Source organism: Parasteatoda tepidariorum, chromosome 3 (assembly GCF_982258835.1).
Source record: "Parasteatoda tepidariorum strain Cologne lab strain chromosome 3, Ptep-v5.0, whole genome shotgun sequence".
Classification (NCBI taxonomy): domain Eukaryota; kingdom Metazoa; phylum Arthropoda; class Arachnida; order Araneae; family Theridiidae; genus Parasteatoda; species Parasteatoda tepidariorum.
Window position 1 is genome coordinate 101,700,370 of NC_141757.1, and position 144,179 is coordinate 101,844,548.

Consider the following 144,179-nt stretch of genomic DNA (forward strand, 5'->3'; position numbering starts at 1 on the left):
ATATACCCCAAAGCAAAAACAATCCTCCCCTTTTTAAAATTGATCGGGCATGCTTCAAGTCCTTATACACAAGTGACCAGGATGACCAATCCCCTGGAGGGAAAAAGATGCCATTTTTTTCATGAAATGGACATCCAGTCCATTGGTATTTATGAATTCACCGGTTTTGCCGGCTGAAAGGAGAAAAGAAAGAGCTTGTTGAGACACGTTGTGAAGTCCATGACGTAACGAATTCCATTCAACAAGACTCCGGAATGAAAATCGAAGCATGTTTTCATAATGGCCCGAGGGTTCCGGAGGGGTTGGAATAGAAAAGAGGAGAAAGTTTTATTTTTTTTTATTAAATTTTATTGAATTTTGTTAGGTATAAAATAAAATTCGATTGGAGCTAAGAAGAGTGGTAGGAATAGGGTAGTATTTGTCGATCGATTTTGTAAAAAAAAAAAAATTTAAAAAAAGAAAAAAATCCAAACTTTTTTTTTATTGAAAAGTATTAGAATAGTATTATACGAAATTGTGATACGGGAGAAATTCAGGCTTTATTCCAAAGCTTGATAAATTTGATCCAGAAATAAGGAATATCAAGCAATGCAATTGCCGATTAGGCAAATCTTTTTGTTCGTGTCCGGTATAATCATGCTGAAATTTCGTCATGTTTCCTTGTAACTGGTATTCTAGGCTTCATGTTGTGGTTTTTCATCTTACGTGGCTCGTCTTCAAAGCTTGCTTATTTCCTACTGGTTCCTCTAGTGCACCTGGATAGTGCTGACTTAATTCAACTTCTTATTTCTTTTGCACTTACATCATTTCTTTAACAAATTTTCTCTATGTTTTCTCTCTCGGCGTTTTGACATATCTAATATACTTGGTAAATATTAAAAGTGTTCTAGTACTGAGCACTTTTAATACCAATACCGTGTAAATAAATGTCTTACGTCCTTCGAAAGGGATAAGTATAGGAAAAAATAACCTAATAGTCATAAATTTTGACTATCATTGGTTAGCTGCAAGCAGTAGCTTCATACCACGTGAGGCTGATACAGCTAATCTCTATTCTGAAGGGATGAACTCCAAAAAAAAAAATGTTTTGCCTAATTTAATAAATTAAAGCCACAGCGCAAAGCAACAAATAATAATAAATACAAAAATTGGAATTATTTTAGTTGTATTAATTGTGTCGGTATATACCTTTTTGTTTTGTGCATGATTTTGTAGAGTTATTCAATACTGATTTATTGATTAGTTTTCTTTTTGTATTCAACCCGTATGCAAAAAGCATGTTCAACCAGTATGCATGTAAATCAAAGAAAGAAAGGTTAAAAATTCAATTCAACATCCAGTTCTGTGATTACATTGAATAAAAATATATTAGCTGCTGTTATACATAGAAAAGGATTGAAAGTTAAATTTTCATACACAAAATAGCAGTAGAATTTTATTTACGTCGCACCATAGCTGCACATAGAGCTATTGGCGACGGTCTGAAAAACAAACTCGAGGATAATCCGAAAACATGTCATCACAATTTTGATTATCTAAAGGGGAGGGCTCCCTCACTTTGGTAGCCCGACAACCTGCGTGCAAGGTTGAGCACTTTGCGGTAGAACAGTTTAAGAAAGTCTAATACCACGCAACATCGGTCCCTTCCCAAGCTGGTCAAAGTAAGCACCCACCCACTTACTGACCGTTGCTTACAATCAATAAACTGTTGGATAATTAAATGAATTTAAAAAGTTAGTAAGTATGTTATTCCATATAAGGGCATTACAAACAAATATATAATTCCTATATGGTATATTACATGTATGTAATATGCTATATATGTATTCTACAATATGTAAGGCCTATACTGATATATTCGCGCAAAAATTAGTGTATAAGACTAGCAAAGATTTATCATAAATTATTTATTTATGCAATTAATCATTTACTATTTGTTGCTTTTAAATTAAAATTACTTGTATTGAACCAGTTAACTTCTTTTGTAAGGCAAAATAAAAATTTATTCTTCAAAAACAAATTAAATACACTTAAATTGCTAGATATCTTTTCAGTACAAGCTGCTATAACTCATAACATTAATCGCCTTATTATAAATTTCTAAAGTCTATAATTTACTTTTTATCACGGAAAAAGTAAGAGAATATTACAAAAAAAGACGAAATACCTGACTTCTTTCATATCTATGTATTCTTCAAAATGTGATATACTTTAACAGGTAAATATTTTTTTTCGTTCTTTCTTTGTTAGAAAAGGAAATTTTTACTAGATTTCGTCACAGACATTCTCTCGAGATATAGTATTTCTCAAGATTTGTATTTAACTTACTCCCCCTTTTGGAGAAATTTTATTCCTTGTAACAAGAATATTTTTTTTTAAAAAAATAAAGAAAATGTTCTGGAGATAATATTTTTTTTGATTTTATGATCAAAAATATGTCATAATCAGCTTACAACTATCTCAGAGGTTTTTTAGTATAAAAATCTGAAACAGCTTTTCTCAGGTTTCTCTAATTCCCTAAAATTGTAACTTAAAAATATTTTTTGAACATCGTATTACGTAACTGGATTTAATAGAATCGTTTGTAAACTTACACTGTATTTAGAATTTTTTAAATATTGTATTACATAACTGGATTTTAAAAAGTTGTTTTCAAATGTATTCTATATTTAGTTGTATTAAAGTATGTGCAGAGTATTGCGCAAAATACTCAGTTTTTAGGGGGCCTGAAACACAGGAATTTTAAAAAAAAAGTTTCCTTTTTCATTATTCAAACAAGTAAAGCTAATAATTTTCTTTGTAAGTGAGAAAAATGATATTTTTCTGGGATATTAAATCAATAAATAGTTAATCATCTATTTTTGGTATGATATATCTATCACAACCAGAGCCAGAGCCAGGGATTTAAAATTATTAGCCAGTAAACTAGCAAAATATTAAAAATATTTGCCAATTTTCGAAATTCTTCGTCAAATGCAAATCTTAACAATTTTTTATGATTAATTTTTTCCCACTGAAAACTATTTTACGATAGTTTGCATCAGGCTTATATTATTTGGACCCAATTCTAATGGTTATGTGACGCCTTTACCGAAAATTTCTGTAATTGAATAAAAAATACTGATTTGTTAAAAAATTTATTTTGATGAAATTTCAATTTCTTTCCAGTCAGTGGAAACAATCATTCGCAATACTTTTGCTAAAACACAAATTTATTCGCCAAATTTGCGATTTTATCACATTTGGCGAGGTGGCGAATGCTTAGCGTTGACCCTGTATATATAACATTTATGTACGTTTTCGAATTAATATCTTGGACTAAATTGTTTAAATCTATAAAAACAATTAAACAATTTAGTCCAAATCCATTTATAGTTAAAAATGTCCATCTTAAAGATTAATGATGTTACTGAAATTCACAACAATTAATTAAACATTCACAGAAGGAATAATCGCAGAAATATAACTTCGAATCGATTTTTTACAAAAAAATTTAGATCGCTATAAATATCTATGCAATTCTAAATAGGGTGTTCAATTCTGATCCCTTGTTTTGAAAAATGACACAAGTTTTCCGGAATATTTCTTCAAATGATTGACACTTAATCAGGTGAGGCACCTATTTAATTAATAAAAAAGAGGGTCTAGCATGTGAGAGCAAAAATCATTTCTAAAAATTCTACAGCACAAACCTAATCATCTTTATGTTCAAACGTTACAACAGAGAAACCTTAAGAGTAAGCTCAAATCCAACTCCAAGGATACTTTAAAAGTTCCATGACATCACTAATAACTTCAATGATAAACGCAACACTCTGATACGGATTAAACACAGAAACATAACTCCTAACCAACATTTTACAACACAACTTAAATCACCTTTAATACCTATGTGATCTGAATAGGTCGTTTAATTCCGATCCCTTGAGCTTTGAAAAATGGCACAAGTTTTCTAGATTGTTGTCTATCAAATGAATGGTGTTTGTCTGATTAATAAAAAATGATGAGACCTACCGATTATATAATAGTAGTGATGAGTGTGAGAATAATTTCTAAAAATTCTACGATTCAAATCGTCTTTATGTCCAAACTTTACTACCCATAAGTCTGAAAATCAGGTCCAAATCCCACTGTAAGGATCTCTGAAAAAGTTCAACGACACCTCTAATAACCTTGACGATAAATGCAACTCTCACCTACGGATTAAACACAGAAACATAACTCCTAACCAACATTTTACAACACAACTTAAATCACCTTTAATACCTATGTGATCTGAATAGGTCGTTTAATTCCGATCCCTTGAGCTTTGAAAAATGGCACAAGTTTTCCGGAAGGTTTCTTCGAATGATTGGCACTTAGGTAGATGGAGTACTTGTTTGATTAATGACGAAGGAGGACCGGCGTCTATATTAAGAGTTCTCAGTTATCTTCCATCATCGCACTAATCTTTTCCCCTTTTCTTTTTCCCTTTTCCCCCATCTTGCGAAACATTAGTGAAGGGACCAATGCTTTCTTTCACTAGGCTTAATGATCTTTTCCCTTTCTTTGGCGAAGACCATGGATTTTCAAACGACAGATTTAAATAGAGATTGTTTTTGGATATTAGAAGTGAGTTTAAACTTCTAAGTTTGCAGCTGGAACTTCCTAAAGAGGTTCTTCGAATGATGAATGGAGCATTTTCAATGGTGATAAAATGAAAATAAGATTACTTACTTAGGAGAAGTGCAATTTAAATAAGATAGCGAGCTTCATTTTGAGTAAAATTTCACAATCATATGGAAGCGAAAATGTTGAAACATTACTTAAACGAGATTACCACTTTATTCAAGCTCTTTTGAAACAACTTAACTGTTTTAAGTGACGATATTTAAGATTAACTTAAATATAATGAATATTAAAGCAAGGATTATTGTAAGAATTAGAAATATGCAAGGTTATTTGGAAAACTATGCTTGTTTTTGAGATATATAGTTTCTTTGTATAAAATGAATGCCATGTAACATAAGCAACTGCGCTTAAAATTTATTTAATTTATTCACAATATAATGAATATATATCCCAATAAGTTACAAAACTAAAGGAAATCTTTATATATTTATTTCGAAATATTAGTATAAAAATGGAATTTGAAATAAACAATATTATGAATAATAGTGATAATAGGGTAATGTTACTCGTTACTAGGGCAATGTATTCGTTACTAGGTGTAATGTTTACAGCATTTTCTAAGTTTAACATATCCCATGAGTAGTGCAAAATGAGTTACAGATCTGCAGCCTTTTATTAGATTTGTGTATCCAGCAAACACCTCTTGCGGAAGTTAGCTACTTTTCTTGGATAAAATTTCACTTTGGCAATATGTGAAATATAATTTTTTGATTAATGTTATAATAATGTGTTTCCTGCTTATATTGTATTCTGGGTAATTCAGTACAGCAGATAGAATTTTGAAGGTGTAATACGACACAACATAAGGATTCAAAATTGTGAAGCAACCAACGTTCATAGATGCTACTGTACACTGTTGGGTTGCCTTTCCCTTACGAATTGACTGTTCGAGCACATTTGAAATAGTTCTTTTATTTATCTAAGTTATCTTAAATTTATGTTAATTCGACATTCTGTTGTAATTGTAGTTACATAAACTGCAATGAAATATTTTTTAGAAACAGCTGTTTATCGTTTTCAATGACTTCGGGACCAAATTGGAGCGTTTGGAGAGTTATTATACAATTTATTAAATTACGTAAAATAGCTGTTTTGGACTTATTTGAATTCAATATTTGACGATGGTTTCTAGAAAAGTACAGAATAACACAACTTAAAGATAATTTAGATAAAGAAATGGATGGTTTTAAATATCCACGAAAGGCCAGTTCATTATGGGAAGAAAACCTTGGTGGAGAACAAATGGCATTTCCTGCAATGGATTGCGATACCGTAAACCGGGGCGAGTCTACCCATCCAGGGGCGAGTCTACCCATTTTAGTTTTATTTAATTTTCACTATTTTAAATTGCAAATAAAATTTTTTTTTACCGATGGAGGACTTAGTTCAGACTCTAAGGAAGATGGCGCTGTAGTAGTTTGATCCGTTTCTATTTATTTGGTGTCTTTTTAAACGACCTGTTCAAACGTCTTTTGAGAGATTTGTATTGAAAATCAGCAAACTTTTAGCTGGTGCTCCGTAAGTATATTATTATTATTACTATTTTCACTTCGGTTAAGTGATAAACTTATCTAAGACTAAGATTACATTAATTTTATATGAAAAAAAAACAGAAAGAATGTAAGTTTTGCTGTTGTAAACAAAAAGCCAGAATTCGCGGGGCGAGTCTACCCATTCGTATTTAGTTTTAATAAAGCATAATAATATAATTTAGAACTTTGTTTATATTAAAATTAAGTCATTTTAAATAAATTTGAGTATATTATTTTAATTCTGAATTGATAAATTTATCATTAATAAGAAAATTTATAGGTTAAACATAAATGTAAATATAAAATATGCTTATTTTACCTATTTTTTTAATTTTTATGTTACAAAATTAACTTTTTTTATTTAATGAAAGTTAAATAAATTATTATTTATTATTACAGATGATTCGAAATTATATTCGCAAAACAAATGGATTTAAATGTTACAAAAAAATGCCATGATTTTGTTAATAATCTTTAATTATTATTATTTATTAATTATTTAATTGTAAATTTATATTAATTTGAATTTATTTTTATCAACAATAATCAGAAAAAAATGTTATTTTATAATGTTAATGATTATAAAAACAAAACTGTGATCAAAATGTGATAATCGATCAAATACTCAATTTGTGTTATTTTATGAATAAAAAAATGGAATATATAATAAAGTTATGAATTTTACTTCATAAATATCCTATATAGTAACTAAAAAAACAATTTAATAGTAAAATTTGATTATTTACAATGTTAACATTCATTTTAGTAGAATGGGTAGACTCGCCCCATACGAGAGATTTCTTAGCAGTTCTATAAAAATATACAGTAACAGCGTAACTGTTAATATTTTCTAAAATCGATTTCACAGCTTTAAAGAGGGATAAATAGCGATTCCGAAACACCTATTAAAAGCTTTTTTCTTTAATATTTACAAAAGTTTGACCACTTGAAAGTTGACAAACTGAAAAAATGGGTAATCGCTGGTTCAAAACTAAAACGACACATCTGTAATTGAGTTATGCTTGCAGATGTGTCGTTTTAGCTTTGAACCAGCGAAATGGAAAAACTAGTGCAAGGTAGAACAGTTTTCAGTATTTCTCAAATGTGCATATTTTTATTTAAAAATAACTTATTAAATCCACACTCATTTAATTATCATTCATTTTGCAATGACCCAAAATACGATGATCAGCAAATAGCATAAAGCATAATTTCAATCAAAATACCCTTTGTTCTTTTAACATCTATCGCACCTAAATCAGCAATCTTGAGCAGTGATCGCACATCAAGATGAAAACAGAAATATTCATTAGGAAATTCAATTTCAACTTTTCTGGAAGACAAGAACCATCATTCATAAAGTAAACAAACTTCGCGTCATACTTTTAAGTGTTTTCTCGGTTATATGGTTATTGATTCCCCATTAGTTAGAGGAACTTTAAATTAATCTTGAGAGTAAACCTGCGACCTGCACTTTACCCTCCCGAAATGTCAAAATGAGTTTTCAAGTGAAAGTAAAATTAATCATTGAATGAACAAGATGTTGATTTAAAAGGAGATTTTTGGATGAGTGTTTGGAATATTAGAAATAGCAGCATTTAAACGCAAATGACATATGAATAGTTCCGAGAAATATTTATTTTATTCAAACAATAAGCAGAATTTGATTTAAATTTATATGTACTTCAATTTTTATATTAAATTGTAAATATATTTATTTAAATTAATCTGGATATATGTTTCTTCACATTAAATATGTTAAAAGAATTGTACCAAAACATTTAAATTACGTTGGATTTCTAACTAAAGAGATTTTGCAAAGCCTCATGGTTTTCACTAATTCTAAAGTTTTATTTTATTTTCATAACCGGTGTTAAACTGCCGAACCAATTAGGTGTTTAGGAATATCGATGTTCCACTCCGTAGATTTGTAATTTTGAACCCAACCTAGAAGACAAGGGAACTCCTGGATCAAGTATTGGAGCAAACTAGTCTTCGTGTAGGACTTTTTGATGGAACTATCTAACATTTGCTTTACATGCAGAGAAAAATCACAAAGAGCATCCACGGTTAGCTCGATGGTAAGATGATCCTAACCCATGGTCCGTCTACCCATGATTAACACATGATTCGCTGAGACTATTTCACTTCAGCATTGTAGTCGGATCGAGCTGGGAGCAGAATTCGTATCAATCAGCTACCACTGGGATTCGAAACTGGGTTACCCAATTTAGAGGTGAGCGCACTATACCACTTAACTCCAGTGGCTCGAATTTTAAAGTTGATGCTATTTGAGTATCACTACACATGCGCTACAAATCTCATCCTTACAAATCTTAGTTTCACGAACTGGCAGCAAATAAGGTCAGAGTTGTGATGGACAAAAGACAAAATTTCAGGCTCCCCTTCAGTCAAGAAAGAAAAAAAAAGTACTTTATTTTTTGTTAACCTCTTTTTATTAAGTAATTAAATTATTAATTAATATTTTTGAATTATTCTTTTATTTCATTTTTCTCAGTAAAATGCATTCGTTAAACAAGCAATCAAACTTTATGTTTTAAGGTTGTAGCCTTTTTAACTTGAACTTTAAAAACTTTGAGAATAATACTCCCGTTATTAAAAACACTTCCAACTCTAAAATTTATAATAAATATAACAATTTAGATTATATATAAATATATTTGGCTGAATAAAATAAACGAAAATTATTTTGAAATATTTAGTTGCTAAATATAATTGAGGAATTCACATTCATATTATTTATTCTTCGTAGCTTAATGAAGATGGCGAAATCCCTTTTTTTTCTGGTGAGAATCGTTAAAGGTCCCCTTTTGGTAGAAAAAGGATTATATTCACTTCATATTAATCTACGAACAAATTTGTAACCGTAATTTTATTGTTTATTAAGCAATAAAATTGTCGAACACTAAATTTGATTTATTGAATCTTAATTTGATATTCAAAACTCTTAATTTGGTTTAAATTCAAATTAAGAGTATTGAATATTTTTATTTCATTTCATTCACTGAAATGTGAGTTATTGAATGCAGTTACCAAATTTTAAGGTATTTTTAATTAAATTATCAAGTATTTCTAAAATATTTTCAATATTTTCAAAACAATTACAGAAATTTTGAGTAAGTATTTTTAAAAAAAAAACTTAGAACCCAAAAATTTAAAATTTAGGAAAGGATTTCAATAAGAAAAATTAAAATAAATGAAATAAAAAAATCTGAATATTAATTTATTATTAAATAAGTTAAAACCCGTGATTCAATAATGTAATGCATATAATAATATAATGCTTATAAATATGTTATTCGTATAATAATATAACTAAACAATGTAATTCATATCATATATTTAATAATATAGTTCAACAATTGTACACATTTACAATTGTATATGTTATGCATTATTATGGGTCTATGGATTGTAATGACAATTGCTATGGAATCTATAGATTGTTATTTTAATTGTTATTTGCCTATAAATTGTTATGATCATTGTTATAAGATAATGGATATAAAAAATCTCATAATAGACGAACACAGATAATCAAGACACAAGTAAAGGTTTTCGGTACATTGTTAAAATTTTTGGTCTTCATTTAATTTCGATAACGTAGGTATTAAATGGTCCCAATGATTTGGTAACGAAGCAAATCATTCGTATCTAGTAAATGATCCTAGTTAATCTCCAACTCTGCATTATGCTTGGAATTGTGTTCTACCATGATTTGCCTCCTTTTGACTCCACTTCAACGATGAAGCAGTGGAATTTGTTTTTTATTTCCAGGTGTATTTTACTGTTTATTTTAATTGTTTTAGTTTTTAGATAAATAAGATAGATTCAAATATTTCACAAAAGCATAACGAAAAGATCGCTATTATAAAAATATCAACGCAACATATTTTAAAATGAACCAAAATACCTTTTCGTAAAAAAAATATCATAATTTAGTTTCAAGTTTCTTTTACAGCGAATATGATAAAAACAGAATTTCGTGACAGAATCACATTTCGCGAATCATAACTTCTTTTTTTGAAAGAAAGTTTTCAATTTTGTTTTCCCTGCATGAAATATGAGTAACTATGAAATAAAAGAAATTCGCTGAATATCAGTATTCTGGAGCACTTTTGACTGTAAATCGTAAACTCTTATTAACTGCAAGATGTTATACATTTCTTGTTGAAACTTGAGTAAAATATTTCTTTCTTAACTTATAATATTAGTTTTTTTTCAATAAATCCGTCATACAGTATACAATCAGTTTACATCAATTGTTTTAACTGCTCTGATGTTCTTATTTCTCTCAATTTTTTTTTATTGATATCTGAGTCTTAAATGCATTATTAATGTTGTGACATTTTAAAAAAATGTTATAGAATATTTATGATTGAAGCCTGATATTGTGATGAAACAAATTGTATTTATAAAATGAAATATTTTGACGATCAAATGATTGTGTACTGTCAAATAAAAGCAGAAATAGCTCAGCAATAGTATAAAAATGACACCGAAAGTAACGAAAGCCAATAAGAAAGCCAAGCTGATTTTTTTTAAATTTTTTACCTGAACACAATCTTAAAGCTTTTCTCATGTTATAAATTTCTATCTGTTCTTTGTGTCCAAATTCCTTATAATCACAATTATTCTAATATCTTTTATTTGTTGTCACTGTATTTAACGAAACTATAAACACTATGCAACTAATGCAAGTAAAACCGGCTTAGCGGAATATTACATATTGCAGTAAAAAAAGTGCTTAAAAAAATTAAAGAACTGCTAAGCCGCTTGTATAACTTATTTGCTTCTTTTCTGGTTCATAAAGTTGGCATTCCTTGCTTAATATTTCCATTTTTTAAATTTTTTTACATGGTTGTAGATTAGATTCATAAATTAGACTGCATCAGGATCAATATAAATGCAAAAATGTAGTGAAGATAGATTAGCAAGAGGTAACACTGAATTTACTTGGTTTCAGATCAGCTAGGTAAATATAACATTAGTAAGTAGTATAAACATTGTATAAAGCAAATAACAGAAATATGCATTAAATTTAGTTATCTTTAATGCCTTTCTTTACATATAAACATTAAACATGCTATTTTATCTTTAAATATGCATTTATCTGTATGGTAATTCAAAATTGTACATTTTAATTTACAGGGTTTACTTAGTTTATGTTCATATTCGAAGATACTTTAAGAATTGATACAATATAAATTGATATTTCACTCAACATGAAAATTTAAAATCTTTTATACAAGCTAGCATTCGGAAACTAAGTGTATGAAAATAATTGAGAACTCAGAAATTCTTACAATTTGATCAGATTTTCTATATTTCTCTCTTCTTCGGTTTATTTTCTTACATCCTGATTGCTTTCAGAATTCTTCTATTGCACCGATCTCAAACTGATTTTTGTTCGAAAAGAAGCTTTTCGGAGAGTGCAAAACTACAAGAATCTCATTAAGTGCGCTTTCTAGCATTCATCATGCGATTCCTAGCGTCTTAATCCTCAAGTGGCATACGGGCACTTTAGGAAAAGCGCCAAAATAACATTCGCGAGAAAGAGCGCGAGAAAAAAAAAGAACAAACATCGTTCTAAATCCTTCATATACCGAGAAAAGGAAAGAAGAGAACATTCGAACGATGAATTATGCAAATGTTATTCGAAAGACGGGGATTTGTATCGAGAAAGACGCACTCTTTATCTCCTGGGACGATGGTGAATGCCTTTGTTTCCTATTTCCTTCTACTTTTTTTTTTATATTTTCGCGCCGAAAATGAGCCGCCGCCATCTTGAATTCTGCACCGATCTTTTACTTCACTTCAATTGTTTATTTTCTTTTTGGGAAAGAGATGGTGCAAAATGCAACAGCTATTCCGTTGCAAGAATAGCTCGATCGCATTTGCATGGAAGTAAGTAAAAGGAATAAATATAGTTTATTTATTCTTCTTCCTTTTTTTTGTTGTCTAGAATATTGTATGTTTTATTTTTCAACTGTAAGGCGTCTTATCTTATTTTAAGACATACAGGCCTTCCTTTTATGTTAAAAGGGTTCGATGTACTAAAGAGTAAGCAGATCTTTTTGTACTTTTTAAAAATAAGATATAAAAAGAGCGATGTAAGGAAGATAGTGATGGATGCTAGTAAAATTGATCTAGGGAAATCATTTTTAGTCCTTTTAAAGTTTAAGAAATATTCGGTCATTTCCTAGGTCTACAGAGAAAAAAATCTTTTTTTCTTAATTCTATCACAAAAAATGACAATATAAGCAAGTAAATTTGGTGCATGTTGAAATCAAAATATCGTTCAATTTAGCTGCAATTTGGGGTTATACTTCATAAAATGAGCTATAATATACTTTACTTCATAACTATAATGCTATACTTCAATCAATTATAATGCTATACTTCATAAACGATGTGGTTCTGTACTTCATAAAATGATATACTTCATCTTCGAGTCAACTTAAACAAGAAACATGGTTAAATTTATCACCTATGTCTAGTTGCAACTAATATTTTTTTTTTATTCTTTCTTTGTCCAGAATATAGTATGTTTTATTTTCCATCGGTAAGGTGATCTTATTTTAAGACATACAGGCCTTCATTTTATGTTAAAATAGTTCGATTTATTAAATAGCAAACATATATGTCTGTACTTCTAAAAGGAATGTAATAAATCTAAAAGGAATGTAAAAGGGAGGATAATGATGGATGATATTAAAATTGCTCGAAGAAGGACATTAGTTTTTCTAAAGTTTGAGAAATCTTCTGGTATGCAAAGAAAATTTTTTTTCTCGTACTTTAATTTTCTTCATTCTAACACGAATAATGACAAATGTAAGCAAATTCGGTGTATGTTGAGCCGAAATACAATCTGAACTAGCTGTATTATGGTGCTGAGTTGAACCAAAATATCGTGAAATTAGGGGCATTGTATTGCTGAGTGGGGCACAATATAAAAAAATGTCAACTAGTACCATTAAAAAGCTAACTCTATTAATAAAATCCAGTTAAATCTCACAGTAATGGGTTATCAAAGGAAATAACATTCTGGTAAAGTGAGGTGTGACATATACACAGTTGTACCATTTTTCATATCGTTCAAATCAGTGGCAGTATAGTGCTGCTAGAATTAAAATATCTTTCAAACTAGCTACAGTATGGTGCTTTGTTAAACCAAAATATCGTTCAAATTCGAAGAATTACGGTGATTAGATGAACAAAATACTCTTCAAATTAGCTGCATTATGATGTGCGATTGACAAAAATATCATTCAAATTAGCTGAACTATTGTGCTTAGTTGAACTAAAATATCATTCAAATTAGCTGAACTATGGTGGTTGATTGAACCAAAATAGTGTTCGACTTAACTGAATTACGATGCTTAGTTTAACCGCACTGAAATACTTTCTGAACATCATTAGATTATTGCTTAGATCCACATCAACAGAATAAACAATGTCTATTTCCGGTTGAGATGAATATTCAAATTACGATGGTTCAAGGTACAAATTATTGTTTAACGTTGAACGGATTTTCCTAAGAGGAATCCCGTGAAAACCATAATTTAAATATGAGTTATTTGATCGCATACTTTTCTCTCTCAGTCTGTTTTCAACACACTAACAGTAATATTTAAAATAAAAGTATTAATAATTTTTGACCGAAACAATATGATTCTTTTAAATAAATCAAATTATAGAGAGTCAATAGAGTAGCACGTTATATATTAGTATGAATGTTGATCGTATTTGAATGGAAAAAAAGTAAAAGGAATAAATGCAGTTTTTTTAATTCTTCTACCTTCTTTTGTTGTCTAGACTATTGTTTCTTTAATTTTTCAATTGCAAGGCGTCTAATAAGAAATAAAAGGAATAAATTTAAATTCTTTTTAATTCTTCTGCCTTTTTTTGTTGTCTAGATTGTATGTTCTATTTTTTAACTGCAAGGAGTCTTTTAAAAAAATGAAAGGAATAAGTATAGATTTACTCCTACTTCTAGTTATACGCTAGTGGGTTTCTTTAATTATTATTCATTAAGACTTTGAAAACTGATAAGTGAAAATGGGATTTAGGTTTAACATAACAGTGAGAGTAACAGTTAATTTTTATTTTATTTTGAAAGTTTTCTATTTATTCCTTTTAAAATGCATATGAAGTAAAAAAAATTCATTTAAATTTAAGTAAAGCGATATAGAACAAGCACAGAGTTACAACATTTAAAGTTTTACGAATAATTAATTCATGTAGGTTATTTTTGAATTAGGATGTGAACAAGTAAAAGAACAAAATTGACACTTTTATTTCAAAACATTTGTTACATTGACGGAAATTGTAGCAATACACAATGTATACAATGTATAAAATTTAAAATACTTCTACAGATTGATTCTCTTGAACTGAACTTTGTTAATTTTAGGTAACTAGTGGGCTGCGTCCCCTGCTCGCTAACGCTTGCCAACCCCCGAAAATTGCTACGCAATCTTATATGGTTTGCTTCGCTCGCTGCAAACTTAGGTACATTGCAAATGCACAGAATTCTAAGAATTCAAAACAATCATTCAATTCCATATAAAAACTTTTTCTTTTTAAAAAAATTACATCTTTTTAGTAAATACTAAGTCATTAAAATAAATTTGAATTCAAATAAATGACATATAATTCGTTAAACCTATTAGAAATGTGCTATAGTATAATTCATGATATAAATCAAAAATCGTCAAATAAATTCGTAATATATAAATTCATGAAAAAAAGCGCTTTCGACAAAATACTAAAATAGAGATCTATCGACAAAGACTACTCACTTCTGCCTAGCTTAATAGTATGAGATTGCCGCAGCTGATGCTCTCTGGTTATTTCAGTTTCTGTTTTTAAAAGAGCTATATGTTGAGCCACCTCATCTAGATTTGGCATGTGACATTTTTAGCGGCAATCATTGGTCGATTCGCCGTGTAAGAGAAATAGTAACTTGAACAAAACAAAGCAAACGTTGCCACCGGCGGAAGAGAAATACAGCCAAAATTTGGGAGCCACGTTAGAGAATTATATATATTAGATATTCTATTTTTTATAATTACTCATGCAATGTCTCTTAATTATTTTTTATTAAACTAGATTTCTTTTTTTCACTTAATCTTATCAGGCATACAATGTATTAAAATGTTCCATGATTACATATATGTTGTAACTAAATCTAGTTTCAGACACAAAAATAATGAGGAAATAAAAACATAGAGAACGCAAGAAACAAAAAGTATGAATTATAATATGCTGAACCATGAAATATATTAATGATTCTATTTTTTCATTGCCCCGGGGACGCACAATGGCTTCATGGTTCAGGAAACAGGATATCAAAAGACGACTCTCGCCTGGGCTTCCACTGTTACAAACTCTGAAGACATACAGCCCAAGTGAGACCCACGGGATCGGTAAAAGGGTCCCCTCAGGTACCATAATGTGGGCCCATAATCTTACTTAAATGTTAGGGAGAAAATAACGTCGGTAGAACATTATCTAATGGCGAAAATAGGAAGAACTCTTGTTGATACTTATGTTTCATTATGATAATTTGATGTTGGTAAGGACGGCATTAAATGCTATCAGTAATGATCTAGGTATGAAGTGCACCTGTTTCGATGAACCTTATTGAAGTTTATTTGTTGTTGGAATTTTTTGCTGAAATATCTACTGTTTAAGCTTTACTTTGTTTGCAGCTACACATAAAAAGTAATTAAACAAAATAAAGGAATGAGTGATACAAAATAAAAATAAACTGCAAAATTTAACCTATAAAAATACATTCACCTATATTTTGTATGTTTCTTTCTTTCGCAGTAGAAGTTTAATGTTTTAGTATCAAGATGATCTTAGAGTTTTATTGTTGCCTATTTGGTTTAGACAAATTAACGAAAGAAATTTGTTTAAATGAAGCAAACAATTGGCAGAAAATTTTTTAAAACAGTTTTAATGCAGTTTTTCTAAAGGTAACAACAAGTCAAACATAAATTATTTTTTAGACGCAATAAAGTTAGTGATAACAGTATGGTAAGTCGCCTAGCATCAAAATGTAATCAGCAATATTAGCCTGCTGACGGAAAAAGATTTATATGAAAAAATCTCAAGAATATGTTGTTTTTTCAAGTAGTGTCCTTAGGTATTCGGCGGCATCAGAACTTCATAAAATTTTAATATTCTATAAATGTCCAAATTCGTATAAGTAAATAAAATAAAATAGAACCGAAATAATTTTTTAACTCAGCATTTATTTATATGTACAAGCATTACATTTGTACTCAGCGTTTATTTAAATGTCTTTTTTTTAAAAAAATTAAAAAATTAAAGCAAGGTTTATACGGAGGTTGTAAATTGCTTTGTTTTCTTCGCTATATGATAGCATTAAGATTTACCCATATCTTCTACGCACGCCCACGTACGCATATTCTGCACATGCTTTTGTCACTGATTTTTCAACTTATACTTGATCTCTTGTTTAAAAACATGCTAGCAAAAAGTTTCAAATCCCTATTTTTTAGTATAGTTAGCAATCACGCACTTCTAATACCACGGTTTCTTGAACCCACAGTAATTACGATTACAGCCATTAACACCATTTATTGCATTATCAGCTTAGAAATTACATTAACAGCATTCACTACACCATCAGCATAGTAATTTCCTTAACAGCATTTATTACATTGTCTTAATAGTAATTACATTAACAACATTCATTATATTGTCTTAATAGTAATTACATTAACCGCATTCCTACCATTTACGCAACAGATTAATTGGATACCACGAGATCAGATTTTTCAATACGTATATTCATCTAAAATATTCTTAAAAATCGATTTAATTTGTAATTTTTATTGTGGCATAAATTTCAAGTAGTTTTTAGCTTTACAAAAAAATTCATGTATTTTGTTCAATCTCACTAGATAAAGTTTTTATAATAATTAATGTCTTTTTTCCACGTTTTACGACATCTAAGAACTTTTTTCTGGCTAAAAAGGTTGTAACTTGTTGGTAAATTTAAAAAAAAAATTATTAAGTCAAATAATTCATTTTTATCTATGAAATATTGGAATCTTTATATAAAAAATAATATACATTCCTTTATTACAAAGTAAAACACTCCTAGAACAACTAGTTGTTGGACCACAGAGCTCTTGAATTTAAAGCCCCACAATTTTTAAACAACCGATATGATAGTGGCAATATGATCAGAATTGAGCACCGATCTCTTTTACATTCCAGACGCTATAAAAAATCAATAATGAAGCTTTATATCGAGCTTCAAGCCGTCGCCAATAGAACTCTAGACTTGCACAATAACGGTGCCTAAATGATTATGACATCGCAGCTAATCATCGTGTAAATTATAAATTGTCATTGATTTGATACGAAACCAAATTAATATTGCAAAGCTGTAAAATCCTATGAAGATATATCTATACTTAATGATGATTTGCGAAAAAGAGCAGCTAGCAGATGCTATGATCAATTTATTTTCATATGGGAAATTATTTAATTTTCATATGGGAAAAAGTTTAAAAAGAAAATGGTACAACTTGTTTTAATTAAAACTTTCCATTAAATCCAAAGTCATTACCTATCAGCAACGAAATACACTGATTTCCAGTTTTTATGATGGTATTTGTGTTGAAACTTTGTTGTTTTTTAATTCTCTAGTGAACTTTAAACTTGTTGAGTTGAAACATATAACTTTCTTAAAGTTTTTTTAACGGCACCTAACTACTTAAATTCCAGCTTTCTATTTAAATTCAATGTCAGCAAGTCAACAGTAGCAAGATATCACGAACATCAGTTTTATATTCGATATATGGGTTGAAACTTGATTGAATATTTGTATTGGTTGAGTTTTGAAGATTAGTATTTCAGAAAAAAAAATTAAACTGATCTTCTGCCAATATTTTATAATCCTCCAAACTTTCTTAATGAAGCCATTTTCAAGAAGCTTTTCAAAAATTTGGCAATCACCACAGAGCTAATAAGCAAGTTTGGTGTTAATCAGACTGCGTAATCCGCTTAAATTATGATTTTTTTTCGTGCCTCCAAAACTTTTATCGCCAACATTATCGAAATCTTTATAATTACACCCTTCTTTTCTATTTGATTGCTTTTCACCGTGTTCAAATTAATTTACGGAAGCTCGTTTATTAAATCAACTTATTGATAAAAGCTCTCGGCGAGAAGAAAAATGGTAGCCATTCAGAATTGCAAGTCTGGTTTTTAGACAGGGGTTATTAGTTTTTGAAATATCTTTCTCAGAATAAAAGGTAGTCTCTAATTGAAGGAAAACTTATTTTTTGTGAGCCATTTAACAAAGCGTTCTGAATAAAGTGATTTTTGGGTAATTTAATTAACTGATTTCTGAAAGTTTTTGATTTGTTTAGCTGTTCAATTGTTTCAATTGATTTTCTTTCTCTTCTATATGCGTAAAAGAAAATTATCTAAGTTATTCTAGAAAATTATCCAAGTTATACTGAATGGGATGGGTGAGAAAATAAGGGTGAAATTTTTATTTATATTTTTGAAGAAATTAGTTTTGAATATTTGTATTTTTTTTTTGTTATTGGGTTTAATGTCACTCTATAGGGTTAAGTGGGGGTAATTATGAAGACGGGGGGGGGATTGTGACCAGCGGTATTTTTAAAAAGCTCGACCAATGTAGCATCTTTAAAAAATGCGTTTAATCAAGTTTTAAGTGTACATTTTGTTTTGTTTTTTAAATAGTTCTAAGATATAAATTTTGTGTCAAATGATTCTGAAAAAAAACATCCAAATCATTGAAAAATAGTTTTAACGCATGCTGATTCAAAAGGGATTTCAATCGTTGAAGTAAGTTTTGTAGTTAGTGTAAATCGATTTATAACAAAGCTGAATTATGTTTGCTTTCGCTTTTATTATTTTCTGTTTGTATTATAGTTTATTACCTGGAAGTATATGATCATAATAACCCTTTTTTTACCAGTATGGTGTACTATTGACCATATTTCATGTTAATTTGAAAATGGATTTTTTCGATTTTGTTTAAAAATCTAAGAGTGTACCAACAGAAGCATCATTTTTCTTACTGTCTAAACAAGAAGCTGTTACGATGGGGAAATGGTGGAATCTGTATCAGCTGCGAATTAGAAGAAAAGTCATTTGAGAAAAACCACGATGATGGCCGCCTTGAACAGGAACTTGAGAGAAAAATAGAAACTTGTAGAATTTTAAGTTACAAAAAACCAGTTTGGTTTCAACTTCATTGGTAAAAGCTTTTGTTGGATCTTACGTTAACGAAAACTCTATTTCTAATCATTTTAGGATAATAAACCAAAAAAGGACTGCTCTATGGGCTTTATAAAAAAACACCTCTGTTTCCTTTGAAAAAAGCGAAGAACCATCAATCGCTGCGCATCTTTAAGAAAATTTAGAAATTGTAAAGACGAAAAATAAATTATTATAAATAACAACGGCTTTTCAATTGAGGCAAATCATTTTAGCAATCATGCAATGGTTTCCTTATTCTATGAAAATATATTGAACACATGTATAGAGGGAATCTCTAAAAATTAATTTATTTCGCATTCGTAAGTAGGTTTACGAATTAATGATATATACGATTTGGGAAAAGAATTAAATAGAGTAATAATTAATTTTCAAACAATAGGAAATGCGTTTTGCTTATTTTTGCATGATAGACGTCGCCAATTAATTGAGAATGGTAACTCGATAACTTTTGATTATTTACAATAAAGGCATTATTTACAGAGAGCTAACAGACTTGTAGGGCCCAGTGGTTAGAGAAACGGACTCCGGTTCAAAGTGGCTGGAGTTCGATCCTCGACTCAAATAAGATCCACCGAGTGCTGAGGTCAGTCGTTGAGTCGTACTATGGTACAGGGATCTGTAACCTTGAGACTTATGTCTAAATTAATCTTGAGACATATGTCTAAATTGAGATAGTGGCCTCATGAATGAGAGGTACTGCCATCTATTCATGGGATGCTAAGCTTCCGTACTTTCCGAACTCTCACCCTTGTGGTTCTTTCTTGTCAAACAAAAGGCGTACCTACCTGACTTAATTCACAAAGGGCAAAGGCTTGTGTGCTTGGCTTGCCTGAGTGTCATTAGAAACTTCAACAATCAGTTTTTTATGTATAAAAACCATTCTAGGAAATTGCTACATCCTCGAGCATAGAAGATAAGTTACTTTCGAATTACGCCTTGATTCTAACATATAGTTACATACATAAAAGCCTTAGGAAAAAAAAACTTTTTTTACTGTTGTTGTTTACTGAAGATGCGAAAAGTAGCATCCAAAAAATAAACAAAATTAAAGCATTGTCAGTGACATTGATAGGCTGGAATTCGTTTTCAATGTTTTCTGAGTACAAATTCCGAACGACATGCCCTCAGTCATGAAACATGTAGAAACTGCAAACTAACATAAGGAAGCCCCGATCTATGGCATAGATGATTCTAAGAATTGTTTTTAAGCAAAAGGGCTTATATTGTATTGCTGTATGTGGCGGAACAAAATCATGAAGGAGAGCTATGCTAATATAAAAAACTTTTACGCCGTTTTGGCCATGTGCAAGTGTTTCGTACAAACTTACACATTTTCTCTTTTAAATCATGCTGATATTTTAAATCATGATTTTCCAACCACTAATTTCAAACCGAATGTTTCCATCCATCCTCAAATCCTAAGCAATATCCCCACAACGCTTTTTTAGGTTCACTAAAAACTGAAAACAAGCAAGGAGGCCGGAATAGCCTGGTTGGTAGGGCTGTGGACTCATGTCCAAGAGGGTGTCGGTTCGATCCCCGAAGACCGAAGATTCCTCCGTGTTGTAAATGGTGACTGATGAGTGTTAAATCTGATGAATCACAAAGTCCACTTTGTTCCCATAACTAATCATACCTCTGGGGTTACTGATCCTAGAGTTGCATTGTCTTCTGGACTGGTAAAAAATTACAAGGCTACAGAGTTGAACATTAGTGATAGTAAATCCAAAACTTTGTCGGTTGCTCAATAACGGTTATATATAAAATAAAAAAAATAAAAAAATAAAAATAAAAAACAAAGAAAAGCCTTGATCCATGAAGTAAATGAATTTAAAATTGAATTCCTGGTAAAGGATTTATATTGCATTGACTGTATGGGGCCGATCAAAATTAAAAGGGAAAACTATACTGATATTAAAAAAAACTTCACGTCGTTTTGGCCACGTGTAAGTGTTTCTTACAACTTTGCACATTTACTTTTTTAAATCATGCAGTAAAAAATAAATATCTTGTGGCAGTTTGTGGCTTATTATTCTTAGGAAACCGTTTGTAATTATCTCAAAAATCAAACGATACCTGTCAAATGTTCCTATTTTGGTTTTAAACTTTCTTTAACATGTATAGAAATTGCTTTTAATTTCCAATAAAAAATCGAATTGATATATTTAAATTGCTACTTAGACAACGATATTTTAATTACAAACAATTGAAAACTTTTCACGGAATTTTGAGAAGATAATTCGATTATTTGTTATTAAGCGTTGCTAAAATTTTCAATTTAATCTATACATTGCGAGCTAAATGTTTCTATTTAAGATTTGAATCGATTTCGTTAGTATTGAATATCAATTCGAGGATAACATGGTTACCAATACTTTATTCTCTAAAGTAACATCAAAAGGAAGGATAGTACTAATTCAATTTCAATGCATGATTAAATTTATGAATGCACATTCACAGCTTTCAATTCTAGGTTAAATTAGTAACCAAAGTCAAAAACGTTTCAGAAGATTCAGAGAGAGATAAAGAATGTGTCGGAGTTGATGTGTTTATAATTCATCATTAGTTCATTTCATTTAAATTCGAGAACAGTGGCCAAACATTGCTCTTGTTTAAAATAGATATGTACTTTTAAAGTTCTGAAAAAACTGAATTAGAATAATAAAAAAAAATCTCTAACATTTATGTGAACATTATATGAAATACAACTTGAATATATTCGAATAATATTTAATAAACTATCCCTAACTATAATCCCGATAGCAGAATTTACGGATTTTCAAAATGACGGAGATATTAAAGCACTATCTTCATAAATCCAAATTTTTCTGTGACCTTAATGCTATCAGATAAATATTATTTTAAGAAACTGCCTTATCTTACATAAAGCGAAATTTGTTAATATAAGGTCTTAATGCATGGAGACTTTCTGCTGTTTAAATTCGAGTTCAATTTTACACAATAATACAAAAAAAGTTAAATCCTCATACAGTTGAATCTGCAATCAAGCAGTAGAAAAAAGTTCTTGCTTTTTGAGTGTTAAATTAATTCACTGTTAAATTATTAATTATTATTCAGTGTATATAAGTGTTAAATTAATTTCGTTCAGAGTCAAATTAATTCAGCTATTTAATTTTCATTAGTAGCATGTTTAGAGATTTTTTTAAAAGTAAATTTCAACAATTTTCTTCCATTTGCTTGGTTTTATTTAAAAATAAAAATAAAATATTGATGAGACATTGATCAACCGTGATGGACTGTATCTGCAATCGTGATTTAATAGATATAATGGACGGGCCATGGTCAACTCAATAAAACCATTTAGAATGTTGAATAACAGTTTCTTCTTCGTAAACAGATTAGATGGTACTTAAATGTCAATTAGAAATTTGTAGAATATTAATTTTTTGAGTGCAAAATTAATAAATCGAGTTTCTGTGTTATGATAATGTTGTGTTAATATTGTTTTAATAAATTTGTGTTTTAATAATTATGTGTTTTAATTTCATTTTCCATCTTGTTTTAAAATTAACTCAAAAAACAAGGGCACTACTGAGAGAAGTTTAAAAATAAACTTGCCACTCTTGAAGATTTGTTGAGTCACGTTGGTGTTACGTTGGAAATAACTATAAAAAATTCCCACCGTTAGGATGATTTTTTGTCTTGATCATCTACCACTCAGAATGTTTTGTATTAACACTAAAGTCAGCTGCGTCACATTTGACCTAAACTTGACTTTTTTGTTGTTTGGTATCTATAAAGGACATCAAAATGAGCATTAAATTAATAAAAATTATTTACACTTCGAGATAATAAGAATATATATTTAAGAACAGTTTAAGAAAATGTTTTCTGTGCATTATTGTAAGGTTCTTTTGAGAACGGTTCAACCAATGGTTAACTATAAAATAATCCAATAATAATTATCACTAAATTTTTTCAATATTTCTTCCTGTTGTTCACATTTTAGCTAAATCTAAATCAATTTTGTGTAGCGGTCACTAGATATAACAGAGGAATGACTTGACGAACTCAAACCCCGTAAAATATAGACTAGCGGCTCAATATAGAGTAAATGTTATTATAAACTAGATAAGCCGGCCAGGTAGCCGAGTGGTTACCGTGCTTGACTGCGAAGCCAATGGCTGCGGATTCGAATCCCGCTTTGGGCATGGATGCTTCTCTCTCTCTCTGTGTTGTTTTCTGATGTGTGAATGTATGAATGTGGCCCACCCTATGAACGGGTATTTGTGGCAGTGTGGCGTGGGTAATGTTGCTCGCCTCCGTGACTTTGGTTCACAGGTGCCCACTGGATAACGATAAATGAGCAACACTTCCGGCATCTTCTAAGGCGAAGAACGAAAGTTCAATGCCTGCCGTTATTAAGTAAAAATAAAAATAAAAAAATAAAAAATAAATTTGATAAGTATATAAGTAAAGAGTAAGCTCATAGTGAAAATTTCATTTTTAATAATGAAAATTTTAAAGATTCTATTTATCATCAACTGTTTCTATTTATCAATTTATACATATTTTAACTCGTCTGTAATTAAATATATTAATCATGATACGTAAGGATGATCCCCACTGACAGCATCACGAGCTACTCCTGGTCGTACTGCCTTCAGTGCTCTCTAGCAGCACTTAACGGAAAGGGTTAGTCGATTCAGCAGATAGGATTAGTTCACACTCTACGGCCTAGTGTCTTTGTCATATTTTTATATATTTCTGAACGATTTTATTTGTAGCTTGAATGTATGAATAAAAATTCTTTGTGATTCATCATTTTAAAGTTGAGCTTTACACTTCATTTTAATACAAATTATTGAATTATGATTGGATTACGGGTAATTATATTAGTGTTTTGTTTTGTGTAGAAGCATAAAAGTTTCTAAACATTTCCGAAATTTTTAGATTTTAATTCTATAGTTCGTAAAAACTGTTTCTGTCACATTTTTATTTACTATTGCTATCTTGTTTATTTCATTCTGTCATATGATAAATTCTACTTTAAGCAAATAAAAGAAAAATTCTACATTATTAACAAACCTCCGTATTTATCCTCCTATTATTTTCAAAAAGATTAATATTATGACACTCATATAAACAGGCGTTTTATTCAATATAAAAATAAACATAAGAGCAGCAAAAATAGTGAGAAAATAAAATGAACTTAATTTGCTTAACAAAGGGTACTTTTGTGTTCATTAAAACACGGCATCTTTAAAAAATTAACATCTAAGCATTTCCTAGAGCTAAAATAAATCAAATAACCAAACGATTACAAATAATTTCATTAATTCAATTAAAAATAATGAAAGAAAATTATAAACTCATGAAAATATCAATCTAACTAGTAGTTAGCGTTTTACTTCAGCGAAGCGCTGAAACTGTTTCACCATTTTGAAGAGCATCGATAAAAAGCCTCCTATTTTTATATGATCTATCCTTAGATCGGAAACCGTTTATATATTTCTCTGTGATCTTACTCAATCGTTTAATGTTAATAAAATATTTTTCTTTACTTATGAAATTAAATACGTGCATCGTTAACTATAACATAATATGGTTTTTATAATTTTAAATTTTAATTTATTGTTTTTATTTATAACTTAAATATTTCACAAATACATTCTCATACGCACAAGTTATATGCATTAAAGTAAAATCTCTCTACTGAAAATATACATAAATAAATAGAGTTATCTATAACTGAATGTCTAATATTAAAACGCCAGTGATGTTTAAAAACCCATAAAAATAGCACGTCTACAACGATGAGAAGAAAAGAAACTAAAAGCAAACATTGAGTTCAGGAAATTTTCGAAAAGTTTGGCGAAATCTTTGAAATTACTCTCCTGTATTTGACAGAAGACTGGCGAAAAAAGAAAACATTTGAGGGAAGAGAAAAAAATCTTCCTTATTTTTGAAAGTAGGTTTAAAAGCAAATACATCATTCTTCATTGTAGACAGGAGCAGCTGACCAATTTCTGCAGCTAAAGAATAGATGAACTGTCAGTCGCTTGGACACCAGGAATGTTTTCCAAGTTGGCGACAGTTTTTGAAACTCAGACAAATGTGCTATGCATTGACCCTTTAGATTCAAAAATTTTCTCTTTGATATCGATATTCGTTTTTATGACATCGGCTTACATATATATATATATATAGACGTTTGTATCAACAAAAAAAATTTAGTCATGGACTACCTTACCGCAAATTATAAATTATTTTTTTACTTATTTATTTACAAATTAATTCACCAATTCACTGGTGCACTACAATACTGATTCATAGATTAACTAAACGAGAATCAGAATTTTTTCGTTTTAATTATACACTTGTTCTTCTTTTCATTATATTCACTCGTTATATCAAATTTAATTTAGTGTTGTGGGCATCACAGATGCGTGTAATTAATAAAAAAATGGCGTTCACATACCTACCAACTTTAACTCTCTTCTAAAAAGTTTTTCCTAGTTATAGTGAAATAATTATATAAGTGATGTTGTAGACAAATATTTAGTTCTGTTATAATAAGACCAACAGGTCTTTGTTAAGTATGTTTAAACCGTTTAAATGTGATGATAGTTTAAATTGCATTAAATCATTTTTTAAACTGGTATCAAGCATGACAAACATTTTGCTAACGCATTAAATATAAAAATAATACCTTCCGAAAAATCCAGAAAAATTAGCAGGTCTGCGATCAATACTAAAAAAAGAACAAAGTCCTCTTTCCGCAGGCTAGTAAAAGCAAATAAACCTATAAAAATATTAATGTTTATTGCGTCATATATGTCTTGTGGGGAGAGAAGTTATCGACAATGTCAACCTTCATCTATCAAAAGATACCTCAAGATTGAATCGAATTAGCATGTCTTACATATTAGTGAATTAATGTTTAATAATTGTGGTGGTTGTTACGCAGCAATACTCCCCCACTAGAATTCTATTGGGTATAGAATTCAATGAACGGATACCACTAGTTGCCGTATTTGCGAAAGACCGGGAGAGCTGTGTTAAGTTCGCCGAGTTTTGAGCGTCTGTCGTAAGAGCTTTATTAAGTTCACGGTTGGGTGTGTGGTATCTCCTGGGTTGCTATTAGCAGCCGAGTAGGTGGGGGATCTAGTTGTTACGTAAATGAAACTGAGAAGCAACAGCACGTAGAAGACACAATGACGCAGTCAAAAATAGCAAGTCAACTGAGGCGGCTTTACTTTTGATGTAAAAGGATTAATATCACGTCCGCCTGTCACCAATGTGGGAAGAGTAGAAATCGACAATGGCAACCTTTTTCAATCAAAATTTACCTCAGAATTGAATCGAGTTAGCATATCTTATATACTAGTAAACTGATATTTAACAATTGTAGTGGTAGTTACGCCACTGTCTAAAAATTTATTTGCAGTTTGACTATTATTGTATGAACCCGTAAATCTTGAAAGGTTCTGAAAAAGTTTTTAACTGCCCACTTTAAAAAGGTATTTGGGTATTTTTAATAATAATTGTAGCATGCCATTTGTGCGGATTTAACAGATTTCACATTAAGACTGAGTTCTCAAAAGAATATAATTTTATAATTGAAACAAATAAAAAAAAAATGGAATACTACCAGACACGAGAAACACTTCAGAAAATAAAATATCTGAATTTCGATTTGATTCTGAACATGGATTCGTAAATAATGCCAATTAACTTTTTTTCTCAAATGAAAAAAGGTATACTTTTGCTACGTATGAATGAAGCTAATAGCGCGAACAAACCATTAATATCAAAAGAGTTTTTTTATGAATTTACTTGAACTTTATTCAGATTGCTAAATCCCTTTTTTGTGGCAAACTTTTTTTTAATTTTTAGCTTTTTAATTTACAATTTATTTGCTTACTTTCTTTAACTTTATTCTAATCCTTGTAAACTAACATATTTATGTCTGTTTATAAATTTCTTTTAGGTTTTGTATTTTGCAGCTTTGTTTCAATAAATTTGAATGTAGTTATAGTTTGGAGACGGAACTAGTTGCGTGCTCTTCGGGGCCGGCCAGTGACTTACAACTTTTATTTTATTCTAAAGCTTTTCCAATATTATTTTGTAAGAATTGAACAATAAAATTTAGGGATTTATTATGTAATGACTATTTTTAAATTGCCTTACTCTTTAACATTCATAAAGGATCTACTCTGTTTGTTAAGATCATTATAATCATAAAATGTGATACTTGGAAAGGTATAATGCATATTTATATATGCTATAGTTGTTAAGGCAAAATGAAATTGCGAAACTGTGCAATTGAATGAAGCAAGGAAAACTATTTAATAATCATTACTTTTTAAAACGCATAAAAAGAGCAGCAATAGAAAACAAAGGTGTAATTTTTAATAACTTTCAGCTCACTAAATTGTTGCTTTTCAAAATGTCATTGTCCATAGAGCTGCAACAAGGAGACAGAACACCACAGAGAGATTGCAACCCGCACGTTTCCATGAGTAATTTTCACTAGCAAGCAGCAGAGAACTAAGTTTGTTGTGTGGTCATTAAATGAGCAAATTTTACGTACGTGAACGTGGTGGTTGTTGCGTGAGAAATCTCACGCTTGAATACGAAGGTTCTGGCCAAATTTTGTTGAGAATCGAAGATGTTTTGCTATCACTGTTTTGTGCAGATCTCGTATAGAACGGGCTGCAAAGCGAGAGTGCAAAAAACTCATATTCCTGTACTTCAATTCTGTGTTAGATCAGATTTCGTTTTTTAATAACTGGTTGAGCAGATCTTGTGTACGTACGCGTGCTGCTTATTATAAAAGTGCGCGAAATCTCTTTAGTATCTAAAGGCGTATATTGCAATGATTTTCAATACTTTTTATCAAGCAGAATTTCATAAAATGTTAAGAGGAAAAATTATAACTAAAAATGTATAATTTTTTTTTTTTTAAAAGTATTTATTTATATCATAGGGAAAGATTTCAAGCTGATTATAGTTAAGAAAATATGTGTTAAATTTAAATATTCAATAGCCAACTTTATCTAGTAAAAATTTATTTTAATAGAAATATTTAAATCAACTTATCAGGAGTATGAAATTCATTTTTTTCTTTTTAGGTAAAACAATAGGCATTTTTGAACGAACATAAAGCTTTATGTAACTGACATCAACTAATGACATTTTTCGAAAAATAGAAATACATATACACTTATGTCTGAAATCAGACATGCATAACTAAATCGATTTATGAAATGCATTCTAAATAGTCGTGATAAATTATGATCGTTTTCCTCCCAAATCTCTATTTTTCCATTCAACTTATTTCGAATAACAATTTCATCGCTTACAAATGACATCATTACTAAACTATTTTAACTATTCTCCAAATTCTCATTCATCAAATCTTTGGGCTCATGTTTCAATGATTAATATTGCAAATGTTGCAGAGCACTTTGATTTTTACAGTAGGAAATTTATGTTTCCAATGTTGGCATCATTATGTCGCGTTATACCAATTCATTTTCCAAAGTGAACCCTAAAATTTTCATCATTCGTTTTGTCGCCATGTTCGCAAACCCAAGAATGATAAATGGTGTAATGCTAGGGCGTTATTAATTATTTCTCGGACGACGGACACACATAGTCGTTGACTCCAAGTCCATTGGGTTAATTGCGTCAATGATGATACTTAGTAGCGTGCCTTTGCATTTCCATATCTCGTTTGGCACGAAATATGATGAAGCAGCCAGCAGGTGGCGAATTCTCACGACCTGGATCACGACATTACTGGATTTCCCGCCAAATAGCTCTAGTAATTTAAGGAAGAGCTTAATGCTCATAAAGCTTTCTGGAACAATAAATTTTGAAAAGAATATAAATTACTTGTTTTAATAAAAAATACTTAACGAAGTAACTTTGAAACAAGAGTAATGTTTCAAGGTAACTATATGACTAATGTATAAAATGAATAAGATTACAAAGTATTAATGCGTATGCACAGCAATGCCGACGAGTACATTTATGAATTTAAGCTTATAAGATTAGAAAATTGTTCTGAAATGCGTATACTTTTGAATTAAATAAAAGCAATTGATTACATGAATCTAACTTAAACATTGAAAATACTTTCAAAAGTATATCAGTATTGTTTGAAAATCGCTCTCATGAAAGTGTTATCTTTTCCAAAAAATAAAATAAGTTAATTTTCACAGAATTTATATATTTATATCATAAGTATTGCTTTAAAAAATTGGAGAAATGTAAGCTCTTCTTTAATTACCGACAAACCAAGACGTGATGCAGTTGCGACCTTCCGCTTATATACAGGCCACGTTTGTCTTTCTGCTCACTTATACCGCATAGGCCTTTCCACCACACCTTTTTGTCCACTTTGTAAATCTGGAGAGAAATTGGGCAGGGACCACCTGCTTCTATGTGGGGCCCTTCATGGACACACTGAGTCCTCAAGATATTGGGAAGCAAGAGAACTTTTAAGGCAATGACTTCGGTCTTCTTTCTTTGTTATCCTATGTACATTTGTATTCGTTATTTACTTCATCTTTCTATTTGTACCTTTTGCCTTGCCATTGGAAATAAAAAAAATAAAATATTTAAGAATTGAAATTATATTTGATGCATCATATGAAAGAACAATTTCTCAGAAAATTGTAATTTCAATTGATAGTTTCTTGACTTTATAATACAAAAAAAATATGTAATTAAAAAAAAGACTACCGAACAGTTAAATTCGCCCTAATTAAAATTACTTATTATAAAGCTACAAAGAAAATTACGAATTTAATTAACATTGTTCGAAATTTTTCGCGCAAAAACTGATAAATATCCTTTTTTAAAAGATTATTTAAATTCGAGACTATTCAAAATGATGCTATTCTATTTACAAATGGATAAACAATGCCAATCCAAAATAAATAACTAAATCCTACTAATAACACAGCAAGAAAATTACTTTTCTAAATTAACCCGTTTCTACTTTTATATTCAAAATTTTATTTGAATGCTAAGCTCAGTAGATAAGCTAAATTTCGTATCAAGTCATCGTTCCGATAAAATTAAAATTTCAATTATTGTCATTAGAGCAGTAGCGAGTCAAAATGACCAATCATCATCATAAAAGATCAGACTCATTAAATATTAACCTTTTTTAAATCCACGTCCAATGTCCACGGAAAATTATGAATTCTACTGTTATTCATACTTTACAGCTAGAAACTATCAAATTGTAGTCATAAAACTTGTTTTTTGATATTAAGACAGTTCGTAACTCTGTCAGGAAAATACCAATTTTTAGTAAATGACACCCCTCCGTTAAACCATAAAACAAATTTTTCCGCTTAGGAAAAATTGTATAATATAATGCCTATTGGCGCTTTAAAAGGGTCGGTCTCAGTTGAAAATATATTAACAATGGGCTAAAAAAAATTACTAGCAATTTTTATTTAATTCTACTGTTACCTAAAGTTACAGAAATTTACGAAAATTCAACAAAATAAATGTTTAGAGGAAATTCTGACTTCAATTGCTTGTATTCAACATTTACATAACCTTAAAATAACCTAAAGTTATCACAGAATACCTTACATGTCTTAAATTATGTGCACTCTTACATAAATGAAATGCTCACCGTAAATTATGAATTTAATAAATTCAATTTAAATTTTAAAATTTGGAAATTGCCACTTGATCTTATAAAAATCTTATTTTAAACTGTAACGATTTAATTCATATTGTTGTGAAAACAATCTTCAGTAAATAATTGATTGATACACTTACCTTTATCAAACAGGATTTTCTGTTTGAGAACTACTACTTCATTTTAATGTGCTTTCTTTGAGGTACGCACAAAATTGCAAAACAAAATATACTAATATGGGTTGAAAGCTATTTAACTGCAGTTCAGCTACATTGACAATTATCAAACGTTATGTAAACTAGCAGCTATTAACTCTCGATTTTCATACCAAGTAAATATACAAAAAAATCCAATTTTATATGCTGATAGTTAAGTTTTATGCATTAATATGACCGAAAATTGACAATTAAGTTTAATACATTAATATTACCTAAAGTGTCATAAACTAGCAAGTTTCAAGTTCTAATTTTTTATAAACACTAATAATCTAAAAGTTCATAGTATTTTTCAAATTAGTTCACGTTTAAAATAATTTTAATGTTCGCTGCAAAGCTATTTAAACTTCACAGTATAAAGTTCAACATATAAATGTTGGAGATCTAATTCGTAACGATTATTCGATTAATAATAAGAAGCACCAAATTCAGCTTATTTCAGCTTATTTCTCCATGCTAATGCGTTTTTTTTTAGTACCAAGAGAATGTTCAGTTTTATTAGAAACTATGCTAACATGGATAGAATGTAATTTGATAATATTCACAATCACCAAAAGGAACACAACCTTACAAACTCACGTGTTTTTTAATTAAATGAATATCCGCATATAATTTAATTATTAAGACAGACTGAAAATTTCCACTCGTATCTGTAAAATTTTTTGGACTTGCAAGCTTTTAAATTGATTTAATTCGTAAAGCTGTCAAGAGCAAATCAATCTCCAGTAAATGATGAACTCGTCTTGCTATAAAACAGCTGCGTCAGCTTATGACAATGGGCAAATTTAGCACAATTTGTCGATTTTTATATTCCCCCTGTGTAAACTAACAAACTATTAACTCAGGAATGTTTCAATAAAATAAATGCCCATATAAAATTTCATTATTTTTTTCCAGCTTTACAGCTAAGATATTGCTATCTGCTTCGATGAAACTCTTTGAATTCATTATCTTTTAAACTGGTTGCGATTTTATTTACAAAGCTGTCAAGAGAAAAACAATCTCCAGTAAATGAATTACTCATCCAGTGGTAAAACAACAGTTTCAGCTTAAGAGTACTTCTCCATGCTAATGCGTTTTCTTTTGGATTCTTTCGGAATTTTCAGTTTACGTCGAAAAATATGCGAACATGGGCAGGAAATATGTATGTACAATTTGGTAATTTTTATATTCATCATAAAATATGTAAACTAACGAACTATTAACTTGAGAATTTTTCAATAAAATAAATGCAAATATAAAGATCCCGCAGTGGACTGATCGATAAGACCCGGTTCCCAGCAGATCACCGAATTCAAGCATCACTGGCTGCGGTCAGTGTGCGGGTGGGTGACCACTTGGATCAGTCTGCGTAGGGACCGAGGGTGTGCGGTATTGGTCCTCGTTAAACTGTGCTACCGTAAAGTGCTCGACTTCACGCGCAGGTCGTCGGGTTACCGAAGCGGGGGTGCCATCCTCCCCGCAGAGGATCAAAATTGTGATGGCATGTCTTCGGATCATCCTCCGGGATGTTTCCCAGACCGTCGCCAATAGCCCATTGTGCAGCTCTAGTGCGACGTAAATTAACAACAACAACAACAGCAAATATGAAGTTTCATTACTTTTTTCCAGCTTTACAGCTGAGATATTGCCCTCTGCCTCAATGACACTCTTTGAATTCACGAGCCTCTAAAATGGTGTGATTTTATTCATAAAGTTGCCAAGAGAAAATCAATCTTTAGTATATGAAGGACTCATCCAGTGATAAAACATCAATTTCAGCTTTGTAATTCTCCATGTTAATGAGTTCTCTTTTGGTTACTCATTAAATTTTTTCAGTTTAAATTAAAACATATGCGAACATGAGAAGAAAACATGTAAGTACAATTTGGTGATTTTTATATTCACCATAAATTATGAAAGCAAATAAACAGTATGACCAGAAATTTTTCACTATTTTATTTCCTAGCTGCACAGCCATTTGCCTCAATAAAACTTTTTCAATTCGCAAGCTTTTAAATTGATGTGATCTTATTCATAAAGCTGTCAAGAGAAAATCAATATAAAAATAAATGATAGATTCATCTAGCAATAAAGCAGCAGATTCAGCTTAAGAATTACTTATCCATGATAATGCGTTTTCCTTTGGGTTTTAGTAGAAAATATGTGAACATGGACAGAAGAACATAAAAGTACAATTATAAGATTTTCATAATCACCATAATTTATGTAAACTAACAAGCAATTAACTCGGGAATTTTTTAATTAAATAAATCACCCTATAAAGTTTCATTATTTCATTCCCTAAATTTGCCTCAATAAAACTCTTCGAATATGCGAGCTTTTAAACTAATGTGATCTAATTCGTAACGCTGTCAAGAGAAAATCAATCTCCAGTAAATGATGGACTCATGTAGCGATAAAACAGCAGTTTCAGCTTAGGAATTACTTCTCCATGCTAATGCGTTTCCTTTTGGATACTCACGGAATTTTCAGTTTTAGTAGAAAATATGCTAACACAGGCAGAAAATTATGCAACTGCAGTTTGCAGGGGAGCTTGTATCTTGCATCGCCGGGTTTCAAACCTTTTCTCTCTGTTTCTCTTTGACAGTCTTCCCTCTATGAAATTTCCTTTTGTTCCTGCTTACGGTTAACAGATCATTAAACAGAGGGTCTTCTCTGCTACCAAACTTTCTATTGTTGATGCTGGAGACAATAAATGAGCCTCCCTACCGCTAAGCTTGGCGCGGTCGCTCATTTGTTGAATTCTAGCTTTTATGGGGTTGCCTGAGGGGGCATATGGTTGGTAAGGGGTCATAAAATGAGAAGGTTAATGAATCCTTAAAACAGAATATATTTATTCTGTCTCAAACTTGAGAATTATGGGGAAAATATTTTCGCTTTGTTTATTTAATTTAACAACAGTTATTTTAGCATAATAATTTTTTACTTCAAGATGATTATGGATTAAACGACCTATAACACTACATTAAGGTGGAAATAAATATAAAAACACCTCAAGGCTTTTGAATATATTTTGTAATTAGAATTGAGAAAATTAATATCTGTGTTTTTTTTTTTAAGACGTATAAGATGTTGCGGTTATCAAAATTAGTCATACATCAGTTATATTTGAAATTCGAAGCGAATTGAAACTCAAAACTTTGTTTTTAACCATATTTCAAAATTACTATTTGGAGTTAAGAGGGACTTACATGCTTGATTATTATAGTGATTTATGCAACATAATATCTACGCAAATTAATCAGTAGCGAGAAATATATTTATAGCACACATATATGAAACTAAAACAGAAACCTGAACTGTATAGGGATCGAGAAGTTGGTTGGAAAATACTTTTTTTTATTCCTATAGATTAATAAATGCTATTTCTATGAAGAATTGCAATCTTCATGTCACGCAATCAAAAAAGCAGAATTCGCAACAAAAAAAAATTTTTTTTTTTAAGAGTAATAATACTTAATTCCAATTGGTATATTGTTCAGGTAATTTAAGGGAAATAGCTTAGTGAGTAAAAATATTTGAACTGTTAATAATTTTCATTTATTTACAATTAAATTGGAATAACGTCTAGAGTAACTAGCACGATACGTAATTATACACAGTTGAATTTGAATATTGTATAGCGTAATTGAAACAATACTTAATAATATACAGTTGATTGGGGAAAATTTTTTGTATTTCTAATGGCAATATTAAAAGACTTGCGACAGCAATAAATATAAAGAACCCGGGAGGGACAGAGAAAGCAGGAACTAGAGACACGAGAGAGCAGCAATAGAGATAGTTCAGTAATCCGAAAGGTTCCTCGACTCCCAGTAGCGGTCGTCAAGAGAACGTGTTGAATAACAATAATGTTTTGTGCAATTTGAACAATTTTTAACAGTATACAGGTTAAACTGGAATGCTGTTTAGCGTGATTTGAACAATACTTAAAACATGCAGTTGAATTGGAACATTAGTTGGCGTAGTTTGAACGATATTTAATAATTTGCAGTTTAATGGGAATGCTGTTTAATTGAACAATACTTAATAATATGTATCTGAATTGCAATGTTGTTAAGCGTAATTTGGACAATACTTTATAAAATACAATTTAATTCAAATGTTGTTTCGAGTAATCTGGACAATACTTACTAAGATACAGTAAAATTGGAATATTGTTTAGCGTAATTTGAATATTACTTAATAATATGCTTTAGAATTGGAAAACTGTTAAGCGTAATTTGAACAATAAAGAGTTTAATAATAAAGAGTTAAATTGAAACGTTGTTCAGCGTAAACTAAGCGAAACTTAATAAAATACAGTTGAATTGGAATATTGTTTAGCGTAATTTGAACATTGCTTTATAATATGCAGCTGAATTGGAATATTTTTTATGCAATTTAAATATGACTGAATTAGATGCTGCTGAATTGGAATATTGTTTGAGAAAATTTGTGTTATTTTCAATTATTTGAAGTATACTTGGAACATTTAGGGTTAATTGAATAATACTTCTTTATATACACATGCTGTTTAGAGCGATTTTCATTGCGCTTATGTATTACTGTTTAATTTAAGTATTGTTTTAGGTAATTTCAATGTAAGGTCCATTTTTTGACTAGTAAATGATAAATTGAAGACAAGATAAGTTTTTGTTTAGCTTAAGTTAAATTTACTTTAAAGCTCTCTTTTGCATATTAACTGTTATTAGCCGGAATTTGATAAACTGAAAAGAACTTATAAATAATTTTAAAATAAAAAAAAATGTTCTAAGAGCAGATTTTTTTTAAAACCTTAATTAAAATTTCTGTAAAATCATTGTTAAGTGTTAAAATAACAAAATTCTACAGATAAAAGGATGCCCACTTTCATATGAATTTTTGACACAACATTACAAGTATATTTTTTTGAAAGTAAAATTCAAATTAATTGTTCTCTGAAAGTTTACCTGTAATATATTCCTTTAATATTAAACAATCTAAGACATTATTGGAATTTTAGCAAGTGAAATTTTGCTTTATTCTAGAAAAAAGATCGTTTATACAATCATTAATGATTTTGGAATAAAAAAAAAACTTTACTACGTTGTATAAAGCACTAAACTCCCTCCATAAAAAAAGACCTAATTATTATTTGGCTCAAAGCAAAAGAGATATTTTTTTTTACCTAAACACGTTTAATTAAGAATAATCTAGAACAAACTTTCATTATCATTCAAAAATCTCCTACATAATTTTCGCACAACTTGAAACTTTATTTTTTTTTCCTATTCCTTTACAAAATAAATTCGCCTAGTCTATAAAAAATGAAAAAAAAATTCCTTTGCGAGCAAAAAATGATGTTAGAAAAAGATCTCGAAGGCGAAGAACCTTTGAAAATTCTATTTCTATATTTCCAACCCAAGGACGAGTAGAAAGGATAAGTAAGACCACCTGTGGCTCCGTCACCATGACAACCGGACTCCGCCATCTTCGGTGTGGAGGGTTAGGAAATGAGAGAAGAAAAGGAAAAGGTGTGGAAGTGACTACGGAAAATGAGAAATTAATGGCAAAGAGTGTTGTTTCTATTGATTGCTTGATTGCGTTTGCCGGTATTTTATGCACAATTTTGCTCTTTGCAGCATTTTCCGGGCTCTGCATTCAAGCAAGTTAAAAATGTTTCAACTTAATCGGCTTAAGTTTATGGCCTCCTGCAAAAAGAAAATGCATTAGGAATAATGCCTGTTGCTTTTCGCTGGATGGGTGTTTATTGTAAAAGCTATTAACTTTGATATTCAATCTTTTTAAACCTGTGGGCGATAATCGAAATTAAAAAAAATTTACTAAATTTAAGATTAAAGGAAAATTTTTTCAGTGGGAAATACCACCATTTAATACATATTGTTTTGCAGAATGTATACTACGTATCTTGTTTAATGCCTTAATGCGTAACAATACGTCTATTTCACATTTTTAACCCCCCGATTTAAAACAACCGAACATAATTTTTATCTTCACCTAAAATATGAGAATGTAATATTGTGTAAAAGTATTTCATTTATACCTTCGGAAACTATCTTTATTATCATTGCGTAGATTATTTCTGTAATAATTATACTACGTTTTTAATTTAATACAAAGCTCGGTATACATCGAAATAGAGACCTCTATATCAGATAAATAAAAAAATAAAAATAGAAATGAAAAAAATAATAAAAAGTAGTTTGAGAAACTTATGAGTGTAGATTTTGTATGCATTTTTCTATGCATTTCAGTTTAAATTCATAATAAAAAAAATATTGTTTCAATCATCTTTAGAAAGCTTGGATATTATGTCTTATAGATAAAAAGCATTTTATCAGAATAAAAGAGATTAGCACTGCTATATATACTCACATGTATTCTGTTAAGATAATAAAAAATATTATTTTAATGGAAAAAGTTTTCCCCTTTGACACGCCTGTAACTAATCGAAATATTTTTCATACGCTTTGAAATTATTTTTCACTTCATGGTAATTTTTAGCATGCCATTAAAGTAAAGGCACTCAGGATGATGGTATTTTTTACAGTAAAATCTATTTTTACCGGAACATGTTACGGAACAAAAAATCTGATACACCATAATTTTTATAGCAATAATTATCACAAAATCACCGAATTACTTTAATTAAATATTACTGTAAAAATTAAGTTACAATATTTTATGGTAAAAATGGATACTGCGGTAAAATGGATTTTACGAGGATGCACGCAAAATTCCGTTATTTCATATCGTATTTTGTTCCGGAATTTTTTACAGCATGTTTTTCTGCTGAAGTTAAAAGTCATACATTCGCTATATCCATAGTTTCATTAAAAAATGGATTTATTATAAAAACCGACTTCATTATATAAAATGTTTTTCTTAAATATTCGCTTTATATGCTTTCTGACGTTTCTGGTTTACTTTAGAGAAAAACAAATATACCTTTTCGAAAGAATAAAATTTTTCACATCTCCTTAACTGAACTAGTTAAAGAGATGGAGATCAGTTTCTTTCTTTTTTTTGGCAATAAGGCTTTTTTATATATGCTGCTTACATTCTATATAATATACACGGCTATTGAAACTACATCATGGCATATTAGTTTCACTGGGTACCGATTAAACATTCAATTTAAATCTAAGAAAAGTATTGGAAACAAAATATTGCTAATGTGCAATACAGCTGCTTTATATAAAATACTCGTATTTAATATTGCTAACACGCAATATGGCTGTTTTACGTAAAATGCTTGTATTTTGCTAACCTTCAGAATGGCTGCGTTACATAAAAGGCTTGTACTTAATATTGGTAACGTGCAATACGACTGCTTTATAAAAGGGGCTTACATTTAATATTGCTAACGTGCAATACTGTTGTTTTATATAAAATGCTTGTATTTAATATAACATACATGGCTGTTAAAAATACATCCCTAACGTGCTATTTTCATTGGATACCAGCAGGGAGATTCTTTCAGAGCTTTGGAGTATTGAACAGAAAATATTATTTCATTCAATACGACTGCATTATGTAAGTTTCTTTTTTTAAAATATAACTGACAGGATTGTCAAAATTACATTCCTGAGTTTCATTCAACTTTTACTAAGAAAAGTACTGGAAACAGATTATTGCTAACACTGCTGCTTTATAAAAAAAATTATTCTATCCAATAGAACATTCATGACTGCCAAAATTATACATTCTCGAAATACTACTTTCATTGGGTATCAGTAGAGCGATTATTTCAAAACCTGAGCTAAGAAGAATATTAGATTACACCAACAATAAAATAAGCGATCTTTTTCATAGAAAATCTATTCATTTTCCCAAACCTATCCTCTGCAGCAGTTTTTGCTTCGTCCCTCGACCCCTCGAAATCTCGAGAGGGTTCCAAAAGCGCTTGACGCAACCAACACATGGCAGGATATATGATCTTCAACTGAAGATCCAGCGCTTCTCCCATCCACCCTGGATCTAAGAATATTTTCTTGCCATTTTCTTTCCCGTTGCTAATGAAAAAATATTGTATTTACGCGAATGTAGATAGATATCTTGCTTCTAGTAGCAGAGTCACACCACTTTTCCTCTCTCTGATGTATTTTTGAATCAACTTCCTGTACCTTTGCATGCTTCCGATATTTTTCTTGAAGTAGATTTTCTTCTTTTTTCCCTATAAAAGGGAAAATAGGGAGGAATACTTGTGTATGTTTGGAAATTCCTCACTTCGGCTTCTTCTTTACTGCTTTATTTTATCTAAATTGAAAATATTTGTGTCTCTTATCGATGCATCGAGCTATGTTTATTTTACTTCAATTGCTGGGACTTGATGGACTCTATAAGTGTGTAGAGAAAGGAAGAACACTTAAAGAAAAATGGAATGTTGGCGAATCGAAGTGAAACAAAGTATAGCTCCACTGTTACGTTAGTCAAAATGGAAATAGGAGAAGTGCAATTCTGTTGCAACTCAATTATTTTTTAATGCATTAAATATAAGAGAAATAAATAAATAGGCCAAAGAATAATATTTAAATAATAAATGGAAAAATGAGGATAGTAAAATAAAGAAGTGATTTTCCTGGATTTAATGATTAATTGGATTTTATTAACTATTGGATTTATTGATCATGTATTTAAATTTGAATTACCATTAGAAAAATGAGTATAGTGAAGTAAGTAAAGAATTGAAACAGTCTTAGTAATTATTGCATTTAATGACCTGGTGCTATGTTAAAAACTCAGTTATAATTTTAATTAGTCGAAGTGTCCACTGAATGCAAATTGAAATCTAACAGTTTCAACTTAGTGAAATGATTTCAAGATTTCGAAACATTTCATAAACAGCTATCTATGCAAGAAAATATTTTTTTAAAATAATATTTGCTTATTACTTTATATTAAATATCTTAAAACAAAGTGAAAAATTTCAAAATATGTATTTTTTTCTGAAGGACTTTTGTTATATTGGATAAAATCACTAAATTCGCGTTGCTGTGAAAAATGTAAAATCTTGAAACAAATCTAAGATCTTGTGAAGTTCTAACGATATATTTTGTTAATTTTATTTACGAAAATAATTGCTGAATACCTATTAAAAGATAAATGAGCGAAAAGTAGAAATTATATAGAGCATATTTGCTGCTTGTGTACAAACTGGAAATATTACTTCCGAGACTTGTATATGAACAGTATTACTTAAATATAAACGGAATTACTAAGCGGCATATTCACCGAAGGTGCACCATGTAGTTAAAACATGAATTTTTGTTCCAAATATCCCACGAAATCTTTTCTTCTCGCTAATCTTTTTTAAGATTGCAAATGGATCAGAGAAATATTCTTGTATCAGGAAAAAATGTGAATTTAGAAAGTAACTAAAAGACAAACTTTATACTTTATTTCAAAAAAAAGATAACCATTATGTCTTTTTAATAGTCCTCCGCGTGTAAAATGTATTAAAAAGAAGTATCAATGCAGTTACTTTCATTATTATTTTGCTTTCATTTTACTGATATTTAACTAACTAACTCAGTGGCGCGACAGCCCATTAAGAGGGCCAAGGCCGACTGTGCCCATCTCAGTTTTCTTGACCTTGGGCTCTGGGGTGCAAGAGCATATGTTCCGGTCAGGTGGTCAGCCGAACGCAGAACCCCCAGTGTTAGTTCCCAAGCATGCTTGGTACTCATTTTATCGACCCACTGAATTACTGATATTTAGCGTACATATATATATATATATATATATATATATATATATATATATATATATATATATGGGTCATTCTCACGAAAAATGTCATTTTTCAGTTCATAAAATCCCAAAAAAGTAAAGTGAATAAAAAGCTCTGAAACTTTTTATATTAATAGAAATATGTAATGGCATTATAAATAAAGTATATATCCTATAAATTATACTTAATATTTAAATTAATTAATTTTTAAATAATTAATTTATAATAATTAATAATTAATTAATTAATTTAATAAATAAATAAATGAATTTAATAAATTGATTAATTAATTTTTTAATTTATTTTTCAAATTAATTAATAAGTAAATTAATTATTTTCACTATTTAAAAAGTGAGGGAATGACACTAATAGTGAGGGAATGATATTTTATTTTAATACATGTTTTTATCTAAGTTACATCTACCTAAAGTTTGAAAATGATAATATACTAAGTATATCTAATATTTATTATAATTTAGTCTTATATATTTAATAGTTTTTACAGGTTTGGGAAATAAAATTGGCTGGCACGATTGAACAAAAAAAATTTAATAATATACTCATCTTGAATCATTCCCTCACTTCAGCGTCATTCCATCACTTTATACACTAGTGAGGGAATGATGAATTCAATAAAATTTAAAAATAACTGTAAGGCCTAATTAATTTCTGAAGTCAATAACATACAATTATATTCATACAAGAAAGCAACATATAAACTGCTGTTTGTAGAAAATGCAACACCATGAAAGAATCATCAGAATCAAATGAAATTTAATGCAGAAACGACTTGTACTGATACAAATAAATGATGAAATTTTCAAAACAAAAGAAACAAATTAAGCGTCCGAAATCAGTATTTGGTGCAGCCACCACGCACTGCAATAAGTGCTGCTATACGACGTGGCATGGAGTCAAACAGATGTTGAATATCTGCTTGAGGAAGAGAATTCCATATCGCTTGTATGCGCAACCAAAGTTCGTCTTTGGAAACTGCAGGACGCGGATCACGAGTGAGACGCCGACCAACCATATCCCACACGTGCTCAATAGGCGACATATCCGGCGAATAAGCAGGCCAAGGAAGAAGTTGCATGCGTTGTGCTGAACAGAAGTCTCTAACAGTCCGCGCAACATGTGGGCGTGCATTATCCTGCTGAAAGATAGCTCCAGGGATGCCTTGAAGGAAAGGAACGACTTCGGGCTGTAGCACTTCACGGACGTATCTGTTGCTATTGAGATTACCCTCAATTCGTATCAAATTGGATCGTCCATGATACGAAATCGCACCCCAGACCATAACTCCGGGTGTTCGACCACTATGTCGTTCAATAATACACTCAGGAAGGCAGCGTTGACCGGCATAACGTCTAACACGAACACGGCCATCATGGGTCCACAAATTGAAGCGTGATTCATCTGAAAAGACAACTTGGTGCCAATCAGCTCGCCAGTCTCTGTGCTCAAGAGCCCACTGCCGACGCAGCCGTCGATGATCCGCCGTGAGGGGAATCCTGTATAATGGCACCCTTGCACGCAATCCACGGCGCAGCAGACGACGACGAATTGACGAAGCCGACAATTGTACACCTGTAGCAGTAGACCAATGTGCTGCCTGGAGGAAGCTGTGCGATCATTCACCGCCATTCGGAGCAGGTGTCGATCATCGCGCTCTGACGTCACCTTCTGTCGTCCAGTGCCTGTTTTTCGAGTTGTTCGGTGCTCGTCGGTCCACTGCTTCCAAACTCGCATCACTGTGGAACTGTTCCGCTGCATACGAGCTGCTATTGCGCGATAGGAAAATCCTCCTTCTCGAAGGCCGATTATCCTCCCTCGTTCAAACTCCGTAAGTTGCTTGAATTTCTTATTCTTCCGTCGTGGAGGCATACTCAGGTCTCACTAAACGTTTGCCACTAACAAATAATCATAGACTATTTTCAACGTCCCGCTACAGCACTTTATTTATACGCTTTCAGCATCAATTCAGAGGGCGCTGCGCGCGCCACGCACGCGCGATGGCTCTGAAACTTTATTAATTTGCATAATATCCTATAATTGACATTTGCTGCGAATTTCATTTGATTCTGATGATTCCTTCATGGTGTTGCATTTTCTACAAACAGCAGTTTAATTATCCACTTTCTCGATGAAGTTGTATTTTATTTTACTCTAAGAAATTACATGAGGGAATGACAAATGTAAAAAATTTTACCTGGTTTGATTCATTCAAATTTATCCCACAGCAAAGATTCTTTAAGTTGAAGATGGAAACATACTGCAATTTTGTTCTATGATGCCAGTTGTTAACTTCTGAAGTTTTCATTAAAATATTTTTATTCTAAGAAGATTGCAGGTGATAAGAACATTGTTGTGAGGGAACGACGCGAAACACTGGGGAAAAAGTTTAAAATAGTGCTGTGTTAATATTTTTATCAGAAATTAAATTTAATATTGATTTTCTGAATTCTATATTTCAGTATTCTGAAATAAAAAACACGAATTTGAAGGAAAAGAATTTTTTATTTCAGAAACAATTTTTTTCTTTTTTCGAATCAGCAGTGGGGACAAGTGAGGGAATGACATATTGGTATATTTTAATTACCTGAAATAAATAAAAAATAAAAATTGATAATTTTGTTTTTATTCTTTTGTTAGCTTGCATTCTGAAGCACACTTTCTGTGAATTTTTCTTTTTCGTAAGCTGTAAAACAAACATAAAATATACTGGGGACATGAAAATGACTGTTTTTGTGAGAATGACCCATATATATATATATATATATATATGGGTATATATATATGTATATATATATATATATATATATATGGGTATATATATATGTATATATATATATATATATATATATATATATATATATATATATATATATATATATATATATATATATATATATATATATATATATATATATATATATATATATATATATATATATATATATATATATATATATACACGGTGATTCTAAAAAGATGGGTAAAATTTTAGGAAGTGATAGTACACACCCAGACAAACAATTTTTATCAAAGAATGCATGGTCGAAAACAAAACGCAAAGGTGCTGGCGCATTTGGATAGTTTTTCATGCAAACGAGAAAGCTCCATTCCTATTGCGAGTTACTGCGCTACGTTATTTGTCGCCAAGCTCTCGGCCGCTGCAGGGAAAGTTCGCCTATCTTTTCTTCGCCGTTGTACCAGCATAACCGCTGCCGGCCACTGTTTTGAACACTTATTGTAATCACATGCCATTAAATTTGCTTTTAAAACTTAATTTCATCGTTCTTTGTGTGTTTTTGCCTCATATAAGAACATAAACTTTGACGCCCTCTAGCGGCCCTCTAGCTGACACCCTCCAGTTTTGTTTTCGACCATGCATTCTTTGATAAAAATTGTTTGTCTGGGTGTGTACTATCACTTCCTAAAATTTTCCCCTTCTTTTTAGAATCACCTTGTATATATATATATATATATATATATATATATATATATATATATATATATATATATATATATATATATATATATATATATATATATATATATATATATATATATATATATATATATATATATATATATATATATATATATATATATATATATATATATATATATATATATATATATATATATATATATATATATTCAGGATTCATTAGTTATCCTACAATTGTCAATATCACACAGCAATTACGCAGATATTTTTATAAAGAGAACGCTGCCTGCATCTGGATGAATGTGCATCTGTAAAAAACTTATCTTCATTATATTTAACTTAATATTTATCTTTCTAAGGCCATCCAGCAAATATATATTCATTACAATACTTCACTGACACATTTTTATCCAGTAATTTCGCATTTATTGTTTTATACTACCGTGGATGACGAGTGTCAATACGGTAAGCATTGGGAAAAAAAGTTTCATACTATTTTTTTTCATAGGCATATTTATAAAAAGAAACATTGGCTATGTTTATGTCTTTTGAATCAATGTGTACTTTACAATGAAAGTGAAAGAAATAATTTTCAACAAGACTGAACATATTTTTATAAGGAAATTTTCCAGATATTGTTCACAGAGTAATTAAAGAAATATTTATTAATAAAAGAATTTCATAGACATACTTTCTCATAGTAGATTCGCACACATATTTTCATATAGTAATTCCATATTTCCGCGAAGATACTTTGGTTCTATTTATAAGTTTGAGCCATCAATGGTGCACATCATTTTTAGAAGCCTTTCATTCTTCTATAATATAGAATAATTTCTTTCCTGCATCGAAATATTGCACAGAGAAAGTTTGAATGAACTAAAACCTATATCATACTGAAATTCACTAGGCTTAGTCATTAAAATACAAAATTTTTATTCTTTTCTGAGATACACAAGAACCATATGATATCAAACCTCCCCCAAAGTACAAAAAATCGAAGAAAAAAAATTCTTCCCCATCCTTTTTAAGATGGCACGTGGATCTCCGGAAGTTAATATCAGTAGCAGGGGCAGAAGATTCGTATAAAAGCGAAGTTCCCCCTTTTTGATATTTTTTTTCCTTTTTCTATCCCGGACTCTTCATCTTTTCCTACTCATCTACCTCTGTCTGTATTTGCTTGTTTTGTTACGTTTTTTCCTTCATTTTCTTCAAGTTATATGTAAATAAAGATTAGAGAGTTGAAAGCTGGGGAAAAAAGCAAAAGCAAACGAGTTTCAGAAGTTCAAGAAGCGTTGGGAAAAAAAAAACAAAGTATTGCTTTTCAAAGAACAGAAGTAAGTATATTACATTACATACTTTCTAATAGAAAAGATAATAACGTTTGCATACGTAATACTGCTCGGAAATTCTACGCACTAGTTCCGATTGATCTGTAGCTTGGACGGAAAAGTATTTACATCACAAATAAAAAAAATATTCCTTACATCCGAGTATGGAATGTTATGTTGTAATTTGATTTGTTTTCCTTTTCTTATTTGGCTGAAATCGATTATTTATGTGTTTGATACGGACTTAAATAAAATTATTTTCGGAATTCGATGGGACTTTATTTACTTCAAAGCATAAATCACGAAAAACGGCAAATGTATAAACAAGGCGAAGGTATTTTTTCTAAAATGTATCTTTCATTCGATGAATTTATAGTTTTTTTCTTATAGCAAATTAGAAAACAAAAATATTTTTTTAAGTTATTCATAACTTGTTTTAGTACAATCAGTTAAAATTAAAAGTAGCTTTTAATTTGAAATTAAAAAATTTAAATAAAATTTTTCAAAATACAGTATTTTGAAATATTGTATGCAGGCAACAAATATAAATTAGAAACTTAAGATAAGTAAAATTATCATAAGGAAGAACATGATCAAATTAACCTTATTGCATATATTACAGCGCATTATAAAAATTTTAACTTGCAATATTATTGAATGATATTTTTATATGAGTCATAAAAATAAGAAACATATTGCATTTAAATTATCGCAGTAGGTTACCGTGAAATTCAATCTTGAATAAACAATATTATTGAATGATATTTTTATATGAGTCATAGAAATAAGAAACGTATTGCATTTAAATTATCGCAGTAGGTTACCGTGAAATTCAATCTTGAATAAACAATATTAGGGAATGATATTTTCACATGAGTCATAGAAACAAGAAGCATATTAAATTTAAATTATTGCAGTATGCTACAGTAAAATTCTATAGCGTGAACTATCAATATTAGAGAACGATAATTGAAGAAATTGCTGCACATGCATGCAAATATAACTTTTTAAATCGAAGCAAAACTTAATGAACATGGGCAAATATTCATTCATTTCCCCGTATTTCCGTTTAATAAAATGATATTAAAAAAACCAATTCAGTGTAATGTTTAAAGGTACCAGCTAATATTACAGGTACCTGAATTTGAAAGCTAATACTACTGGTATTAGGTTTCAAATTACCAGATAATACTACTGGTAATAACTAGCCAATACTACTGGTATTTGAAAGAAATGACGTTTTTTAAAAGATGTCATTTCTTTCAAAAGTATATAAATTAGAAATAACAGTCGACATGTTTCACGCGTTTACAATAGACGCCCATTTTCAAGACTAGCCAGACATGAATGTAGAAGAAACAGAAATTGAGTTGACTCACTGAAATCTTGTTTTATTTATATGAATGTCTGATTCCCTTGTTAACGATATTATTTCCTCATCAACTATTGGCGCGAGGAAATGCATTTTGCCCAGATTTGCCTTTCTCGGTCACTGTGATTTTTCTTGTTCTGTTTTTTTTTCTTTCTTTCCCAGCTACTGTAGTTCTTTCAGTATTGTTTCTCCCCTATAGTTTTCCATTATTTTAATTCAACTTAACGTTCTATATTTCAAATCACTTTTACTTTTTCTCGTTTACGTCGTGTGGCTGATCTTTAAAATAAGAGACTATTTTTAAACGTTTGAAACATGTCGACCATTTTTTGCGGGGATATTTTTTATGTTTTTGAAGTTTTTAATCAAATATTATCTTGCGATTCAGTTTCTCGGGATTATTTTTAATGGAAATTAATTGGGAAAGGTATTGTACCTTGAGACAATCTAAATAATTTTTATTTTTATTTTTACTTGGGTAAAGATTGCAGTTGAAATGTAAGTAATAACTTATTGCTTACCATTTAAAGAATATAATGTTATTTTACACTGAAGGAAGAAATTCCAATACCAAGAAGGAGTTGTGCTAGATAAACTTAATTTGGTAAGATTGTTCATACAACTGAAAGATGGATGGTGTGTATTTAAATTTCGCTCCTGGTGCATAAGTTTGGCACTAGTAGCGCCATGGTGAACATGCACATAAGGGTTGGTTTAAATACGTGTTTCACACTCAGTTCGTAAGCCTTTATTTTTCGTTAAATTTTGACATAGTAAATTGCTGTTATTCAGGAATGCCTTTAAGAAGACGAGGAAGCCATTACCAAGATTCCAGACGGCATCTGTATGATACAATGCCTGCTCGTTTGCATGCGTGAATTCAAAATTCTGGTTGTTAAACCGGTTATAAAGTGCTAGTATTTCTCATTCAAAATGTTTTTTCTCTTAATTGCATTAACCTGCTATCTTGAAACTTTATGCAATTAAATATGTTACTGCTAGAAACGCATTGCCAAAATTTCACTACTCTACAGCAGTGCTGGGATTTCTTTTCTGTCAGTGTATAAGGAAGCAATAAATTATTAAGGGTACAAAATCATGTTGTACCTTGGGATTCAGGATATGGCACCTTGGTATAGAAAAATAAACAAAATATGCCAAATAAATCTTTTTAATGAATTTAAAATACTAAACATTACATAAAAAAATTAGAAAAAAGTTTCTTTACCTACCAGATTAGTCCATGATCACCTTATATGACTGAAATTCACTAGGAAATTCAGTGATTGCTTCTGATGCAATGAAAGACCTGATTCCTGAGGGTGAAGAAACTTTATGCATTATTTCTCCTTCATCTATTTTATGTATACTTTCATTTCTTAAAAGGAAAGTGCTCGTTTTCGTTTTAACAAATACAACATTCCGTTCATTACCGTTTTAACAATTCTGTTCCAAGGTGCAACAGTTTGAAAAACAAACATGCCCCTTAACAGTGTTTGTCGTTAGTTTAGATTAACCATACTTACCATTAGGTGGAATGTAATTAAAACTTCAATACACTACACTGTCTTAATTTTTAACACGGAACATTCAGAAAAAATAACAATGAAAAAATAAACGAAATAATAATAATTTAATTTCCGATAAAATTGTTTCCTTTTAATTTCCAGCTCCCACAAATCTCACTTTAAAGTTGCTAACCTCTTTAGACCAACTCTTGGTGGTTAAGGGAACAACTATGTCAGGTTAGTTTAAGTCGCCAATTGATCGCAGGGCTATGCGGTTTCTCCCAAGGTACAGCTCTCTCCCCTATATTTTAAGAAACCTCTTACTTCATACATTCACACATTCTAACGGATGTACGGAAAAAAGACAAATGATTAGAGAGAAAAAATCATTCGAGAAAAATAAAACGGGAGAAAAATTCATGGTTGGTCACTGTTGTTTATATAACCAGATAATCTATTGTTTTAAAATTTCGTCCTGACACTACTGACAGCAACAAAAAAAAAAGCGTTTTTTGTTGCATACCATTGCAACTAAAGCAATTGCGTATGCGTTTGTTAGTGTTATCTACAACATTAATGTTGCAAATGAGGTTTTTATTTTAAAAATTGTTTTTAAAGGTTTCTCGGATGTCAGCGCTCTCTGTTGACGCACTAAGTAACTATTTTTTTTAATTTAGGAAAGATTAATATTTAATTGCTAAGCGTATCGCAGCAAACCCGTTTCTCTTTAAATTTTTTCTCAAATATTTGCTTGCTTTTCTGGAACACCAGGAAGGTAGAGACAAAATTGCGAGTATTGATTGTATGCTATCGATATAGGATATATATTTCGATTACGTAAATTATGATTTGTCATTTCTTTATTATTTAAAGTGGTTCAGCATTCATTATCAGTAGTACCTTAAGCCGAAACATCATACGAATATTCTTAAGAGTTTACGTTTAACAATGCTGCTCTTCAAGATGGGCCATAGTATCCCATACTTAAGTTTAGAACAGTTAAAGGCTGTGTAAAAGTTGGATATCATTATAGTGAAACATGCTCCAAAGTTTCAAAGAATGCACACCACAGTTCAGACTTTGAAGTTCCGTTTTGCTGTTATGTTTTTTAAAATTTCATTTGAAATTTAAAATATTAATTATATAATCAATCATTCTTTTAAATTCATCCCTCCATAAACATAAAAAAGTATAGAATTATTAAGCTCTTTCTTTTTTCATATTTAATGTCTCCAAACATGCATTATTGCTCCTTGCCAAACAAATCCCTGGCTTAAAGCAGCTCTCCTAGCAGTCGAAATGAAAGAAGAAAAAAACATTACTCTTCCAATATCCTTCTTATATTTACCAATTCGAGACTCCTATTGTTTTGTATGTATGAGACTTTTCAGTATCAATTACAGTCAGTGTAAGGCGGCTTATATATTTGCTTCATCCCCGGCTTTGCCATTCCTATTCCAGGTATCCTATGATTCAAAGGAGTATTCCTTTTCTTAACATAAATGTCTTTATTTTTTTAAGGAGAAAGTTTTCGTATATATTGCTGATACTTAGACTCAATCATACAAGAATTGTATAACAGTTTAAAAAGAAGAAAGAATAGCTGATTCACAAGATGAGTCGTGATTTATGTTCATTTGCGTGCCTTAATTGTTCTTTAAGTGCTTTGTTTTATTTCATTTATATGTAGTTCATACAAGAAACAAAGAATACTCTTTCTTCCTTTGGGAACATTTATGTATCTCATTATAAGGGTGCTAAGGAAAGTTCGTTCAATGCATCATATACTCAAAATGTATTTGTTTAACGTAAGTAATGAATTAAGTCTTTTTAACTTATTTTTATTTCCTTTGTCTAATAAATTTAATTTAGGGTAATGTATAAAAGCCTTTAGGTATAACTTTTTTACAAAAATAATCCATCGGAAGCTCTAAAAATTTTTAAATTTTCTTTTAAATTAGCATTATTCAGAAAATTATTTTTTTATAAGGGAATAACTAAAGGAATACAAATGAACTATATTTTTTCTGAAATTTCATATAATATCTTCACTAATAATAGGAAGATTTTCAGAACTTAATTCAATAAATATTTTTCTTAATATTATGGCCAACTTTAGAATTTTTAAATCTTCAGATACTTTTAGCTGTCAATGAATTTTATTTCGTTGAGAAAATTTATAGAAATTCTTCTAAATGAATTCTTACATCTCTCTACGAGAATACATAGATTCAAATAAATCAAAATTTAAAAAAAATAACCCATGTAACCTACAGTAAAAGATCATAATTGTGACAACATTTTGAAAAGAAAATTAGCTCTCTAATATGACTGAGAAAAGCCTGCGAAAAATTCATATATATATATATTTTTTTTAATAAAACTACCATTTCGAAAAACTTAATATTTCCGAAACATGAAAAACTGTAGTTTTTCTTAGAAAATCTTATAGATTTATGTAGAGTTTGGATATAAAATCTTATTAACTAATTTGCATTACATTTAATTTTTTTTTAAACTTTTGCAATTAGAATTAAAAAGGTTTCGAAGCAAGTTCTCTTTTAGCTGTGTAACAGTTCTGTCCGTTAGAGGTATAGAGCAGCGAGTAATAAAAATTAAATTTTTAAGAGCAGGAGGTTTTAAATTTTGCTCATTATTTATTTTAAAACTATTCAGTTAATTATGGAAAGTGTACTATGATATTTCGGTACCATATTTTTGACATTGTTTATTTGACGTAAATACAACTATACATAATACTATGACTTAAACTTTGATTCATTTTTATTTCATATCCTCATTTGATTGATATTTTATCTCGAAAGGAAGTTGTGTATAGTGTTTTTTCCAACTGTTAACTTCGTCGTTTATTATGACAGGACATAGTGTTCTATGCAATACGACAGAGTAAAAAATCTAAAAGATGTACAGTGTATCAACTCAGTTTTAGAAAAAAATGGAGTGTCCCCCGACATACAGGGTTGTTTTGATAATATTTATTTTGAAAATACAAAAATATATTTAAAAGTTCTAATTTGGGCATTGATGGTTTGTTAACCGGTTAAACGCCCGTTATAAAACAAGATGTACTGAAGTTGCTTTGCCTGCAGAAAACCTTACTTAAAGGAGGAAACACATTTACAGCCTTCTTTTCGCTCTATTAACTACCTACAGAGTTGTTTCAAAAGGATATGGTGTCATTTACCGCCAACATACAGAGTTATTTTAATAAAATCTATTTGGAATACACAGAAAGATATTTGAAAATTCTGACCTTCTATTAGTACTTATTTCGAATGCCGTAAAAATTCACCAAACTAATATTGACGACATGCATTAAATTTAGTATTAAATACTACTGATATTACCCTTGAAGGTGCTGAGAAAATGAGAACCTATTATACAAGTGCGTAATATAGATACTATGGTAATAGGTTTCCTTTTTGTGGTATAGGTTTTCTCCCTTGAAACGGATAAGTATCCTTATATCACCATACTATACATTTCATGGAACCATATGCTTAACGTTATTTCTCTTGCTTATAATCCGTCTCCGCTTCAAACTATTACACTCACCATAATATGTATTAGAAATTCCATTTATTAAAAAAAGAAAGATTAACTACATGTGTTAACCTCTAATATCCTTTATTATATCCTTTAACCTTTGATAATAAGACTATATCACAATTTTACCATAGCCTAAAAGTTAACTTCAATTCCTTTTATGAGTTTACATAATTTAAGTTTGTGGAGACCTGTTTTAAAAGCATAAGTACCAATATGTGGTTCCATAAATCTTTTACGTGGTTTCATAAATCTTTTAAAACGTAAATCATTATACTTCGTGGAATTATTAACTTAGATTTACTTGTTATAACCGAACATAGGCAACAAAATCTAAATAATTTAAAAAAATGTGTGATAAAATAAATTTTTGATTTATTAGTGTAGCAATTTGCTCAAATTATAAATTTTTTTTCCAATTCCTTAGAAAACCCTTTCTTTGGAATATAATACGTGAAATGGTGTTTAAAAGGAGTTTTTAAGTAAATAGTTAGATTCACGATGTTTTCGAGGGTATGTACACCAAATTTGGTGTGGATCGGTTAAAAATTACGATTCGTATCTGGTATATACACACATAATATATGAATATTCTTCTTTATGTACATTTTTAATTGTTTTTTCTCTCCTTTTTTACTTTTTCATGGGAAAGAAGAAAAAAAAACGTGCTATTAATGATTTAAAAAAGGAAAAAAATAAACTAACCTTGGAATAAATCTGGGAACTTAGAAATTTTTTCTACTAGTACTTACGAATAATTACATTAAATTGCATTTTTAGCAGAACTAACTATTTAAAACAACTTAATTCAATTACCAATTTCACTTCACAAAATAACCAATTGTTAGAAAGATAGTTTCCTACCAGTGCCTCAGCAATTTAATTTGAAGCAAAGGATTGAAACTAGAAAGTGGTTCTATAGATATGCCCTACCAAGAAGCACATCAAAGTCTACTTAGTTGCTGTCAACCCCTTTTCAGAGCCCTTGCTTCTGCAACTGAAACTTCGTAATGAACTCTTCCGTTCATACGATACACAGTAATTAGATTAACCAGGCCCGTTAATCTCCACTTTCCGCCCCGTGTAAATACTCTAGGGAGATGTCAGCGGATGACAGGATTGTGTGTAATTGCAGTGTCAGGCCACGCCCCCTCTTTCCGCAGTGGAATTTCATAATCTGAGCCCCCCTCATAACTTTGTTTATTGAATTGGACTTACTCGATGGAGTTTCTTCTAAGAAATAGTTAACGTCTAGACAAGATAGTTTGTAAAATCATTTAACTATCTTTGATCATTAGTTGGTATAAATATTGATAGTAGTTTAAGATATAAAATGGAGAATAGTAAAAAGAATAGGAAAATTCCTAAAGAGCATCAAATTCAGAAATAAAAACCAAAGTTTTAGTTTAAGAAACTATCGTTAGTGAAGTGTTACTATATGATGCAAAAACTTGAAAACGGTCGAAAATAGAACTTTTTAAACAAATGCTTGAGATATATACCTAAAATTGTCTGCGCTAGTTAGAATGTAAAATGGATATCTTTTGAAAACGCTATAATAAAGGAATAGAGAACTGAACCCTAAAACGGAGATAGAATTGGCTCAGCCTTGTTTTTAGAATTTTTCAGGAAATTTTTGTGCTTACATTGGTTTCAGATGAATTATACGAGAGAAAGGCCCCAAATTACGTATTTAGCTCGTAATTTTGGATTGGATCAGGAAATTTTGAGTGCCTGCTAGGAAAATTCAAGGTATGGTTTTGTTGTTGACGTCACACTAGAGCTATACTATTTTTTTGTCAACATAATAGGCGTATTAAAGTTTTATGATTTCCCCATTCTCCAAACTTTTACTCTCCTCGTTACAATGGTTTAAGCAACTTTTGCAAGTTTCCTCACTCCAGTATATTACAGCTTCTTATTGAAACCTATTGTCGTGGACTAAAAGCAGGATTCGATGAAACCGTGGTAACGGAGAAACGGAAAGTAGAGAAATCACGTAGCCTTGAGACATCAATTTTATTTACAAAATACATAATGGGCTATGGGTGAAGGTTTATTATTAATCGTTGATGATGATCTGAAGGTAATAATGGAAAATGCACATAAGATATTATCACAAATTAGAGGGCAGATAGTAGTGGTTATCACTCAGTGCTTACACCACGCTTCACAATCCTGTGTAAACATTTCTGGCACTGAATTCACCAAGAACACAATAGAGCGGATTTAGAACCACTGAGAAACGTTTGGTGAAAGTGCAGTCAAATCAGACACCCAGGCGGCCTTAAGCACAAGGAATCGAACACTGATCAGTTTCCCATGGTAAGCTAAAACATAACCCACTACGCCAACTAGGTGTCAGAATATGTTAAGATCTATTGCCAAAGGTTGGAATTGGGTTAGAGATATACTTGGAATCTTAAGAAAGGGATGACAAAGTTTAAACATGAGACAATCTGTAATATGTTTGACTATTTAATCACATCATGTTGCAAGCCTACTTTTTAACGAGTAACGTTTACCTTTAAATACTTCAGAACATTAAGCTTATCCGGTATTAGACGAAAGATGAATTATCAACGTAACACAAATCTTTCAATCTCTGATTACTGCCATAAGATCACTTGTCAGAACTTCATGGAAAAATCAATTTGAAAACATTTGAAATCTGTTACTGAGAACAAATTTTTTTTGTAGTATTCAAGAATCCCATTTAAAATAGCATTGGGCAAAAAAATTATTTCAATGGTAATTACTAACTGATGATCGTTCCTAGACTTCTGGTTGCTGGAAAATATTACCTCTTTATTTACAAGCTACTTTTCATTACATTATTAATGGCTTACTTTTGTTTCTGTAAAGGTAGAGACTTTCATTCGAAATGTCACCCGCTTCCCGATTAAAGTACTCAAATCTCTACTTGACTACCTGCTAATAAACAATGTATTATGTTGTAATTATTGAGTTTAAAAATAGACATAATAAATTATGACGTACATTGCGATGATATTTTAAGTTCTTTCAGTTCTTTGACTTAAATGAAAGTTCAGAATTTCCTGAAAGTTGAAGAAAAGAAAGATTTGATAAAAAGGATTAACTCCAAGATAACCGGGTCTATGCTATTGTTGTTTAGACAAGTAAAGGTATGCCAAAAGAGTTTTTCATAATTTTATTTCCATTAGACATGAGAAGGAGCTGGTGAATTTTTCTTGATTATAATTCCAACAAAGCGATGTTCAGCACATATTTCATGGATAACGAACAGATAAAATAATTTTGTAATTAACTGAGACAGTTCATCAAAAGTTCTGTATTAATGCTATAAGCTCTACACATGCTCCTGTGGCTAAAAAAAGGCGATCGCCAGAGTGTGTGTTTAAATTTTGTTAAAAAAAATTTCTGCCTTGGATAAACAAAAGGAAGAGATAAGTGTTAATTAATTTGTATGTAAATTTTTTTTAAAAATTTACTTGAAGGTTTCCAAAAAAATATTCAGATAAAATATGGACACACAATGGAAGACGGGGACTAAAAAATAATTAGCTGTAGAAAAATATGACATTCACAGGTAACGCGTATTCAGCTAAGTGAGTATGCGGGGGATGCATAACCCCTTAACGGTCAGAGTTTAAAAAAATTGCATTAAAAATATCAGCCGATCAATTTAAAGCTAGAAATGCCACTAAGGCTAGAAATGATGAGAAAGCCAAAACTAAAATAACTGAAAAAAAATTTCCTTGCGGACGATAAATAAAAAAACTGAATTAAAGCAATTAAAATTAAAAAAAACGATTCAACTCAAGTGTAATGCAACCACATTACACAATTCAAGTTTCATTTGTTGCTGATCACAACAGAATTTATATTCAGTTTAACGCCAAACAAAATTTATCATTCATTACATTTTCGCATACTTTTAAAAATGACTAATAAGGCAATGTAAATCATCTTTGATAACAAGCATAATTTTTAGTCATTTTGCATAAAAAAATTAATCTACTGCCTATTGAGATAACTACTTTTCAATTAACTAGAGTACTCAAATTTTGACTCGAGCTCATCGCTGAAAGGCTGTATACTTTTCCCTTTTCACATACCCACCAAATTTAAACTTTATTAACACATGCTATCACCAGAGAAAATTTATCGTTATTCAATTTTATATTATTTTCCGTCAAAAAAAATGTTTGATTAGGAAGTCTTTGCCTAATGATAGTACGAGCTTCAATTTCTTCTACATGACAATAACTTCTGCAATTTATATACAATTGTACAAAAGTTTCAATACATAAATTTAAAAACAGTTCATTTCACATTAAAAATGATAACACAATAATATTTATGTAAAGCGTTTTTAACACAAAACATAAAAGCAATTACAAAAATATAATATAACACCTGATTTGAAGATTTTTTTACAAACAAATATGAGCATAAAAGAATAAAAAACAGTCGAATATGCTAAGGGCTTACTAAAGTTTGCACCTCATTAATCCAATTTTTTTCTCTTTCAAGTATAACCCACAAATAGCTTCCACCTCTTATGAACGCAAACCATGACCGCTGACGTCAGAAACCATGACCTTTGCACCCGCAATACGCCAAAGTCCTTTACGGGCGTGAGAATTAGGCAGGGAAAATCACCCTACTATTCCTTTTATACGTACCATTAATTCAGTCGCCAATTTTTTTTTCCTTTCTCAATTTCTTCATATACTTTTTTTCGGCAGCGAGTAAGAGAGGGTGTTAATGAGGTTGCTTGCATGTTTCATTTTGGTGGTTGGTCAATCTTGACAGAGGAATATGATCAATGACCATATTAGCATGCGTCATGTCCGAGAGGGGTAGGGGAATTGCTTGGATATGAAAGTGAGTCAGAGAGAATGGACAACGGTGATAGTGGTGAGAAGAGGAATTTTTTTTTGTTGCTTGTAATGTGCATATTGGGTGATAATTTAATGAAAAGCATCACATTTGGGAATGGACTACGTGCGAAAATATAATGAAGCCCCAGTGAAATATGTAGTGGAAACGAAATTTATTTTCCCACATTCCTGTTTGATTTATTTCGCCATGGGATATTTTTTGGCAACTGTTCAGCTGCTTCTAAAAGAATATTACTTGGCTTCGTTACGAAATTCAGTGGTAAAAATGTAATTTATCGTTACATATCTAATAATTTGTATGATTTTTAAATAAAACGCATAAAATCTTAAAAGATTAAAGCAATTAAGCCTATAATGATTTAACTTTACTATATTGAACTGTTTAATCGTTACAACCATTTTATCACAAGAAAAATTGCAACTAGAAAAAGATGCAAAAAACCTTAGAAAATTAATCGAAAATAATAAGATGTTTAAAAAAAGGAAATATTTAGTTTAAAATGCTTGCAATTTTTTTATTAATTTAAATAAAAATTAATTAACCGCAAAACGATATAACTTTTTCTCAAATCCTAGGGTTATATAAGTCGCTTTCTTATACTGCATCGATATCATCAAATCAGAATTAGTATATCAATACGTTCGTGTGATGATCAGCGAAAATTATATTAGAAGCAAAATTTTTTATGCAATACTTTATCAGCACACAAATTTAGTAGACTGAGCATTATGAACGTAAAAACTATATAAAAATGCGGAAAAATGTACAACCGAATGTCGAAAAATACGAAGATTATTTGAACGATATAAAAAAAAAAAAAAAAAAAAGTTTCCAAAAAATGTTAATGATGATAAAGTATATGAAGAAAGATATTTGTATCGATATCATCGAAGCAAAATTAGTACATCAATACTATTGTTTGATGATCAGTAAAAGTTACATTGGAAGTATTTCTTTACGCAGTACTTATTCGCCGCACATAAATTTAGTAAACTGTGCACCAATAACATAAAAACTATATAAAAATGCGGAAAAATGTCCAAACAAATGTATAAATATGAGAAGATTATTTGAACGATGCAAAATAAAAAATAAAAATTTTCAATAAATATTAACGATGTAAAATATATGAAGAAAAAATAAATGTAGGCACATAAAAATTTACATTGGAAGCATAATTTTTATGTAGTTCTTATTAGCCATGCATAAATTAAGTAGTCTAAGCATTAAGAGCATAGAAGCTTGATTAAAATGAGGAAAAATTTCAAAACAAATGTATAAATATATGAAGATTATTTGAACAATGTAAAAGAAAAAATCAAAAATTTCGAAAAATATTAAAAATGTTAAAATATATATGAAGAAAATTAAACATATGAATACAATAATGTTACATCAGAAGCATAATATTTTTATGCAGTCCTTATTAGTCGCGCATGAATTAAGTAGTACATGCATCAAAAACTTTATAGAAATACGAAAAAATGTACAAACGAATGCATAAAAATATGAAGATTATTTGAACAATATGGAAGAAAATATCAAAAATCTTGGAAAATACAAAAGATATTAAAATATACGAAGACCATATGCCGACAGAAAATACAGGAATGGTATAAAAAGTATGACAAATATCGGCATGCATAAAAAATACGAAGAATATGTCTGTGATATAGAGAATTTATGAATAACAGTGAATATATAGTCAACAAAAGTCTTTGAAAAAGTCTATACAGTCTACGATAATATGGTAAGTAAAATAATAATTTGGGTGATAGAATTAATGATTTTAGAAATAAAGGAGACAGTGCAATATTTAAAAAAAAAATCATAAATATTATATCAGTTTTCCACTTTTTGAAAATGGATTCTTGAAACTCTTTCACGTCTTCAAAGCATTTTTCTTTTTACCCTCGAAAGAATACAAATATTTGTGACGAAGGTAATAATCAATAGAAAATAAAATATATAAAAAATGAACTAACAAATCATTCAAATCTTGTGATAGAAAGATTTATTTCCTTATTCATTCACATTCACTTGCTTTTTCTTTTATGTTCCAAATTATATTTTTCAAACGATAGGAAATGATTTTTTGGTACTGTTTTCGCCGACAATAAAATTTCTTGCGAAATGAGATTTCTTTCCGTCAGCGTGTGTAAACACTTGTTGCATTTACAATTTCCGCATCAAAGTCTAACAGAAAGGTATTCTTAAAAATCTTTTACCGAAGCATTCTCGCCTTTTTTCGAATACGCTCACAAAGAGCGATATTTTTCCCTTTCAAGGAGCGATATTTTTTGAAAAATGTTTAAGTTTTTACAAATAGTTTGATCATTATTTTCTGATTTGGAATCTACAAACAAATAAAATGCTGAGCTACGTAAAAGGAATGCCATTGCATTGATTTTATATCCATAAAAATATATTAATAAGGTTTTTATCTATGTAAAATTTTTTTGGTTATCAATGTTATTGTTTCAAAAACACAGTAATATGCTTGGTGGAGAATTTTTTTTTCCTGAAATAGATTCATGTTTTAACAGGATTGAGATAATATTACATATAATTCAATGAGTATAATTAAACATATAATAATTCAATTATAATAGGTACTTTTATTTCAGCATGGCAAACACAAAGCTGACAAAATTGTTTGTAAACTGTAAAGGAATTATTCTTGAAAAATGTATAACATTTGTATCACGCCAATTGTGTAAAATCTGCTTAGCTTAAAGTAACACTAATTTTTTCATTTTTGAAACTTTGACTCGTTAAAATATCAAAAGGAAAACAAATTATGATTGGATTATGCCCATACTTTCTAATCCAGTGTAATCCTTAAAACAATCATCATTTTAAAATGTATGGTTTATTCTTGGTACAGTGCACCAAAAAAAAACCTGATTGACTGTTGATCTAATGTTCGAATCTTCACGTCATAGGACTCATTCTTAATAATTTGAGGGGGTGACCTCAAATATGCTAATTAAGTAATGCAGACGATATTTTAAATTTCGAAATCAGACACAAAAATGTACTGCCTCTCAATAAACATACTTTTTTTTCAACGAAGTCAGATTTCTGAACCCCAAAATATAGGGGGTAGCCACAACCTAGGAAATATGGTCCCCATTGTTTGGGCATGAACGCAATCCAAAGTTTAGACCCCTTAATGTCAATTTTATTTTTTGCGTATTTCGCGAGAACATTTCAGGTGAATTTAAAAATATTTCTACACGCAATTATTTAATTCGTTTATTCAAAGAAAGTTCCACGAAAATTTCTTTATTTAATATTTTTAGTTAAGTGCTAAAGATTTTATTAAATAACAGTCAAAAAATTTTCGAATTGTAAGGCATAAAATTTTTAAGTAATTTTAAATTATGTAATTTTACGAAGTCATAGTAAACAATTTGAGTTAAATCTGATGAAGAGTTCCTAAGAAATAGAATTTTAAAGAAGTCGTATATTTAATTATTAATTTAATTTAATTTTTTCCCGACTATTATTAAATAAAATAATAAATAATAATAAGTATTTTATAAAAGTTATTTTTTGCGGGGAATTATAATTGTATGTAAAGAGTTTTTAATTTCACTTAAAAAGTTCTCTAAGCGAAATACGCAAAAAGTAAAATTAACATTAAGAGGTTGAAACTTTGGATAGCTATCCTGACCGAACTATTGAGACCACATTTTCCAGATTGCCGCTACCCCCTATATTCCAGGGTTCAGAAATCGGAATCCGTGGAAACTAAGGTATGTTTATTTCAAGAAAGTACGTTATTGTGTCTGATTTTGTCACTTAAAATATCGTCTGCACAAATTAATTCGTATACTTGAGATCACCCCCTCGAATTATTAGTCGGAACGTGAAGATCTGATAATTAGATCAAAAGTTATTCTATTATATTTTGGCACACTGTACATCTGAACTCACTTTCTTCTATACTTTAAATTTTAAATTACTAATGTATGTTAAATAGAATTTATCATAAAGCATACCTCCCGCAGTATAGGGTTCAGCGGATGCGCAATGCAAACAATTTAAATGAGTGTTAGGTAGGTACTTTCTTTACATCGCACTACAGTTGCACAATGGGCTATTGGTGATGGTTTGAGAAACCTCCATGAGGATGATCCAAAGACATGCCAACGCAATTAGGATCCACTGCAGAGGGGATGGCTTCCCTGCTTTGGTAGCCCGACGACCTGTACGTGAAGTCTTGCACTTTACGGTGGAACAGTTTAACAAGGATCGATACAACGCACCTTCTGCCCCTACGCAGGCTTATCAAAGTGGCCACCCACCCGCTTACTGACCACAGCCAGTGATGCTTGACTTCGGTGTTCTACTAGTAACCGAGTCTTAACTATCAGTCCACTGTGGGACAAATGAGAGATAGGGAGTTATAAGTTTTGCCAATTGGAATCTTTCCGACATGAAATAAATTCAATATTTAGTTCATATTTTCTGTTCTCAAAGCGGCAATACAATCAAAATATCGATAGAAACATTGAAAATAAATAACTTAATTCACTAATATATCTCTTAGAGCTGTTCAATTAGGAACTATATATCAATGCATAATTTTCCGGAATGTATTGCATAAATCCCAGAATACAAAGATAAAATAAACTTGATGATAAACAACTGAGTATTTAACTGTCATTCCTTACCTTTGATCTTAGTACGAGTAGAAGGATTAAGAAAAAGCCGTTTAAATAGTAGTTTAAGCACACAAATTTCAAAATACTCAAATTAACAATTCATTACATCACATATTTTTCTTTTCACAGTAACTTTAAATAAAGTCGCAGAAAAGCTCTTAAAAGCATAAAATTACTTTATCGAAATAGAATTTTCTTGCAAACTTTCCACTAATTATCTTAATAAAGTATTAAGAAACTTAACTGAACTTTCTTCAATAAAACCTTACTTGAAAAGGCAAAAAAGATTCTAATTAAGTTCGTTACTATAGTTACGAAAGTAGGTTCTAATGAAAGGAAATGACTACCGGATGGAAACTTTTAATTTATTTACTGAAGTTTCTCGTTATTAAGAGGTATTTCATATTCGTTCGTAAAAGAAAGTTTTTAATGTTATTCATGTCTTTATATTTTGACATCAAGAATTCAAAAAGTTATTTTTGCTGAATATTACATAATCATATAGATTAGAGGTTAATTCCTGGTTCTTGGCGCTCAAAAAAATTGTTTTTTCTTAAATACATTTCATGTAATTAAAATTTAAATAACTCAATTCGAACAATCAGAAAAACTAATAAACTCGATTATTGTTTTAAAACAAATTATATTAAAACAATTAAGGGATTTTATTCTCGTTTTATCATTTGCATTATGCAGTCAATTTTTTCCGAATTTGCAGCAGTCAATGCCCAATTTTGTAACAATCACAATATAGCCGAATAATGTATCTCTTAAAAGTCTCAGAAGTCAAGCATTGAAACAAAACTCGACTTCGAGAAGAACTTTTTTATAGAATTAACTCGCTATTGGATTACACGTTGAATAAAACCTCAAAAAACATCTCCGCTACGCCCTACGGTTAGGGAATTTTAACCATCACTGCGTAAAATATAGTTTTATAGTCCTTGTCTAATATAAATTTTTAAAAAAGTATTTGCATTAAATAATACATTTTGATAATAAGGATAGTAAATTAATATTTAGGCGTGAAAGAAAAATTATTATAAAAATTAAATAAATCACTAATGGAAAAAAAACCCTTCAAAACTTATTTGACTGCACAGGAAGAAAAACAGAGTAAAGTTGAAATTAAATTATTATACAGAGCTATGAACTTCATCCCGTAATCATGCGGTTATTGAAGTTTCAAATCCCATCTTATTCAATAATAAAGTAATTAGTTAGTTTTTGAAAGCGTTTTTTCTTTTTTATAGTATTAAATTGAATGTGTTTCAGGCATACTTTTTTTGAACTCGTTTACCTTCAAAATGACTAATGAGCATACTTTTCCGAGTTCATTTTTGATAAGGATTCAAAAAATATATAAATGAAGGGTGGTGATCATAGAATACCCTGCAAAATGCATTTTACCAGCAAAAAACTGTTTATTCGTTTCACTAAATTTAAAATGCATAAACATTTGCCAAAAATCCCTTAAATATGAGGAACATTTGCATGAAAAGTTGTGACTCTACAGGAACTCTTTTATTAAGCTCATCCTTTAAGCTCATAATTTAAAGTAAAAAAATTTAAAGAAAATAGCATCTGAAGGCCACAAGCGATCTAAATTTACAGCAGTTTTTTTTCTATCTCGTCCTCCTCACTATTAATTTGAAAATGCTATGTTTATTTTGCTTAAATATTAATTTGCAATCTCTTTAATGGTCATTTTTTTCTATATATATCTATATCTATATCTATCTATCTATCTATCTATCTATCTATATATATATATATATATATATATATATATATATATATATATATATATATATATATATATATATATATATATATATATATATATATATATATATATATATATATATTAATAAAGTGTAACTCTTTGTTCCAAGTTTTCCGAACTAATTTATCTTAATCATTCTAAACGAAACAATTTCAATCTATACTTAAATTTTAATTCATTCAAATATTCCATTTTCGCCTTTTCTCCTCCAATCGATACTGGTTCAATGGAAAGAGTTTTACGCTGTCGTAGTTTGAATTGTGGAAGGAAAATCTCTTGGCCTTTACAATTCCAATGAACACATTCGAACTTTATAATTATCCTTTTGAAAAGGAACTCTTTGGCTAAAATTTATACCGACGTCCAGTGATTTTGGGAACAAAGCTGTCACGAAAGTCCCCTCCCCCCTTGGCACTCCCCACGTTCAGTGTTGCTAATCAAGGAGTTTTCTGGGGTCGTAAAATTTACGGATTCTTGTAGCAGTGGTGGATCAATGTGGATTCGAATTAAGCCACTAGCCCATGCTTGGTGACATTTGCCGAATAACTTGGGGTGTAATTCAAACCACCGAACTTAACGATAGGTCTTGATTAAAGTTCAAATTTTCTGAACTATGTTAGAAAATGGAAAGTCAAAGACAGAATGTTTTGGTGAATCACAATGGACACGGGCTGATTTAAGAATGAAAGATAGGGTCAAGAGTTAGACATTCTGTGTCTGGTTTAGTTTGACATACAAAACTGCTCTAAAATTTGATTTCAAAGAGAGTTATTGAAAGAGTGCAAAATAAATTGAACTTGGAGTAAATTAAGATTTTGCTGCATAATAGCAGAATGAAATTGAAACTGGAAATAGATTGCAATTTGAACAGCTTTCCTACTTTCTACTGAATTATTTTCAAGATGGAAAGTGTTTTTCTGTTTCTCTAAGGTAAGCAATAACATGAGTTAAAATAATAAAAATTTCCCAATTTTTTGATAAATCAAAGCAAATTAATATTCTTAAATACGTTATGCGCAGTTAAAATTTAAATAGCTTGATTTAAAGGATAAGAAAAAAATAAATTTAACTCGATTAACATTTAAAAGCAAATTTTACTATAAAAACCAATTGATATTTTATTTTATCACTTGCTTAATATCCATTTTTAGAAGAGGTAAAAAAATAAGCATAAATTAATCAGCACTGAACAGCAATACAAAATCGTGCAAAAAATTTTAGAACGAATACCGAAGCAGATAATAAAGCTAAAATAATTCCAATGGCTATAAGAATATAAAGTATTAGTATGGTTGTAATCTCTATTGTTTTTATTTATTATTTAATGCCTTTCTCGATATCTTTATGTTATTGCATAAAGCAAAACTCGTATTTAGTAGTTCATCTCAACAACATAAAGACTAATTGTATTCAGTGTCATCTGGCATAATGTTTGAGGCAACTCTTGATATATTTAAAATTTACCACAATCAAGCAATTTTGTTCCGTACTTATTTCTTCGAGGATCGCAAGAAACCTATTTCTGCAGTATCTATCATAAAAATGCACACTATTGGTGCAGCTTTAATAGCATCAAATTTACTCATAAAAAACTTGTACCTTTATGAAAGTATATTTGGTACCTATTAAACCTGCACCAATTTCCATGATATGCCTGCTACCAAAATGAAGCAGCATTTATGCCAAAAGTAGCAAGGCTTATTTTGACGTTCACTTAAGCAAAGTAGTAACATCTCTCCATTAATATTGCTTTTTATTACATTTCTTATTTTTTACTTTAATCAATAATTATTTTTAAAAATAAATATCAATGACGTCAATAATAATATTGGTGTTTATTACGCTTTTTCTCAAGGCATTAGGAATATTTATCCATTAATTTTACTTTTCAATACAAATCTTTTTTCTTTTTTTTTAATATCAATACCGTTTATTTAAATTGAATTAAACAAATGCTTGACAATATTAACCAAATAACTTGTGATGTAATTCACAATCCCTGAATTTAACGGCCGCATTTTCTGAGCTATTGAAAGTATGATGAATGAACTATGAAAGGGAATGTTTAAAATATTGAAGAACAAATAGGTTAGGTAAATCACAAAGGACAATGACCAATTTACGAGAGAGTAACGGTTAAAAATTAGACATTCTGGGTCTGAAGGGTTGAAAGTTAGATAATGATAGATAATTTGGACTTGAGTAAACTAAAATTTTGGCTGTCAAATAATCGAATAAATTCAAAACCGGAATAGAACTGTTCGGATAATTTTGTTTCACTGAACAAATGTGAAAAAATATTCCGAAATATCTTCTAATAAAATTTCAGCTAAATGGTGTTTGAGATGAAAAAACACTTTTTGATATTCTTCTTATTCATTTTGAAAGAAATATTAGTGAAAAAATTCAATTTCTGAATTAAGTCAAATACTAATAATAAGCAATTGGAATAAACATGCTAATTTGAAGCCTCAAATACAAAAATATAATGAAAATTGTTGTAACTCCTCAGCAACCAACAACAAAAATACATACCTCTGAGTGAAACAAGTATAGTGTTTCGTTATTGAAACAAAGCGTTATAGAACAGAAAAACCTGCAAGCCATGTTGCTATTGGCTGGACCATGCACTGTCCACAAATGCCTATATAGAGTGTAACCGTCACTTATATTCATGTATGACGCCCCATCTTTAATCCATTAGTTTTGAATGAAGCCTGTTGATGAGGAGGTATATGTGAACGTGGACTTAGATTTAGTTTGGTTAGTTTGGTTGATTATGGATAAAAAAGTATTCGGTTTTGTATTTTCATTATCTTTGAGTTCTTATATTTTTATTCCAATAGAAACATGGCATACTGCTTTTGCTGTTCGTTACGTTGCTATAACGAAACAATATAAATGTTTCGTTCAGAGGTATGTATTTTTGTTGTTTACTGCTGAGTTTTCATACACATATATATACCGAAGAGCCATTACACTATGACAACCCTCCATCTATAACAATGGGCTCGCCCAGGTTTTCGTGATTTCTTACCCAGGAACATTGTTTTCATGGCTCATATTAGGACCCATAATCCTCATAGAATAATACCTGACGTCTGTAAGCTACTTGAACGTAGTTTCAGACCAGGTTCACTCATTCATGGCAACAGTTTTTCCTGCGGGGGTATGGCGTTTACCAACAGGATAATGCACCATGTCATAAGAATCGAATCGTCATGGATTGGTTTGAGGAACATTCCAGTAACTTTCAAGTCATGTCTTGGCCCCCAAATTCACCTGACCTTAATCCAATAGAGCATTTGTGGTCCTATTTGGAAAACGAAATTCATGCTGCCATGCTCCCTTCGCAATGTGAGGGAATTGCAGGACCAGTTGGTGAGCACTTGGTACCAGACACCTCAGACTATCTATCAGCACCTTGTGGAATCAATGTCACGGAGGGTGCTAGCAGTTTTGAAGGCTAAAGGTGGTCCTACAAGTTAGTAGCAGGGTGGTTATAATGTAATGGCTCTTCGGTGTATATATATATATATATATATATATATATATATATATATATATATATATATATATATATATATATATCATAAAATATATATATGATAAAAAAATAATAAATTCCGCTTGAAAAAAAATTTAAACTCTCAGTAGGTGGCGCTAGTGGCTTAACCTAAATGAGAATTTTACTGAGAAAGCTAGACTCATGATAGTTTGTTTCATTTTTATGCATTTGGATTTTACGAATTTATATTTATTTTTAGCAACAAGTGATGCATTTTCTTTTTCTGGCGAGTTTTCAAATTAATTATTTTTTGTTTCTTGCTTTCTCTATCACCTTCTACTCTTTTTATCAAATTTTAATACTTTGCGACGGTCAGTAAGAGCTTTATATGCTTTGAGCTCAGTTTAGTTTTAAATGAAATTAACATTAAAAAAAAACGAAAAATCAGCATAAAAAGTTAAAAACACATTCCGTATTATCATCCGTCACTAAAAATAAAACAGTATCGCTCATTACATTTTTTTAAATGACGTTAGGTAGTTCAAAATTGTTTAACTATGCAGCATACATGCTTTATGTTCGCAATCATTTTTTGAAGTGTATAAAATTTGAATAAATTATTGTATATAAATGAAATAATTATTAAAATGTACTTAAATTAAATAATTGTTAAAATATACTTAAATTAAATATTTGTTATAAATGTATTTAAATTAAATAATTATAAATGTATTTATATTGTATAATCATTATGAATGCATTTAAATCAACTAATTATTAGAAATGCATTTGAATTGAATACGTATTATAAATTTATTTAAATTAAAATTAGATTAAGCACTATTTTCCAAAAAAAATAAATATGAAATAAGCATTATTTTTATCATTATTATCGTAAATAAGCTGAATGGAATGCATTGAAAAAAAATAATATAACATCGATTTATCTGAAAATAAAACTTTCTTTTCAAATTATTAAATGGCAGTTTATATTTGCCCACGTAAGTGTTACGCTTCTGCTATTTGAAAAGGCATCTAAAGAAATCTGCAACAATTTTGATCGGAGAACCTAAAAGCAGAGAATCTCCTCGAATGTTCGAATAAACTCACATTTTTCGAAAAGCACCTTTTTACTCGATAGTATATGATCACTATTCCCTACTCGAAAAGTTGAATATTACCTTTTCTTTCTCAGGAAAAAAAAAGCTTTGAAAATATCCCCCATGAAAACCTATTCCGTTCTAGGAAGTGTGTGTTCGTATGAGCCCGAATCATAAATTTCCTCAAAATAAACATTATTTCGAAGAAATGTATAAAAAATGAAATCTTTTCAACGTTTACCTACAGAAAAGCCATATAAGTATTTATTTTCAAAGGACTTCTACGGTGGAAAAGGTAAGGAAAATCTGAGTTGCGTTTGGTATCATAAATGTAAAAAGAATAAATAGAGAATTCTATAGAGAAAAATATTTACTTTAATGTAAATCAATAGAGAAGTAAAGCACAAAATATTATAGCTGTTACTCGTTTATTGAAATATGTTTTCATAGAAGAAAAAAGCAAACTTCTCTCTAAAATGAGATTATCGAGATTTATCTTAAAAGTAAATCCAAGAGGAATTATTCGTTTAGTTTAAATAAGGACATATTAACTGTAACATTTTCGTGCATGATTTATTTATAAGCAATGTGAGTTGCAGCTATATATCACTTGCAACTATTGCGTTTGAGTTGGCAACTAAGTCCCCTCCATTATTTATTTTATTTTTTTAATTTTTAAAAAGTTTATAGTGTGAGATCATCGAGCTATCTTCTCAAGTTTCAAAGTTAACAAAGTTAACAAAAAAAGTTGGTTTGAAACAAGTAGGCTAAATCACTTTTATCAAAACTCGATTGCACTTCTGAAACTATGAGTGTTTTAGTTGGCCTAAAATCTCAATCACAAGTAATTTTTTCAGTTAACACACTTTCTCTAAACACAATAAAACTAGCATCAGAATCAGCTTCTGTGAGTTTTTCGAAAATTTAAAATCAGGAATTAGGCTGTATCGAAAATGATCATTTTTCTCAACTTATCATTCCATTTTAGTGAACTGAATATTAGCATAAGTCTGTATGCTCTTTACTCAGTCAAGAGGTTTACAAATATTAGAATAAAATGACTCGAAAAAAGAAACAAAAGAAATTCAAATAGAGCAAAACATCATTTTTCAAATTATCTAGATCTAAAACAATAAGACGAAAACATTCATTGGAAAGTGGAATATCAAAATCTTAAGCAATTGCGAGAATTTTTAGCTGCAAATCAAATATTTTCACACAATAAAGTGATTTTTAAGAAAATATTGTCTATGCGTCATCTACAGGAACTGATTTTTTTCCGGTTACATTATTAGCTGAAATGAGGAAAATACTACTAATTTTATGAAAAATTGACTCCCACTTTTCAAAATTTTGAAAATTCCTTAATAGACCTATATAATAATGCTTCATATGTTATAGAAATACAAACAATGTTATTATAACCTGCAATTATTCAAACTACAAGGCGCACAAAAGGAAAAGAAACATGACAGGTTATTGATCGGAACAAATATAAAGCGAATGAAAATTTTTTGCAAAATTTTGTAAAACGCCTTTATCTAAAGATGATTAAGTAAAAAATATTACTTTTCTTGCAATTATTTGATATGATTTAATTTACAAACCGGCCAAAAAAAATTCGAATTGAAAGGAGCACAATTTTTTTAAAAAGAATTCAATCTACGCAAATTTAAATGATAAAATTAAAAATTAATAATGTTTCAAAGAAACTTTCCATGAAGCAATTATTTATAAACACGTAATGTTTTGAAAAAATTGGTCACAATTTGAAGAAAAATATATTTATTTGTTTTCAATTTTCACAGAGGTGTAACTCCCTTTGCGGTATGGCTCTTTTTACATAATCCAGTGAATTAATTCCTCTGACGATCTATTATACAGAAATAATTTCCTTCAAAATATGCGTTAATAATAAATAGTTTTGCTATTATTTACAAAAAAATTTTCTTAAGGTATCCGACTAGTTTAAACAAACTTTTTTTATATATTAATATAACTTTGAAAAAAACTGGTTTATTTGTTTTGTTATGTGTAAAAACTTATGTAACAGGCAAAAAATATATTATCATTATTTTTATAAATGGCAATTTTTAGGTAAAAAATAAGGCATTACATTGCATATATGCTAAACACTGCAAAAAATTTATATCGACTAAAACAAAATATCCCTTGTGGATTTTATTTAGAATGCTATCAACGGTGTTTCGAACTAATAGCTTAAAAGCAGATGCATTTACAGCTGAGTTAGGGATCAATGTAGTTAAAAATGTAAATTTTTAAAAATTTCAGGATTTCTCTTTAAGAAAAAACATGCATAAAAATGAAATTCTGCGTTTTTCTTTTAGTCTGTAGTTTAAAACATATGTGCTTATAATCATAAACATTCATGAAAAATTTAAAAAATAACATGAAATGTTAAATGTGAAAAAATCTGATTTTTAGATAAGCGCCTTTCAAAGGCATAAAATTATTAGTCTACTCACTGTTATCACCGCATACAAAAACTGCTATAACTTAATAACTAATTTGAATACAAGCAAAAGTCAAGTTATTTTTAAGTAAAATGAAGCTAAGATTACACGGATTCTAAAATTATAATAAATTAATAAATAATAATAAATTTATTATAAATTTTAAATTTTGAATAATAAATTTTTCGAAACTAAAATTAAAAAAATTTCGATTGAAATTAAATAATAAATTTTGCCCAAAATCCTGTTTTTGCACTAGTTCTAATAATATATAGGCATAGAGTTTCGACTAATTTAAAAAATTGTTAACTCGATGGAATTCTTTTAGAACAGAAGTTCTAACGCCGAAGCAAAAGTTATTTGGCGCCAAAAACATTTACAAAGCGAAAAAAAACTTGATTAAATGAAGGGATTTATTTTGATATCGTAAGGATGTCTTGAAAGAATTCGTGGAAAATCGATGAATGAAACAAAAGTAATTTTTTACAGTTAATGGCATAGTGATTGATTGACTCTGTTTTTGTAATAGTAGCACTTTTCTCTGAGAAAGGGAAAGCACAAATTCTTTGTTGAAAGATGCAGTAACAGAAAGTAATCGTCTTGATACATTTAGTTAAACAAAGAGTAATATTGAGTTTTTTTGTTATTGAAATGAAACGAAATTTTTGAATTACACTTTATTAAGTTAAAATTTCCGAAAATTGAAAAATGAATGCTGAATTTTTTTCCTTATTTCTACAGTGTGTAAAAAAGGTCTGCAACAGTTTATTTGTTGATCTACTTATCTGAGTTTTCTATAGTATCATAATGAGAAAAATTTTAATTACATTTATTTTTTAAAGCTGGATTAAAATTATTATCATTTTTATGAATTGTTCTTGAAACAGTTTAAATAATATATTAAATAGTTTAAATAATATTTGAAACTCTCAAAATATTGATCTATTTCTATGAGTGCTAGATAATATAATAAACAAAATTTAGGATATACATTCCTTTTTTTTTAAAAAAAAACTATACTCTAACTTTCTTTTTAGTAATTATTTAAGAGCTTATAATAATTATTGAAAGAGTTTAAATATTGATCTGATTTTTGATAATTATGTCATAAAATTAATTTCTTTATTTTTATTAACCCATTAAACGCCGCTATATAAACCGTTGAGAAATAATTGGAATTTTAGTATGCTTTAAGGTGTAATATAAATTTCTAATCATATTAGCCTTAAATTTTTGAAAAACATTTATTTGGTTAAAAGATATAATAGGGTCCCAAAATGGGAGACTTGGCGTTTAATGGGACTAACATAGTTCACTTACACACTACGCTACAAGTTGAGTGTTTAGTTTCATTAGTTGTATATATTTTGACAAAAATCGCCAAAAATTAAGAGGACTAATTAAGAGAACATTATTGCTGAGAAAAAGATAATAATCTTCTCTTTTATTGATTTTGCTGCGTAAGGATAAGAATATTATCAATATGTTAAATATTAATATTAATATCAATTATACAATAAAGAGGATAATTCACATTTTTTATTCTACACCAGACGGAAGTATAAAAGCCATTAGTGTATTACGGGCACGTTACCAAGTTCAGTACAAAAGTCAGAATGGTTTCCTCTCAGGTATAAAAGCAAGTCAAGAAATCTGCTAAATGGAATGTGCTCAGGATGTTCGAAAAGTAATCTCGTCTAATTTATTTTTAATTCTAAAGTGCGATACATTGACTGGTTCTGATAGGTCACAAGGAATAACCCTCTGGATTAGGGAACCTAAAATGTTACCCTACACTGAGTCTAAATGCCTTATTTATTTTCCACCCTCTATTCCTAATTTATTTACTTATTTATTGCCACCCTCTATTCCTAAACGTAATTGGAAATTCCTAATAATAATTCTAACTAATTTATTGTTTTTTCTGAAGAAAGTCTTTCAAACAGTTTAAATAATAATCCAGCTATTTACAATTTCTGACAAATCTGATCGAAATTGGTTGAATAATTCCTGAGAAATCGAATTCTTAAAAATATGACTTATTTAAAATCCAATTTCTCAGGATTTTCACCAAATTCGCTGAAATTTTGTATTTTGCTACGTAAAATTACACTCTTTAAAATGATGTACAAAATTGTATACCTTACATTCAAAATTGTTTAGATTATTATTAAGTAAAATAATAAAAAATAATAAATATTTACTTAAAGTTATTTTTTTTGTTGCATAGAATTACATTTGGCTAAGCAAATTTCATGATAGTGTGCAAAAGGTTTCAATTCTCTTAAAACATTCTCGGGGTAAAGCGAAAAATGCAAATAAAATGCAACATTACTTTGTATCGCTCATCCGACCAAACTATTGGAACCATATTTCCCGTATTGCGGTTACTCCTTATATTTCTGCAGTCAGAAATTCAAAGCCATTGAAAAATGGTATGTTTATTCAAAGAAAGTTATGTTTTTGAATCTGATTTCTTAAGTTAGATTATCGTTTGCAGAAATTAATTAGCGTATTTGAGATCGCATTTTCGAATCATTAAGATTGAAGATCCAATCATTAGATCAAAAGTTATTTAGGGAGATCCATTTATTTATTTATTGTTATTTACCGCAATGTACAGATGATTCCGCATTAAGAGTTCAATCATCAATACTAAGACACAGAAACTCTTAACACTGATAACAGTATTTTATTGCATTATCAAATAAATCATGTATTTTATCATTACACGTTTCTGTTATACTTTTAAGAATATTCAATATTATTATTATTATTATTTTCCAATACTTTCATTCGGATAGCAGAAGGGTAGATTTGCTGACCACTCTCTCATGGGCACCATATTAAGTGGTAGAACATTGTCCCCATTTTAGGATAGAACGGAGATGGACAAAAAGAATATCCATGCATTTTCTGAGTTGGTAACCAGGGAGCGTTATGACTTAAGGTCAGCTCCCAGACCACCATGTAGTAGTGGTCGGTACATTTATGAATATTTCTTTTCATACCCGATGCGTTTGAACATGTGTCAGATTTGGTTCGATATCCTCAAAATAGAAGTCAGGTATGAGAAAAGATAAAGGGATAGTTTTTTTAGTCCACTTGGCACTTTATAAAGAGCACATTTAAACATATCACCCACTCTCTAAATAGAATTGTGTTGGGAGTAGATTTCTGACTTTTGAAAACGAATATCATTTAATTGAATCATTTCCAATGCATACAAGTTAAAATACACCGTAGTCAAATGTGGTCCTTGACGGTATCGAAAATTCTATTCTAATTTCAGTATTCTTCTTAAGATAAGTTATGTAATTTTCCAGTTATGATTAAAAGCCAATATATACGTATAAAAAGCTTACACAAAATTAAGTAGAATTTTATTTTTGAACTAAAAATTTGTTTTACTAAACACTAGAACATTCAGCACGTAATATTTAATTTGCGAATCTAAGACGTTCAAGGCATCTCGCAGTTTAAGACTGTCAACCACCTAGCAATTTTCCGGAACTTCAGCGTAAAAAGTAACATAACACTAGGTGTGATCAAGGTCATATATCAAGAGAAGAAAATCCCCACTCTTTGAAGACCCCTTAATCGGGTATGTGAGGTGGGGGGCTTTTTTTGCCACCCTCCAGATATCAAGGCAATCCCCAACCGATTCATCTTAGAAACCTTAATGAAAACCATCATTTTCACCTGAGTTCCTTCCTGGAGAAGGTGGAAATATAGTCATTTATTAGACATGCTTTACTTCTATTCCTATTTTTCTGATGAGAAAAAAAAGGAAAATGAAATTTACTTTTAAAGGGAAGGAATGAATCTTGGAGTGTATCAGGTAAGTGAAACTAAGAGAGAGGAATAAGAGTATCTGAAAATGTGCGGTACAAGATGTTTAAAAAATAACCAACTATTAAAAATTAAATTGAAGAAAAACATCAGGAGGTAGAAGTTTATAGTTTTATAAATTTATAGATCTGTTAAGGAATCCAAAAAATTTATTCGTAAATTTCACAATTTGTTTTAAAGTTCGTCAACAGATGTCACTAGTGAGAGGAAAACACAAAAAGCAACTCTTTCCGCTGTAACTCAGACTATTCCAGCTGCATTTAAATGTCAAACCATTTTATCCTTAATAAAAACCATTATATTCCCTTGAAGAAGGTGGTATTGCTGTTATTTATTAGTCATACTTCACTCTCACTCTTCTATTGCTAATGAAAAATAAGGAAGCGGCAATTTACTTTTGGTTAGAAGGAATGAATCCTACAGTTAGCAAGAAAAGTTGGACCATATGTTATAGATACATAAAGAAAAAAAATATAATTGAAGCACAAATAGAGGCACAGAATGGGTATACCCTATAGTTTTGGTACTTGCAAACAAGAATCTTCTTCAGTGTCGAAAAACAAAAGAAAAATAAATTGGAAGCGAAAACAGGAGGGGAATTGTTTGGCATTGTGGTAGGTACTTGTTTATAAATTTTTGTTATAGTATATCCATTTTGTGCCCTTAGTTGAGCTTTCACGTTATTTTACTTTTAAAATCTTTTGATTCATCTCATCAACAGCAAGATTCATTCCTTATATTCAAAGTAAATTTAATTCTTTTTCTTTCTCAGTCGAAATATAAAGGTATGTATCACGAATATAATAATATTTAATATATAATAATTTAAATATCGGGCATTTTTTTTCGAAAGGAGATCGCAGTGTTCCTTGTGGTTCACTTTCTCTGATCTAGATTGTGCATTATAATTATCACAGATTGTCTCACATTACGCTGTCATTTTTTATTTAGTGTTGCTATTTTAAACTGGACAGTTTTAGGTAATCATTATTTTGGTTTTTTTTAAGTCTAAAAGAGGTAAGTTCTTGTGACACCTTCAGACGGTCTGGATTCCGTACCTGAAAATATGACGATCCATTTCACTATTTTCCAGAACCGAGTCAACCAATATTTTAATATTAACTAGCCCTTATGATTTAGCGATCATCAGTTTAAGTTACATTGACATTTAACTAATGTTCGATATCGTTTTAGAATGTATTCAAGAGGGGTTCCATGTGTGATCTAAAGATGATTATATCACATTACCTAACCATGACTCCGTTTTTCAGAGCTATATTTTTAACGACTATTGGAAGGAATGGCAAGTAATTTCGACCCCAGTCAGATGACTTGGTCGTCACCTGGGCTGGTAGTCTTTTCTCCAAACTTACACCCCACAACCAGTGAGAGGACTTTCATCCACAGTATATCTAACGTGCATTTTGTTGCGCATAATTGCTGGTTGTTTAGTAAGCTGACAGGATCGCACTCACAACCCCAGCTCTTCACCAGTGGCGGGATCGACGCCTGAACAAACCGGAGCGCTTTCAGGTGATTATATTTTGGCAGTTAGATCTCTTGCTGCTTTGTGTGCAAAATTCAACTCAAGTTGATAGCAATTATTTAAGCATTTCATCCACGAAGATAAAGTTTCACTCAATCTTTACGCAATAATGATATAATATATATATCTTTGACTACACTAAATGTGTTTCAAAATAAATTAGATTGTATCCTTAATTAATAATTTCCTTGCAACTGTTACTCTTAAAACTACTTCTTAGAAAAACACGATATCTAATTACGGTTTCGAGATTTATTTCTACGTTTACATTATATCCTATTTACAATTTGGCTAACAGTTGCTAGGTTTAGCATAATTGCAGCTCACTTCTTGGTTTATTATTTTTTAAAGAGCAACAGCAGAAGTAACGGTAAAACGATTAAGTCTAACGTCTAATTATGGCTTCTTAGTAGAATTTATATATATATATATATATATATATATATATATATATATATATATATATATATATATATATATATATATATATATATATATATATATATATATATATATATATATATATATATATATATATATATATATATATATATATATATATAAAGTCAACTTGGCTTTAGTATAATTACAGCTCATTTCTTGGTTTATTAGATGTTAAAGAACAAGAATAGAAGTAATGATAAAAATTTTAATTTTAATTACAGTTTTGGGCTCTATTTTCATATTTTTATTATATCTCATTCCACTTATGTCTCTCTTATTTATACTCTCGTTTTAATTAAACCTATTCTACTATGTTCATTTCATTTATAATTGGGGTATAGAATAATTACAGCTCTTTTCTGGGTTTATTACTTACTAAAGAACAAGAATAGAAGTAAAGATTAAATGATTAAATTTAATTACGGCTTCGTGCTTTATTTCGTGCTTTGCATCATATTCTATTCTACTTATATCTTTCTTATTTACATTCTATGTTTTATATCCTATGTTTATCACATTTATAATTTGGATAAAAACTGTTAGCTATAGCATAATAACAACTCATTTCTTATTTAACGAGCAATTGTAAGAGTATAGATATTCCACGAAAATTATTTTCATAACTTATTAAGTTCCTTTTTGAATAATGTGGTGAATAATTCCGTTTTTAGTATAACTTTGGTACGTGTAAAAATTGAATGTGATTGTAATTCAATTTAAATATAAGTATTTAAATTTCAAAATGTTAAATTGTAAGATTTTTTAATGAATTTTGTGCTGATTATTTCAAAATAAATATATTTACTAAAACAAAACAAGTATTTCCATTTATCGTTTTACTTGGAAGTTTCAAACTCATTTTTCTAGCTGCATAGGTTTTCAAGATGAAAAGGAAAAAAACATGTTTTTCGTAACAAATTCAACTGAAAAATTTGTTTTCTCCTCTGTTATTACGGTTTTAAGTCTTTCCTTTTTTTTCTTCTTTTATACGGAGATTTGTTTTTCTGTTTAGAAGCTTTTCTAAGAATTTCAGAATATTTTCATATTCTTATTTTCAAGAGGATTCGAAATGTTCTTGTTGCTTTAAAAAAATTTATTCCGAAAGTGTATTGACTTACTTTCGAATCAAAATTGTCTGCTACTTTTTGTTATTTTTTTAACTTTATTCTTTAGCCTGAAAAAAAGAATAAAAATGATGATCAATATTTTTTTATATTTATTTTTTTAAAGGATATATATTATTAGATAAAGTTTTCACTTTGCATAAATTTGAAATAAGGTATCAAAAAGTATGAATGTTTAAAAAAAGGAAAACTTTTTTTAAAAGCTGGAAATGTAATGTATTTTCTTATTGTGATGTCAGGGAGTAATAGTAACTCATATAAAATAACGATTTTTAAAAAATTTCCGATTGCAATCAAACATAATTTCCTATACTTAATTTGAGAAAATTCACGCGTTTCAAATTATATAAAGACTGTTACATGTATGATATCCTTAACAATTTTAGCAAAGGAAAATTATTTAAATCCGGGTACAAAAATACGGATTCGTCAGCTTTTTTTCTTTATAATCTAAGTTATGATTTTCATGTTTCAAAAAAATAATATCACCAAAAAAAAAATAACAATTAAAAAGTATACACTAAAAGTAATTCATTGAAAATAATACATACGAACAAAAAAAAAAAAAAAAAAAAAAAAAAAAAAAAAACTAAGTTTCTTCTCAAAATAAAGCTAAAGCATGCATTAAGCGATGTTATAAAAATAAGATGTTTCCCATTTATTTAATCTATTACTTTTCTTTATCAAACTTGATAAAAAAAAGTCTCTTATAGCTTTATTTTGAAGTTCATGATAGTCTGAACAATGCGCGAATATCTCTTATAGCTCCGATTTTATTTAAAAAAAGTTTGAGAAAATGGCACTTTGTCAATTGGCCCCATAACCAATAGAAAAGAAAGTAAAAAAAAGAAAAAAAATAATTAGTAAAAAATTTTTTCTAATTATCTTTACCCATTTTTTGTGAATAGAGAAGACATGAATAAAAAAAAAGCATAGATCTATTGTCTTGGCTTTGAGGCCGGAAAAATAAAAACAACTCGTTTTACAAAAAATATTAGTATCAAACAGGCTAGGATAGGCTGGTTGGTAGGGCATTAGCCCATGTAAAAGAGGTCGTAAGTTCAATCCCCCCTGGCCGAAGGCTTACTGCGTTCAAAATTATGACTAGAGCACTCTTAATCTGTCACGGTGACAAAGTCTTCCAGGTTCCAATAACAAATCATTACCTCTGGATCGGACATTGATCATGCTCTGGTTCAGGTCAAAATTACAATCTGCAGATCGATGGATGGTGTGTGAATGTCTCATCCCAGTAAAACGGGGTGTGATGTATGTGTGTTGCAGAAGTCAAATCCTTGACCATAGATGGCGTCAAAGGAAAACAAGAAGAAGAGCAGAGCAACCGTCAGTCTTAAAAAATAGGCTTGTCATTATTGACAAGTGTCATTAGACAACAACAACAATAATATCAAAATAAATTCCCAAAATAATAATTCTACACCATTGTTCATTAAAATTGCTATACAAGGAATATGCCACGTGGCATTAGGAAAAACTTGCATGACAAATGAATCCTCATGTGATATGCAAACGATTAGATTAAAATATATTCATGTGAAGCATACGGTAATGGAGACGCTTATTATGCAGATAAAAGTAAGGATTCACAGCATTTTTCCCATGCTTAATTTGAATTTAAAACGTAATTTTATTCAAAAATAAAGTTTTAGTCCTTGATGCAATAAGAAGAAATGCCTAACAGCACGTGTATGCTTTGATTAAGGTAAAATTATAACTTTTTGAGATTGTTTATCATATTGCATTTTTATTGCTGTCGTTAGCCGATATCTCTTAACTATCTACCTCAAAATATGTAATAGATGGGCTCAGGATGGTCATACGGGACGTCATGATAGATTTCAGCGGCCCCCACTTCTAATACCAAAGATAACAAACTTTTTTTTTCACATAGTCACAAGGGGTCACACGACTACATTATTAACCTAGCGTAAGTTTGAAAATACAATTGTTTGCCAGGCAACAAGTTTGTGTTCAAACAGTTCACCAATTTTTGTAGCAGTAACAACTTCCAGCATGCCAACCAAGGCTTCTGCTACCTTTAACGGTACATCATAGATAGCAGCACCTTCAGTGAAGTGATGAACGTCACCCATGGAAGCATGAATGGTGGCACGTAATCTTCACAGACGAATGTCAGGTTTGTATTCTGAACTATGATAGCTACGTCATTGTTAGCAGAATCACGATGAGCACAAGTCGTCAACTTGACATCGTCATGCTAGTCCATCATCCAAAATATTTTAATTGGTGTTGGGTATCTGAGTCGATCAACTCTTATTGATTCCCATTGATACATCTCAGACGCGTTAGCAGCTGTTGCTCTGTCCCATAATCGAAGCCACTCAAACTCTATATTTCAGCAGGATAATCCACAATTTAATGTTGTCTCTACTGTCCTGATCCTTTTGAATAGAAAGCATTTCCGACAGTCACCCTTGCCAGCACGTTTCCTTGATCTTCGAAAATTGCAAACTTGTAATTTATAGCTGCCAAGTGACTGACTCACCATCACTCATAAATTACTTCTGTTAATGAACTGTGGCATAGTCTTGAATTGGCAGATTGAAGTTCCGCAAAATGCCATGGAATTTCTGAACCAAAATGCCATAGAATCTAACTCACTATTTTCAGTTCATTAATTTCAGTTCTGAGAGATGAGGCAATTTTTGGCACTTATTTCTCAGGGCCTACATACCCTAATCTTTTGGTAAATTTAATAATCACTTGCTATTTTCACAATAACATATGCGTCCGATAAAATACCAATCCGCTTTTTCAATTCCCTCCTGGTACAGCATGCTTAATGCTCAGCAGTGTCTGTTCAGTAAAAGAAAATGATTGCCACGTAAGCAATAGTAAAGAAAATAAAAGAAATAAACCAAGAAGACTGCTCTGTGACACCATTGCTAAGTTTTTGTGAGGAAATTATAAACGAATTTGTGGACAAATAATGAATCCGTGAAACTTCCGAGAATAAGAAATTACGCATTATATTTTTTAACAGCAGACACTAATGATCTCAATCTTTGGTCTGAGAGGTGACAAACCAGTTGCTCATTTAACCTTGGCACCTGTGAATGTAAGACTCGGAGGCAAGCAGTCCTACCCACGCCAAACTTTTACAGAACTAGGGACGCATCACACAATATAGAACAACATACTGTGAGAAACAACCATGCTCTGAGTGGGATTCGAACCTTTAACTAACGCCTTTGCTGTCAGACACACTAACCGCGCGACTACTTGATTGGCATTGTATGTAAAAACAAAATTACCTAACACAACTCCAATAATCCGGTTGACAATAGAAGTGCAAAAGCAGAAAATGGGATTTTCAGTAAATTTATTTTCTAAATAAAAGGAAAACATTAAAGACAAAACCCTTCACATAACGTCATTTCCCTAAATTATGATAATTTTTCTCGATCAATTTTAACATCTTGAGGACGATAATGGGCTTTTCCGAACAATACGAACTTCACTTACAGCTCCAATTCCATCAAGAGATAAAGTTTGTGAAAATGGCACTGAGGCAAATGATTGTCACATAACCAATAGTAGAGAAAGTAAAAGAAAATAAAAGGAAAAAAAGCAAAGAAGATTGCCCTGCGGTGTCTTTACCAATTTTTTGTGAGGCGATAGGACATGAATCTGGGGACAAAACATGGCGAAGCTGAGAAAGGAAAATCACACATTATCTAACAAAACAATTTTTCTTCCTTTAAAGGCCTTAACCAAAAAGAAAGCAATAAAATCTAGGGCACCCCAAAGGAAAAGCAAGCACCTTGGACAAGATCCAAGACAGAAGCCAAGGGATATTAAGATAAATGTATTTCCTACCATGGTTTTTCCTTTGCTCAAAATAACGAGTTAGGAAGTGTTCCTTACTCTGTACTTTTTGGAGACTTATTTCTTTAAGTTGATTTAATTTCGTATTGATTTTACAATATAGAGTAGAAATTCCTTGAAGATTACATGCCCTTCTCCTGAAATACAAATAAAATTCATAAAAATCGGTCACTGGAGCATTGGAGTTTTTAAACTAACTGCAAATCACTTGACAAACTGATACAGTAATGTGGTTGAGGAAAGAAATATAAATGAAGATAACGAACTAAGTTGAAAATATCTTAAAAGCAATTGTTTGATTTCTATTCTTTGATGCTCATGAAACATGTTAGAAAAATTAGTTATAATTTTTTTGGAAAGTCTTTACTTTCAGGACTATTCAGTTTCTAATTAATAATCATTCACTTATCTTAAATCTCTAAAATAATTTTTATTTTATTACTTTCCTTTTCTTGATTCTAACTATGCAAATCACTTTCAAACCATTCTAAAGTTCCTAAAATTATTCTTTAGACCCCCTGCTGGTTTATCATCACTAACTTTATTTATTCACATAAGTGTATTTATCAGTTTAGTACACTCATGCGAAATTAGACACAAAAACGTGTTCTTTTTAAATAAGCTGACGTTCAATTTCTTTTACTCATTCATATTCTTAACTCTAATACTCATTTTACTCATTCATATTCTCATTTTCTTATCTCGAAGTCACTGTAAACAAGAAAAGTCCTTTAAATAAAAATGTCAGTTTGTAGCATATTTCAGGCCGAAAACAACGAATCTGCAATTATTTTTTGTTTGCCACGTGCCATTTTCCAAAACATAAACATTTCAGTTTGGCGAGCACTTTACGTATTTTAGCATCAACCTTACAGGCAAAAGAAAGAGCTCTCATTGGCGGTGATACCTTTGCAAACCTGGCGACTATTTTAGCAACCTTGGTGACTTTGGGGAAGTTTTGGCAACAGCCTTATCTACCTAGTAAAAGTTTCAATTCGCTAGCTGCATCAATAAGGAAGATGTCTGAGAATCGTGGCGTCTTATCTCCTACGAAAATGATATGTCAGGGTTTCGATGCATGGATCAATCACCTTTTTCAATGGAATTAAGTAGTTTCATCTGAAGGGCAAGAATAACATTTAAATATGTTATTCAGTGATATTTCATTGACGCATAGCAAAAACTTGAAAAGTCAACTTGAGGTACAGTTAAAAAGCAGCTTGAAATATCAATAGCTTAGTTGTCAAAGATTAGGGTTCCAATGACATTATTTGCTCAATTATTTATGCTGTTTTTTTCTTCTTTATGACTGGAACTGAAGAGTTCACATTTATAAAATTCTTCTTACCCAAAATTAACTTATAAATGTTTTATAATACTTAACTATTAGTTTCATTATTTAAAATGATATAGAAAATATACAATTTGAAGGTATAAAAAAATGTGAAACCTAATAAACAGCGCATTTTATAAGTGACAATATTCTAAAATTTGAAATAAATGTCCTATAGTTCCACAGTGATTGCAAATAAAGAAAAAACCTTTTTACTAACTGTTATGAGTAATTTTAAATACATTTCTGGACATATTCAACTGATTTACTTAAACTTAGCAGTTTCATTCAAATGCATAGCCATTCAATTAAACTATACAATTTCGTTCAATCCATGAAAAAAATATTTCCGACAATATTGCTAAGGTACAACTACTGACAAAGCGCTATAAGGTTATTACATTAGATTATGGCTAAAATCAGTTAAAGCCGACAAAAATTCTCTTTATGAACTTAACTAAATAGATTTCCTGGAGAAGTCTTCAAGACAAAAACAACCATCTTCAGAAATAACTCGTTTTTCCCAGCCCTTTATTCCCAATGACAATGAAATTTTCCTTCATTCTTTGCCAATAAGCCCCTTTGGCGCTATGTCCATTCATTCTTTTATTTCCGGTTGAATTCCGTCCTTCATCCACCTGCACCAACGAAGGCCTTCCTTAATCTCATTTAGCCTGTTACCTAATAACACCGCTGATGTCCTTATCGAGTCTGGAGGACCCATGGGACCGGCTCGTTGTTAGTCCGGCCGCCGGACACAAGAATGGTAAAGGTAGTGTTCGACTTCTAGATGAGATTAATGCCGACTAAATGAAGTGGTAAGCAAACCAAGAGACGCATTTTCCACGAGGTGCTTCCTTTTATTAAAGACTTAACAGGTAGAAGCCTTCTTTGAGTTGCAAATACGTTTTAAGAGTTCAGATATGTGGTAAATCCATGTTCGTGTTTTCCGAAAACTATATTCATCGCACAAATGTTTTAATATTCACATAATGGTTTCGTTAAGTAGGAAAAATCTATTATATTTTTATGAGAATTTATTTGATATTTGAGTTGTGGTGGTAAGTTTTTATAAAGTTGCTATTCCATGCCTTGCTGAACAAATAACATGCAGTAAGCTTTAAAAATAAAGGTAAAAAAAATGAATATTGCCAAATGAAGATCAAGAGCGAATTACGGTTTAAGTCCATTTTTCACAAAAATAGCATTAACATCACCATTCGTTGCATTTTTAAGGATTACTAAGCTTTGAAAAATCCTTGACGTGGAAAATCATGTCTTTCCAAGAGTTATTACTCAGTGAAGATGGGAATAAAAACTTCTTCCTTTCCAAGCACAAAATTGTTTTTTCTCTGAACTAACTTTTATGGACATAAGCCATTTTCCCCGTAGTCTTCCTTTATAAATTAATACTTCGCATTGGAATTAGTAATTAATTGATTAAACAGATTTCGGCAATTTACGGTAAGACATATACTTTTTTGGCAAAAACTTATGATTTTTGGTAATTTGTTGGGATTAACTGATTTAAGAAGCCGTAGAATTTTTCCATATTTGCGCTCCTAAAACGATCTGAAAAGCCGACTTATGTACTTTAAACGATCACGTTGTCAAAAGAAAATAAATATTATGTATTGTCCTTTTTTTACCCGAAAAATTACAACTGTTGTATTATACAGAGTAATGATTATAAAATAACTTTGACCTTCTAGAGAATATGCCCTTTGAGTGAACGAAATGAAATTATCTGCATAGGTATTGTGATTTAATCGCTCAAGAATGATGTTGAAAAACAGTAAAAATTGGAGATTTTTAAAAAATTGGAAAATTGACAAAAATTGGAGGTTTTTAAATGGCAATACCAATTCTTATAATCAGAACGTAATCCTTGCAGTAAATAATCAAAAATGAAATTCAAACCATATTTTTAGAACAATAAATTGTGGCACAAGACTTTTGCTATACGTCGTCTTTTTTTCGTGACCACTAACGAAAAGAGAGTGTGTTGAAAATCTTTAAAATCAGCGAAGAAACAATGGACATGTCGGACATGTAAAGACAGACATATAAAAAAAAATTAAAACATTAAATGCTTTCATTGTAATTTCTTCTCTGTTTTTAAAAGTTATTATCAGATTTCCTTTTTAGTTGTCCCGAAAAATAGCAACGCTAATCAAAAGTTTGGTGTCTCAATTTAATGCGCTAAACGTATCGTTCCAATTCCATTTTATGTCTTCTACTGAAAAGATTACGTTCCGATCAAAACAAGTGAGGGCTTCCATCTGACCAACTGTAACCATGAGAGCAACGCAATCATTTTTAACATCAATCTTGTACACATACATCATAATACCCATGCACGAAATTTTATTTAGTATCATTTTAATGGAATATCCAGCAGAAAGTCATATGTCGGCAGAATTCCTTTATAACCACACTGTAAAAATATCTAACACTCATTCAGAGTGTTTATTTAAATAACATTTAAACAAGATTTCTCCTAAAGCTTCTTCAATCCCAAGACATTAACCTATCAATGTTACTTTTTCATTTAAGCAGTTTGAAATTAAAGCTGTTTGGCTTGCTAAAGTTTGTAAAATTTTAATTTCCTTTCATAAAAATCGTCTTTGTCTAATTTGGAAACTTTAGACACAATACGTTTCTTTTCATGCATGATTTAGTAAGGATATAATAGGATTAGTAGCACTCAAAAAAGCATGAAAAACAAAACGCCCAGTAATGCCATAATAAACTATTGCAAGCATTACTTATAATCCTATGTTTACGTGACCTAAAATAATTTGTTTCTACCATGATGCTTGTAGTATAGTAATTTAATTCATATAGAAAATTGTCTTTATTTGTTTAAATGAAATGTTCGAATTATTTATGACTATTTTAATTAAACTTTATTAGAAGCATGAATTTGCCATGTGGAAATAAAAAATTTACTACCGCAGTTTCTCTAAATTATATATACCCAATATCTCATAGCCTTCTTTATTAAAATGAAATACATGAATAAGTAAAAAATTAAGTGAAATATTAATTTAATAGCTACCATAAGACTTTTTTGTGATTTTTTGTTTAGTTGTAATTTTATAGAGCTTGTTTCATTTAGCTTTTGGGGCAAAATCTTCGTATTACAGTCTTTGAAATAAAGATTTTGTATGTGATTTTTCGTTTTTGAGGAAATAATCTTTATCTTCTCTCTCGGCAAAATTTTTTGTATGTATGCTCCAAAAAGACGATAAAAAATAAACGAGAAGATAAAAAAAATTTTTTGTGTGTAATTATTGGACTCACATTCATTATTTTTTGCACTCATAAATCTTAAAAACAATGTATACCTCACAAAAAAAGAAATGCATCCTATCATGTATGAAATTTTGTCTTAATAAATTATTGAAGTTGCCTCAATTTTTAAAATTCACTTTATAGAACTCAAAGGTTGCTCTAATAATAGAATATCTATAAATATCACTATTTGAATTTCTTAAATTTTATCATTAGAAATATCGTTTCACCAGTGCTTATTCAAAATACATGCGGAATATTCTTTCAAGAGTAATAGAAATTCTTCGCCAATTATTTGTAACAAAATCCTTAAGAGTCAAACTTCCCAGGTGACAAACGAATCAAAGTTTATTCTTGGTATCACAAATCTTTCCCTGGAGTCCAAACACAATTTCTTCGCCAAAAAGGAGCCAGGTCTGGACATGTTTCAAGTAAAACACTCCAGACGGTATCTTTATAGAAGTTATTTCCCAATTCTGAGGACACAAATCTTTCGCCAAACAACTCGAATGCCATTCCATTCAATCCAGTATGCCTAGTCTCATAGTGGAGGCTGGACATGTCTCTCTTGGGCACACAAAAGGAATCGAAAATAGAATGAGGATCACTCTCTTTTCTTCTTTCTTCAACGTTAGTTCCGAAAAAAGGGACGAGGACTTCCCTATTTTACCATCCCTTTTGTGTGGCGGAAGTTTATGGTGATGCCATTCCTTGGTTCAAAAAAACGTGCTTAGAAATGATACACTGAATGGCAACAGAGACTTCTATATGTGAGCAGTCACATGGTCTTTGTGCTTGGGTGGTTGTGTAAAGAATGGTGACGTGAAGATAAACTAGCTGCGTTAGGGGTATTGTTCGAGAGTTTTGATGCTTTTGGGAAATCTTGGATAAATCAAGTAAGCGAAATTATCAGTTATTTGGCCCATAAACAAGATTTAATAACACTTCGAGAAAGTATTTGAGTAGTTTATCTGCAATATAGTTTTACTGATGTGTCATACTTTACCCACCACATCTATCACAACTATAGAAGAAACTTCCAAGTAAGCGAAATTATTAGTAATTTGGCACATAAGCAAGATTTAATAAAGCTTGCATTAGTGTAGTTTATCTATAATATTATGCTAATGCTTAAGATGCCACATCTATCGCAACTATATAAAAAACTTGCAATTTCATGAGAATTTAAGTGTTCAGCAATTGCATTTGAAAAGTGTTACATCACATTATTTTCAATAGTGCTGAATTATATTTACGAGTCAGGCTTCTCAATTATATTAGAAGCAGATTTGAAGTTGAAATTAGTCGTTATTTAGCCTTATGTTATGAGTTCTTTAAGTGGGTAATGAGCTTCTAGTAATAAAAAATGAAGAACAGTTTAAATTGGTTGGAGAGCACAGCTCAAGAGAAAGGATTAACTTGTGAGCCATGCGCAATCGTTTCAAGCTCGTCTCAGTAGTCGTTGTAATATTTTTAGTGCAATATGTTTCTCCGATCAAAAAAATTTTCAAATATAATTGAGTCATAAAGCAATCTGTAAAATATTTTCAGCAATGCGCTGTTTGAAATACTGAAAGTGAATCGTTAATTCTCGCTGTGATTTTCCTAAAGTAGCTAGTTCGTCAACATTACTTAGAATCCAAAGAAATATTGGTTATTTCAATGATTTAATAAAAGCTGTGAAAACAGAGTGATTAACTTAAGCCAAAATAATTAAAGACATTATATCAGCCATTCCAATAAACTAATGCTATCATCAGCAACTGATAGGAGTTTTAAGACACAAATAACCGATTTCGTTATCATATTGCGCCTGGTCACTGATGATGGTATTTGTTTATTATACTCGCGAGTATAAGACATTAATTTTCCTCTGGTGCTATTCTTTATCGTTTTAACTCTCTATAACGGTAGGTTATTGTTCAATTTGAATTATTAAGGATGCAGCAAATTTGCACGACATCATAGTTCAAAATGTTATGATGATTTAAACCTTAAAGTATTTTTTCAATCAGTGCTTGTGCATCTTTTGAGTAATGAATCGTTAAGAGTAGTGAAAATTTGCTAAATTTATTAAGCATGATTCCCCGTTTTTTTTCCACAGATACATTAATAAGATTGTCAATTCATTACTGTAAATAGGAGAATTAGGAAAAGTAATTAATGAGTGTATTTATAAATCGGCTTAAGACATACACACAAAATAAATTTCTCCTGTTTTTTTTTCTCTCCTTGAAACAACCCTCTTCAAACGAGAAGAGACATGATCCCCACATTCGTTCTACTCTGTTAGTGGTGAGAAATAATCATTATTTCATGAATTAGGACAACCATTTCCCCTGTAGTATCAAATAGCAAACTTCCTCTCCCCTGAAGAAAAACTACACTTTTCCAAATGATCCCGTTTTTCAAGTTTCATTTTAAGTATCGCTTTCTATTGTCATTATCGTTTATTTCAGGTTTTTTTAGTTATATTTTTTTCACAGTTTCCGTTCATGTTTTTGTCACTGTTTGTAAAAAGAATAAAAAAACATTCGACTCCACAAAACTTGTTAGTAGAGCCCTGAGGGAAGCAAAAAGCTTTTTGTGTCAGAAAAACTAAAAAAAAAGTTACGTTCATTAAAAGGGGGCTTTTAATAAATCCTGCATGGAAAGGAAAAATAGTAAAAGTTATTCTTGCTCTTTTTTTATTAAAGAGCAGTAAAAAGTGGTAAAAGAACTATCGATAATTAATGTACCATAATTAAGAAGGGGAAACTATTTTTTAAATGGATAACTGAAACCGTGAAAAGCTTTTCCAAATTTTTTTTTCTTCCTAATAAAAACCGCCTTTGTAATTAGATGGAGTTTTTTCCCCATTAATTTCAGATCAAAGCAATGTTGTTTTAGTGGTTATTGAGTGCGCTTTTTTACGAAAGGATATCTATTAATTGTAAGGTTTTTCTGGTGGTTAGTTTATAACTTTTGTAATTAAAATCTATTAAAAGCTTCTGCATTATACTTTCAAATTAAAGGGTCTTCCTTATTCCATGACTGAAACATGAAGTGAGGGAATACGTTTTTCCCTGAATGATTTTATTTATCTTATTAACTGACGTGTATCGTTTAGATATTTATCTTAGACAATGGATACGTATAACCTTATGAAATACGTATAAATAACCTAGTGAAATAAGTAAATACGCATAACTTTACGGGGTATTTTTGTCTTTTTCTAACTTCACATGTTAACCACCAGATTTGAAAAGACGTGCCACACTCGTCAAGATGATTTAGTCAAAAATTGCTTAAGATTGATTTTGTTATAAAATGCACTTCCGACGTGTTGTGCACGTCAGAAATTCATTATAGCAGATATAAAAGAAATGTGCTCGATTCATATCACAGAACTCATTAAGCTAACAGCAGTTGGAAGTACCGGAAGCAAAGTTGATATAAATTTTTATTCTTTAAAAGTATATATTTAGTTTCTTAACAACTGGATTAAAACATATACCTTTGCGTGACCTTAAATTTTCAATTCTGTAACCACGTGACTTTGAAATCGAGTCAAAACGATACTTAGTATACTAAGTTTAGTGTCGATGAAATTAGCATAAAGGAGGGATTTTCTTTTCTAATATCAAACTAAGGCACATTTGCTTTACATATGTATGAAAAAAACAACGTAAAATGTATCACAACTGGTTTCTGTTGCTGTAGAAATTCTATCACTGATACTTTTAACAATGACATTTCTAACAATGATCCTTCTACCAAAATTGCTACAAAAATTGCTATATGATCAACAAAATTGCTGATGTTGTGGTTGTTGTTGTTTTCGTATACCTGTTAAGGCAGAGGGGTGCGATTGTTCTTGTTTTCCAGTGGTGCCATCTATGGCCAAGAATTCAACTTCTACCACAACCATACGTCACGCCCTTTTATAGGGTGGGCCCATTCATTCATCCTCAGATCGTAATTTTGACCTGAATCAGAGAACGATCAATTTCCAATTCAGTATTTGGAGGTATTGATTTGTTATGGGAACATGGAGGATTTTGCGACTCGACAGATTCAACGTGCATCAGTCACCATTTTACTACACGGGGAAACTGCGGCTGGAGGGGTTCGAGTCCACGAACTCTCGGACATGGGCCAAGCGCCCTACCGGCCAGGCTATCCCGGCTATATATGATGTTGTGGTTGACATAAAGCATTAAATCCTTTCCAGTGTAGATTAAAGTTCCACTTTATATATATATTGATTTTTTGTTGACTTTAACCGGCAATTTATTATTCTGACTGCCAAAATGAAAGCTATAATAAGAATTAGCAAATTTAAAATATAGCAGTTAAAACAAAACGAAGGAAATAAAAAAAAAATATATGTGAGGAATTTGAAAGTTTAAAAAATAGTAGCTAAAGCAAAATAAAGAAATACTATATATTGAAATAGATACTTGTTATTAAATTTATTTTTAAAACCAAACTAAAGATTTTTTCTAATTTATGATTATTAAAATTTATGATTATTAATATATATATATCACAATGTATTGCAAATAATTAAAATAATAATGCAAACAATAAAAACAATCTCAATATGATGCATGGCAAAATTAAAAATGAATCTATCAACACTCATCGAATTATCTCAGAATGCGTGTACGGAATAATAATTTTAATGAAAAGTCAACAAATCAATTCGCATTTGTAAACAACATGCTCTAAATCTATCCTATTTAGACTATTTTAATTAAAAATTCTAATTGAAGGCTTATCTTTAAGGTTGTGTCCTTCATTAAGTAAACAGATTGTTACGAGTTTTCAGCAATATTACCAGCTAATAAGTGAATTTGTTAGACGGGTTTCCGCATAGTGTTGATCGAAATCTTGTCAAATTTGTTAAAATGTATCATCTACAAAGGTTATTAGCATTATTAAAGTAAACATGTTTCTTTATCTATTAATTAACTAGAACTGTCTATGAGTTAAATAAGAATTTTCTTTAGACAAGTTGCTCAGTCGATGAAATTCCGACTTTAAAAACTAATAAAAGAAACGCCAATAGTAATCATGTTCAATTAAGTATTTCATTAGTTTTATGAATGCCTTCCAGGAAGCAGAACCTTACAAAGAAACGTCTTATTACCTACATGGAAATTTTCTTTTATTTAATGACTGGTGTTGAACAGCAGTCCCCTTTTTGTGCTTACGACTAACAAACTTAAATCCGTATTCTCGTAATTTTGAACCTGACGGAGAAGACTTGGAAACTCCTGTATCAAACATTGGGAAAAAGCATTACTGGGAGTAATCCGCAAAAGCTTTTCATGGGTAGGAAGACCATGAAAAACCTCTGGTCATTAGCCCGACGGCAAGCAGATTCTAACTCACAATTCTTCTTCCACTAAGTATATTTTACGACAGCATTTTAGTAGGTGCAAGCCGGAAGCAGAATTCATATTGACCAACTATCGCTGGAATTCATACCCGGGGCACCTCATTGGGAGGAGAACGCTTTATCCATTTGCTGGCCACCGTGACTCTCTAATTAAATATTGTGATGCATACATATATATAAAAAAGAAAAACGCTTGGAAAATCTTTTTACAGAACATTTAAAAATGTTAATCATTATTCTTCATAACCTTGTCTCAAGTCCTTGAATTTATAATGGGCAACTACTTATACTCTCGAGTTTCATAAATGCATTTCTTTTTCCATTTTCCAAAGATCGAATACTGAAACAAGCTAGATTGAGCAAGAAATACTGAATGCTGTGCTACACTATCTACGTTCTTTCTTATTAATTTTGTCTTATCTTATGTTGCTTAAATTTTCCTTCAGAATTATAATTTTAATAAACAGTCCTAAAACAATTTAACTTAAAAAAATATTTTTAAATGACCTCATGTAAGCGTTTCATTTTGCTCGGTCAATGTTGCATTTTGCATGCATTAACATTTTTTGAAATTCTTATTTGGTTTCTAGTTACTGTAAAAACTATTAAAATATTCTTCGTGGAAGACATTTTGAGCAGTAGTGTAAAAAATTAATTCCTAATATAATACTTATTTAGAACCTTAAATATTTTCTTCTACTTGACATTGGATTCGTTGTCTGAACACAATTTTTCAGAACGTCTATTATAGAAGAAACATAATTCATTAAAAAGTAAATAATATTTATTAAAAATTCAATATGACTCATTGGCTGTTTAATGATTGTATTATCTTTATCGTTAACTGTTGCCTAATGAGATTTTACTATATAATAAACGTACACTCTTAAGACTTTATTGTTGACAATTATTGAAAATCAAAATTATAAATATAACAGAAAATATAATTAAGAAGGGATGATAAAAATTATTACTGGTAAGTACATATAAAAAAGGGCTGAATAAAAATTTACAGGAAAATAGTTATGCGAATTACTTTCGTTTTATGCCAATGACTACCAAAATATTTTTTGTTCATAAAAGTACTGGTAAATTTTTTGTATATAAAAGATCATATCATGCTATTTTTCTCTCCCATAAGAATGTGCAAATATCTATGACACCTATACATTAATGACATACAGAAAAATATAAATAAGGTCTGTGTTGAGAAATAAATTGAAGAAAAAGCGTTTGTAAGGTATATTCAGAAATTGGATTTCAAATGGATATATTTTACTTTTATTTTTTAATAAGAAATCAATATATATTCTTGAAACTGATCCATTATATGTCTCTATCAACTGTTGAAAGAGTAAAATAGGAAACTATCATCTAAAAGTGCTGGGCATTTTTATAAAAATTGTCATACATGTAACTATATAAAAATACAATGAAATGTGAAAAATAATAAAAATCAAACGCATTATTATATCAAAGACTATTATTAAGAAGGAGTTATAAGTATCGCTGATAAATACTTTTAAATAAGGGCAGAATAAGTAATTTTCAAAAAAATAACTTTATAACTTTCATTCATTTTATGCGGATATCGGTCAAAGATATCTGAGAATATTTTGTGTATAAAAGATCGTATCGTGCTTTTTTTTCTATTCCATAATAATATGCAAACCAGTACGGCAATATGTTTTAATGCTTGGAATTGATCCGTTTCTACCAATTGTTGAATGAATAAAATAGAAAACTATTATTTAAAAGCACTGGTCAGTTTTAGCCTTAGACGTAACTATACAAACTATTTAAACTCAAAGAAACGATTGTTTAGACAAATTAATTGTATTTCATTAAAACTTTTCAGACCAAATCACAGTCGAACGAATTCGAAAAGTAATTTAAATGCCAAATACTCGCTCCTATCTTTATCAGTATTCTAGTAGGGAAGCCTGCTCGAGTTTGAAATAGATTTTAAAGCGGTGTTAGAGAGCTAAAAGCAAGGTTACAGCTATCGCCTCATTCGGTATGCATTAGAGACGTCGGTGGCTTGAAACTTTCTGAGTAAATGACCGATAAATATCCTGGGATTTTTAATTAACTCCTGACTCGAGGAAAGACGTATCGGGTTTTTGGATCTGTTTCTGATCTTGTCCTCCGATACGTGAGAAGAATGGATATTGATGAAGGAATAAAGTGTTTCAGAAAACCTTGTACTTCTCTGATTAAAACTACCGATTTATTTCAAATTCTGTAGTACGGAAACACAAAATCAGCAAACATATTAAAGTCTTTATATTTGTCTGTAGTTCTGAATTGAAATTGTTTTGCTGTATCTGTTTTTAGTGTTTATCTTTATTACTTCTTATTATAGATATTATTCATATCATTATTATTTATTATATTATTATTATTAGTTATATTGTTATTATTAGTTATATTATTATTATTAGTTATATTATTATTATTTGTTATATTATTTAGTATCTAATGTCATTATTATTTATTATATTTAATATTATCATTGTTGTTCATTATTATTCGTTATTATTATTTATTGTAAACATTTATTTTTTTCTCAGATGTCCACCTTACTACTTACAATCGCGCGTGGTAATGACATTATTGGACAATATAAGCATGCAGTTGTGGAAGAATTTATTTAGTTTGTGGCAGTTGGAAAATGCATTGTTCAGACCATCATTTATTAATGTTCATCTTTGTCATTTGTTATTAGTATTATGTTAATAATTATGTCATTTATTATTGAATAATATTATTTATTATGCTTAATATTATCATTGTTGTTCATTCTTTATAATTATTTATTATTAATATTTTTTTTCTCAGATATCCATATGACTATTTGCAATCCCACGTGGTATGAGCATTATTGGACGCTTTAAGCATGCAGTTGTGGAAGAATTTATTTAGTTTGTGGCAGCTGGAAAATGTTTTGTTCGGACCATTAAATATAATTGTTTTTCTTAATTATTTATTTATTATTTTTATTAATAATGTTATTTATTATTGAATGTCATTATTCATTATTATGTTTAATATTATCATTTTTATTCATTATTATTCTTTATCATTATTGCAATCGTATATTATTAATATTTAATTTTTTCTCAGATATCCAGCTGACCATTTTTCAATTCTACATGATATTGAGGTTTTTGGACGAAGTAATCTTGCAGTTGTGGAAGAATTTCTTTAGTTTGTGTCAGCTGCAAAATATATTGTTCTGAAGATAAAACCATTTTAATAAATAAGGTGACGAATACGTCACGGGCTAATTAGAAAATACAACACTTTTTATATTGGTAACGTCATTTGTTTGACTTATTGCAGTGAGCCATTTAGGTGGTTTGCGAAGTTAGGTAGGCAGCCAGCAGTTTCAAATTAGCTTACGACCCATGCTCTAAGCCATGCTAGTTAACAGCAAATAGCTCTTTAAATCCGAAAATCAGTTTATAAACCTGGAAACAATTGTTACCAGCTGTAGTGGTAGGAAACTTGAAATCAAATATTGAGGGACAATAGCTAACAGACTTGATTTTATATAATTTAAAATAAAGTTAAGTAACACAAAAACCGAAATAACTTCCGGCAAAACTGCTGCTCGATATGAAAATGAATGTTGAACACTTAATAAATTAGGGAAAGGACTAGTTAATTATTTTTGAAGGTAAAACAATGATAATGCATGGCCTAGTAAATCAAAGTTACCATGAAATAAAAAAATAAAATTTTAAGAGGTTATATTTTTAAATAGTTATTAGATGGTTAGACTATATTCATTTTTATGAAAACTCGAAATGAACAAAAAAAGTAAGAAAGCCTAAAATATGAAAGCTACTCCCCCCCAAAAAAAGAGATGGCTAAATGATAAAACTTTGGAGACTAGAGGGGTAAAATAGTATGGGGACGGATAAAGAAGGATGGAGAAGGCTTAAAATTAATGACCTGGCCTATAACATGCTGTAGCGCAGTAGAAGAAGAGATTATATTACTGTGTAAGTTGGTATTATGTTATTTTTGACGTTTTCACTAATTAAAAATATTTCACATTGAGCTTGTCATATATTTTAGGAACTACAAAATCACGTAAGCATTAAGTATATCAGGATTTTCAATTAAAATTTAGTTACGCTCTAAAGTTATTTCTTGAATTTGCTCTCTCAAGAAGAACGAAGATAAATAAAATCGATTTAAGGTACCTTGTTTAGTAATTAAAACAACCGCTTTTATTTTTTTAAAATTTTTTTAAACAAATTAGTCATGTAAAAATCAAAATAAATCATTTGTATCAAGGTAAAACGCCAAGATTTCAAATGCTGTGAAACAATGTTAATTGAAAGTGTACGGAAGAAAAATATTTGAAAGGCATAATCTCTATTTCTTGTAGTCAACATATTGATTTTCGAGCTATTTTTCTTTAATTCATTAGAATGCCACTTGGGAAACCTTTATCTATTTATCTTTATAATTGCGTACCAATTTAAAGAAGTTGATCTTAGTTCATCTAAAAAATTATTATTGTTTGATTAATTTTTTAAGACACGTATAGTTTAACGTATAAACGGGATTGTTACGCACAGTCTTGTAATCTTAAGCTTGTGTTATCCTTCACTAGCCCTAATGTTGGAAAACTTGACTGTCCACATATACCACGGAGGTTTTACACACTGTATCGACCATGCATGCTGTAACTGGATATTTTTCGACATGCAACGCATCATCAGCCTTTCGAAATGACAAAGGTTTGAATGTTTCCTTCGTTAAATATTAACAAATTTATTCCCATTAAAAACTTAATGATATGTAGTGGCCCTATAAACTACGTAATATGTAATCACCAATGTTGTATTTTATATGCAATTTTGTAACAATACATAATTTTCTATGTAATTACAAAATGTTCTTATAATTTAATTTTATACTTTTCTGTAAAATTTCTTCATTTTCTAGATAGGCTTGTAATTATGTTTTTTTTCGATGCAACTTAACCATTTTTAATTCTTAGAATTCTTTGAAGGATGAAGTCCATCTGTTCACAAAGCATAAAATAACAAATTCAATCTGACTAATAACTACAGTTAATAGTCAGTTTTTACTACATATATAAGCTGTAGTTTAAATCTCAGACATCATACAACCTAAAAGCTTACGGTAATTTGCTTCCTGAAATTGTATTTTACAAAACGAATGCAAAATTAATGCAATAATGCGTAAATAAAGCTGATGTGTGCAGAAATATTTTTAAATTTTGCAGACAAGTAGTCTATTGCAGAATATTTATTTAAACTTTGTCTTTATTTCGCGCAACAGTCGATCGTAATAATATGTATCTCTATAAAGACATCAGTTGCCTTGATTTTCTTGTAAGCTCTAGAATAAAACTAGACAATAACACTGGAATCCGATTCTAGGTTTATCTAATACTTTCCAGAACTAGAAATATCTGAAAATCACGGGTGCAAGTCATGCCAACCAACACTAAACTTCATGGAATGTATTGATCTTTAGTCCAGAACAAGAATACCAAAATAAATATTGTTGGTGATAGTTTATTCCTGATTATTCGAGAAATCTTTGATCTATCATTGAAACTCTAATTTGTAACAAACAAAGAATATGTTAAAAAACATTCTAATTTTTACTTCAATAGATTCTAGAATTTAGAAGATTATTTAGAATTAGATTCTAGAATTAGTAGTTTCAGAAAGATATTCATAACTTACAAGAAAAGGAAGGCAACTGCTCTCTGTAAGGAACTGATCCTGTCACGACCATGTCAATTGAAGGAATTTTCAGTTTCTGGAATAATTAAACTTTACTTTTATAAATTTTAGTAATCACTGTAATATTTAATTTTTAACGCAAGATAATTTGCCGACCGGCCTCTTTAGGGGACAGGGAACTGTCCTTGCATCAGAAAGGTTCTGGGTTCGAATCCCGGGCAAGGCATGGATGTTTCTTTCTCTCTGTGTGTTCCATGTCCTTTCTCCTTTGTGTGTATGAATGTGACTCACCCTATAAACGGGTTTGTGGTTGAATGAATGGTGTGGCAGAAGTCGAATTCTTGGCCATAGATGGCGCCGCTGAAAAACAAGATCAATCGCACCCCCTCTGCCTAAACAGGCATACGACAAAAAAAAATATGATAATTTATTTCAATTTTTAACTATAATAATTGAAAAAGTGCAATCAAAACCCAAAAAACAATGATAGTTTTTTCTGTTTTATTTGTTTTCTAGGTCATTTGCAAGCTATTCGCATAAATTTAAAAACATTTTCGCGCATTTTATAGGGCCTTATTTATACAATTGTGCAAATGTAGATAAGAAAGACTACAGTATGTTTTCACAGAATTAGTTCAAATATTGCTCTTGAGAAACCATGTATTTCATTTATTGAGCAATGTTTCAGCCAACCCCTGCTTCTACAGAAGACATTTCTTCACCTTAATCCCACAACATAATATAACGGTTCATAACCGGCTCAAAGTCTCATAGCCAACTGTCCCACACTTCTGGTGGTATATTTCCCAAAACTAATGTCCATTGTTAGCTCCATTCGCAATCAACGTTAAGCTCGTTTTCCATACCGTTAACCGCTCGTAATAGCCTTGGCCCCTCCTCGATTACAAAGTCGAATGGGGGGAATGCACTAATTGATAGATCGCAGCAATAGACCCAGGCCCCCCTAAGCAATCGCTCCTGGAGACCCCCTTTTCTATTGGAATTGTGAGTTAATGTCTCCATTAAGACGAGGTGGGGGTGTGGGACGAGGGGAATGATAGAATAAATCCAAGAGATCGAACTTGTCATTTTATAGGGAAGGGATTCTTGTGTGAAATTGATGCTCGTCCACTCATTTGTGCTGCACTAATTGCGGCTCTGTTTTCCTAATGGCCTGTTCCTGAAACTTAAGAGATGGAGGATTCAGATTTAGGAGAAGTTGGCGAATTAATAGAAGAGACTCGTAATGGGGGGTGCTTAAATTAAATCTCCAATGCATGATCTTATGGAGAATCACATTCTAGAAGATGTTCTGTGGGGTAATTCAAATGCTATCGTTTCTGATTTAAAATGATGTTTGGGGTTTTGCTGGGGCTTATATCTTGAATTTTCTTTCCCCTATGCATGCTTTATCTCTATCAGGAGCAATTAAGAGGAATGAAAAAGCAATTGGAACAATTGAAAAAGAATGCAGTATAAAAGTAGGATAAAAGTAAAATGCAGTGGAAGGAAGTTTTTCAGTTGGTTGTCGGATTAATTTTCGACTATTTGTTTTGGTTTTAAAGTTCCTTTAGCTTTGATTTGAGGTAATAGAAAGAAAAGTTTTCTAGACATTTAAAATATGTTTTTAATATATTAGAGAGATGTACTGATTTCGGGAAGCGTTTCTTGAAAGTGATAGAGAGATGGGTAAATTTCATTTCAAGTGTGCTAAATATGATTTTAAGGAATTAGAAAGGTTAGTCAATCTTACGTATCGTGGCTCTAAGGCAATAAAAGGATGAGGCACTTTCATTTCAGGTGCGGCAGAAATATTTTAATGAACTAGAGAGAAAGGGTAAATTTACGTACCTACTGCAAATATATACGCGCATGTTTTGAAGAAACAGAGCTAGGACAGCTCTAAGAATCTGTGTTCTGAGCATGCGCAGCTATTACAGAACATGCGAATGTGAACATGTACGATTGTTCGTGAAGGTGCAAAATCACTCTCTTGAAGTAGATTATAATTATTTTTCTGTGACTTTCACTATTGTTTAAATCATGTAAATACATGATTTAATATAAATATATTCTCTGAAATAAAATGGAAATTAAAAAGGAAGGAGAGAAACATTTAGACTTTAATTCTTAATCGCGATTTAAATTGCTTACTATTAATTATACATTATTCAATTCACCATAAAATAAAACTAATTTTAGTTATTAATAGGTAATCTATATCATAATTTTGAATAGTTGAAATTAATAAAGTACATTGAAAAAGCATGCATAAGAAAAAACGTTATCGGAAAAGGGTAAACAAAAGATCAGGGTTACGTAATGCAAATATAATGGAAACAGGGTAAATAATTAAGCATATAATAATAAATAGCAAAATTACATGATTTGAAACAATTTTTTAACTTATCTTAGCCTGTTTAAGATAATTTTCCTTTAATAGCACATTGTTATAATATTACAAATAAATCTTTAAAAAAAAATCTGGACTTAATTTTTGTAGTTAGGCCCTGGAACATTAATGTCCCGTTCGTCATCTTTAGTCGACGTATGTGGACCCTCCAATATCCAACAGCAACAGATAATAAAGTGATAAACATTCGAAAAAATACAAATTATGATTCAAAACAGTGTGAAGGGATATAAATAACACGCTTATTGTTAGACTTTTTTTTAATCGAAATGTTGCATAAATCTTCGCAGATATATGATTTTTTCAAGACAAAGCCGCCATGACATTTTTGAAAATTCTGACAACCATACAAATGGAAGGAAAGAAATTCAAAAGAGAGTAATATGAAAATCGAATGCAAAAATGGGCTCTATTTAGCCCAAAAGTTAAGTTGGAACTTCTGATGGGACATATATGTTCCGTCAGGTTCGAAGGGTTAAAAGCAAGCAAAAAGTAAAATTTAGACCACTGAAATTTGCCTAAGAATTTTTCATAATATTTGGGTTATTTAAACTAGTTATTTTTTGTAATAATTCAAATATTGTATACAATAAGAAGGCAACTATGCACTTAATAATACCCAATAGCCCCCAAGGAGGTACACGATTTCAAAGCCAATGACGTGATGGTGACAATGTAGACAGCACAGTTCACCCTACTTCTTTTCAGGCTAACTAGAATCTATTTATTTACAGCTGGGTGGTCTTCGAACCGCTACCGGAAATGATAATAATAATAATAACGTAAATAAAACCAAAACCGGGGATAAAAACAAAATGACAATTCAGTGTCTGAACCATTATATCATCGAAGCCTGCGAACATATAAGTAGTAGGCTAATTGGCACTTTGCAAACTGCTAATATTGCTCAACAATACGCCTACTAGGCTTACTGTAATAAGCCTAACAGATAATGTTATCAATTAGCAAATTAACCTACGACACATAAACAATATTATTACTCGCAATATTAATAATGTGCATAATATGAGTTCATCGATAGCCAAGGTCGTTAAATACACACAATACCCATTCCTGTTCTTCGATTCTATACAATTCCTAGTTTTCAAGCATGTAACATAAGCTTTACCAAAGATGTATCTACACTGTCACAAAAAGAAGCACTTTAATCGTTTTATCTGTCTTACAAGCAGGAAACAAAAATGGACCAGTATTTTCCAGGATCAGAATTTCCCATTATGGATATCAGATTCTGGATCACCAGCTATGAAACAACGAGTTTAATCCAATCAAAGCCGAATATTTCCGTTGCCAGTCTCGTTCTTCAAAGAGAAAGAGCCCTCTAACAAGAGCTTCGCATTTTCTAAAATTCAATTTCACAATTCGAAAAGTGCTCTTCCCCTCCCTCAACCCCTCGTCATATTTTGCCTGTGGAAATGAGAAGATATCTCTCCCTTCCTCCCTGCGCAACGGTTGCTTGATTTGAATTGTGTTCCTCCAATGTGTTTTGTTTTATTTTTATGTTTTGAGCTCTCTTTGCGATCAAGTTAGCATTTGATGATTTCGATGCATATTGAAATTTTTGAATTTCCATTTGAACGTTAGTACCGGTTTCGTGTTGCAATTTTTCCTTCTCTATGACAATTCTGTTCAAGTTATTGAAAACTCCCGTATGGTAAACGTATAGTTTAATTTCAAATCCGAGTAAAATGTATTTAAAAATCTAATATATAAAATTGGATGGAGTGTATAGGGCATTTATAATCAAACTGAACCTACCCACAGGCATATGCAACCCTTTTACTGAGAGAATAAAAGCAAGATAAGGGAAATTAAAATAAAAAGAAAAGGAATAAGGGAAATTTACCTGACATATTTCTGTAATTCAAAACTCGGCAGTAGAAGCAAGTGTGGGAGCGGACGCCAACTAAGCTTTAAATGTAAGAATGGTCCACAAAGCATGTAAAACTCACAATAGTTTGCAAGCAAATCTACTATCTATGTCGAGGTAGGTAGGAATACTTTATTTACGTCACGCTAGAGCTACAAAAATGGGCTATTGGTGAAAATATCCCTGAGAATGATCCGAAGATATGTCATTACAATTTGTGAAGCCATTTTCCTCATTTTAGACATAGCTCTGAAGGGGAACGAAATTTTCTCCAGATCCTTTACAACTGGTATTGCTCAGCGACCAACCACAGAGCTTTCAACTTCATAGATTTTAAGAGCATATATATTGCAAGTACTCGGTGGCTCTTGGTGGATTAGAGGACTGAGCCCGGACCGAAGTATGATTCTCTATTCTTCAGGGCTATTTCCGCCCCTATCTATGTGGAAAAATCGGAGTGCTCACTAAAAAGCAGGATACACCTTTTCGCCTCAATATAAAGTCTATTTTTATTTATTGATTTTTTTCATTTTAGTGGACGTAACTTTAATCACAACTTCCACTCATGTTTTCTGCTATATTTACTTTTTATTTTTTTACACGATTTTATTTTTATTTTAACGCTTTTGTACACTTAATTTTTAGCTATATGTTTCCCATTACCGGCTAGTTTCTGATATAATACTTTTTCGTAGAATCTCCTTTTTCGTAGAATCTCCTGTAGTTCTTAGCCTCTCTGCTAAATTTGGAGATATTCGGGACCTTAGATTGTGATACAGATGCCTCATAGTCGACTCAGTTTAATACTCATAAACTCTCTGTATTTTTTAAAACAATCTCTAGTGTCAGAGTGTTAGAAAACTGGTATGTTTCTTCAAGAAGATCAAGGAAAAAGCTTTTTTTAAACTGCTATCAGACAATAATAAAGTTCTTGTCAACTCATTGCTTATAACGCTTTCCCGCTATATGAAAATGGTTGTTCAATATACATCGTTAATTATGTATTTCCACAGATCTTGAATAAAGGTTTTTTTTTACTTGTCCCCTGTTTATCTGTAGACTGCTGTTCATTAATAAGTGTTATATTGATCAGCGTACAACAGTCAGCCCTAAAGATAAAAAACAATAGTTTTATTTTAGACTACATATTGTTCTCGTATAATTTAAAATAGTTCTAAAACAACAGTTATTAATTGAATCTGTTTCAACTTTTCAGATTCATGCTAGTAAGAATATATTAGTAATTTTTATTGGCCTAAGAAAAGCTTTTGTGCATAACATGACTAATCAAATAATACCTACAGAAATTATTAGGTTACTCGGTTTCAAAAGTTAGCTAAAATCATTTTTTTGAATCGACATTTTTATCTTTAAAAGTTCTGTGAGCAGAAACAACTTTCGCTGGTTCACAGATTCGCTTATCAAAACAGTCAACTGCAACTCATTGTGAGGTGTTAAGAGTCCGATATTTCTTTTAAATCGAAACATTTTTGTTTTCTGTTTTTGTCATGTGAACCATTGACTTTTCTTTTCATTGCCGTCAAACCCAAACTTTTCGAGTCCTCCAAATAGGCTGCAAAATCATCAAATTGGGACAAAAAAATTTTATTGCAATTTTAAGTTTTCGAAAACTCAATTTTTTTTGGAAAATATAACCTAGAACAAATAAAATGCTCACGAACAGCTAGTTTATAATTGGCGGGATCCCAGTTGCGTAGAAAGACGTCACCAGTCTTGAGTTGTTATAGTGCTTTCATTCCTTTTAATGTAGACTATCTCTCCTTAAACCTTGATGATGGATTTAGAATCATTTTGCGAGTTCGAATTGTCTAGATTTTAATTAACGATGTTCTACTGTATAATTCTAGAAGATACACAAAAGATTTCTGAAATATTTTGTGCTATGCGCGTAATATATCCTTCTACACCATAGAGACCGCTTTTGTTGTTCAAATAATACTCATTGCAGAAATAATTTGGAATCGATGGAGACCACGGATGTTCCTAGATTTACTCTTCTCTCGGGGATTAACGACTTACCGTGTGTTCTTAAGAAGCAACAGATCCTAAGGGAGCCATTATTTTCAACCTGAACCTATCTTATCCCGTAGCTCGGACAAGATGTATGGCGATAATGACCTCTGGTCATCTTCTCTTAGTCAGACGCCTGATGGCAAGAAGTGCCATTGACATCAGCATCTGTTTTCTTCCTTCTAAAGAAAAAGGAAAAATCACAGTAACAATTCTTTTTCTTAGAGAATTGTTCTGGGATAAAGGAAGCTGGATTTGTAAGTGATGCTATAGGGATTGGAGTTATTTAAGCTTGTTTACGGAATATTTTGTAACCGCTTTTACGTTGTTTTTGTTTTAATTAAATAACTGATTTTTTGTTATATTTAATTTGAAAGTGTTATTCGTTTTTGGAAAATTAGCAGTATTAGCACTTTATTACTTGTTTATCTTTTTATAACTAAGGCAAATGGAAAACTAATCAATTTTATTACAAAAGGAAAAAAATTATAATAAAGCTTTAATGGAAAAAAAAACCGAAATTTGTGTTGAAATTAAAAGTGTAAACAAATATACAGTCATGTTAAGTGATAGATAGCTATTCCATATATATTATTATAGCTGTTCTGTAGATTAACAGCATGGGATGAGATGTTGTACTCTGTTATATAGTAAAGAGTTGATCTTTATAAAAATTGCATCGGAGATATTCACTGAATTAAACAAACAGGATCAAGTGCGACATTCATTAGAAATACGCAATAAACCCCACTACTTATTCATCACATTATAACTACGAAGATACGAATGATGCGAGATATTTTATATTTTTCCAATGGGGAAAAACAAAAATTAGTCGAAACAGGCCAACTAGAAAACGGAAATTTTCAAACAACTAAAACCTTGAACAAAGTCCCTGTTTTGTTATGACTATTCCATTATAAAGAGTACAGAGAGAAAAAAATGAACCAACGTAGACGTGTAAATGAAATGACTGCCCTACTACCTAAAAATATGTGGTTAATTTATTAATAATGATGTTATTCTACGTATTTGAAATTAGAGGACAATTACATCAAGAAGTGAGATAAGAGCTAGTGATAATAAAACAGAGAAAAAGAGTTAAAGAAAAAAATGTATACAAAAAGCAAAAGTGTAAATATAGTAATAACTAATGAAGAGTTTAAGAAGCAAATTTTTATTAATCAGTAAATTCGGCTATTATTTTAGCAGTGAAATTTTATCCAATTTCTTTTAACAGCAATGATGCATGAATAAGAAAGTTCAAATAATCATCAAAAATTGGAAATCGTATGAAAGAAATAGGTCTGGAAATCAAATTAATTTCTCTTGCAGTATCGATCGGTATTTGTGATTTATAAGTATTGCCCCCAAAATAACTGTCAAACTACATGACGTTTAAAGATATAACCATAGTTATATCAGCTGAAATATGACTTTTCTCCTAAAAGGCTCTAAATAATGTCTTTTTAATAAAGAGGAGTTCTCACCCCCCCCCCGAAAATATAGTAAGCTAGAAAAGTCAGTGATCCCCTTTGGGCCAGTGACCGTTTTACTTTTTGTCAGAAATTGGCAGATACCTCTTTTCATTGTTGCTCTGGCCGTGTGCCAGCTGGCACCAGTGGCATTCACAACTTGGGGGAGGATGGAAAAGTGTCAGGAAAGGATGATGCTGAAGAGCTTCTTAGCAACGCATCTTCTTTAATTACGTATCAGGAAGAAGACGAAGAGTTGATACCCCGGAGAGAAGGAAGAGTTTTCTGTATCACAAACCACTCACCAGGGACTTCAGCTGAGAGTTTGAATAAGGCGGCATCTGTCTGGGTTTATTCGAATGTATCAAATATTTGGGATGGATCATTAGAGTGTTATTCTCTGTAGAATGCATTCGAACATGCATTTGAAAATAGTCTGATGTACCTACTTTTGCATTGTTGGTAATTGATTGGGGGTGTAAAGCACAATGCATCCTTTGATGAAGTGACACGAAATAGAAATAGCGTATTTCCGGGAGTAGGCGAATGAATACAATGGTTATTCATTGAAAATATTTTGAATAAATTGTTATTTAATTGAGATTTGCTAACGAAGTGCTGTTAAAGGATGTATATTTCAATAGAAGGGGAAGTTTTCATTTTAAATTTTAAACAAAGCGTTCAAATTGAGTTTTGAAATAAGATACGAGTAATATATGATGCGATGAATATTTTCATTGAAAATAGAAAATACGGCAAATTGATAACTGCAACTGTTAAGAAGAATCGTCTCGATTAAATTTTCAGCTTCAGTTTAAAGAGAAAAATTGAGTATAAAATATTACTTTCAAAAATATATTTAGGGTCTATTATTTTCTAAAAACATTAATGGAGAAAGTTGAACCATATTCCAGTAAATATTTAATAATATAAAATAAATTTACGAATACACTGTTAAATATTTGCAACGCATTGAACTACAATATTGTCTTGAAACTGAAAAAACAACGGATTTAAAAAAACGACTTGACAGTTATTTTTCGTACTATTTTAATACTATCGATTCAAAATGTTTCTAAGCTGTTGTACACGTACCTTGATATTAAATTGATAATATAGAGAAAAAAAAATACTAATCTGCTATGCTTAAATCGTATTATATAAATTAGGAGTTAAGAGGATTTTCTGTAACCAATTATACATCGGCGCTGCTTGCTACAAATTAAAAATCAACGTAACTCACGTTTATTTTCACCTCTTTATGAATTGCAACGACGTGATAATACGTTTCTTCCTATTTTTTCTTAAATTTTCTTGTTTCTCATTTATATTATTTTCAAGATTATCCAATATTTTCCTTTTATTCATATCCATTATTTTTATTATTTGATTTGAATTTTTTAATTAAATTTTTAAGACTTTTATCATCAAGTTATCTTAAATATGAAATGAACAAAAGATGAAATGGCATTATGTTTAAACTATTTTCCTTCAATTATGCTTATAATATGGCATATATTTAGATAAAGTTACTTGATCAGTCAGCAATTAAATCTGTGAATGTTTCAGATGCCTTTTATTTCTCTAAAAAATAATAACTGTGGTTCAGAAATCAAACTTCATGGATTTTTCAGGATGTCATTTTTTTTTCATCTGTGGAAGGAGTGTCTCATGCAGGAGGTTTCATCAGAAATCTCTTATTTGCTACAGATGGTTTCAAGAAGTCAACATTTCTCCAGTTGTCATCTTTAAAAGAATTTGAACGAATTCTCTGAAAATTTGAATCCCTCTTGGTAACATCTTCTTCACCATTTTATTCAAGTATAATCAAGTCTGTTAAAGAGAATAATATATCAGAATTTGTCTCCCTTACTGATTATTATTAATAATTACCTATGAAGTTTGGTCAGCGTAATAATTTTGAACGCATTCGGCTGAAGTTTCTAATATGCATGCATCATGGTAATTTCCCCAGCAACCAGCTTGACAATCTCAGTTTCTTGTTTACTTTAGGTGTGGATGCCCATTCACCCTTTTGTGTAAATACTTACTTGTGCTAGACGGTGTTTTAATTCTTTTAGATAATTTGTACTTTTTTGTTTTTTTAAAGCACTTAACCTAAAAATGCGCGTCAGTGAAGGATATACAGCATCAATGTATACTAGGTAGGGACCCTTAACCTTAAAAAAGCAATAGTGCTAGAATATAACGGGCAGTGGCATTTAACTCTAAAAGACGTCAGTGTAGGGTAAACCGGGCAAATAGCAACTTTAATTAATACGATAAATGATAATAGCGGCTTTCCATACAGTAACATTTTCATTCCTATCTATTAACAATAGTAAAATTTATGAATTCAGGATTTCAAAAATTATCAGTCATCAATAGATATTATGATAATGAAAATAAAGTCGAATTTTTAAAACTTTTATTTTAAATTAAAACTTAGCGGAAGAACCGCATTTCACGTGGTCCCTTTTAATAACTAATTTATTAACACAACACATAGACACATAAAAATTACCTTTGAGTTGAAGTTTCAATATAAAGAAATCATACGTTTTTTGCCAGAACACATAATCGAAGATAATGCTTTGAAATCATGATTTTGTAAGTTTTCTCAAAATTCACTCATATTATGAAATTATTTAAATTTATGATACACTTGAAAACAATTAAATTTAAACCTAAAGTGCTCAAATCAGGATGGGCTTAGTTAGTGTAAGATGCGGAAGAAATGAAGCGACGGATGAAAAAAAAACGGAAGTACAAGAGTTGCCAGGTTAGATAGCTACGTTGCGTCGTTTTTTCAATAGTAATTTGGAGTTACGACATTTTCTATCTGCAAATTAAAGATTTAGTCGGAGTTACGGAATTTCAGAAAATTACTAAAAAACTAATTCTGATCCAAATTAACTAATTTTTTTAAATTTATTATTATTTTTTTACGAAGGTTGAGCGAAATCTGTCGAATAGTTCTTGAAAAATGGAATTTTTAATATCTGACGTTTTTGACATTCAATTTTTGAACCAATTTTGCTTAATTTTTGTATATTGTCGTCTAAAATTATATTCTATTAAAATGATACAAAAAATTGTATACCTTAAAAATTCAAAAATTTTTTGACCGTTCTAAAATAAAGTAATAAAAAATAATAAATGTTTACTAAAAGTTATTTTATTGTATGGAATTATCTTTGGATAAACGAACTTTATAATTAAATGCAAACATTTTTCTATTCGCTTGAAAAGTTCTCGAGATATAGCTTAATACGTCAAAAATAAAATTAACACTAAGGGGTAAAAACTTTGGATGGCTCTCTTGACCAATCTATTGAGACCATATATTTCCCAGATTGTGGCTATCCCTATATTTTAGGGATAAGATATCTGAATCCATCGAAGAAAAAAAGGTATGTTTATTATGAGAGCATTTGTTTTTGCGTAGGACTTCGTAACTTAAAATATCGTCTGCAATTATTAATTATCATAATTGAAGTCAACCCCTCGATCCATTAAGATTGAGTTCTAGAACAAGTAGATCCGATCATTAGATTAAAAGTTACTCAGGATAGTCAGTCTTTTATTTTTATTTTTATTTTGGAGCACTGTACAAGTATACTCACTTGAAAAGCAGACGACTGTTTCGATGACATAAGCAAATACCACGCTTTCAGTACCGAAACGCCCGCCCTTGTTAAAGCTTTTTTGCTCGTTACATTAATGCAGTAACCGAAATTTCACAGTTTAACTTCAATTATTAGGAATACTAATCAAATATTGTCGATTTTTTTAATTAATCAATTTTTTGGTTGATTGCACGAAAAAGTAAGATCGTTTTGACTTTTATATGATACAAAAGTTTTAATCAAGCATAGTTCTGTTTAACTTGACAATTAAAATGAATTGGTGTTAAAATATAGATTTTTTTAGCTGGATTTGAATCCAAGGAATTTTAACGAACTAAATTTATGGTAATTGGACGTCATTAATTCATTAAATGAGTTAATGACATTGCCTAACTTCTATTATAAACAAAGCTATAGCAATATTAGAGCATTCTTGCCATTTATTCAAAAAAATAAGATATCTTAAAGTTTTAAATGTCGCAAAAACTTAAATCTAGCATGTTCTTGACAAATAAAATCTAGATTTTATTTAGAGTTTTCGCTCCCAGTTATGTTTTTAAACTTCGTGTATAAATAATTATCTGTTTTTAAATATATTTTATTTATAAATAGCTCAGTGCAAGTAATGTAATAAATTCAAATAAATAAATGTTAATTTTGCTATATATGAAACTGTACTATGTACAAAAATACTGCTATGTAATAAAAAAAAATTTATCTTTAAAAAAAATGCTTCTCTGTTTTGACATTGAACGAATTGCCTCACTTTAGAATGCAACAATCGTGCGTTGCATATAAGTGATTTCAATGGATCTTTCTTTTCCGATTTTTTAACATATATATTTCAATTAAAAGAAAATTGAAAGTTAAAAATTTTACCATTTTTGTATTGGTACTATATATCATTAAATAAATTTTTTTACATTTAAACTGATGCATTTAACTAACATTTATAAAACTAGTCTTATAAATGTTATATATTTTCGAATTATTATTCAAGTTAACTTATCAATCTTATTATTTTCAGAAATACATTCTCAGCCGATACGAAGCATCTTAATATATACCAACGTTTTTCACAAAAGAGCCATTGCAAACAATAACCTCTAAAAGCCTTAAAATACGATCCTCTCTCTCAATATTTAATAAACCCCAATATTCCAAGAAAATTCTTCAGAAGATAACATCTTCTGAGTATCCCACAAAATCCCCTTGGTTTTATCAAAAATGCCATAAATTAATTTACCGGAAACAGTTAAGTGGGGGGAAAAGGAAAGGATGGCGCTCAGGATTCTATCTCGCAAGTCAGGGCGACGTTGATAAAATCCATCATGCTTTTATAGGACCCCCATAATTTACGACGTGGGGTTCAGCTTATGCATAAATTATACATGCACACTGAAGACGCATGCCTCCCACAAGTTGAATGTCCCCAATGTCAGGTCCGACGACTATCTATTCTTCCTAGGTCTGGCTAACTCTGAAGACAATCATGTTTGGGGGGGGGATGGTCTGGATGAAGGATGGTAACAAGGGAGGTGGGGGTTTTGTCCACGACACTGGGGGCTAAATTAATTTGCTGCATATCCATGAACATGATGGAAGATTTAGAGCCTCATGAATCTACAGCAACGATATAGGCTTGTTAGGATTGTCTCTTGAAAGTTTTAAGATATGTCGTCTTGATTTCCAGAAGGTTTTGAGCTTATACTTTATGACGTGGATAGTTTTTTTGCAGTTAAAAACATAAAAGAATATAAAAGGTAATATTTTATTTCAAACAAAACTTTTTAAAATTTTTAACATTATCTAAAACTAATGTGTTGAAAAAGTCGGTAGCACTAAAAACAAATGCTAAAAGAGAAAGAAAATAAAAAACTTTTTCTTTTTCTAATTAATGATTAATTCTAAATTTTCATTATATATACATTTTGTAATATTTTGGTTGCACTAAAACTTAAACATATTTTTTTAAATTAAGAGTTATAAACTATTTCTTAAATATCAATTTTAATCTATAAGTTTTTATTTGAAACACAGTAGCATATAGTACAAAATATCAGACAAAAATGAATAAATAAATATTTAATTATTTCGTTTGAGCCATGGTGCCTCAAGGGATAGAGCACTTGGGCTCCCAATTAGGTGACTCGGGTTCACATCCCAGTGATGGCTAGTTGATTCGAATTCTGCTCGCTGTTCGCACCGAGAATAGTACTGACGTAAAATGTCATCAGAGTTAGACGGATCATAGGTTAGATTCCCCTTACTGTCAGGCTAACCATGGGACGTTTTCGTGGATTTTCTCTCCATATAACGTAAATGCGGGTTAGTTCCATCAAAAGGTACTCTAAGAGGGCAGATTTCATCCAGGAGATTTCTTGTCTTCTGGATTGGGTTCAAAATTACAAGGATACGGATTTGAACATTGGTAGTCATAAACTCAAAATTGGAAAATCTGTTCATTGACTGTTATAAAATTAAAAAAATGGTTTAGAGCCTTGGTAACTAAAGGGTTATAGCTCTCGCTTCACAGTGAGATTACCCAGCTTCGAATCTCAGCGATGGATGATCTATACGAATTCTACAGCCGGCTTGCAACAGCAGACGTAAAATATCCTCAAGTTCGTGAGATCATAGGTTAGAGTCAATTGGCTGTGAAGTAATCGTGGGAGACATTCGTGTTTTTGCTCACCATGCAACGCAAATGCGTGTTAGTTTCATCAAAAGTACTCCACGAAGACAAATTTCTCCCAATATCTGATCAAAGAGCTTCCTAGTCTTCGGGTTCAGAATTATAAGGCTGTGGAGTTGAACATTAGTAGGTGTGCACATATAATTGGGTCGGCTGTTCAACGACGGTTTTAAAATAATATCGTTTTCATTGAACTCCTTGCATACTTGAAGAACATTATATTAATTCTAAGAAATGAAATAATTACCACAAGAATTTGAAAAATTCAAATTAAATATTTGAAACGGAAAATTGAATAACTCCTTTCCTTAAAATCCTGTTTAATTAATAAACTGGTAACTCTCAGTCTGGTTCTTCATGTAGAGCTGTCGATGCATTGACAGTTTTACCAATAATGTGCATTCAGGTAGTCACATATTCACTTGAGCAAGCTAACTTCAACTGAGAATATTTTTTATCTACTTGGCCCGAATAGTCGGTGTATACCAAAGCATTAATTTGTATTTTGCTTTGACATCAGTGTTTCATTATAAATCTTGGTTGAATAAGATACAGCAGTGCCTTAAGCACAATAACCCGTGATTTTCGGAAATTTTTTTACCAGAATCCTACTTCCTATGTCAATATTAATCTCCATACCAAGTAAAGTACCATTTTATTTGCAACATGCAACACTAAATATTTTCAGTTCAAATAAAATCAATCTGTCTAGAAAAACAATAACTTAGTAAAACGCTTATTCGGGTAGGTAAATGAAAATTTAATGATAAAGGGAGTTTTAAAGAGGTAATTTCAAAATTTTAGAAAATTAGTGAATTTTTCAAAATCCCATGACAAAAAATATGAATAAGCGCCACCAGGTGGTGCTCTGCGTTCTACTAATGTTTGCTACAACGCACCAAATACTGCTTGGTGGTTTCCACGCTCACCTGATTCACTTTGCTGGGAAGCTCTCAAAAATATCGTATATAAACGAATTGTGAAGAGTTCAATGAATTTTGCCGTAAAACTCGTTTTTGTTAATGCTACTTTTATATAAACTCAAGATGTGTTCGTACTCCGTCGGTGTCAAGTATGCATAACATTTGATGGGGCATTATTGTTGTATACATTTTGTGTTACTTTAGGCAGGAAATGCATTTATCTAGTACATGCATAGTAAATGCAATATCCAGAAGGTATTTCCCATTCATCATGTTTTCATATGTCCTTTCAAATCTTAAACCTTTGTTGCCACATTTCCTTAACGTAATATGTTGTTATGAAATTTTTAATCTTTATGAGATGCCATATCAATCATCATTTTTTTTCTAAATTATTTGAGACACCTGCTTGTTGCAAAAATATTTGTTTCTGAAATTTAATTATTAGGCTGAAAGCTAAGTTCCAACCGTTGGGTTTAATTGGCTTCAAAAGTTTAAAGCTTGGGAGCATTTTATTTTTCTCCAGAAGCTCTCTAGTCGTTTTACGTTATCTTTCATGCAAAAGTTGGTTTAATCACTTTTCACCGAACTCAGCTGGATGTCCAGAGGAAGGCTGAGGTTAAAACTCAACCTTTTTAAACTTTGCAGACTAACATTCTGCTTAAAATATTTAATGACACATGTTAATATTTATAAAAATATTTTAAATAAAAAATAAAAATTAATGCAATGTTAAAATTTAAAAATTCAATTTAAAATTGAAATGGTTTGAACTTTAAAAATGACAACAACAAAAAGCGGATAAAATTTAGTTTCGAATCAAATGTTTAAATTTAGTTATAAATTTTAAATTAGTTAAGAAATGTTTGATTGAATTTTACATAATTAAAAACATCAAATATCCACCGTTTACTTTTAATTTTTCTGTTTAAAATATAAAATTACTGATAAATTTAGTCGAACAATTTCACATTCTCTCCTTTATTATAATTTCAAATATTATAATTTAAAACCCTTTTTTATTTTTATTAACTTGTCTGAATAAAATTGTAAATTTATTGTTTACGATGCGTTTAAAAACCGAAAAACTTAATGTTTTGAAATTACTGCCAAAAATTTTTTTTCACTTAGTTCTTCCATTCTACAATCGATTAGCAGAACGAGAGAATATTAAAATCCTATTAAATTTAATGATAAAGATTAACTTAGCAAATAATTAATCTCAAAAAATGGCAACCACAACTTTCAAAATATTTTTTTTGATAAAAATACATAACTTTTTTTATCATGCTTGTGAAAAATCTTTAACTTGAAACATCACCTTCAAAAATAAACGTTATCGTGATTTATGAAAATGAAAAAAAAAAAAAAACTGAAAAAGCATCGAGACATAACACAAAAAAAACATAAAAAAACTGAAATTTTTGATACTTGAATTCCGGTAGAGTTTATTAGCCCCCTGAATTTATGTTCCTTACATCCCGCTATAACGTTAAATAAATTCTAAGCCTCGGAACAACTTAGAAAACTTGGTTTTTATGGCTCACATTAGTGTTAGAAAACGACCCCACCCCCCATCACAAATGACCCTATTTCTTAAAAGCGTGTTCTTCCACATAGGCTCTTTTTATTAAGGGAAATAGCCTGGGAATAGCCCTTAACTCGCATGGCCACTATCCCAAAAGTGCCCTTCTCTAATGACCCCAAAAGACGCCGGGATCAAAAATCCCTTGTTATATTCGCCAAGTTTGGCGCATTTATTTATTTGGTTATTTTTTTCCCGATGCTTTTACTTGGGGGAATTTCTAAATTATACATTATTCATGGCAGTTCTTAGAAAAGATCGTTTCTTTTTACAAAAATCTTTAGGAACCGTTTTTATCTCGTAGGGTGAGAAAGAATTTTCATTGAAAATGCTTTTTTGATCTTTCTTTACGAGGTATTTTTTTATGTTTTTTGTCATGAGGGTTTATTGTGAATTTTGACATATTGAAGTAATCAAAGTGATTTTAAATATGGAAGTGAACAAATTATTGTTAATGGAAAGGTAATTTTGTCGTAGTGAATCAAATGGAAATGTAATTTTTAGTGTGGGGACCTATGATGAAATTAATGTTTTACGTTATTAAAAATGCATTATAATTTAATTTTTATTTTATTTTTGTTTTATTTGTTTTGAGCGTTCTTGATACACCTTAATTATGTCAAGTACACATACAACATTTCGGCTTAGGCTAATGATTGGCTGATTAAGAAAAATATTTTAATGATACAAGAACGGAAAGAAATTTCAATTCACTGAACACAATTGTATAAAAAAAGGCAATGAAAGGATATCAAACGGAGATATAAACTTAGTGCAATGTGAAAATTAAAGGATAAAATATCAATAAGGTTTCTCAAGATCGTGTAGCCTGTATTTTTCTGTGGAAAGTAAATCCATTCTGGGCATCGGTAAAAAGTGAGGGAGTTTGAATTTTAGTATTCATGTCGCACTCTGTGGGACAAAGCATCAAATTAATCAAGTTAAGAAATCAGATTGTATTTGTTAAATCAGAATGTTCGTTACAACTAAGCGCGTTGAATTATTTAAAATCAATAAAAAAAAGCTTAAATATGTTTTCAGAAATAGATTTATTTCATAATTTTCTATTTACTGTGATTGGATGTTTGAAGTTTTGTTTGAAATTGAATCTCAGTGATTGTTCTTTGTACACAACATGCATGGCACAAAATACATTTTTGATAAAAATTATTGTTTTCAGAAAATATTTAAAGTTTTTTGACGAATTCATATCTTTGGATTTGAACACAGTTTTGGTCATTTTTTTCTCTTTTCCCACTCAATCGTATTCTGCAATTTAGGCAGACATTTGAGCAACAATCGAGACAGAAACTATTCATTGGTTTGCATAACAACAACTTTCGTAAGTTATTGCAATTGTTCGTTCTATAGCAAGATATATGATGCACTATGAATTGTATTTATTTATTTAGTATTTATCGGCATACGATTCTTGAAAAATGTAAACTTTAATCTGAAGGGTTATTTCTAAATCATTAAAAAACGAATACAATGTTGATGAACAATCGAATAATTTTTTCCGATAGTTTAAGCAAAATAATTTTATTATAAAATTTTAGCATTAAAGCAACCATTTATTAAAAATTTACTTATTAAATTACAAAATCGAATACACTACGGCTGTAAATACATAAAACCAGAAAAATGTATTTGTTATTTAATCAGTGCGATAAATAAAAAATGTCCAAATATTTATAATTTTACTATCATTCAGTGTATAGTGATTTCAAGTATTGCAGACTTTCCAAGCTCACCAGTGATTTGTCTTTTGCGAATCAAGTCAGAAAGGTGCATCTTTCGTTTGACAAGAGAGCACCCCTAGAGTGACAGTACCTCACGGAACCCGACGGATAGATGGCAGCACCACTCATCCGTGATGCCACTTCCTCGCTTTAGACATAGATCTGAAGGTAAAGGAAATTTTCTCCAGATCCATGCAATCCATGATCCTACTCAGCAACTGACCACAGAACTTTTTATTCAACAGAATTTGCAAGCACATATACGATTTTTTTAACCGTGTACATGGTCTTAATTGACTCGAGGAGCAAACCACGGCCCCTCCAGACCGGAAACCGATTATTTAACCACTTTGTTACCACACTGCTTTTAGTCGAAAGCTGAACAATTATCATCATAAAGATTTATTATGGTAAAAATTTATAGACAAAATTTTAAAATCGAAAACTTGTTTAACAATTACAGATTATCAACTCATTCTTTCAAACAATTGTTCTGATAATATTTGATTTTTTTTTTCAAATTTATGCCATAATCATATCAATTGCTAAATTTCAAAAGCTGTTTCATTTTAACAACTCTAAATGAAATCGAAGAAGAAGAAAATAAAGTTTGAGTTGACACTATTTGCTTGGACCGGGATAGTCTGGTTGGTAGAGCACTGGGACCATGTCCAAAAGGTCGTGGGTTCGATCAGCGCCGGCCGAAGACTTCTCGTATAGTAAATAGTGGCTGGTGCACGTTAAATCTGTCGGATCACAAAGTCATTCATGTTCCCATAACAAATCAATACCTCTGGGGGTACTGATCCAGGAGCTTCCTTGTCTTCTGGATTGCTTCAAAATTACAAGGCTACGGAGTTTAACATTAATAGTAAATCCAAAATTGAACCGGCTTTTCAACGACGGTTATAAAATATAAAATAAAATATTATTTGTTTAGTTATTGAAAAATTTTTTAGTTTAAAACGAAAATAATATATCTTTCATTCTAAGACAAACAGGTTCATCATGTTTAGTAAAATTTCATGGAAACATTTTTTAAATAATATGTAAGTGTTCCTTTAATAAAATGAAACATTCCAGCAAAAGCCCGTTGTGGGTCAAGATGTCATGGAGGTCAAAGTTCAACAATTCAGTGACCAATGTGGTCTCGCATTGAGCTTTGCTTGGTTTGATTAATTTGATTATTCAAGCTAATTAGTTTGATTAATTTAATTATTTATTGACTGATAAATTGCAAGTTAGAAGATGAATCGTGAAAAAAGAAAAATATTTTTTTTAAATGCTGTAATTTATTAATTTTGTTTTTTGTTCCATTTAGAAAAAAGATGGAAAAATCATCGTAATTAAAAATATAATTTGTTTATTTTCATTGAAATTGATAATTATGTATTGTAATAATTATGTATTGATTAATACTAATTAATATGCAAAAATCAATTTTTATTATTAATTATCGAAAAATTTATAATGGAATTAATTATCATCCTGGAGGAAATGTAAAGACAATCGATGTGCAATGTATATCTCACTACCACTTGATGTGAAATTGCGGAGCTTTAACCTCGATGATGAGTAGGTGGGCCAACCTTTGCCCACAACGGGCTGTTGCGAGAATGCTTTCCTTTCTTTATATTTAAACAAAAAATATTAGAAGTACCAAATAATGCCATGAATTTTATAAAACGATTCACATAATGTACGCGTATAGCTGGCGTTAAGAAAATCGAATTTTAGCATTTATTAATAAAAAACAAAATAAAGCATTTTATAGTCAATTTAAACTCCAATGTTCTCTTTGAAATTTTATTTCTGAAATAATTACGTTTAAAACCAAAATAAAAAAAATTACCTTCATTTATTTCTCTTTATAAGCAATTAAATTATAGAAAAAACAGCATATAATACGGATTTATAAATATGAAGAAAAAAAAATTTACATTCAAATAGAAGAAGAATTACTTTCAAATTCCCAGCCAATTTATTTGAGCCTTATCCTTCTTTTCCTTTCTACTTATTCTTTGTTATTACCGAAATAATTATGCGTGAATAATAAGTTTAAAAGGAAAAGAAAACGAATTGAAAGAAGATTAAAATTGTAAAGCGGTGAAATAGGTGGAAATTACCAGAAGAGATTTGTGGTATAATCGATGAAGATGATTGCGGCCGATTATATCGATTGACATTTTTAAATTATGTCATTTTGCTAATGTGAGAAGGTCCTCTTTCTGAGGGACGTTAAGTAGGCATATGTCATAATGACGTTAACGGAACAAATTAGGGACTTGCAATTACGACGTCGCTCCTTTAATAAAAAATCTTTCTTTCGGTATAAAATAATATTACACAGTAAAGCGTCTTAATTTTTGCCGTTAGTATTTCCTGACAAAAAAAAAAGAATAGAAATAGAAAATATGTATGTATAATTATCGTAGAAAAGGGTCAGCTACTGTTCGCTTTGCTCACAAGCCCCCACGGTTGTGTCACAATATTCCTTTCTTCTGGGTGATAAACAGATTTTTCATCAAAAATACTTACAGTACTCTGCTTTTATAGATTATTATAGATTAACTCTATTTTTTAATTTTGTTATTTATTTTTATTGTATCCCAGGTTTGAATCTCAGCGGTGGCTCGTTGATATGAATTGCATACCCTCAGTTGTTGATGGATCATGGGTTAGAATATCTTTATCATCTGGTTAATCGAGTGAGGGTTTCGTTGGTTTCCTCTCCATGTAAGGCAAATTCATGTAACGCGGGTTAGTTCCATTAAAAAGGCCTCCACAAAGGCAAATTAGTTAAATACTTGATCCAGAAATTCCCTTGTCTTCTGGATTGGATTCAAAATTACAAAACTATGGAGTTGAACGTTAGTAATCGTTAACTCAAAATTGGTTCTGCTGTTAAACGACAGATAAAAAATGAAATAATGGATGTTTTGGTGGTCAAAAATCTAAATCCGACAACGAAAGATATAGTTTGTCAGAAGAAGTACGTTTTTGATCCTATTACAAAATTTAATTAACATATTTTAGACAACTAAATAACATATTTTAGTTCATCTCTTAAAACCATTAATAGTAAACCATAGCTCACAAGAATCTGATCCTTAGAAGAAAGCTTTTTAGGACACAATTTTCCCCTTCTACTGTACACTAATACACAATTATTTAATTAAATAATTTCAATAATGCAATTATTTAATCATTATTTAAAATTCAAATTATAAGATAAGACAATTTCATTATTTTAACTAAGTAAAACAAATTCAACCGAAAACTTAGAATATCAAGCAGTAGGCATTTTTATTCTTTTTTTGAAATTAAACTTCTGCGCTTTTTTCAATTTAAAGTTGGTGACTCTGCAGAAGTATAATTCATGAAGATGTTTGAAAACGAAGCAAAAAATAAAGTTGAAATACCTGTTTAAAATAAATAAATCAATAAATAAAAATAAAAGAAGTAGGCACGTGTTATCTCTTTTCCAGATTAATTATTTAACTCCTCTAAATATTTCTTGCGTATTCATTTCCTCAACTAAAAATAAATAACATCAAACTAATCATTTACTGTACTAAATAGTACCAAAGTAATAATTTACTCTCGTACTATTCTGAAACAGAAGGATTTTAGAATATCACAAGCTAAAAATATAAAACTTAAAAGTACTTCTATCTAAATCTTTTGAAGCAGTTTAAGTAAAAGTTTAAAAATTTGCATGGATTCTGGAACTATAAAAAACGTCACAAGCATAACCCCGAGTAGCATTAAAAACCGATCAAATATCCTCTGTCCAAATATTCGTCATCATTTAGCTTTCAAAGTTGTCAAGGGAGATATAAATCTTTCAAAAAGCTAAAAAAAATTCTGCTGGTCCCTTAGTCTTATATATTCGATTTCTGCAACCCCCAGAAGAAAAAGAAAGAATAAGAATAAGGGGCTTTGGGCTCCCTTAAATAATGCAACATAAATCCCTATTTCCCCACCGCATGCAGTCAATCTCAGAAACGCCATATATTTATGGTATAGGGGAGACTTTTCCCGATATTGATGAAAACGGGATTAACTAATTGCCTTTTTCTTCCGATATAAGATTAAACAATCATGAAGACTCAGAAGTTTAAGAGAAACAAACTTTGTTTGGGATAGATTACTTTTGCTCTAAAGAGCACGATTTTGATAAATTATTTTTCTTTGTAGGGTGCGTCTAATTGAGTTTTACATCCTGGTATAGAAATAAAAAATGTAACAATAAAATAGTAAAAGTTGTTAAGCAGCACAAAACCAGCATTCTAATAAGATGTTTTTGTGAAAGATCTTTTTGTCCTCAAGAACTTGTGAGTAAGTAAATATGAAACTGCTGTAGAATCTACACTCTGTTGCAAGTTAAGAAAAGTCGACAAAAAATTCAGGGATCTGTTTCAATGTTAAATAATTGCTACTGATTTATTTTAAAGTGTTGAAAAGTTCTGTGCCTCTTGAAATTAGATGACGAGATTAGATTTCGTATCAATTTTTCCTTCGATTGAACTTCAAATATACATTCAAGCTATATTATTTTTTCATTAATTAATTCCTACAAGTTTTCAAGTTTGAATCACGGTGGTTCAAGGTATAATAGGTAACGTTTGCCTCGGTGACCCACGCTCAAATCCCAGCGTTGTCCTGGTCAATAAGAAATTCTACTCCGGGCTCACACTGGCCTTAGTTCCCATAAATTATCCTCAATAGTAAGGTACATGGACCCTGGGTCAAAATCTCTTTGCCGTCGGCATAACTGTGGGAGAGTTTCGTGGTTTTTCCTTTCCATGTAACACACATGTTGGTTAGTTCTATCAAAAAGTCTTCTACGAAGGCTAGTTAGTCTCAATGATTGATCCAGGATTTCCTTTTTGTCTTCTCGATCAGGCTCAAAAGTACAAGGGTAAAGATTGATGGTCACAAAGTAAGGATCAGGTCTACTGCACAAAGCTGGCTATAAAACAAAATAAATTGTTTTAAAACTTTTTATTTCAAGAACTGAAAAAAAAAGATTACTCCATGCAATCTGAAATATTTTAGACATATTACTAACTTTTTTTCAGGAGAAAGAAAACTTTGTTTTTTGCATCATTTAAAAAATAAATAAAAGAAAAAGTTATGTAATTTTAAAATTTATGTTTTAAAATTGCATATAAGTATAATAATGGGTCATTTTAACAAAATCAAATATAATTAAAGCATAATATTTTTATTCATTTCTTTATTTAAAAGCAGCAATCTGGTATTTTTTTCATTTTTTCAAATGTCTCGCGGAAAATTCGAGAACATATTTTGCGTGTGCTTAAACTGTGCAACAATATTAAAAAAGCAAAAGCCCTCGATGCATGGCCTTTTAAATTACTATCACATGATTTAATAAGCAATGTGATTTAAAATTATTTTTTATTTTAAAACACGTAAATAAGTTAACGATCAATCCTTGAAATACCAAGCATTTTTAACAATTAATTCGGCCAAAACAAAAATAAAAAGGAATAAATAAATTGCTTTTTTTTTTCTTTTCAATCGATATGAAAAGAAAATAACTAATTGTTTCATTTATTTATTATTTCATTTCTTTGAGAAATAGAGATTAAAGTTTTTTTAAAATCACATGCATTTTTGTCAATTCAAAATGAAGTATTAAGCAGAATAAACTAATCTAGTGAAACGAAATTAATTTCGCATGTGCAAACTTTACATAAAAATATTTAAATTTTCATATGCTATGGCTTGCTAAAAATATGTAAAATTACTATTGCTAATTGGAATGTAGAAAAAATATTATTTCATACCATTGAGATCTAGGAATGATGTTTATCTAAATTGTAAACCTTTAAAAGTAGCACGAATGTTATAAATGGAACAGCAATACCATATCAGTATAAGTTAACAATATTTTATCTATTCATGAAAAAATAAAATCGATTTTTTCTTCAAATTACATACTTTTTTATTCATTAGAGAAAAATAAAATTTCAGTTAGGCACTCTATTAATTGTTTCTGGCATATAAAATTACAAAATGTACAAACTTAGTATTTTTTTTATTTTATTTTAAATAGCCATTTTTCAGTTCTAATATTTACTATTTTGTTATAATTTCGGTATAAATATTTACTTCATGTTACTTTTTCAAAACCTTCGTAATTTGTTGAAAAAAATCTACTTCTTCAATTTTTTTTTGTAAGTGAAACTTAGTTTTACTAAAAAGCAAAATTTAGATATTTATTCAAAAATAGTTTTGAAAAAATCGCACGGACACAATTTATTTAAAAAACAAAAAAAGAGTAAATAAAATGTTTCATCAAATTGTAACCTCTTAAGTAAAAGATGTACAATAAAATAATTATAATTTAAATTTTCGGAGAAGTCTATCAAACATCTGCTCATCAAAACAAAATATGTTATGAATTAATATGCAAGTTTATTTCCTGAACTTAAGTATATTGCAAGAGTTTAAAACGAAAGTTTATTTCCTAATATGATTCCATTTTATCGATCCGGGGTAAAATAAAGTCCTAATTTAGCAATTTATTAATTGTTACACTGTCAGAGTAAATTACAAATTGTACCTAGTTTGTAACGTTTTTATTCATTAAAACATTATTTAGTGTGTTTTTTAATTTCATTTTAAAATTAAATGCTTTTTCACATCCAATTCCTTAAATGTATTGTTCTGGTCATTTTGTCAAAACTTTCGTGATTAACTAGGCAAAAAAAATCCTTAATTTTTCCGTTCCAAGAATACTTCAAACAAAAAACAAATTTTGAATATTTATTCAAAACTCTTTTCAAAAAAGAAAATAATTTACTAAAAAAAAGAAGCAAATAAAAAGTGTCAACAAATCGTAAATCTAATTGTAACCTTTTCATTGAAAAATTTACGCTTAAGTAAATATTCCTTAAAAGTAAAGTTCTATCTATTATCTTTTCATCCCAAATCTTTTAGAGAATAAAACAATAGATTAGGTAAAACGAATAAGGACAAAATGTCGTTAAAAGTGAAAATCCTGCTGAAAGAAATGTTTGGAAAACAAAATAAAAAGATAATGTTCAATATATTCTAGAAACTAAAAACTTCTTTTTTTAACACGCTGTTACATAAAATGTGCATTAGGCTTAAAATAAACCATGTTTCTTTTCTTTTTTTTATTGTTACGTCTGACGCTTTCAGAGAAAAAAAGAGCTAAATATATGACTCTTTATTTGATATTTTTTGTGCATGAAATTCTGTACATATTTAAAGAACTTATTGGAAGAACATACTAATTTTAGTTTTATTAATCTACAAAACATTGATTAATTTTGGAATTGAAATTTCCGAGACCTCCACGAAAAGTATAGTTTCTGAGTGCATTGCAATTAACAGTTGACTAGTAAAATTAAAAAACATTCTTTTTTCAGCAAATAAAACACTAAAAGTGCAAACGCTAAGCTATTTATGGAATTCACAAATTGGAAGTTTTAATACAAAAATATAAGCAAGAAATGATCTTTTTTTCCTATTCTTAAAGCATAAAATGAGATCTAAATTGCTGAAATTCACTAAAATATCCAGTAGAAGTTTAATCCCCACATCTCTTTACTTATATTTGTTTGGGTGATTTTATATTTTAATTTAATTGTTGAAATATTTCGTTTCTTTATTGTGAGGTTATGAAATTGGACGTTAGATGATATTTTCAAGTGGGTTAGTGTAGCATATCAGTGAGCTTATTATTATGGACATAGGTCAAAATGCGTGTTTAAGATAATGGACATAGCTCAAATAGCTTATTTAAGAAAATAAGCATAGCTCTAAAGGCATATTTAAGAAAATAAACATAGCCGAAAAGGCATATTAAAATTGGATATGACTCAAAATGCGGGTTAGAGAAAATGGACATAGCACGAAATGTGCATTTTGTATGGCTTAAAGTATGAGTATGGGAAAATGAACATAGCGCAAAATCATTTTCAATGTTATGTGTCTTTCAATGTTATTATAAACAATTAATCATTTTCAATGTTATGTTTCTTTCAATGTTATTATAAACAATTAATCATTTTCAATATTATGTTTCTTTCAATGTTATTATAAACAATTAATCCAAGATATTTGCTTACTTTTTTAAACAAGAAGCATAATCATTTCCGATCAAATTTTTGGATTTTAATGACGGGATTCAGATATCCAAATGGATAAAATTGTATTTTAAATAGCCGTCAATTGTGGTTGTGTTTTATATGCACTCATTTTCTCAGCTACTCATAAAATCATTAATTTAAAGCCAAGTGAGAGGAAAATGGTATAAAATAGATTCTATTAAAAGAGACGAAGAATTTCTTTTAAAAAAATTCAATGTTTTAAGTTTTATATAGTACAATATGAAAATACCCCAAAGATTCGAGTTACACATCCCACAAAGTTTTGATAAGAAATATCTTAAATTATTTCAGATTTAAAAAAAAGCAAAAGCACATAATTTGAATGAACCCAATGTTTAAACTTCAACTTGAAGTGCTGTATTTACTGTAAAGTGTGTGATGACTAGTTTCTTTTTACAATATTTCTTAAACTTTACTTTTATTTTCTCTTTTAAGAGTTTAATGTAGATTGATTTATCGCTACTTCGCTAAAGGTTAAGTATGATTCCTAGCGAGCCCAGCTCAAATTAACAAGAATGTAATATGCTCTATATTGAAAGGATTAAATTTGAAATATATATCGAACTCGAAGAGCAAATCGCTTTTTCTGAAAATTAGTTTAGCTTAAAAAAAAAAAAAACATTATTATTACATTTTACTAAGTTGTTTCTAGATAATTTTTAATAATATTTACCATTTTCAATTCGAGCAATTTAGTAAAGCTAAAAGAACAGTACATATTGGTATTTGTCTCAAAGATATACTTTGCTAGAAATGCAACTTAATTAATCCTTGAAAAATATCCTAAATTATTCACCAAAAATTCTTAATTAACTACTTTAATAAAAGTACATTCTAAAATTTTCAAGTTAATGTTTATTTTATTTCATACCCATGCTATGTCATTTCTTCGAATTGAATGCATTTCATTTGGTTTATAAATATATATTTTAATTTAAATTTAATTATAATCGGAAATTTCAGTCATTTCAAAACCATATTTCGATCTTTTTTTTCTTAAAAATCTATTCAATTTTAATATTTACTTTCGAGAAATTTTTAAATGTAAACAAGTTTTAGAAACAAATTAAAACCTTTTCTTTCCCAAAATATTCCGAAGCTGAATCAAGCTCTACAAACGCTATCTCTCTAGCATTTGAAATTATTAATCAATTTTAGTTTGCTTCAAATGAAATGAAACTTTACTCCGTTAGATAAGACAATTCCTTTGACAAATAAGATAGAGATACGTATAAAAAAATCAACATTCATATGCATCTGGAATTCGAAAGTCTTAATCAAAGGTAATTAACAATTCTTCCTCCATTCCCGAGCGACGCAAATGTCGAATTATGAATATGGGAGTGCAATCAGTTTTAACTGATGCGATTAAAAATGTTCCCTGTAGGATTAGAATTTCTCTATTCCTGACAGAAAAAAAAAGAATTAATTTTCTGCTATTCGTGAGCTCTGAGTGTTCGTTCGTAAAGGGTAGGAAGAGTTAATCTCTTACGACTTCTGTTTCTGACTCTTTGGTATAGATTTGAAACAATGCATCTTGCATTGCAGATGGATCATTATTGAGTAGTGCGGCGTCCTTATTTAAGTCTTTATCGCCTTCTTGGCATTATGGACACTAAAATGAATGTCTTTATTGTCCTGATTTTGTCTGAAATACTTCATTTTAAATTTTGTTTAAAATTAACAATACAAAGAGCCTTTTTTGCCAAAGGGATGTTTTTAAAAAATTATCTCAATTATGTTTTATTTATTTAAATTTTTTCGTGTGTGAGATTCATTTTGTTAAACAGAAAATAAAAATATAGTTGAATTAATTTACTTTCGCTAGCGGAAAAGTACTTATTATTATTATTAATAATAATAACAATAATATTTCTATTTCAAACGTCGTTGAATAAACAGCTTTAAAACAATCAATGCAATTTTGTTATTAACATAGCAATTTTTCATGGAAGATATTTCATGAAAGATTTTTTGACTGAAATTAAATCTTATTTGTGTTACAAACAGGAAAACAACCTTAAACCGTCTACTGTAAACCAGATGATGGTTAATGGAATAATCAATGATCATAATTTACATGAGCGATGACGATAATTTACATGAGCACTGTGATAAGAGCAAGCCAGGTACAGTATATTTTTGACCAGATTCAAATCGTGATCACCTCGTTAAGAAGTAAGTGCTCGATATATATATATATATATATTATATATATATATTATATATATATATTATATATATATATATTATATATATATATTATATATATATATATTATATATATCGCTCATGGGCTGCAATAGTGGCACAACTTCAAAAACACACGTTTTGGACTAAGATCACATGTAAATATGAAAATACACATTATTTTCAGCAGCAATACTAGCACAACTCATAATTCAACTTGAAGGTAATCTTCGTTTAAGCAAACTAAAGCATTTTTTATACATTTTCCTTAGCAATGAAAACTTTAAACTCATTTACCTCAAAACATGATTACTTTGTTGAGCCGCTATTGCAGACCGTGAGCGGTATATATATATGTAATAACGGTGTATCCACACCGTTATTTTTTAGTTATTTACAGTCAAGGCAGCATGATTAATGAGTCCATGTTGTGCATAATCTTTTTTATTTAGTAGCGATGGTGAAATAGCAGTTAACTCCTCTCCAAAGCGGGAGAGGGGGAACACATATCCCGTCTAAATAGACGTAGTTTTGTTAGGCATTATAAACAACAAAAAGCACCCGCAAAAACATTGCTCCTGCGTTATGTAGGATGATTAAAAGTTGTGAAGAGGTCAGTCATTATTGCCTTTTTCTGTATTCCTACGCCTCATTAATTTATTTATTACTCATAGCAAATCGTTTAATCTTTCCTTATATGGAAGTGAAAGATCTTAAAATAACTTATCTTTTGAAGTATAAGTCTAATTATTATTCATTGGCATGTTTTTAGCCTTGAAGTCCCAAAATAGAATTTCTACCCTTATCTTTTACTAAAGATATTTTATGAAAACGAATGAAGTTTTAATGCTTTTATTAATACAAAAGTATTTAATTTTTGTATTACACACACACACACACACACACACACACACATATATATATATATATATATATATATATATATATATATATATATATATATATATATATATATATATATATATATATATATATATATATATATATATATATATATATATATATATATATATATATATATATATATATATATATATATATATATATATATATATATATATTTAATCAGAATTACACGATTTCTATGTGCTTTCTGAACTCTGAATTCTAATCAAAAATATAACTTTTGTCTATTGTATATGTTTACCTAAGGGGAAAATATCAGACATGCTTCTCTTATCTTTCCGTACCCCGCAAAAAATGTGGCACAATCCACATCATTTAGCATGTTCAACATGCATATTGTTCTGTAATCTGATTAAATATATATATAATCTGATTAAATATATATATATATATATTTAATCAGAATTACACGATTTCTATGTGCTTTCTGAACTCTGAATTCTAATCAAAAATATAACTTTTGTCTATTGTATATGTTTACCTAAGGGGAAAATATCAGACATGCTTCTCTTATCTTTCCGTACCCCGCAAAAAATGTGGCACAATCCACATCATTTAGCATGTTCAACATGCATATTGTTCTGTAATCTTGCTTGCAAGCTTACTTGCAAGCTTACTTGCTTGCTTAAATTTATCTTGACTACATAATAAAATACGATTATACGAAGCAAAATGAGACAGAAGTTGCGATATCATAAAGTTTAAAGCAACGTTGGAACAGTTGGAAATATTACAAGAAAAATCTGTGCGAAAACACACGAAATAGAAATGATAAATTTAAACGAAAGTAATGAAAAAAATTTAAAAAAATGCTTCTTACATTAAATTCAGCTATTTGTCTAGACGTGATCATATTTAGTAGTAACAGAAACATTAGGTAGCTGTTTACAAAACAAACATGTACATTTATTTGGATTTATCTGTATATACAGTGTGTTGAGGACGATCTCCATGAATTGAAATATTAAGTTGGAACTTTTATGCTGCTTTTTGTGAACATAAAACAATCTTTCTTTCGAAGTTATATTTTTATTTAGCAATTGTAGGGTTAAAATATTAATTTCGATACATTTTATTTGAATAAATTCATATTAAGTTTGAACTCCTTGAATACATCCATATTAATGAATATATAAATCGGCCCTGAATATATCCATATTAGGTTGGAATTTGGTTTCTGTTGCTTTTTGTGAACATGAAATCTTTATTGAACAACTGTAGAGTTACAATATCAAATTCTATAAAACATTTCTTCATATGATCGTAAAATTTATGCAAATCTTAAAAATCATGCTATTACAACCATTGATCTTAAAAATTTGAAAATATATTCTACAAATATCTCAGAATTAGTTTATGGAGCTCGCTTCAAATTGTAAATTTCCAATATCAATAAAATGGGAATTTTCAAATCAGTTTAAGCAAAGACACCATCTAAAATAAAGGAAATATAGAACAGCAATGTTACGGCCTTAAGAATTTAGGTAAAACGTTTCAATAATAATATGCACCATACAAATATGTATTTTAAATTATCACAATTGCTAATTATTGCTTACTTCCCAAAAAGTTTAAAAATACTAATTCGAATAATTGATATAATTTTAAGCAAGCTACCTAAGTTACCTCAAAGTCAGTCCCTGAATTTTCTAATTAATCAGATTAACTAATATGATTCTGAATATTCTATTACTATCACGTTTCTTTGCTAATATTTAACCTTGTTTGACGTAAATGTTGCCCATTGGCGATTTTGGCGAAGGCATGCACCTTCAGATGCTCTTAAACCCTTTGATCCGGTTCCGGAGACAAGTTCCGTATTAATCGCTCTTCTGAGTAATTAGGAAACCAGCGGAAATAGGCCTCCTTGTCCCGTGCTGTCATTAAACCGAATGTCACACGCACGCTATCTCCCCGCTTATATGTATTCGTTGGGTATTTATTCTGAGGTCCTCCATAAGAGGAAGGGAGTTTTGATCCCCATCCTTTACATAGTGTCCAATGCAGAGATCTTAGAGAAATGTTTTTGAAACCTTTCCTCAAGGTTATGGTGAGGTTGCTGTAATTAAGAGAACTATGATTCGCATATGTTGCGTTGAACTTTAATGACGAGCTTAGATTCCTAGGCTTAGGGCTAGGAGCAATTGGATATTATAGATAAACATGGGTCGGGAAACTTTGACTATTAGGCTCTTGCTTTTTGAAAGCATATTTTCTAGCCTGTCAAAAAGGCTAGACTGTTCTATATCTATAAAAAAAACGAGTTAGATATGATTACGTATTCTGAAAAAAGTTCTAAAAGATTGAGATAGCAAAAAAAGGGGTGAATTAGAATCTATACTTTGTAACTTTGATCCTATACTTCGTCAGTTTCAATAATTTTTTTATGATTTTTTCGTTACGTGGTGTATGATTCCTGCTCCGAAATCTATAAAATTATTGAAGAAATTCGGTAATTTTGCATAAAGTAATAAATAATAAGAACAATAAAATAGTGTAAAGGATTTTAACAAACCTGAACTCAAATGAATTCTGTTAGAATTAGGAGGTCAAAAATAAGGATGCGAATTTTAATCATTGAACCTATATGCTTCGTCTCTTCCGATAATTTTCTTATTTGTGACACTTTTACGTGTTCTAAAAATCTCTACTTCGTTTTAACGAAAATCATTGAAGAAATTTACTTTTTTTATACAAAAAAAATAAATAAAAAATAACTGAGAAGAACAATAACAATATAAAAGTTAATTCATAAAATCTGAACTCAATTAAGTATTAAAAGAAAGAAGTGGTCAAGAATAGGGATGCGTGTGTTATGTATCATACCCATGCTTAGTCAGTTCCAATTCCAAAATTTCTTCTGCTCCATAAGATTCTTATTTCGTAATCTAGAAAGTTATTAAGGAAATTAAAAGATTTTTACAGAAATGAATAAGAAAATAAAGAGAATAAAAATGTTAAAGTTATTTCAAGAATTTCAAACTCAGTTTACTACAGAATGAAAGAAGTGGACAAGAACAAGGTTGCGTATTTTATGAATCGAGCCTATGCTTTGTCATTTCCAATAATTTTTTATTTGATTCGTAAAATTCCTTACGTTCAAGATCTATACTTCCTAATCTAGAAAGTTATTGAAGATAATCAGAAATTTTTACTGAATGAATGAAAACAAACGAAACATTAAAAATAAATAAAAATATTTCATTAAATATGTACTTACATAAGTATCGAAGGAAATGGTAAATAATAAGAATGCGTGTCTTAATTATCGAACCTATGCTGCTGCGTCAGCTCTAAACATCTTATTATATAATTCCTCTTGACGCTCAAGATCCCTACTTAATATTCTAAGAAATTGTTGAACCACTTTAGGGACTTTTTTGAAACTATTAATGAAATTATTGACGAAATTAATACTAATAAAGAAATTAACAAGACTATTTAAAAACAATAAAAGTGTTTTCCATTCAAATGAGTACCGAAAGATAAAAGTGGTCAAAAATAAGAATGCGTATTTTAATCATTGAAACTATGCTTCGTCAGTTCGAGTAGCATGTTTTCCTGAAGTTTCTTACGATTTTTAATAAATAAATGTGTAATTTTTTTACTGAACATTAATTAAATTTTTGAATATAATAATATAGGGTAAGTAAATATATAATATATAAGTAAAAATATATTAAAAAAAATAAATTTCATAAAATTTCTGTTCAAATGGTACCGAAAAAATGAGTTAATCAAAAACAAAAATATGTATTTAAATCATTAAAATTGTGCTTGGTTTGTTCAATTGATTTTTATAATCTTAAGTATTTTTAGTTTCATAAATACCTGGTTAATTTTTTCAGAAAACACACGTAGCTTTAAAATAAGACACGTAGCTTTAGAATCTATAAGTAAAAATATATTCCCTTTAAAATCGTACTCGAAATATCAGTAAACTTATGCTTTGTCGGTTCAATCAATTTTAATATTTTGAAATACTTTGTATTTAATAAAGAAATTTACATTCTTAGAGAATTTCTGTAATTATTCATAAAAAATAAAAATATAAAAAAAGCACATTTTACAGAATCCTTTCACAAATATGCATAAAAATTGCGGCGATCGAAAACAAAAAATTCAATTTTAATCATTCGATTTATGCGTTCGCGAATTTTAGTAATTTTTCTATTATTAAATTCCTCGTGCTCATATAAATGAATGTTTAATTTTTCATTCAAGAAATTCTGCAAATTTTACGCTAATAAATAATGAAGAGCAACGAACAAAATGGCTAATGAAAAAAAAAAGTTTGGCAAACATACGGTGCCATTGTCGCGTGTGTCAAAAATGTTCATCTCTTTTTATTTTCATTCTCCTTCTAGATGAGTTAAGAAATTAATCATAAAATTAATTTCTACATTTTTTGGTTAAGTGTTGTGGAAACCACTCAAAATACCTTTGTTTCATCGTGTTTGCATAAAAAATCAAATCATGCATTCGAAGAGAAATTTGAATAATGAAGTGCTGCATACGAGAAACGAAGCGAGAAATAAAGAAGAAAAAAAGAACAGAAAACAATTAAATACTTTGCAAATCAATGCCCAATTGTTTTCTCAAAATAGCATTTCATTAATTAACGGACATTGTGAATGTTAAAAAGCTAAAAATATAAACTTATATTAGGGCTTGAGATAATTAGAAGCATCTTACAATAGCAAAAACATGTTAAATGGTGAAAATACTCATATTTAATAAAATTTTATAATCGGTTGAATACGCAATAATAAAAACTAAGTGTTAGAAAAAAATATTTAAAAAGAAACCTTTCTGATATTTCCATACACTTTAAAGCTTATTTTCTAAATTTTAATTATGTATCACTTAAAAATGATTTTCCAGTAAACTCTTACGTCTTTAATCGTTTTTTATTAAGTGAAAATTATTTTTTAAGACTTAAAAGCAGTAAAATAAAAAGAAGGTAATAATCAAATAAATTATGGAATTTAAGTACTTAAAATTATTTTTATTTTTTCTAAAGATTAAAAGAATTTTCATTTAATACAAATAATTTATTTTCATTTAACTTAATACGTTAATAAACGAAAGAGCACGAGAGATTTGCTTATATAAATATATTTATCAGTGTAAACTTTTAACTAGGGACCGTTCATAAATTATGGGACGCTTGCAGGGGTTTTGTAAAATTGTGACATTTAGTAAAAAAGGGTGGGTAATGACATAGATGTGACAATCCACATTTTGCTTAAAATATTTAAAACCCACGAATAAAATATTTTTATATCATTTGTTTCATACAGTTTTGTTATCTTTTTCAAAAAAATAAGAACACTTCTAACCATTATCATTGTTAAGCTCACAAATGTCATTAAAAAATGTAGCTAAGAGTTTAAAAATAAAATTTGAAATATGATTTATATTATAACATGAGGTATGTTTCTGAACTACTTGTCTACGTTTACATAATATAACGTTACATGTGCAAAAAGAGGTAGGGGATTATGACTCTTTATGACAAAGGAGAAGAGGGTGCAAAAAATATTGAATAAAAAAATGTGGTCTCATTTATTGATATGCAACATTTTGCAGCAGCTAAAATGCATAAAATAAAAATTTACGCTAGCCCTGAATTGGAATATTATTTAAAGGAATTAAAAAAATTATTCTATTATTTATATTTAAATGTGATACATTTCCAATTATTTAAAATAAGTCATACGTAAGAATATTTTAGAAATATATTTTTAATAATGCTTTTGAGCACTGCGAGCTTTTGAGCATTTATATTCGAGTAATTTAATTTGATGTGTGAGACCAAAACTTCTATCAAATTTCAAAGTAGAAAGCCACAAACAAGTTGTATTTATATAAATCTTGTACTTTACATGAAAAATAAAAAAAAATAAAATAAAAAATAAATAAATGTTATTATAATATTATTTAAAACTATTTAACTATAGTTGAATTATCTGGATTATTTCGATTTCTGTAACATTCTAAGGACAAATTTATTCTAAAATTCTGTGCGACAATTATTAATTATTTATTTATAAGACATTCAAAGTGTTCTTAAATAGAAATTTAGTCTGTAATTTCCTTTCTAAACAAACATATTAATATTCAATAATTCACATCTTATCAACAACTTTCCAGTTGTAAAAATATAAGTCTTTGAACTAAGACTCATTAATTACAAATTCCACTTGAAGTTTCAACGGAAGCAATTTCATATCTCAGTGTTGCCACCGTGTGAGTAATATTAATAACTTCCTGTGTATGTCTTCCGTAGAAGTAACAACAGTCGACTTGGTGAGAATTCTCCCGACGTTTTCTTCACTTCTGGAAGACCCAGAAAAGAGAAATGTGGCGTTAACACTAACATTTCCCGATTTATCAGAGTCTGGGATTAGTGTCTTAATCCTTTGCTGCCCGACGCTGCTTTGTGTTTATTAATTACGGGAAATTACGTCGCCAAATCTGGCATCAGAAATGAGGAGGCTTTCTGTCTCGAAACAGAAATCCAACTGTCGCGCTTGAAGACGATTGGAGTTAAGTTTTGCAAATGATCACCATTAATGTGCCTAGTTAACACCAATAAATGTTTGCCGATGCTGAGATTAGAATTTAGTCTTCGCAATTAATTAAAAATTCAAGAGAGGATAAAGGTTAGCGATTGTGACAGAAAAATCGAGGTTTAATTTTCCGACTTGATAATTCGTGAGAATTAGTTCCGGCTGAATTAATTATAATTAATTTATGCATGAAAATTGAAGATTAATTATGTGCTAGAGTGAAGTTATTCTGAAATTATATCTCCTTATGTTTTAATCAGCTAAATATTTTTGGATAACATTTTTAATTGATATAGAATGAAAACTTTTAAGTTGTAATATTTTACAGAATAAAATTGTTCTATAACAGAATGTAGAATAAAACTAATATATTATGAAATGTAGATCAAAATTGTTCTATTGTAGAATATAGAATAGGATTTTCGCCTATAAAACAGAGAATGAAATTATTTTACTATAGAGTATGGAATAGAATATAGAATAAATTTTTTTCAATATAAAATATAGAGTAAAATTGTACTACAGTAGAATATAGAATAAAATTATTCCACCACTAATTGGCTAAAAGAAAAAAAAATCAAAAATCGACTACCCTATCAAAAATTTATGGGTGTCTGATTTTTTTTTATATTTATCTATTAAGGAATAAAATTATTTCTCTTTTCATAGATTCGCCTGATGACATTTTTGCCAAATCAAGGCTTTTCAAAACTAACCATATTCACTGGATCAAAAATTTACAAATTTTTTATTTACTTTTGTTTTTCCACACTTATTTATCTCAAAATTACAGATAATTTTCAGTAATTATCACAGATAATTGTCTACGTTTACATACAGATAATTTTCTGTACAGATAATACAGATAATTTTCTGTAATTATCACCCATCTAATATATTTTAATAATCCCTGCCAAAAATGAAGTCAAGACATTGCAAAAAAACGTCACAGGTATTAATAATAGGAATTCCATTAAGGAAGACGGGATTAAGAATAGCAGATCCATTCTGATTGTACGAGGAAAATTTTAAAAAGTTGATTCAAATAATTAAATTTTTACCCATTGGCGAAATGGCTGTTGTTTTGGGTTTGATGGCGTGTGCACCTTATTTGGACGTCATCACACTTTTCAACTGTGGACAAGAGTAATAGTAAACAGTGCTCATGCGTCGTCATTGCGTGCGTTGCTATGGCGACCGCTGCTGTTTGACATTTTTTTCTTTTAGAATTCTTTTTTTTCCCTTTTAATTTTATTATGCATTAAGTTGGTGAGTTTATTTTTAAGATATGGGAATAGAGAGATCCCATAAGTACTTCTTGAGTTGTGAATTGAAGAGAATTTCATCATTTGAATTTCATCATCAGGTGAATATCACAAATAAAGAGGGTTAAAAAATAATGCAACCACCATTTTGGCAATAGGTAACCTGTGATCACATTTTGGCAATCACAGTTCTTTTTTTTAAAATTGTTTTCATTCTACAAATCTAAGTCTATCTTTTGTTAAAGATATTCGTAAAATCAAACTGTAATTTTTTTCTTTAAGACAGCGATATTTTTTTCAGTTATTTTGATGATACTTTTCTAACTGTCATTATTTAGCTTTTTTTTTATTCCGGATAAAAGTTTCTGAATTTTGACTTCTTTCACTTTTCAAATATCATTCAGACAGGTTTTGATGTATACCTTGGTTTCGAAATACTTTTTTCCATTTCCGCTTTCCTCAATTATGATTTTTCAAGTTTTGCAAAAAATTTCGCTCTTCACTTAAATACTAGTTTAATACAGTGAATGTATATGCTTTTTGACACGAAAATTGTAAACAAAACTAAGTTGATCAGTAATGATAGCTATTAATAATTTGTTTCAGAAGCCTTATTAAAAATGAAGAAAGAAAAGAACATATTAAATCCTTAAAAAGAATTTAAATGAGGAGGGGAGGAGTTAAAACTTAATGATTAAAAACAATTCCATGCTACATTACTCAATCAAAGATGTTTCGGTGTTTTTAGTTCCCCCCTTCTTCTCTAGTGATTCAGTGATTCGATGGTTTTAAACAATTCTATTAAAATGCTAACATCTTTTACTTAACTTATGACAATGATTCTAAGTATATACTTAAAGGTGGGCCTTATAGAGAACTCTGCACGCAATGTGGTTACGTTGCAGCAAAAATTATTCTTTTATGTTAAACTTCAAGTTTTTAAATTCTCTGAACAACTATGCTCTGTTTTTGGTAAAAAGTAACTTTAGAAACTTAAGACGTGGGGGGGGGCAGTAGTTTCACAATAAGCGTTCCGAAATTAATCATCATTCATGATTTATTTCTTTTGGTAAAAATCAAAATTGTTAATTGATTATATAGTTATATATTGGTTATATATTGGTTATATAATTGATATGGCTTGTTAGTGGTGCTTCTAACTCAGATTTTTCAAACTAGGGGATTTGATGGAACTAACACGCATCTGCATTACATGGGGAGGAAAATAGCTAAAATCTCGAATGGTTTACCCATAGGCAGAAGCACTCTACCACATGATCCGTCTATCACTGGGGATAATTTACTCCAGCATTATGGTCTGTCCCTAATATATATTGTTAGGAATTCCAACAATACAAAAGATATATTTTGTTTGAATCTTAACTATAAGTAAAGGAAGAAAAGTGAGCATTTTGAGGTCATAAACCATTGTTTTATGATGATAGCGCTAATGAAGTATGTCGAATAACTAGTCTTAAAATCATGATGAAAAGCATGAAAATTTGATCGTCCATGGCGAATCTTGAATATATTTATTCCAATAAGAGTTTTCTATTTATCTTTGTTTCCTTTATATTCAAACATTCCGAATCTTTTAGTCCCGCTTTCCTTAGAAGTTATTTCTCAGATTAAGGTAGCATTCATTTTATTCTCTCTTAAATATATTTTTGCGTCCCCAATATGACACTTTTTTTATTTAATATTTTACCACTATTCTGAAACTGCTATTTAAGGTGATTATTGTACAACACTTATATTAAAGCATGCTAAAAAGTTAACGATTTGAGTTTTTATGCTTTCGCAATTTAATGCAAACATTTTGAGACTATTTCCTCGTCAACGCATGACATACAACTTCACTTTTTCAGATGTTTTTTTCAGGGGCATTCTTATCTTAATTTCCTGTTAGTACAACTAAAAAAAATTATTCATCGTTCAGGATAATACTTTCTACGAAATATTTTATTGATGTTTTCCCTTTTTCGAATTTTATATTCACCTCACAGACCACTGGGGAATTCAATGGAACAAAATTTGAAAAAAAAAAATCTTTATACAATCACCCGTATTCCTTATCCTGAATAACATTTCTCTGAATTACAAAACGTTTCCGAAAAAAAGGGTTTGCCTCTTTGTATGCTTTTCTAACGGATTGAAATGTAAACGAGACTTGCTTTTTCTCTGAATCTATAGATGTGGTTTTGATTGAAGATTGAAACGCAAAACGTAACTACATATTGAGTAAACAAATATATTTTCAGTGGTCTTTCCAGACTTTCGTAAAAATGTTTTCTCATAAAACTATGAAAAATCTACTCATAATTCTGTTTATTTGTAAAAATAAGATACTATTTTTTGTGATTTAATGAAAATCACAGAGAGCAACTACGACCTGTTTTAAGCCTAAATTTGGAAGAAAAGCGGTCTTAGACATGGACGCATATTCTTCTTCATTCTCCCAATTCTTAGGCTTGGATTAGACCTATTGACTTGAAATTCTTTGACTTGGGACTTACAATAACTAAAATCTAATCAAAATTCTAGTAAATATTTTTAGCCTAGTTTTTCTATAAACTTCATTCGCGAAAGTATCAGTCTTTATTATAAGCCATATTTGTGTTAAATAAGGATCTTAATGAATAAAGACCTTTTATAATGAATAATTAATTCTTAAAGATATATAAATAATTCTTTCTTAATCCTTAATGAACAATTAGCTCCTAATTCTTGATGAATAATGAATAATTAGTCTTAATTCTTAAATCATATTTGATCAATTCGTCAAAATTGATCTGTTAGAAAACTTGTACTTTCTAAACTTGTACTAATTAACACTTTCTGAGAATCTGGGATAGATTTGGAAAAATAATAATTTATGGTTTCAAATTATTGAAGAGGGTAAGTATACTTTTATTTTATATTTAGTTTTCTAAAAGAATTTTTAATGAAGCCTAAGAAAGTGAGGATTTTATTATCCTTTATATTTACAATTATATAACAGAAAGAAAAGGTAATGTTAAAAATAAAGTACAACAGTACTTTGATAATAATTTTCCGAATTTACCTACAAATTAATTCCTATTTTACCGTCGTAAAAAGCGTACTCAAGAAACGATTAGCATACATAAATATTATAATATTTTTCATGGTATTGCTCAAATGTTACAAAACAGACTTTGATCACAATCTTTCATTGTGGCTTTAAGCAGCAAACAAACAATATTTCGAACAGATTCTCTTGACAGCTTATTCAAACAAAAAGAAAGTAAATACTAGTTTCCGAACAAACCAATCAGCACGGAATGAAGGTTTCTTCTAGTAACTTTAGAATTTCGTTTTTCAATCGCCTGACTATAACGCCAAAACTTGTTTTAAGAGCATTAATAAATAAACAGCTACCCAAAGAAAAAATGCTACCTTCTCCCTTCAATATTGTGACAAGCTTGTTTCAACCCTGTGCTATTTTCTTCTCAAGCATTCCAGAATCACAATAACTGTTACATTTGAAACGAAAATGAAATGTTTGAGGTATTTTTTTTATTCCTTTCTTCTTTTGTAAAGGACACATCGATATATGTTCGTCTCCTCCCCTGAAGGGTGTTTAAATATGAATGTGAAGGGGAAAAACGTTCTAGAAAGTAGGGAATGAATGCATAGTACAAATTGGACGACAGACTTTCGAGGCAGGCAGAAAGATTTTAATGTTAAGTGCGCATTAAAATTTAATGTAAAGGGCAAGATAAAGAAAGATACTAAAACTCATTGATTACTTTAGTCATTTGTAAATAGTTGCATTTTTTTCAGAAAGTTGAACAGACTGGATTTGAATTTTTTTATATTAAAACTAAATTGCGTTTGAGTGTGGTAATTTAGAAACATCCAGACTTAAGAATATGTTTTGAACATTTATTATTATATTGGTAAGTTTTAACTAATATCCTGCCGTTAAAATTTAAAGTTCACTTTTGAAGTTTTTAAAAGTGCGAGGTTGTTGTTTGAAGAGAATTTAAATACAGCGGTTCATTTAATCGCTCTTTGTCCAACTCCATTGGCTGGCCACAGCGGAGGTGCTCTCCCGAGGACAAAATTTTCTTTTTCAACATGACACACCTATCACAAGTTTTTTTTTCAGTTATAGTATCCTCTCCATGCACAGCACACATGTCACGGGCTGCTTTCGCGGCCTTAGAACAATGATTAGAAGCAAAAATGAGGTGTAGAAAATGCTCGTTTTATTAACTTGATATCCCATTTTCATGATCAACCTAAATTAACTCCGACAAAAAGGAGGCCAGGAACTGAGTTGCCGACCCATTAGAAAACAAACTTGTTGTATCTTGCAATAAATCTAAATTTATTATATTTTATTTAATTTATATATTTTATAAATACTTTTAAAGATTAATTACTTTTCCAACTGAAATTGTATACTAATTTCCTCAGTAGATGGCAGCACTGGTTAGCTGTACTTTTTATCAAATTTTTGAAGTTTTTAACTATGTATAACATGATTTGCATCCAGGTTTCGCCACTATGATAAGTTTTAAAACTCACAATAGTGAGATTTATCTTAAATTTTAATTGTCTTTTTAAGTGAATATTTTGGTTGAATTATGTTTATTAAAGTTTATTTATATCAAATTAGTATTGTTTTATCAATTTTACAAAGTATTATTTCATTCATGACTGTTTTTATCCATGGACTATTTTTTTTTCTCGATGATCACTGGGATTCTGCTACTGCTCGTGAGGGTAAAGAGGTCAATCATTCGTCTTGCTGACACGTAGATAAAAGGTGGTGGAGAATGGCTGCTGAAAGAAAAGATGAATGAAAATGGCGAACGAAGCTTGACCGGAGCCACCAAATAAGTAACGGACTGCCTTTCCAAGTCCTCCAACTGCTGGTATGAAGAAAGATTCCTGTTGAGAAGAGAACCTGTATCTATGAATTAAACAGAAATGCTATGCTGGCGCACTTGTTCCTGCAGTATTGCCGAAAGAAAGGAGGAATCGAAGTGTCGGTGTGCTTAATATCAGAAAAGGTGCTGATCCACATGTTCCAGCTGCAATGCGGAAAGGAAGCGGTAGAGTAGTTTCTGTGTTCTGTATATAAGAAAATGAAGTGTTGACCTACGAGTTCCTGCTGTTGTACCGGTCAGCATTCAGAAAACTTAGTCCAAATTTCGTTTAGTAGATAAGGACTCTAAGTTCAATTTTAATGTAGATGTAAGGAATACTATACCTTTATTTTTAATTGCTTTTACTAGATATAAAGAATAATGTGCCTTTTATTTTTAATTGCTTTTACTGAATGAGTAATTTGCCATGTACTTTTAATTGCTTAAACTGAAAATATAATTCCATATTACTCGATTTTAAACCTTGAAGTAACTGATAATTTGTAAGTATGATATGTTTGCATAATAGCATTTGGAAATTATTAGGATTTTTTTTTGTTGGAAAAACTAGGTATCAATAAACTTGTTTCCGAATGTTTATTGTTGCAATTGATTTCTTGATTGATTTTTTTTATTCCAACCTTGGTATAATTGTTGCAAAATCTTCTATATTGATTAGTAGTTAAAGTATACCTAAATTTTATAGGTAACAGTACAATTTAGACTGTAAATAATGCGCATTAAATGGACGCTATTGTGTTCTTTGACTTTCTAAATCTGAATTCATTAAATATTCATTGAAAATACTTAGCAAATATTTATAATAAGATCATTAGTAAGTAATTCTGTTAATCTTTATTATGCGGGTTATTTGCTTAAAAAAAGTTAATTCAATAGTTAAAGAAGGATAAAAACCGTTTACACAATTTGAATTGATATTATAACGTTATGTTATTGTTACAGAACATTAATGAGTAAAATTACTTCTCTTTTATTCCCTCTCATTGTACATTTTTTCTTCTTATCGTACATTCTGTGTACCCTCTTATACAACATTCTGCTTTCCTAAGTATAATGAATCTTCTTTCAAATAGTGTTGATTATATTTCAAATTCAATTATTCACTCCGTTATCATTAAAATATTAACAAAATGTGCTTACATAAAATCTTTCAAAGATAATTTTGTTAATAAAATATTTTTATTAACGAAATTATCTTTGATTTATTCGAAAAATATCGACTTAAAAATGAGGAAATAGAAGCAACAAGGAGATCGGCCTGAGGAGCAAGCCAGAGGTGATGGTGCTATCTACAATTTTCGCACACTTTTACATTCAAATTCATTTCATTTTGATTCAAAAAAGAATATTTTTAATTAAGCTTACTTTGAACAGCATAATCATATATTGCGTTAAGAAAAGTGTAAGAAATTTCCACATTTTTGAATATTTTTGAAACGAGGAATTTGATGCAAATTGAATTGTAACAAACCTGATTATATTCATCAACTTCGAAAAGCATTGTACGAAATGTATTCATATTCATACGCCGACGATCATTTATTCATTTTATCATAAGCAAATCTGACAGAATTCGGTTTAGTTAATAAATAAAATTTCAACCATTATTTCATCGCTTCGGCCCCACAAACTAAATCGCTGTCTTAATTTAGCCAATCACAATCCCGCCAACACCAGATTCCCCATGGTGCACCGCCCTTCAAGGGCTTAATGAATTTTTAAAAGACTTAATTAAGTAAGCACAAGGCGGAACATTTTCCATGCGTGCCCTAATAAAGAGCAGAAAAATGAAAAAGAAACTCTTTACTCACCAGCAACGTTTTATTTTTGGTCTCATATTTGAATAAACGATAAAAGAAGTCTCATCTCTGAAAAGCTAGAAAGAATTTCTACCTAAGGAGTTGAAATGTCACTCTCCTGCTTCTCTGATGAAGTGCAGGTGGCTCTTCGCACAGGGCACTAATTAGACTCGGACTAATTATTAGGAAAAATTATTACATGAGAGAGTCTGAAAGTGAAACTTACAAAGGGAACATAGTTTTCTTGAGATACATTGATATAATTAAGAATGTTTCAGAATAATTTTTCCTCATTAGTATGGGCAAGTAACAAATAACATTTCATAATCATCTGCCATCATTTAAAAGAAATCGTATTGCTTATTCATTTCGAAAATTTAGTATATATTCCCTTTTAAGTAAAAGCATTTGTCGAAAAGTTTACCCTTTAAAAATAGTTAAAAAATATTTATATTTTTACAGCAATTAGTGTGGAATTTTGCCTTTAAAATATCTTCGTTTCATAAAATAACACTTCGATAACGGATTTATTTGACAAACTAAATGCAATTGCCCTATTTGTGTTTAGAAACATGTTGGAGAAACTTATTAAGTGATGTTATAATTTTTTTTTATATTTGCGGAGTTAAAAACAATCTCACGAAGGGCTAAACATAGAAAAATAGAAGGAAAAAAAAGAATCTTTTACGCACCATTTTGTCTCATACTTGAACAAACTATAAAAGAAGTTTCATTTCAGAAAAGCTTGTAGAAATTTCTACCGTAGCAGTTGAAATGTCATTCTACTGTTTCTCTGATGAAGTGCAGGTGGCTCTCAACACAGAGCCCTAATTATATTCTGACTAATTATCAGTAAAAATTATTACAAGAGAGAGAGAGAGAGAGTCTGAAAGGGAATGAAACAAATGGAAAAGAAACATAGTTTTCTAGAGATACATCATTCATGACATCATATGCCATAAAAAGTATTACTGGATGATTTTGTAGTCTTGTAAATGTCCCCTTGGATGCAGTAGAATAGTTATCAAAATGTTTAAGGAAGTTTATTTGGTGATTTGGATAATTTTTTGCAAGTAGAAAAAATATTTGTAAATTAAAAAAAATTAATACATATATAGTATGTATCTGTTTTAAAAACTAACCAGTTTTAACGTATTACTATGATCAACGCTTATATTTGAGAGTTTCAATTATATATTCTAATAAATACAATGGAAGATAGTTTGTTGTGATATTGTAAAAAAATGGATAGATGGGTTTTAGGACATTTTTTGCCAATTAACTTATTTTGTCAATTCCTTAAATATCAGTTTTCTACGAGAAAAAAACGTATTCCAAGCGTTTTGATAATTTAATTGTTAAATATAATATAATAGTCAATATTTTACATATCATAAATTAAGTATACAGGATAATTATAAAATAACTTTACCAGCATAGGTCACTTTACAGAGCATAACTTTCAAGAGAACCGAAAAGAATATTTTATAAAGTAGTGTGAGGTATGCACTCAAGAATAGAGTAAAGAACAATTATGCAGCCCTCATGTTTTCGGTTACGGCAAAATAACTTTAATTTTTCTTTAATGTAATTAAAAATTATACTTTTAGCATAATTAAAAACTGGTACTAACCAGAGATGAAGAGAGTGTTATTCATAAATGCTAGATTCGCTATCAGTGATTCTACTGAACGTGGTCTGACGACAATGAAAAGAATGAAAAAGCACAGTGATTATTATGTTGCAGTTTGTTCTTTTCAATTTTATCATTAACACTCGAATTTGAATTTCATCTGTGATGATCACGGTGTAAAATAAATATTGACAGTTGAAAATTTTGAAACTTAGTAACTGTAAATAATAATAAATAGCTGGATTATCCTTATTCATAGGCACATACCTTATCCTAATTTTATTTAGCGAATATATTAGGCAACATTTGGAATAATTTTATTTCCTATAAAAGCGCTATTATAATATTTTCTTTCAATTTGAATATCTTTACAACGTGATTTAGTATGTAAGATTTTTATTATATTTATTGTGTTGTCCGAGTGTTTAAATACAATAAAAAGTCGTAAGAAAGATATGAAATGCAATTCAAGTAACCTTTTGGGCAATTTTGTAGCAGATAATTCTTGTTCAGTTCAGTGTAGTTTGAAGAAAAAAATGTGCAAGTAATACACTAAGAAATACTGTGCTATACAAGAAAAAAATTACTAAAAATTAAAATTCAATATTTGTTTATGCATTAATTAATAATAACTGAAATATGCTAACTCAGGTTAATTAACAGATTTTTCTTTTAAAAATTAATCTCATTGATGCGTTTACGTCCTTCTAAGTCGGCATTTCCTGCCATTATTTAAAGCTCTGGTTTCAAAAGATTAAAACACCTTCAGAGAGAATATAGTTTTGATTTCTCTAACGGTTTTTAAATGTGACTGTTTTTAGGCAACAAAAAATAAATTTACTCCGTGCTAATTAAGAGAGAGAAATTGCGCATACAATTTTGATTACAATTTAACCCAAATACGTAGTGCTGACATTGACGTACGTTAAGAGAGTCAACATGTTTTTCCATTTTTCGTTTTCTTCC